Here is a 142,352-nt window from a genome sequence, read left to right on the forward strand (position 1 = left end):
ATGCTCTTGGCTACAACTGATGTAAGAATAGGCTAGATCTGTGTTTGTGCTAACTGGTGTGGGTTTTAGGGTTTGGGATGGCTAACGTCATAGAGATTTCGAGCAGTGAGGATTCCGGGTCTGACGTGTCGTTCAGCGCGGCGGATAGGATATTTATTGACTCGTTGCGTCCGTCTGCCCATGCAGGAACCTCACTGCCAGAACCGCTAGAGGTTGAGCCGCTACAGACCATACCTTGGGAAGTAGCCATGGGTCGTGCGTCACGTCCAGAGAGCTCTAAGGCGGGTGAGGCTGCCGCGGCCAAAGCTAGGCGCGACGAGCGTTTGGCGAGCAATAGCGCTGCCAGCGGCTCCGCTGGGGACGAGGAAACAGCGGGGGAGGACGCTGAGTCAGCGTGGTTCCTCCAGGATGGCACCCCTGTTGACGAGGCAGGAGGGCGGATGAATGTCGCCGCCGTTACTAAGATGAAGCGGACGTTCCGGCTGCCGGGCTCGGTGAAACTGCGCCCGCCGACGGTGGATGAGAAGGCGTCGATTCTCCCAGTGGGATTTGCGGCCGTTCACGAGGCGATACTCCGTTTCTGCTTGATGGGATAAAAGGAGGGTTTGATGGTCAGCTTATGAGTGATAATGTCAGGAGAGATACCTGGCATGTCCGCGTAAGACCATGCGAAGACGGTGGAGTTATCACGTAGGAATTGAATGAGTTCTGCCTCCACGTCTGGGTCTAGTTGGGCTCCTATGCGGACTGTCCGCTCAGGGTGTTCGTTTGAGATGCAGACAACCTTCAACGACTTGTCCGGATTGACCGGTTCCTTCTTTACATATTTCTCCTCTTCATCTCTAGGATCCTCAAAGATGTTTGGTGGCGGTGCCTCATTACCCACAGTTAGAATTTCGTGGCGGCGCGCTGACCGCGCTATAGTCGTTGAATAACATTCTCGTGCCAGCTGCTGGCTTCCCCTCACACAGCTCGTGCCGTTGGGCGTGGGGAACTTCATGAGAAGCATGTACCCGGCAATGATGAACTTGAGCTTGTTTAGCGCTGGTCGACCAATGATGGCGTTGTACGAACTGAAACAGTCGACAACAATGAACTCCGTATGTACCTCCGCCATGCATGGACTGGTGCCAATAACCAGTCGCATGTAATCAGACCCCAGCGGTTGTGTAACGTCGCCGGAGAAGCTGAGCAGAGGCTCGTGATCCTGGAGTAGTTTTTTGTTCCGCTTGAGATGGTCGTAGCAACCGCTGAAGATGACGTTGACAGCGGACCCGCTATCCACCAGGATTCTCCCCACCGAGAATTTGCCAAGAATGGCATCAACCAAGAATGGGTCGTCATAGGGTAAATGCACTCCGCGCTCCTCCTCCTCTGAGAAGGTAATAGGTTCCCAACCTGATCTTGGGAGTTTGGCGGACCTCTCGTAGCGGATGTTGCAGACCTCCTTCGGATGATTAGCGCGTGCATAGCGCTTTCTTGCCCTATGAGACATGCTGGTGATTGGAGCACCGCCATCGATGGTGTTGATGCGGCCCAAGGTCTCAACGTTGGCGATTACTGGCGGTGGTTGGCGCACCTTGAACTGCTCCAACTTGCCGTCACGATACAAGGTCTCAACGGCCGTTTTGAGAGCATTGCAGCCATTGGTATTGTGGCCGCTGTCCTCGTGGTATTTGCACCACCTGCCGGTGTTCCTGGGTTTACCCGTTTTTGGGTACCTTGGAAGGGGTGGCGGTGGGATCTGATCCTTGCACTGATTGTAGATGTCCTCATACGAGGCCGTGAGGACTGTGAATACTGCATACCGCTGCGAGGACTCTGCCTGTTTGTTGCGGTTATCCCCATGGGTGGGGCGGTTGCCCTTGTTGTAGTGTTGGTCCTTCTGCCGCTTGTTCTGGTGGTGACCCGGCTGCCACTCCCTTTTCTTGTCAGTTGGCGGTGCTGACTGGATCTTGTCAGCGGTTTCCTGATGAATGGGGGATGGCTGTGTTGACTTTGCTGGAGTTGCTGGTGGCGGTGGGGTCTCTCCATATGTGATGAATTCCGCCTGGGCGTGAATGACCGCCTCACTCATGACGTGGTCATACGTAGCATTGGGATGATTGTAGTTGAGGTGATAAAGGAATGGTCCCTTGAGAAGTCCTTTCCTGAAGGCCGCCGATGCCATTGTTTTGTCTAAGTCACGGCACTGAGACGCTGCCGCTCGCCACCTTGTGACAAAGGCCTTCAGTGATTCGTCCTCCCCCTGCTTGACGCTGAACAGCTGACTTGTGTTGTGATGCCCAACGGATAATAAGATGAACCGGGAGAGGAAAGCGTGTGACAGTGCATGGAATGAGCTGACAGACCCCGGCGGACACTCAAAGAACCAGTTCATTGCCTCGCCATCCAAAGTTTCGCTGAACAAGTGACACAAGGTGGCGTCGTCGAATCCCTTGTTGTTGGTGGCCTTCTTGAAAGTGTCCATGTGGACGAAGGGATCAGACATTCCGCCGTAGTGCGACATCTTTGGGGTTTTTGCATATGCCGGTCTGACAGCCTGCAGAATTTCAGCGGTGAAGGGCCCGGGTCTGGAAGCGAAGAGCGGATTCTGAGTTGGCGCTGGGGCGCCCGACTCCGCCCTGATCAACCTCTGCTCCAGCTGGTGCATCCTTTCCAAAATCTGGGCGGTTGCATCGTCGGCGGAATCAGCCTGAATGATCCGCTGGGCAGGTCTGCGCCTCGGCACAGGCGGACTGCCTTCAGTCCTCGCCCTGGCCTCCGAGCGGTTGGTGTGCGGGAGTGATTCCGCCTCCTGCTCTAACATTAGTTGGGGTATGGGCGGTGGCCCCATTCCCAACAACTCAGGTGGGTTCAGCGGTACTTGCATCTGTATGACCGGTCCTGGTACCAATGTGCCGGTGCCGGGTCGACTACGCCGGGTGCTACGTGACTGCTCGCTCTGTGCTGGGCGGGCGTTGGCCTCCAGCGTTCTCTTTAGTTCCTCAAAACGTGTCATGAGCGTAGCCACCTGTCTTTGGGCTTCAGCCTTTTCCTTGCGCTCCTCCTCACGTTCTCTGTTTGCCTTATGAAGATCCGCCAGTGCTAGCTCGTACATAGTGACGAGATCTTGGCCCGGCGGGCGGCTGCTGCTTGGATTTGTCTCACCGCCAGGGTTGGCCGGGGTTGTGAATAGTGCGTGGTTAACGCCTACCGCTGGGTCGGAGGGTTGGGGAAGGGTGGACTGGTCCGCCTGTTCCTCAACGTTTCCTCCGCTACCGTTAGTCATGGTGGATGTGGCGGGATGACCTTTTGTTCAAGGATTCCCACAGACGGCGCCAATGTTAATGTCCAAAAGTTCGGCGGTAGCTGAACCTTAGTTAACGCTGATCCGATGAGCGGATCGATACTTGTGGTGTTCTCAAAGCCTCCGTTACCTGTCAAGTAAAATACAAAGGGCGTCAGAGGGAGACCGCGTTGGGCAGTCTTCGACTCTCCGATGCCTAAGTTAGTCAATGTATTTATGTTGACAAAGTAACAGTAGGTAAGTATTGAATGCGTAATTAATGAGGAGAGAGGAGAGAACCTTTTATAGGTGAGGAAGAGGTTGGTCTTCTCTTTGTTTTCGATGTGGGACTGATATGCTTCAGTTCCCAGTTTCAGAAGCTTCTGATGCCATCTTGGCGTGGCGCGTGGCGGCGCGTCGCCGCCGATCTGGAGGTGGTCCGACTTTGGGCTGTAGCCCGCCTGGCGGTGTGCCTGCATGTCATTCCTTCGGTTGGAATGAGTACCTTTGGCGGTACAATGAGCGTGGCCCATTATAGCTAATTATGCTTGCAAATGTACACGTATTACACACTGCAAGTGGCCTAGTGGTTCTTGCCTAGTTGGGTGTGCTCCCCAACCTAGGTTCGAACCCCGAAGCTGTCAAAGTGGCTAGGCACGCTGCTGTAATGCACAGTTGGAGCATTTCACATGCGCCGAATAGGTTTATCTTGGGCCTAGGAAGCCTTTGGAACCCTTTGACAAAGTCAAAAAACAAAAATGTTCATTTTAGGGATAGTCAGGAAAGAGAAAACAAAATTCCTTAAATTCATAGTAATCTCTAAAATTTTAAAGAAGAATTATGGAGATTTCAAAGATTGCTGTAAAATAGGGTATCTATTGGAGTTGGAGAATAAAAATTATGGAAAACTTTGACTTTTGCTTCCCTATAATACAAAAATTATAGAACAACAGCTGGAGTTGCTCTAAGTAATGAAGAATGTCACTGTTTTCCACTCCATCAAATCTTATTACTCAACAGAAGATAAAAACGTAATTAATGGGTGCTTCTATTCATACCTCCATTATTAGCATTTGGATCTAGCTCGCAATATTTTTGAAATTTAGTTTACTCTTCCTTTACGACTATGCCAATAAACTCATCAGACGACATAGCTCAGACAACAGAATGGTTGTTTTCTGTTGTCTAAATACTTTTAACGACATAATGAAAAAAAAATTGTTGTCTGAGTATAGTGATATACCATGGTAAATCAGTTTTCTGAAAAAAAAAAGTTTTGTTTTAGACAGCAGATTTCTGTTGTGCATTAAATTGAGATTCATTTAGTTTTGGTAGTTTGAGTTTTTTTTTTTTTTTTTTTGAAATGAACTGTTTGATTTTTTGGCACAACGTAAAGACCGATGGAGGTGTGAGGATAGTGGCGGTTCTGCCCATGCATATGCAGTCTTAGAATGGAAGCAAGGATTGGATCCTATCTGCCCTTATTCAGTTGTGGACTTATTCTGGGCCTGGTTGGTCTTAGGCCTGGGGTTTCACTCTAGGTCCAAGATGGGCTATTTTTTCTTTTATAGTTTTTAGTCATTTTTATGTTTACTGGTTAGGTGAGTTAATAAGTTGCTACCATTGTTTGGTAGGACGAGGTGGACTTGGTCTCGATTAATGCACCTTGTGTGTCTTGTCTGTTCTAGGTAGGCGGCGAGTTTCTTGCATTGGAAAATAGTTGCAACCTCCTAGTGCCAATAACGTATCTGCTCTAGGTAGGCGGCGAGTTCATTGCTTGGTCAAATGGTCACAGCCTCCTAGTGCCAGGGTGAAACTAAGTATCATTGGATTTATTTTTTGGTGGCAACATAGTGGAAAAGCTGTGCTATTGGTAATGATGTTTCTTCGTAATAAAGTTAAATTTCTGTTATATCATCACAATTGTAAAGCGAATGAAGTAGCCAGTAAAACACTCTTCGCTAGTGAGTGCTTGCTAGAATACATTATTTTAGTTGAGACGCTTGTTATTCTCAGGAAGTTCTCTTGTCGCATATTGTAATCCAGAGTTTAGGCACCATGCCCCCTTATTCAAAAAAGAAAAGAAAAAAGAAAAAAAGAAAAAAGGAGATTCAAAGTTATTGATACTATCAATGGAAATTACGGTCGTTTTAAGTTCTTGGTCCGGGATATTCAAATCTTAGCTGTTATTTTATAGATTTTCTTTAACATATTTTTTAGAGAAGTAAGTTTTATGGCGGACACACTCTAGCTTTGCTAGTTCCCTTAGACATTCTTTGTAGTCTTTTTCTTGGGAGTGTATTCCATGCACTGTCAGTGCATGAGTACTTGCAATATGAATGGATGTAATTTTTTTGATATTAAAATATATAAAGGAGTGGATTAGATAAGTGGCTGTTATTTTTTTAGAGATTAAAATAACTGTCAGTGCACTTGTACTGTCGGTGCATACAATCCTCTCCATTTTTCTTCATTGGCAACATTTTAGCTGCAACAACAAACTAACTCTGGCGAAACTGAAAGTTTTAGTTCTTCGAGGAGGACAACTAAATTACCAATTAACTTGTTTACTCAAATATTTGTGGAAAGAGATTTGAAAATTTTGATTCATAATGTCAAGAGTGTGCTTATTAGAAGCTTACTTTGTGTTAAAGACTTGTCAACAGTGAACAATAATAAAACTAATAATATTACTTGGAGACCTCCTGATCCTTCTTTTGTCAAAGTTAATTTTGATTGTTCAGTCACTTCAGTGTTAAAAAATGAACATGGAATTCCTATTATGGCTTCAACTAAACATAGAGGAGAAGCATATTTTTTTATAACAGAAGCGAAAGCTTTACATGCAGGAGTTCAAGCTACTATATTACATGGACACGCTAAAGCTCGTGTTGAAGGAAATTCTAAACTTCTCATTGACTGCATAAATGGAAAGACTAGTATGAACTATGAAGAACCTTGATTGCAGACATTCGAGAGTTGACAAAGTCTTTCTATATTGAATACACCCAGACTTTTAAATTCCATAGATTTCTTAAAAAAATCCACTAATTCCATATACAATACACCCCTCTAAACTTCTCATTGACTGCATAAATGGAAAGACTAGTATGAAGAACCTTGATTGCAGACATTCGAGAGTTGTCCTTTTCAAACCATTAGTTTCAACCATGTCTAGAGAGAGGTCAATTTCCTCGTCGACGCTTTTGCTCATATTAGACATACAAATCATTTTGCCTCCTGGACTCAATAAGATTTCCTACTCAAGTTGCTAATGCTTTACATATCTAAATGTCTGCATTGGTTTGTAAAATGGGTGCTTCCCTTTAGTTGTTTGTTTCTTTTCTCATAAAAAAAAAAAAAAAAAATTAATAATAATAATATTTTAAAGACCAAAATATCTAGCCTTTCAAAAAAAAAAGAAAAAAAAAAAGAACAAAATATCTAGATATAATGACGTCATATCCAAGTGGGGCTTATTAGGGTTACAAACAGTAGGGAAGTCATACGGCGCCGTTCGACGTACTTTCCCTCGATCTGTTAGAACCTAGGCAGACAGACTGTTCGGGTTGTCTTCGAGCTTCAAAGCATTTCAAGAGCTGTTGGCGCGACTACTTCAACTAGGGTTCCTCTCAGCTCTCCCTCAAAATACTCCAAGGTACTAAAGCTCAGATCTTGAATGTCTTCGACTCAAGTAACTAGCTTGTGTCAATAAAGACCCAACTTTTTTTACTTTTCATATTGTAGTTTAGTTTGTTTGCTTCATGATTTAAACATTGTGATCCTCAATTTGACTACCTGGGTTCACTTTCTTATGTACTTTAAAGCTTCATAATTCTTTACCCAGATCACTGCTAAAGTAAAACTGACTGTCTTTTGTGTATATCTTAAGGGTTATAGAGCTCACTCTGTGCTTGTATTTACCTAACTGTGATGTTATCATGTCTGGTAGGGCGTAAAAAGATTGGAGCTTGAAGAAGATGAAGCCTATTTTCTGTGGCAACTTGGATTTTGATGCAAGGCAATCGGATGTCGAGCGGCTTTTCAATAAGTATGGGAAGGTCGATAGGGTGGATGTTAAGTCTGGTAACTAAGTTTTCTTTTATTAAAGATTCAATTTTTGCTATTACTACCCTGAATTGTTAGTGTTTATTTGACTGTTGTATGTTGGTTGTTTTGTTTAATTTGTTTTTCGTTTGAGTTTGTTGGATATGTATTGTGTTGAAAGATTTTCTGTATGTCAACTGTGCTGATATATCTGAAGTGCGAGATGACTGACATCCTGCTCGGGTATGTTATGTGTGAAGTAATGTGGATTGAAGTTTGAGCAGCTATTCTTATCATTCTGAGATGAGTGATAGGGGTTAAGCTTGATAAGTAGAATGGTTTTTTGAGGTGTAACAGCAAGTCCTACTGCAACAGAGTAATTTAATAGGGGACTTTTGTCCTCCGACAGATGTGACTATTTCAACAACCATGATATTCTGCTATGTGGCTGATATATAATTGGACTATATTTCTGAATGATGTTGAGTTAGAGTGGGTTTCCTGGATAAGTTCTAGGAAAGGAAATCTGTGGTGTACAACCAGTGAAAAATGATGCATTTAAGATATACCTCATTGACCCTTTTCGTATATCAACAAATGCATGGTCTGGTTATGTTCCATAACCTTTTTTCTCATGTTCTTATCAAAATATTGGCATGTGGAAATACTGATTCTCCTGTCAATTGAAAGTATGTGAGAGGTATGTGTTAAAGGAAAAGTATAGTGATCGTAATGTAGTGATACTCATCCATAGGGTATCTCCTTCGTATTAAGAAACTTGAGCTCTTTCTCTGGTCTCTGATATGCAGTAAACTTAAAAGAAAGGCATATTATCTAAGAAAAGATTTTAGCTGTTACTCTAAAGGGTCAATGTCTTCTTCCTTAAATTATTATTTGAATGGGTGTACACGGTATTTTCAGAGAAGCAGGTAACTTTTTATTGAAGTGTAAACCGCCCTACTCAACAATTTCTTTGGCGCAGGATTACTTGGAATGTCCATGCTCTTCTTGGATGGAACTGCTTGTCTGCATTTCTTTTCTAGCATGTGGCACGGTTCAGTTTATTTTTCGAGAAGAATTAATATGATCTGCCCTAGCCCTGCCATCATACTTTCCCTCAGACCATTGCTTTTTCTTTCCTCATGACTTTTCCTCCGTGTTCAATTACCGACATGTTCCATCATAGATTCCATGATGATATCGCAGCCAATGGCAGGTTTTGTGTTACTTCTTAACAGATGTTTTTGTATGTACAGAATTTGTTAGTTTTTGAGAAGTCAAGATTTTGTCATATTTTAGGATTTGCCCGTAGTAACTGTGCATAGGAAAATATGTTTGGTTAACTCAATTGCACTTGCTTTGGTTACATAGCATGTTGGTTTTAATAGGATTGCTTCTATCTATCGTTTAAATAGGATTTGCCTTTGTCTATATGGATGATGAGCGAGATGCTGAGTATGCAATTCGAAAGCTTGACAGGACAGAATTTGGTAGGAAGGGACGCCGTCTTCGTATTGAGTGGACCAAGGTAATGTAGTTGGTTTTCAACATAATCATTTATCAGTTTATGGTTTGTTCAATAGCGTAATTAACAAAAATTTTGCCAACACATTTTGCCAACACCCATATCAGGATCTAACACATACAAGTGTTATACTTTACTAGATTCTGAGTTTTCACCTCATCTGTATTTTATTGTGATTGTGTTGGTCAAAACATCACAAAGGATGCATATGTTTCTATCTGCTTCATGTTTCTATACCTTTCTCTCAAGTTGTGTAATGTTTGTACTGCATATGATCACATTGATAAACTTCGTGTCAGGGACTCTACTTGATTATTTTGTCTCAATTTTGCACTCACTTATCACTCTATATTCTGGTTGTAGCATGAACGCGGGATTAGGAGATCTGATGATTCAAAAAAACCACCAGCGAACACAAAGCCCTCAAAAACCCTGTTTGTTATCAATTTTGATCCTATCCATACCAGGACAAGGGATCTGGAGAAGCACTTTGATCTATATGGGAAAATAATGAACATAAGGATTAGAAGAAATTTTGCATTTATTCAATATGAATCACAGGAGGATGCTACCAAAGCATTGGATGCAACAAATTCAAGGTTCTATTTTCTTGACAAGTTCTATTATGTTATTTGCTTGATTTATAAATTCAGAGATCTTTGCCGTCAGCTTGTTTAAAATTTCGTTGTAACAGCTTAGGGTATTTGATTCTGTACCAAGTTTTTTCTTTCTTGTGAGCAAAGTTGAATGCGCTGTTCTGGGTTATGTCACCAAATTTTTATATTTTTCCATTATCAAAATGCCCAAAAAGCTCTCTCTCATTCTCCTGCAGTATGTTTTCACCCTTTTGGAATTAAATTTTAAAGAAGGAACAACTTCAGTATTAGATAAATTATCAATGCCTTATCTTTTCTTATTATTTTTTTCTTTCAAAAGCCACTTTGTTGGAAATCATCCCAATTATTTGCAGCATGTTCTCTATTAACCATAGTTTGTCTCTTTTCGGTGCACAGCAAGTTCATGGACCGCGTTATTTCAGTGGAGTATGCTGTTCGTGATGATGATGATAGAAGAAATGGCCACAGTCCTGATAGAAGGGGCCGTGATACGTCTCCTGAGAGGAGAAGAAGCAATGATCGTGGGCGATCTCCAAGTCCATACCGCAGAGATAGGGCTAGTCCGGATTATGGCCATGGTTCCCGTCAGAATTCTAGAGCTGAACCAAGAAGAAGTCCCGAGTATGATAGAGCTCCAAGAAGAAGTCCTGATTATGAGAGAGCCGCAAGCCCAGTCAATGATAGATACCACAGGTTTGACAAAGATCTGAACTCTTTTTAATTTGTGGAGGGGGTTAAGAGGTGGAAGAATGCCTTGAAGCATTAGTTGAAGATAAAATTATAATTCAACTTTGAGCTTCAATGCTAGATTCCACCAATGCAGTATATCTATTTAGGATTTACATGTGCTTCGTCCCCATTGTATTTTTATGTCAAAATAATTATATGTGCCTCCTTTTTGAGTAGATTTTTGTTGTTGATAATGCAGCCGTTCACCCCCAGCGCGGGAAAGATCTCGATCCTGAGAACCAGTAGTGGTTAGCTGAGCTGGTCTTCTCTCTCATTTGTACTTCTGTTGTGGGCAATGACTCAGTCGTAGTTGACATTCTTAAATTTGATTATTCCCTTATTGTTAAGTATTCAGATACATGGCGAGTTTGAACAGCAGTGTGCTTTGTGCTTTTTTCTTTGGGGTCTGAAACTTTATTGAAGTGGTAAATTCGAAGTTTATTAAGTAGCCAATGATATGGTTTATTGAGCCTCCGGTGTTGGTTTATACTTTATTCATTTGCTGTGAGTTTAACTTTTCAGAGGGCGTGGTGTGGATGAACCTAGTTTGGTGTGAAACTGTGAATATCGGAGGTCGTACCTCAGTTAAGAAAATAGTAGTCTGTTTTCTTTCTTGGAAGGCTCTCTTTTTTTAATACCCCTGTGAAATAAGTCTCTTTTTAAGGTTTTCTGAGATAGAATCGTCTCTTTTGGCTCTTTGCCTCTAGGGATTCTTGGGTTTTCCCTAAAATATCCGTATTAAAGTTCACCCTGCAATTAGAATTAGATAGGTTTTAAGTCTTTGAAGTTTGAACTTGTACCATTTTCTGTGTCATTATAGGAGCATGCTGGTTGTTAAGGTTTTCTGAGATAGAATCGTCTCTTTTGGCTCTTTGCCTCTAGGGATTCTTGGGTCTTCCCTAAAATATCCGTATTAAAGTTCACCCTGCAATTAGAATTAGATAGGTTTTAAGTCTTTGAAGTTTGAACTCGTACCATTTTCTGTGTCATTATAGGAGCATGCTAGTTGTTAATACTTCAGGTAGTTGTTAATTCTTCAGGTTACAATATCAACTACGAATTGGCAGGCATGTTTTGACATGTTTGAAGTTACCTAGACCCAGCTTGAATCCACCAACACTCATGGGTGTTGCATGTTTTGGTATTCTATGCCAATTAGAATTATTAGATTAAAAAAAAAAATGGGAGAAAATAAGGATCCGGTTAAAACTAGACAGATTTGAAGGTACCATCGGCATTAGCACCTTGCCACCTTGATTTATCAAAATCCCTTGGTGTTTTCAAGTTTTCTATCAAAGTGTGTGACACGGGAAAAAGGCCTTGTGTCAAGCAATCAGATCACTAAGTTGGTCCGATAAGTTAATGAAAAATGTCATGAAGGCTGATATCTAATTACCCTTTATTTTTCCGTTGAAGTACAGAAATATGCTTGCTACTATCGCATGTTCTTTTCTGACTGTACATTTAACATAGATGATGAATGTATTTACAATCATAAGAACTAGATTCAGAAGCTAGAAAAATGGTATCATGAACAATTTAATCGAGTGTGGATTAATCTAACCGGCTGATTCAAGACCTTCTCTACATAGATGTTGAGTATTAGATTAAAGCGAGATCAAAGGACTACAGATATGTCAGATATCTTTCACCAGGTCTATGGGATAATGGGATGGTGTAGTTAGGTTGTCATTATTGTAGCTCGTAGGATTCATTTGTAGGCTTGTTGTTGTAGCTCGTAGGATTTAAATGTAAACGAGAAAAGTAGTGTGTGTTGTGTGGGAAAAGGACGAGAGAGAGGAGGAAGAAGACAAAGACATAAGTTTAAACAAGGCAGATGTAACCGACAATCGACACAGGCAACAGCGTCACGTCCAGGCCACGCAGACGCCAGCGCCATAACCAAAGCCTCCTTTCATTGTTCCCCAAATTTCGGGTTCTGTCATTGTTTCATAGGCAGCCATTTGAAAGCTCCATAAGAACTCTTAGGTCACGTTTAGTTCGCGGAAAGTAAGCATCAGAAAAGGAAATTTGTTCAATTCTTACGTTTGGAATGCAGAAGAAAATGAAATCATTTCCTGAAGGAAAGGAAAATAAGGGGGAAATTGGTTCATTCCAAACCCCAAAGAAATCACTTTCCTCCCTTTTTCATTGCATTTATTACTTACAACATATTTTTTTATTACATTATTTACAAATTTTTTAACAATTTTCCTGATAAATTTCCTTACGTTACCAAACATTGGAATGGAAAGTTGTTGGGAAATTGGAAATGCATTCCCATGGGAAAGACAAAGGAAACCAAACGAGGCCTTACTTGCCACTTTCAACACAAGAAAACAGAATATGATAATCAACCAGTTTTGATTAATTTACTAAATGAAGTAGTCAATTGAGAACTTTGGCCTTGGATATAGATGTTGGCCATCTTGATCTAGGTGTGACACTATTTGCCAATGAGTACGTTCCGATCATGCTGGCTATTGGTGAATCATTGCCGGAGTTGTGGTGATTCATAAACCAATTAGACTCATTTATAACCAAATCGTTTCAAATATAACATATTGAGCCACAAGGTGGGCGCTATTTCATACACGACAAAAAAAAAATTATATATATATATAACATATTGCTTTAGCATCTTATAAACAATACTATATTATATCTGGACTTAAAAATGAATTTTGACTTCTAAGACTAGGGCTGTCACTCGGTCGGTTCGAATCGGTTATAAGTTTTATCACCTTCAACACCAAAGCTTTCGGTTTCAAAATAGAGCTACCAATTACCAACCAAAAATTTTCGGTAATTAATCATATCTATCAAATTCAATATTTCAGCTTTCGGTATAACTAATTTTACAACAAGTATTTCTTTGTAATATAAATTAGAATGAACAATACTAGATTATTTAATTTGATAAGTTGTCGAGAACGTTGTATTCATCTGCTTATCTGATTATAGCTCTCTTTATGTACACTTGACATCAAGTTTTAGTCATTTTCAATAAAACTAGTCATTAACGATCTTTTACCATGTTACTTAAAATACATATACTATTAATCTAGTATTAGTAATAATATTAATACTATTAAAAAAATAATTATATTTACATTTCTTAGTATGCATGTATGTGTTTTGAAAACTAGAGTATATATAGCTAATATTTAGATAATCAATAGATTCAGTATTTACCAAAAACAAACAAACTTTTTCAGTAATATTAGACTTTGGTTTTATCGGTTTTGATTACCAAAATGTCGGTTTACCAAACTTAAAATATCAGTTGGTATTCGATCGATTCGACAATTACCAAACCAGGCCCTATTAATTTTCTATTAATTTTATTCAATCTTTTTTATAAATTACCCTAACTACCCTCCCTTGTAAATCTGTTTCTTTTTCTTTTTTCTATTTTCTATTTGGCAATTCAATCATGAATCAAACATCATTATACAATAATTCAATTTTTTTTTTAATAACAACTGGTAAAAGTACGCACTTCATGCGCTAGGTTTAGCCAAAAGTTTGTCGCCGTCTTCTCTAGCTCTCGTCCGGCTGCACTGCGGCGTTGGCGCAGGCCTCTGGCCTCGCCGACGTGCGGCATGTGCGGTCGGACGGGATGTGGGGTCTGGGATTTGGTCTGATGATCGGAGTTTGGGGCGGCGAGGGTCCAAGTTATTTGGATTTCGGTTTATGGCGGTGACTGCATTGGGGGGAGGGGGTGCGAGGCAGAAGGCGGTGTCCGGCTGTGTGGCGTCGGTTGGGCTCTCGGATCTTGCAGCAGGGATGGGGGAGGACGACGGTCGGTTCGGGAAGGAAGACAGCGGGTGTCCGATTTCTGGTGCTTCTCGTCATCAGGGATCTGGGCACTCGAGTTTTGGGGGTGTGGTGGTGGAGGATGTCAGTTGCTGGTTCTCTGTCGGCGGCGTTTGTTCGACGGCGGTCGGGGTCCGAGAGCAGCTGCGGAGCGACGGTCTGGGAGCTAGGAAGGCAGCGGTGGTGCTTCCTGTGCAGCAACGTGTTTGGGCTGGATCCACTATCTGGGCCCTCGTTGACCTACTTCGGTTGTGGGGCCTGCCTTTGGCCGAGTGGTTTTTTTTTTGGGCAGAAGCAGTCGTGGGCTGGGAGTAAGAGTTGCAGCCTCTCTGGGCTTGTTCCGTGGTGGGCCTGGTCTGGGCCTGGGGTTCCACTCTGGGTCCAAGATGGGATGTTTTTTATTTTTATTTTTTAGGTTGTTTTGTTAGTTGGGTTTGGTTGGTTGATAGGTGGAGATCGTGGTGGACGGGGCGCCGCTGGTGGTGGTGCGATGGTGGATCGGGTTTGCCAGGGTGGCGGGTTTGGCTGTTACTATTGTTTTAGGGTTTGGTTTTATTTTTGTTGGTAATACGACACTACTAACGGTGTGGCAGAGACAATCTTTTCTGTCGCGGTCTCGGGGATCGTTCCTGTTCTGGAGTTGGGTCAGCAGCGGTGGCAAACAGTCTGGCTAGACCATCACCCTTGGCCTTCTAGTGGGTCCTTCCTATATGGGATCGGGTCGGAGGCGATGGCTTTTTGGAGCAGTGGAGGATGGATGGTGTCGACAATAGGGTGGTGATGGTGTTGGATTTCTTTAGTCCCAGGTTTGAACGTCCGGCAATCCTTTTGGTCGAGTTTAGGTCACAACGAGTGTTGGCTTGGTCGATCAAAAGCTGGTCAGGAGGACTCTGGTTGGTGAGTTAGTGACGACACAAGTGAGTTGTCTAGCTTTAGAGTTCTTACTGGCTGGACGAGAGGTGCGATGTCAAGGATTTACTGCTCCTGCGCTTTTTGTCTTTGTCATACAGTTGTAGTGCCAGTTTAGAGTTAGTATATAGAGTTCCCAGTGGGAAGTCTAGTGGCCATTTCTGCGTAAGAGATGTCGCCCAAAACTCGTTGTAAGCAGTTCATTATTAATGAAGTTCTTATTTGATAAAAAAAAAAATAATAATTCAATTTTTTTTAACCTATAAATGAAGGAAAAATAATACGTTTATTAAGTAGAAGGACCTGTATTATTAGACAAATAATATGCTTCCCATGTAATCACCTTCACCCAACTGAATCCAAAGTGTAAAGTTCGTTCTCATACTTTGCAAAGTACCAAACTCAATGCTTGTTTGTTTATGACTCTTAATCCAGGTGCATCAACCTCAAATCGGAAAAAAAAAATATGGAATCAGCGTTTTATCCACTTCAGCCACAAGCTTCCACATTGCAGCTGATAATGTACACAAAATTTGGAGATGCTCTACATAATATTGAATGCAATGAGTTGCAATCTTCGTGTCGGGAAAAAATTATGTTCTACTAGCATAAAATAGTAAAACAAATTATGTTTATAATCATAAGACCATCATTATTAGGCTGTTGTAAAGTTTTATAGTTGCTCAATGGATTCGAATATACCAAATAATTTTAGTTAGAATCTTACTAGGAATAATGGATTCAAAGGGGCTTGAATGATCACTGAACTCATATTTTTGTTTTCCATGACTCCATTGCAAATCAAATGTAAAATTTTCTCAAAAGATGGGTCTAAAGTTTCTTGTTCTATCATGATTAAACTTCAAAGCATCATAATAGAGAGATAGAATGACTATACTAGAGAAGGTTTTGATGAAAAAGAAAAGAGGGAATCGAAAAGAGTTTTAAAGTCCTCTGTGTTTGCGGTAAAATAAGGGTTTAGGATTTGAGAATGATTGACTTGCCAAATAGAAAAAAGAAAAAGAAACATAATTATAAGAAAGGGTAATTAGAGTAATTTTTAAAAGAAAATTGAATTAAAGTAATAGAAAAATAGAGAGAATGTGTGAATAGCACCACCTTACACAAAAAATACCATGCAGCTCCATTAACTTGTATCGGTTAATAAGAGGAGGAGATTAATGCAATGCTTTGTACTTATCAAAGAGTGCAGACTTGCTACGTAGTCATGTATACGACATTTCAAGTTACGAACCATGTGATGCAATTTTATAGCTGCGTCAAGTGTGGAGCAAATATTTGGTAAAAAGTGATTTTTTGCTTTGATTGAAAACATTTATGTTATATATATATATATAATTCACATGAAAATGAGAATGATCTTTTCTTTCTATTGATACAACTTTTTCGGCTAGTCTTTGAAAATGTTCTTTCTTTTTCTTTTGGAATTACAATTTACATAAATAAGAATACAATCATTTCGTTCGAAAATCACAAGCACAGTTCACAGCTGCTTTTGTACATACAGTGCAGCATATTAGGTCAGCAAAACAGGTAGAGCTGCTTGCTATCAGGGAAGTTCTAGATTTAGCTAAATTTGCGTAACTGCAAAATATCACTATAAAAAGTGACTGTCTAGATGCAATACAACAAATCCTTAGCAACGATCATGACCTAGATAAGAATGGAGCCTTGTTGGATGATATCGCAGTCTTCATGAGTGACATTTCAAGCGTGCAGATTCAACATGCACCGCCTACATGTAATTCAATAGCACATAGGTTAGCTGCTATTACTTTTGAAGCAAATCAGTGAACCTTCAAAATGTATTCATGATGTAATACAGTATGATTCCAATCATATTGTTTAGTTTTCAATGAATTTCAGGATCTCTTTATTAGAATAAAAATTAGTAAATGACTAAATTTGAAATGATTCATTCTCATTCTTTTCATTATTTGTTTTGGGCTGAAATCACTCTCTTTTTTGAGACTTTATAACATCACTCTCTTCTATATATTGATCCCACCACATCATGCACTCAAAAAACTAATCCACATTCATTACAACACCTATCAAAGGTCGAATTAGTAATTTCATCATTGTATCATTTTCCCAAGTAACTGTCACTCTCCAACGTGCGACAATCTTTGAAAAGTCACATCACACGTGTCACTAAATCCATGTCACCACCTCGGTAAGGTTAAAGAATTGGAATAATAATTGAAGCATATTCAAATTTTACCTACTCGGCAACGGTCGGATTCTCTGTCACACTCCCAATCACAGCCGTCGGATCCCCAAACCTGCTCGCCCTTTAACGCTTGCTGCCTTAACCAGAAGCACAATTTCTCTCTCCACAGCGCAAAGTACAAGATCCTTTCTTGATTTTTTGGTTTAAAAAACAATCTGAGAAACAGAGAGATAAGAGTCAGAGATTTTGTCATATTCATTCCCTTCCAATTTTAGAGAGAGAAGAAGAAGAAGAAGAAATTTGAATGTGATTTTTTTGAATTCATGTGTTTTTTACCACAGTGGGTCTACTAGTGTCAATAAAAAGCTCAAAGCTTTGAAGTCTTGGACTTCCAAACTGAGCTTCTTGTTCTTCTTCTATTTTTCACTCTCTGTTTTTTAGATTCTTCACTAGGAAACAGAATTGATTTCAGGTAGTTTCTGAAACTGAGGAACTGTTATTACTTGAAAGTGAGTGAGAGAGATATTAAGATCCCAGCTGATCTTTGATTGCTGATTTTGGCAGCTTGGTGAGCTGGGTTGAGATCACAAAGAGAGAGGAAAAGGGTGTTAGTTTTTTAGTGAAATTGAGGGGTTTGAAGGTCAATTTGATCGGGGTTGCTGACGCTTAAATACAAAGAAGATTGAAGCTCAAGCTATAGTGGGTCTTTTCTCTGAAGAAAAAGAGGTCACGTCTCTGTTTTCCGAGTCTTAAAGGTTGGTCATCAACTTGTTTTTTTAACCCCTTCGTTTCAGAATCTGAAAAAGTTTTGATCTTTTTTCCTTTTTTTATGTGTTACATATTAGCTTGAGATTTACCCAGTTTGCTCTAGTTCTGGGTTTTCATGGGTTTCCTTTTGTGCTTGGAGGAACAGGAGGACTGAGTTTGAGAGAGAAGAAGGCATTCTACTGTTGTGGCTGTCAATGGTGGAACCGTTTGAATTTTAAGCAGAGTCAAAAATCAATTGAAGGTACAATTTTGTATTATGCATAATTCTCTGTTTGAATTTTCGTGACTGTGTTGTGGGGTTTGGTCCATCTTACTGAATTTGAATACACTCTACTTGTACAACTTGGGATAGAGACTTGTATCGTCTCTTCAAAGTAAAGTCTTTTCCTTTCTCTAACCACCTAGCTTCATTTAAGAGAAAGTTACAGCAACAAAGACTAAGACTCCCACTTTCCCAATCTCTTTCCATTAAATTTTGATCCTGACATCTTGATCAAGATGAGGTTAGCCAAATACTGGAGTCGATTTTGATCCTAAGGTCACCAGGGCAGTATTTGAAAGAGTAAAGTTTATTGCTTTAAGTTTCATTAACCAATTCTCACTTGGTGCAAGGCCAATTTCGTTTAATATGATGTTGATTTTAGAGAAGAAACATGCACCGACGGCTTGTTAATTGGGCGGCACTGCTTACCCTTAAAAAGCAAACTTCTTTTACTTCTTAGCTTAGACTATTTGCTGTGGTACCGTGCGGATGTGGGATCAACAATTTTGTTTTATAAAGTTCAATCATTTCAAAAGTTTGTTTATTAAAATTTAACTTTGCTTTGGCATTTAATGATGATCACTTGCCAACAGTAATATGGACTCATGGAGTCATGGGGTGTCTTTTAGGTATTTTCCATATGGTTGGTCGGATATTGTTTTCAGGAAAACGAGCTTGCTGTGATCATGCAAGATTCTCGAAGCTCTTGATGTTGGCCTATTTGTTTTATTGCATCTGAACTTATTTAATTGCAGCTTTAAGTAATAATTTTATATGTTTGTGATTGCAACTGCTCCACTGCCTTTCAAATCTTATATGCATATATCTTTTCTTTGCATTTCCTCTTCTGCTTCATTCTTAGAAAGCTTGGTTTTCTTTGAATTTCAGTTGGTCTAGCTCTGGTGTCCAATTTGATTAATACCAGGATTAAAATCATGGTGGAAGAAAGTGGCAGCGAGGTTTTGTCCAATACCCAGTCAGCCGAAGAATGGTTATCACAAGCAAGGGAGCTTGTTCCATTGGCACTGAATAAGGCAAGAGAGGTTAAGGGGTTTCCAGGTAGATGGAAGATGATCATTTCAAAGTTGGAGCAGATCCCATCACGATTATCAGACTTGTCTAGCCATCCCTGCTTCTCCAAGAATGCTCTTTGTAAGGAGCAATTGCAGTCAGTATCTAAGACATTGAAAGAAGCTATTGAATTGGCAGAGTTTTGTGTGGGGGAGAAGTATGAAGGAAAGCTTCGTATGCAGAGTGATCTTGATTCATTGTCTGGTAAATTGGACTTGAATTTGCGAGATTGTGGCCTTTTGATCAAGACTGGGGTGCTTGGTGAGGCTACTTTGCCTTTGTCTATGGCTAGTTCTTCAACTGAACCTGAGGTTGCTCTACATGGTAATATAAGGGAATTGCTTGCTCGGCTTCAGATTGGGCACTTGGAAGCAAAGCACAAAGCTCTTGACAGTCTTGTTGAGCTCATGAAAGAGGATGAAAAGAATGTGTTGTCGGTTTTGGGGCGTAGCAATATTGCTGCTTTGGTCCAACTGCTCACCGCAACATCTCCTCGTATCCGGGAGAAGACTGTAACTGTTATTTGCTCGCTTGCAGAATCTGGAAGTTGTGAGAATTGGCTTGTTTCTGAAGGTGTCTTGCCACCTCTAATAAGGCTAGTTGAATCTGGGAGTGCTGTTGGGAAAGAAAAGGCTACAATTTCGCTTCAGAGATTGTCAATGTCAGCTGAAGCAGCTAGAGCAATCGTTGGGCACGGTGGGGTTAGACCGCTGATTGAGATTTGTCAGACTGGTGATTCAGTTTCTCAGGCTGCTTCTGCTAGCACTTTGAAGAACATATCAGCTGTCCCCGAGGTTCGACAAACTCTAGATGAGGAAGGAATTGTTAAGGTTATGATCAATCTTCTTGATTGTGGAATGTTATTGGGGTCCAGAGAATATGCAGCCGAGTGTTTGCAGAATCTCACTGCAAGCAATGACAATCTAAGACGGTCTGTAATATCAGAAGGTGGAATTCGGAGCCTACTGGCTTATCTAGCCGGTCCATTGCCACAAGAGTCTGCAGTCGCTGCATTGAGGAACCTGGTTGGCTCGGTTTCTATGGAAGTTTTGGTTTCTCTTGGTCTTCTCCCTTGCTTGGTTCACGTGCTTAAATCTGGTTCACTAGGTGCACAACAAGCAGCTGCATCGGCGATATGCCGAGTTTGCAGCGCAACTGAGATGAAGAAATTGATCGGTGAGGCGGGCTACATTCCTCTTCTTATCAAGATGCTCGAGGCTAAATCAAACAGTGCCAGAGAGGTTGCTGCACAGGCGATATCGAGTTTGATGAGCCTTCCACACAATTGTAGAGAAGTGAAAAGGGACAACAAAAGCGTACCAAATTTGGTCCAATTGCTTGATCCTAGTCCACAAAACACAGCCAAAAAGTATGCAGTTTGTGCCCTCGGCTTAATTTGTTCGAGTAAGAAGTGTAAGAAGCTGATGGTATCCTATGGAGCAATTGGGTACCTCAAGAAGCTTACTGAGATGGACATACCAGGAGCCAAGAAGCTACTTGAGAGGTTGGAAAGAGGAAAGTTGAGAAGTTTCTTCACAAGAAAATAGAGGAAAAAATGCTAAGTGTACTGTAAGCTTATTTTATGTGTATGTAGTAGTTGTTTCATTGTCTATATGAAGCAAAGCAGGTTACGGTATGAACTGGCATGCGAAAGCCTGGGAATCTATGTTGTCTGTGTTCTACTGTTTATTTATAAAACTTATAATTGTAAGTCCATTATCTACTTCCTTGTCTAATGGTGTGCATGGTTTATTCCATTTGTTTTTTCAAACTGTTGGATCACTAATCTTTAAAATATTGCTTGCTTTGAGATGTAAATTTAGACTTGTTTTCAACAGGGGCTACTAATTTGAAAATGTTTCATTTCTGGGATGCCATTGATAAGCAATGAAACTGATGAAACTGATTTACCTTGATTCCTCCTTCTGTATTGATTACACTTTACTGATATCTGTTTATCTTGATGATTGCTTGATCTTAGCATGTCATGATCTAAACTGAAAATCTCTAGAATCTAAACTGATCAGTAGTGCTTCAATTGTATTCGTTGTAATGACTGATCTTTAGGAACAAAACTGATCAGCAACCATGTATATATGATTGTCATACTTCAATGAGAAAGATAAGAAAACACTTTACTCAAATCTCCTTCATGGTATCAAGAGCCTTTGTCTAAACGACATCTCCTAAACTTTACTTACTCAAATTTTTTTCTTCTCTTTCTTCTGCTCTTCCTTCCCATGGCTACCCCCACCAACACCACCACCACCACAACCACCTCAAACTTCCTCACCATCAAACTGGACCGAACAAATTACTCCTTATGGTTAGCCCAGATTACCCCCCTCCTCAAAAGCCGAAATCTCATGGGTTTTGTTGACGGAACAAAGCCTTGTCCTCCTGCCTTTCTTCGGAATGCAGCTGGCGAATTGACTGAGAATGTGAATCCTGCCTATGAGGAATGGATAGCCACTGATCAAATGATCATTGGCTGGATCAATGGCTCCCTTACACCTTCTGTCTTGGCCACCGTTTCACGCTCCATTTCCTCACACACTACTTGGACGTCTCTTGCACGTCGATATGCCTCACAGAATCATAATCGCATTCTCCAACTTCGCAGCAACCTCCTCCGCACCACTAGGGGTAATCTTTCCATCTCTGATTACTTGGACAAGATTAATCAGGTTGCTGACTCCCTTGCTTTATCTGGGCACCCGGTTGATGACTCCGACTTGATTTCTATAATCATGAATAATGTTGGCCCACTCTATGAGAACACCATTAGCTCTGCTCAAGCCCGTGACACCCCCATCACTTATGATGCCCTTGAAGCATTACTTTTGGGAGCTGAAAGTCGTCTGCAAAATCAAGCTCTTGTTGGACTAGAGTCAAATCCCTCTGCCCTCTTCACCAACAACCGCCAAACTGCACCATTCCAAACTGGTGGCTATCGTGGTCGCAGCTCATTCTCTGGCTCTCAAAGAGGTCGTCCCACCTTTCATGGCCGTGGCTCCTCCTCTGGTCCTACCACTTATGGACGTGGTTCCAACTCCCGCTTTCCATCCCGTGGTGGTTCTATTCTTGGTCCACCTCCATCTTCTCGATCTACCTATGAGTCCCGTGGCCCATGCCAAATCTGCAACCGCAATGGTCATACAGCCATTGATTGCTTCCATCGCCTCAACATGGCTTATGAAGGTCGCACACCTAGCACCCGTCTCTCTGCCATGGCTGCCGCTACATCCTCTCCCCATGATTCCTCTACTTGGCTTCTAGACACCGGCTCCAATACCCACATCACCAATAATCCTCATAAATTAACAAATCCTCGCGAATACTGTGGCTCTGACACGGTTGGCGGCGTTGTATCTGGTCAAGGTTTGCATATTTCGAAAATTGGAAATACATCTCTTCCTTCTTCCCCCTATCCTATAACTCTTTATGATGTTCTTTATTGCCCACATGCCTCTGCAAATATCCTTTCAGCTCATAAATTGCTTTCAGATAACTCATGCTATATTCTAATATTTCCAAATTGCTTTTATGTCAAGGATCTGAGCTCAGGGAGGACGCTTTTGGAGGGTCAGAATAATAATGGATTCTATCCCGTCAGTCATGTTCCATCATCATCTAATAAATCGAGTCTTTTTCATTCCTTTGCTGCAAATAAAGTTTCTGCGGATGTGTGGCACTATCGCTTAGGACATCCATCAGCTCAAATCCTTCATCGTCTTGCCTCTAGGATATCCTTGTTAGACAATAATCATTCGTCACCATGTCATTCCTGTCCGTTGGGCAAATCCACTAAATTACCATTTAATTTTTCGAACTCTGTTACTTCATTTTCTTTCGAATTAATACATAGTGATGTATGGACCTCTCCCACTCTTTCTATTCAAGGTTTTAAATATTATGTTATTTTTGTCGATGACTTTACCAGATATGCATGGTTGTTTCCCATGAAACACAAATCTGAAGTCCTTACACTTTTTGTTGCCTTTTTCACCTATGTTGAAAATCAATTCACCGCCAAAATAAAAACTATTCAAACAGATGGTGGAGGTGAATACAACAGTCATGCCTTTAAACAATTCTTACTCCGAAAAGGCATTCATCATAGAATCTCTTGTCCGCATCACCCTGAGCAAAATGGTTTAGCTGAACGTAAACATCGTCATCTTGTCGAAACCGCTCTAACTCTTCTTGCTCATTCTTCGGTCCCAAAATCATATTGGGTCGAAGCAATCAACACAGCTTTATATTTAGTCAATCGATTACCAACTCGAGTCCTCAATTTCTTCTCCCCCTATGAAAAATTATTTTGCCGCTCTCCCAATTATTCCTTTCTTCGTACTTTTGGTTGTGCTTGCTTTCCTTACATTCGTCCATACACAAAAGATAAATTGGATTTTCGGTCAACAAAATGTGTCTTTCTTGGTTATTCTCTCAATCACAAAGGATATCGTTGTTTAGATCTCTCTAGTGGTCGAATTTATCTTTCACGTCATGTTGTCTTTGATGAGTCCAACTTTCCATTCAATGAATCCATTATTACTCCCCCTGCAGAGGCTACTCCAACTCCCCATCCCATTCCCTTGACTATCACTACTACCACTTCCAATCTCCCGATCCATTTACCAGCCCCATACCCAAGCCCATCTACTCCCCCTCCTCAAAACACGCCTACCATCTCTCCACCAGTTCCCCATCTTCCTCCTCCCGATCTCACACCCACACCCAACTCGTCCTCACCTCCCCTTATCACCTATCACTGCCGCCGCCCACCCCAGCCTCCTCCGCCACCATCTCCCAGACCGGTTCTAACCTATCACCGCCGCCAGCCAACCCAGCCAGTTCCACCACCGCCGGCCACCTCTTCACGGCAATCTGTGCCTCCTCAGCCCTCTGTTTCGCACCCGATCCTAGCTCCTCCATCTCATCCATCTGGACCTGTCACTCGTCGTCAACAAGGGATCGTCAAACCCAATCCCAAATATGCCATGGTTGTTTCTTCCATCACTCACCAAATTGAGCCAAGTTGTTACTCTCATGCAGCCAAGCAGCAGGAATGGCATTCCGCCATGAGTACAGAATTCAATGCTCTCATTCAAGCTGGTACATGGCAACTCGTTCCCTATTCCCCTTCAATGAATGTCCTTCCCAACAAATGGGTCTTCCGCATCAAAAGGAAACCAGATGGTTCAGTGGAACGATACAAAGCTCGCCTCGTTGCCAAAGGCTTTCGACAGCAAGAAGGAGTTGACTATGGTGAAACATTCAGTCCGGTAATTAAACACTCTTCTATCAGATTAATTTTAGCCATAGCAGTTTCTTTTGGATGGAGCATTAGACAGTTAGATGTTCAGAATGCATTTCTTCATGGATATTTGTCAGAGGATGTTTATATGCAGCAACCACAGGGCTTCATTGACCCTCAATTTCCTACCCATGTTTGTAAGCTCCGCCGTTCTCTCTATGGCCTCAAACAAGCACCTAGGGCCTGGTTCTCTTGTTTTTCTACTTATTTGGAGGACTTAGGATTCACGGCATCTCAAGTAGATACTTCACTATTTGTCTATCATTCAGGGAAAATCAAGCTTTATTTACTGATATATGTGGATGATATCCTCATCACTGGCACACATGCTGATCACATCACTACTCTTATCACCAATTTGAGTAAACTCTTCTCCATGAAAGATTTGGGTCCATTACACTATTTCTTGGGCATTGAGGCTGTGCGGTCCTCTCATGGCCTTGCATTAACTCAGACGAAGTACACTTTAGATCTTCTACACCGCACCAACATGACAGATGCTAAACCTGTTTCAACTCCAGCAGCTACTGGCAAACGTTTGAGTCTCACCGATGGCACTCCTCTTCATGATAGTTCCCAATATCGGAGTGTTGTTGGTGCCTTACAGTACCTAACACTCACTCGCCCTGATATATCTTTTGCAGTTAATCAGGTATGCCAATTTCTGCATTCTCCAACAAATGTGCATTGGGTGGCTGTCAAACGGATTCTTCGTTATCTCAAACACACACCTACCTATGGCTTGTTCTACACTCCAAGCAACTTCAAATTGACAGGTTATAGTGATTCTGATTATGCCGGGGATCCAGACACAAGAATCTCAACAGGTGGCACTTGCATCTACTTAGGTACAAACCTCATTTCATGGAGTTCTAAAAAGCAGAGTGGAGTATCTCGTTCTAGCACTGAAGCGGAGTATCGTCAATTGGCCTACACTGCTGCACATATTTCTTGGTTTCGGACTCTATTTCGAGACCTATGCATTCCTCTTCAGTCCCCCACCTTATGGTGTGACAACATTAGTGCCATCTCTCTTGCTTCCAATCCGGTTTTCCATACGAGAACAAGACATGTTGAAGTTGATTATCATTACATTAGGGAAAAGGTTGTTCGCAAGGAAATTCAAGTTGCCTATATTTGCTCCCAAGATCAACTCGCAGATCTCTTCACCAAGGGTCTGAGTTCATATCCCTTCCACTATCTTCTAACCAAGCTTCCTGTCCGTGCCCGGCCCATCAGCTTGCGGGGGGGTGATAAGCAATGAAACTGATGAAACTGATTTACCTTGATTCCTCCTTCTGTATCGATTACACTTTACTGATATCTGTTTATCTTGATGATTGCTTGATCTTAGCATGTCATGATCTAAACTGAAAATCTCTAGAATCTAAACTGATCAGTAGTGCTTCAATTGTATTCATTGTAATGACTGATCTTTAGGAACAAAACTGATCAGCAACCATGTATATATGATTGTCATACTTCAATGAGAAAGATAAGAAAACACTTTACTCAAATCTCCTTCAGCCATGACAGCATTAGTCATTTGTGCCTTTGCATAAGGATCCAGTGATGCACCAAGTTTGTTGGTGGAATGTTTCAACATTTTTTTATCACAAATACATCATCATTAGGAATTTGTTATTTTGTAAAAGACGAGATGTAATGTTACCAAATTGTCAATTTAGACCCTCGATATGATGAATTCTTCCATAAGTTGGGACTTTAGATCCAGTCCAACAACATGGTATGTTAAATACATCATTCGATGGACAGGGCATTCTCCTATATATAATAACAGAGCACTGAGAGCAGGTTTGTACGAGTTTCTTCTTTTATCAATCTAATTTCTCAAAATCGCTAGATAGTAGGCGGGCGATGGAGACAGATCTAGTGTCTAATTGCTTAGACGGGTGCGCAGGCGTATGTTTATTTTATTTTAATTTTAAAATAGAAAACTAATCGAGACGGCTAGTCACCTTCTAATGTCTAAACGGGGCTTAGACGGTCGCCTAGAGGGATTTATTTTATTTTAATTTTAAAATAGAAAACTAATCGAGACGGCTAGTCACCTTCTAATGTCTAAACGGGGCTTAGACGGTCGCCTAGAGGGATTTAGTGTTCTAAAATTGTCACACATTTGTACTTCAATGTTTAGACGCATAAGCGTCCTCTCACCTGCAAGCTGGAAGTTTTTCATTTCATATCAATCCAAGCTGTCACTCTGTTGATATATGTTGCACCGTTTCTGTTGAAATTTTTCTTGGTCATTCCATCTCTACCCGTCCTTGAAATTGATTCTAATTGACCCAACCACTCCACTTTAATTCAATTTCATTACAACTCCATCTTGGTCACTCACTGACTGGTTCATGTGCTAAAACTGCTTTGTAATTTCAACTGCTATGAATGGGCTTATATGAGAGTACTGCAAATTTTATAAATGCTCAAACTACCTTACAAGATTTCAGTACAAGTGATCTCCTAACTCTGAAGGCAGTTAACAAGTGAGAACTTGTGCATTTACTAATTAGTTGAGTTTCACACGATCATTAAAATTAGTAGTTCTCCATCTAAATCAAGCCATAAAATGCATTGTCATCACTTGTCTTTAAATTTGAATAAAATCTTTATTCAAGCACTTATTTTACAATACTGTTAAAGCGATAATGAAAAAGAAATCACTTCCTAGAGCATTTTTAACATAAGGATGCTTCGACATTTTTTTTAGTCATGTAAAACGTATTAATACATTTCCTCTGTCTACTCTTCTATCTATGTGCAGATGATTCTTAACCGTTCATGCACTATACTGTGAGTTTCACATGCGTCTAGAGTTAAAAATCACTCACTCATGCATGTGTGTTCAACTATCCTAAGCACCGGTCCGTTTGGTGTTAAGGTCAAATCTTATGTCACTTCTCGGCAAAGAAATCTGATTATAGTAACTAGGAATGGTTATTGCCAAAGAATCCTATTCGCTAAAACTTGAAAAGAGATAAACTCTACAATTTTGTCTCTAGTTTTCTTGTGGCTGCACTTCAAGATCACAATAACAAACAATGACATCATGGAAGATATCGTTTGTTACATACAGCAATTGGAGAATTACCACCATTATTGTGTGTTCTAACTCCAAACATGCAAGATGAAGCAGCTTTATCATGTCATTTGGGAAAATAGTTAATACAAGGGTTCTGAACTCATAATTTCGGGGGGACATGGAAATTCATGGATAGAATAGGTTCCAAACAAAAATTAAAATTTATGTTATTAGGAATTATTGATTCAAAATTTATTTAGGGAAAATTTCACAAACAGTACACCAAGTAAATGCCACTAATAATTCTTATACATAAAGTTCCAAACCAAACATTTCGGTACACGAAATCTGAAACTCGACCCACTATCAGTACACGACGTCAATTTTTGACACCAAAATGTCCATTATGCCCTCAGTTCTTTTTTTTTTTAATAATTGTTTTTTTCTGTTATTTTTTTTTCCTTCGTTTTTATCTCTTTCTTCTTCCTTCTTCCAGCTCCACGAAACCCACCTCTGTTTTCATGTGAGAAGAAGCCCGAGCTCACCCACCTCTGTTAACTTCTCAGCCACCAAAATAAGATAAGATAACACAGGTGTACACGCACTCTGAAAAAAGAACAAGATGTGAGAAAATTTTAAGATCAAAAGAAAGAACAACGAACCAATTCTCTTTTAAGATCAAAAGAAAGAGCAACGAACCAAGATGTGAGAAAATTAGAGAAACCTCCTAATTCGAATTAAAAGCAACACGCCCAGATAAAAAAGATCCAAACTTTGAACAAGATATGCAACAATTCAGAGTTGTACACAAGAATCACAATCAAATTCAAAAACCCAGCTACTAAATTTAGAGCAGAACCTGTTCTCGGGTGGAGGAATGGGTGTTCAATTGGAGGGCAAGGGCGGCGTTGGAAGCGAGGTTTCGTGGAGCCGGAAGAAGGAAGAAGAAAGAGATAAAAACGAAGGAAAAAAAAAATAACAGAAAAAAAAATATTAAAAAAAAAAAAGAACTGAGGGCATAATGGACATTTTGGTGTCAAAAATTGACGTCGTGTACTGATAGTGGGTCGAGTTTCAGATTTCGTGGATCGAAATATTTGGTTTGGAACTTTATGTATAAGAATTATTAGTGGCCTTTACTTGGTGTACTGTTTGCGAAATTTTCTATAAATAATGCTAGATGAATCACATGATGTGACAGTTAATGTCCAAACTCAACACTGATTTATATAGTTTGATTTTTGTAGCATTATACAAAGTTCAAGTGTTTAACTATCACATCAAATCATGTAGTCTAAATGTTACACCAAAACATAGGGCTAAACATAGAAACTCTATAAGTTTCGATGAGTTTTATATCAAAAAAAAAAAAAAAGAGTATAGTTTATAACTTTTTATGTTGAGAAGGAGAGTAGACCAGTGACTTGGAAGAACAACAAGGAATAATAGATCATGAATCAATTTTCCTATATGTCAATATAAAATTAGAGAGAGAAAAAAAAAATACAAGTCGATAAAAATAGAAACTAACAATACAAAGAAAGAAAATAAAAAATTGTTGTCTTTTCCGATCAAAGAAAATAAAAAATAAAAAATGGTTGGCTCTTTGGTTATAGGAATAATGAAGGTTTGTTTGTACTGCAGAAAAAGAAGGACCAAACACGCCATTATCAATTTATCGAAGAGAGAAGGATAAACCAAAGACAGAGCTGACGTTGTAAACAAACCAGAACAAAGCTAAAGCAGCCATCCTCTTGTCAGATTTTGCTATTTCGAGGCTCTTTCCTTGGCACTCTTTTCGGTACTCTTTTCCCCTCCCCTATCTTCCTTTCTCTCTCTATATTTCACAAATTTTATGTCTTTGATTGTTGACCTGTACTTTACAAACCCAGAAAGACCTTAACTTTGGGTAAGCGCAGAGTCTTTGATCCAATCTCAAGCTTAAAGATTGTGTCTTTCTTTCTGTGTTTGATGATTTGGGTGGTGGGTTTCGATTTGTTTGCTCAAACTTTGATTTGGGTTTCCGGGTATTTCTTAGTTTGGATTGTTTCTTTGGGATTCTCATGTTCTTGGTTATGAAAGGTTTTACCTTTGGTTTTACTATGGAAGTACTAGACAAAATTGAGAAATGGTTACATATTTGCTTGATTGCTGTTATATAGTTGATAGTTTAGTTAATTGTAGATTTAATTGCCGATTTATGCTCAAGTTTTATGTCTGGTTGCTCGGAAAGTAGAGGAAAATGATTACATGATTGCTGTCATAGTTGCTGTGTTGGTTAAAATTTTGAAATCTTTGGAAAAGGACAGTCATGCCAATTAGTTGTTCCATACTCAGCTGACTACACCCTTTTGTTCTCGGAGTATTTTCTCGTGATTTTTGAATTTCGGCTTCATAATTTCGTGTCTGTTTGCATATCTCAGCTCTGAAGTTGAGCTAAAAGGTGTGTGCAGAATATAGAACTTCTAATTTCAGATTGCAAACGAAAATAGTTCATACTGTCTTTGATCGTTATGGCCTATTGCTTTCTTTGTGATGGAAATTGTTTGCTGCTGTTTGATTAACGATTTGGACTACAAGATTTGAGCTTTACTTTGCACGGTCTGTGCTCTTTTGACTTTTGAGATAGTGAGGATGAAGACTACATTTCCTAGAGTAATGTTGATCAGATGAAATCAGGGATAATATGATTTTGAAGCATATTGAACATTATTTGGTTTATGGCTTAGTGAATAACTTGTTAGAATTGTAGATACTTGTTTTTGGAAGGTCACAATTACAACCTTATAAGAGAGGCTTAAAGAAACTTCCTTTTTGAATGATGGATTTGTATATCTTTTATATATCATATATGTATTTTCATGCCTTGAGAAGCTTCCCCAACATGCTTAGTACTAACAGTTTGTCTTAACTTCATTCAGCAGGTTCAGGATAAGAGATGAGTACATTGGATGCAACTAGAGCCGAACTTGCTCTTGCAGTTCTTTATCTGAACAAGGCTGAGGCCAGGGACAAGATATGCAGGGCGATACAATATGGTTCTAAATTCTTGAGTAATGGACAACCCGGGACAGCCCAAAATGTTGACAAAACGACTAGCTTGGCACGAAAAGTTTTCCGTCTTTTCAAGGTTAGAAACAGAATATAATATCATATATTTACTGTTGACATTAAACTATAGGCCAAAATACTATTTCCTGCTTTATATGATGCTCTTTTCACAATCTTCTGGAAGAACCAGAGTGAATAAGGATAAGGCTTAAATGAATCGCCTTCTTGAAGCTATTTCTAATCCTCCTTCACACTTTATAAGGAAGCAAGTGGACCTTTAGTACTCCAATCAGAATATCACATTGAAGTTGAATTTCAGTGATTTTCTTTCTTGAACATTTTATCAATTGTCTGCTTGGTTCCAGTTTGTGAATGATCTTCATGGTCTGATTAGTCCAACTGCTCCTGGAACTCCTCTTCCACTTGTTCTGCTTGGAAAGGTATGATTTACTTCTTACTGGAATGTGATTTTTTTTTGTCATATTTTAATGAATTTTAAGTTTCAACCTGATGTTTGTACAGTCCAAAAATGCATTGCTGTCAACTTTTCTGTTTCTTGACCAAATTGTCTGGCTTGGCAGAACAGGCATCTATAAGGTATATATTTACCATGTACTTCCGTTTTAATTCCATTGTTATGTATTGGATTCTGTGGAAGTAGTGTGGTAAAAGTTTGAAACTTATGTTTGTAATAGAACAAAGAACGTGTTGAGCTAATTGGCCGTATATCTCTTTACTGTTGGATGAGTTCCTCAGTTTGCACCACTTTAGTTGAGGTTTGTTCTTCCCTCTTTATGCCCCTTGTTTTTTTATGTGTATTATTTATTATTTAGAGATACACATAGCATGAACAATTTGTTCCTGTTACCTCCTAAATCAGGTTGGGGAGCTAGGAAGGCTTTCTGGACAAATTAAAAAGTTGGAGAAGGATCTGAAGACCGGCGACAAGTATCAAGTATGTTGAACCCATACCTTGTTCAATGTATTGACACGTGATAATTTCATTGGCTCAAATTACTACGATCTTTACAATTTTTTTTTTGTTTTTTTTTTTTTTTTGCATCTGTGGCTGCAGAATGAGGCGTACCGTGCTAAACTCAAAAAATCGAATGAAAGGTCACTAGCCCTGGTTAAAGCAGCCTTGGATACAGTGGTTGCAATTGGGTTGCTTCAGTTGGCACCTAAGAAAATCACTCCTCGTGTTACTGGAGCCTTGGGATTTACTACTTCTCTGATCTCTTGTTATCAGGTTTCTGTGCCACCGTTTTCTATGAACATCTATCTTTATGAATGCTTAGCAGATTTACATAAATTTTGCTTTTTTTGGGGCGATGTAAGCTCGGGTTGATCTACTACCTGCTACATAGTTTTTCTGCTGACATTCTCCCTTGTTTCCGTGATGCAGTTGCTTCCAGCTCCAGTGAAGGCTAAAACATCCTAAGAGCAGGTCAATGAGCTTCAGTGTCCTAATAATTGTTTATCTGTGATATGAATATTTTTTAGTGCAAAAGTTTGAACAATATGCAAACTAGGAGGGTGAACTTGCAACTTCACTTGTATTTTGTCCCCGTCCATGTAATGCTCTCTTCAATAGAAATAATGTTTTTCCGTTTTCATAGATGATAAAGCATTCATTTGTTGGGCAATGTTTCGCAAAAGAAACCATCTTATCCCAATTCACAAATACATTTCATACAATATTTGATGTGATCAAGTGGTTATTATTGAGTAGCAAGAGCAAGGTTAGCAATTTTGGTTTCAATGAAAATTTTGGTACAATCATTTCGATGGAAACTTCGGATCTCAATGATTATTGGTATGCAGCAACTAATGTTGATATATTTTAGCCCTATTATCAGTAGGTTTATATTTACAAAAATTTCCAAAGAAATTTCAGTAGTTCTGAAGAAATTTAAACCCTCAAGCAAGCGAAAAGTTTCATCTGGAAAGACTTGTTGTATCAACTAGCATACGTCTAGAACCAGCACCATAGAGAATAATGATCTCAAACTGAGTCGGTGGGAAACTTTTGTAGTGATACAATTTAGACATCAAAATAGTATATAGCACCCCAATGGAACTATGCATTTTCACATCAAAATACAGAACTTCCCCCCTTTTTAGCAAAGATCTGGCAGAACATACATTCAAATAATAATCCCAGGAGAACTATGCATCTCGACATCAAAATACAGAACTTCACACGTATATGCAAAGATCTGGCAGAACACACATTCAAAAGAGTGGACTACAAAAAATAATTTAAGAAGGGAATTGAGGATGACATTTTAGGTGTCGGACACCACCCAAAACCCAGAGCACCATCAAGCAGATTCTTAAATATTAGGATACATTATATAACAACTAATACTTGTATAATACCTTAGGTAGATAGCTACACCAACAGTTTATGACACTCACTCTCACTGTGAGTCTATAGCACTCGAGAAAAGTAGACACATATGGGGCTGCTATCCAATTGATTTATAGAAAAATGAAAAGCATATAAATAATTTAGACAGCAAACTCCTCGTCTGTCTCATAATCGGCATCAGCTCATTCATAATATTCCTCAAAATCTACATTTGCACGCAGCACATTCACAATGGGCAGCATTTCTCTACCGTGTCTCTCCAAATCACCAGTGGAGATAGCATTGGACTCATTCTCAGGTAAGCTTGGTTGGTTGAACTTAGTTTGTCTCTTCAACACAAACAGCCCAGATGGTACATTGGTTTCAACACTAAATGCAGGTCCTAGTGACTTCCCCTTGACTTGAACGTGAGACACGCTGAGGAAGCAAAAAACCACCCAAAAGTTGGTATATACATGTAAAAAGAAAAAGTTATTCAGTAGTAATAATGGTTAACTAAGATTGCAACTTTCACAAAAAAATAATAACTGACAATTGTTGCCATCCCAGAGTGCAGTCCAGATAAAATATCTAAAATTAACAGGAGGACAAAGGGGAGACTTTTTCCCCACAACATGCAAGGCATTCTGTATAATCAAAGCATGTGAAGAAAAAGTCTGGTCATTAAAAAGCATGGTTCAGTAATATGGGAGACTAAGTCTGTATAATCAAAGCATAATAAAAAGTCTGTATAATCAAAGCATCCTGCCATTTAATAATCAAACCATCCTCCATATTACTGAACCACCAAGTACAATCGTCAGCTTTGATTTGTTGGCTATGGATTATAAACACTGTTGTATTATTAAGACTGTATATTACTCTCAGTTATTCATGTTCTTCCTTTTAAGTAGATTCATAATTGTTGCAACACTTGAGAGAAATGAAGCTGCAGAACAAACCATATATAGAACAGGTCATCCATTTCTTGTCTCTGAACCCTCCCCACTAACTCAATCTGCAAGAATCCACCTATGCAAAGAACTGGTTCTGGAAGCTTGAATGTCTGCAAGCAGTTTTTCTGTTTGTAAGGGAAAAAAAGCCAACAATTAGTTAACTGAATTGGAAGATCAAAACAGGTACAGCAATATACCAATTTCTTCAAAAAAATTGTATGAAAGACTTAGCAAGCAAAAAGTCAATCGGGTAGTTGATCATAAACTTCTGATCCAACAATGTTTCTAGTTTAATGAAGTACAAAAGTGGACAAGAGCTCCCGGACTAATTGTGTAAAAGTCCTAATCGAAAGCTCACAAGCAGTGTTTCTAGCTTCCGAGCTGTGTAAAAGTCTTACCAGAATACAAGTCATAATCTAGCTCCCAAACAGAGATTCTAGTTTGAAAATTGCAGAAAAGTTTACAAGAACCATAATCTTCAAACTTGTCTATTTTTAAACCACCTTACCCCAAAAAGAGAGGTATTCAGTATACAAAGAAACAACATGGGCTCTCCCTTGGAGATGAGAAGATTTCACAACAAATAAATTCAAGATGCAAGTACAGAAAGTAGGAGACAAGTTTAAATCAGGTCACATACCTGAGCCATTGGGAACACTTGCGAAGTGTGAGTCCACTCAAACTTGTCGTCATGGCATGATTCCTCCATGGGGTCAATCTCTACAATAGGGAATTTGGCATGCCCCATACGAAATCGAACACCACGGGCAGAATATATGGGTGACCCATGCTGGAAGTAAGCTGCAAGTAGAAAAAGAGATATATACAGAGAAGATCAGACAAATTTATAACTTCAAAACAAATTGGCAAAGTCCACAATTTAAAAAACTCAAATACTTGCCTTTGAAAGGATGTATGTTGATTTCAGTAATTATAACAAAATCAGACTTCAACTTGTATGTCAGCATCTCAGGCACTGCAGGGTTCTTTTGGCCTTTACTTGACCAGTATGAAGCTCTCCGCGCAACACTAAACACTAGAGTATGTTCAATGCTTTCCTCTGGATAATTGTCAGTGCTGGAAGCACTGATTGCCTTTGAAATGCAATCCCCCTCAGGGAAAGATGTACAAGCATGAGCTAAGAAGGCATAGACTCTATGCTCCCTTTCCAACGTGTCCCATTCCTTTGAATTGCTAGATCCAACTTCTGCGTAATCTTTGGCATCAGAGTTGTTTGACTCGATCACATGACCAACTCTGGATAACTGAGGAAACATTCTCAAGCAAAGCTTCTTACACAGACCATTTTCTACCACTGCAGGACATTTAAATTACAAACTTGTAAATTTTGTCGAAGAAATAAGTTGTCAGCAGCACATCTTGACTAAGAAAATCAGATAAGAAATTCAGTGCAATTAAAAGGGTAGAATTTACAAAATAATTTCTGACTTTTCATATATAGCGTGATATTTAAATACATTGTGTTCCTATATATGGACATCGTCAGATACTTCCTCTAATATTTTTATCTTCTCTGTACACCAACACAGCCTCACAACCAGAACCCAGCACACCACTGTTTGTTAGATAGACACTTGAGCCATCTGATTTATCCTATAGCTTCTGCTGCCTTGATTTTCTTTGATCATGCCCCAAATCCAGATTTTTCTCATTACTAAAATCCAGAAAAATTCACTCAACCCAGAAGCCATAAATTCCAGAACTCTCTGTTGGGATGAAAGAGAAATATAGGAAACATAACAGAGGAAAAGAAGGACATTAAGGAAGTCCAGTTGCTTTGGTGGAAAAACTAAAAGGTTTATCTGCCTCAACTTCTTCCACTAATCTAGGAACTTATTAGGGGAGTGAAGATTGGTCTTGATAGGCAAGTGTTCTGGCCTATGGTTTAGAAGGATAAAAAAGTGGCAAGAGCTTTTGAAGCACGAAGCATGGTTTCTTGTATGCGGAAAAAAAAAAAAAAAACAGAGAAGAAAAGAGAACAGTAGGGAAAAAAAAAAAAACAAGAAGAAAGAAAGTTAAAAAATTGTAGATTAGATGGTCAAGTTTATGTAGACTGCCGCAGGATAATCAAAACAAGAGTCAATCACCACTAAAAAGTCAAGACATAGGCAACCATATTGCCGCTGCATGGTTTGTTGACTGTAGGAATCAAATTTCTATTTGGCACTTTTTTCAACCTGATGACGATCTTTAAAGTGATCCTTGTCAAGCTGGAGGTTCTAAGCTCCAGCTTTGGGGAGGAACATTGCAAGAAATTTATTGCAATTAAGAAGGTAGACTATCGAAATACCTCGTATGCCTATTTAAATCCTCCAAGATGGAAAGCATAAAATCAGATAAGTGAGATGCCTCCTCTCATAATTTGTCAAGTCTCATTCCACAATATGGGATACTTAGTTTCCATCATTCAAAACTGAGTAAGCTTTTTCAGATGCCCTCAATCTAATGAATGAATTCCACGGACAACCATAAGAAAACGTATAAATTAGACAGTATAAGCCTTGAAATCATATAAACAAGCACCCATCTACCAGCTACAGACAACTTAGCAGACGCACTACTATACATAATAAATAAAACCATCAACTTAAAATCTATGATAGACTTAATACATGAGCTACATACAATCTATATAACGCACACAACCATAGACGGAATTTAACATTGCAGAACTATAACATATATTAAGGTAATGAAACCACTATATGTTAAACTGTTTTAGCTTACCAATTTGACGCCAAGTGCATGAGACAGTACTAATTCGAACAAGATCCTTTGGATTGTCCAAACAAGTTAGGACCTTCACGGACATGTCAGGTTCAAGCCCGTTCAACCAATCCATACATGGAGCCGTATGAATGAACTCCAACATAAAATAAACAAAACCCGGATGCCTTTCTCAGCCTCTTAAGACCTGAATCCACATTGTAACAAACCAGTCAGCCCAGTTCACAACGATCATTGAAAAAAATTAAAAACTAAACCAATTTTACATAATGCAAAACCTTCCATCCCAAAACCACTAAAGCCTATTAAAGATTACCAATTTGATAAAAACAAAAATCAAATTGATCACATTCCCGACATGCATGGCATCAAACCCACATCAATTACTCTTCTCCAGGTCGATGATGAGCATCATGATTATCTAAATTAAAACCACAATTGAATTTCGAGATTATCTATAGCCTAACGAAACGTTTCGAATCGAAAGAATTATGCATCAAAATTGGAAATTTATGAATCCAAACAAAACAACACAAATACGAATCGTATCAAAAAATTGGAGAGAACCATCTAGAAGAGAAAAGGGGAAAACTTTAAACGCAGAGAAGATTGGGATTGGAAGAAAGCATCCAACTTTACCTTTTTGGGGGGAGAAGAAGAAAAGGGTAGGTGTGTGTGAAAGGGGCAAAACCCTAGAGAGAGAATAAAGAATGGAGAGAGAGAGAGAGAGATAGGGGGAGGGAGAGAAGGTTTGTTATAGTGATAAGCGTAACAGAGAAATGGCGGTTGGCGTGTATCATCAAGGTTAGTGCCCACTGGAGTATCTATCTGGGAGGTGCCTCATTTGGTAATTTCATATTTTTCTAATTTATGATCTATTTTTGCATGAAGATCTTTTGTTCATTTTTTTATTCAAAAGGTGAAAAAAATTTTGGGTGCTTATTACAGGTGAATTCCGCTGGCAATGCTTTGTCAGTTAATTGACATATTGTTTTTATTTTTGAAAGGATGCTTTGTCCTTATTTAGGCCACTGGAGATCGTGAAAACTGATTGTGATCAAACGAAAGTTATGTGCGTTGTCTCTAATCAATTTTTTACCAACAGAAAGAGCCCAAAAAGTCTTAAAGTAAAAGTCTTAGAATTCAATTCAAATCTACGAAGAATTCAAGTCCAGATTTTCTAGTCCGGTTTTCCAGATTTTCAAGTATACTTTCTAATTCATTTTTTTTTTTTTAACAAAATTCATTTTTTATGGAGAAGATTGAAGAACAAGAACTTGTATATGTCTTCACAATCAAGGAAAAAAAATAGGTGTCGGTGGGCTGTGACATGTTGATAAATTATAATTCTAACATTGTAAAGGTCATGTGTTCAATTCTCATTGACATAGGTAAGAGGTGGGTGGGTTAAGGGTATAAAAAAAAAAAAAAAGGTCATGAGTTTGATTCTCACTGACAAGGGTGGGGTGGGCTCAGTATTAAATAATAAAAAAAAAACTTCTGTCTTTTCCTTTGCCTTCTGATTCATCCATTGCTGTCGAGGGTACCTGGCTTGCGCGCTGCGTCGTTGCTCCTTTTGATGGTGATGGTGTGAATGGCGCTGGCCTCTATTGGACGTGGTTTGCTGGTTCGACGGTGGCTATGGCATCTGCCGGTGGACTAGCTGAAGATAAGACTGGCTTTCAGTCTTCGTTTAGGGGCGGCGACATCTCCTGCAGTGGTGGTGTAGTGATAGCGTTGAGTGCCTGTTGGATATGGCAAGCGATGCAGGCGCTGGGTCGCGTTGATAATCCTGCTGTGTCCGATGGCGTTGGCTACGATGGAGGCAGCATGATTTTCGCCAGTAGTCGGGAGGTAACCTTAGTGGAGGCTGCTAGGGTTTCTCCAATCTCGACTTCGGGCTCACAAGTGGTTTTGGGCCTTTTTTTTTTTTTTTTTTTTTATTTGGTCATTATTCCTCTTTTGTTTAAGGGGAATATGATTATGTTTTTCTTTTTTTGAGAGAAAAGATTGCAAAGTAAAGAGAGACACTTTTGGGCCCTGATCACTCAGGGTGTTATTTTTATTCCTCATGGCTCTACTTTTATTTGTTTGGGCTTCATCCTAGAAGGTGGGTGTACTAGGAGATTACTAGTTTGGTTTGCTCTTTTAGTTAGGGTTGGCTTTGTAGTAGTTTCTATAGAACAGTTCTTTCTGTCGCCCCCATGGAGGGGGGGAGGGGGATCGTTTTTATACTGCTTGCTGAGCTGCATAATGGATGACCTCTTCTACTAAAAAAAAAAAATGTTTGTTGTTATTTAACATGGTATCGAAAATGAGTCATTCTTTACAATCACATCTTGGGTCAATGGGTTATTTAAAGAATGATTGAACCTTCATAAAAATGTGTTGGCTTTAGCAAAAGAATAATGACTTGGCGCTCGAGAACATGTGTTAGCTCCTAAATATGACACAAGTTTAAGATATGAAATTGGCTTCTTATGTTGCATATGGTTGAGTCCCATGGTCATATTAAGATTGAAGAAAATAAAAAAGGACTCGGCTTCTCTGCTAGAATAATTATGCTATAATGTGCTTGGATTTTACTCACAGCCGTCAGATATAGATTTAAGGGCAAGATGATGCCACATCAAGAAGCATCAAGAAGTCACTTCATGTTCATCCCTTGCAGTTTTTTTTCCAGCAAATTATAGTTCTAGCAGAGAAGCCAAATCCAATAAAAAAAGGGTGGTGCTATTCACACACACATTTTCTCTATTCACACATCCCCTCTATTTTTCTATTACTTTCTATTACTTTAATATTTTTTTTTTTTTACAAATTACCCTAACTACCCTCTCTTGTAATTATGGTTCTTTTTCTTTTTTTCTTTATTTTTTCTATTTGGCAAGTCAATCATGAATTAAACATCATTATACAATAAACCAATTTTTGAAAGGGAAAGTGCAATCTGTCAAAAGTTCTGTAATTAGAAAGAAAAAAAAAACCAATTTTTCTCATGAATGTCATTGCTGATTAGAAAAAAAAATTTGATGGGCAGGACGAAGTGCAATCTGTCAAAAATTTTGTAATTAGTGTGGCAAAGTTTAGGGCTCAGATGAAAAATCACAATGTAACTGAGTTTGGGGATTTAGGTATGTCATCATGACTGCTATAGAAAACTGAAGAAATATATAAGCATATCACCTAAACTAAAGGAGATCCAAAACCTCTCACATCTGATTAAGCAACGTTGATTCAAGATACCGTTCCCAGTGACATAAAACATTTTGTAGAGTGATGATATGACTAAAGTCCAAATAAAATCAAAGCGTCAATAATTTCAAAATTATCAATCAACTCAAGTCAAAACTATGATTAGCAAGCAAGCCATACCAAAATCAAACTAAGATGAACAGAACGCACAAATTTAAAGCTCCTAGTCCACCAAATCGCTGAGAAATTGATCTTTTTAGCGGAGAGCGATGGATTGAAATACAACAAATAAATTCAGTTAGAATCTTACCAGGAATGATAGATTCAAAGGGGCTCGAATGATCACTAAATTCATAACTTTCTTTCATGTCTCAATTGCAAATCAGATGTAAATTATTTTCCAAAGATGGGTCTATAGTTGCTTCTTCTGTTATAATTAAACTTCAAAGCATCACGTTAGAGATATAGAATGACTATGCTAAAGAAGTTTTTGATAGAAAAGAAAAGAGAAAATCGTAAAGAGTTTTGAAGTTCTTTGTGTCTGCAGCAAAATAAGGGTTTAGGATTTGAGGATGATTGACTTGCCAAATAGAAAAAAAAAAAAAAATTGCAAGGGAGGGTAGTTAGGGTAATTTGTAAAAAAAAATTAAATTAAAGTAATAGATAAATAGAAGAGGCGTGTGCGAATAGCACCACTTTTTTTTTAGGATTTTTGTCCATTTACCCCATTTCTAGAGATTTTTTTCCCACTTGCCCCATTAATTTTTTTTAATTCCCGCTTACCCAAAACACTTTAAGGAAGTCTTTCCTAATAGGGGCCCCATTAAGTGTTTTTTTTTTTTTTTAAGACTATTTTACCCTCACCCTTTGTTACATAGAGAGAGAGAGAGAGACCATAGGAGACTTCGCCGGATTCCGGCCAACTTTCGCTAGATTCGGCCAACTTTCGCCGGATTCCGGTCACTGGCGCCGCCCACCGGATTTTTCTGAAAACCTCACCGGAGGTCCTGAAAGAGGTTGTCGGAGATCTCATAGGTCGCCGGAAAGGTTTATTGCCCCCAATAGACGTCTATTGCCCCTCAATAGACGTCTATTACCACCCAATAGAGGGGCATAGTCTATCGGCCCCCAATAAAGGGGCAATAAAGGTCTATTGTCCCCCAATAGAAGGGAAATAGAGGTCTAATTGCCCCACAATAGATGTCTATGACCCCCCAATAGAACTTTCGGTCATCGGAATGGGACCTAATATTCCTAAAATTAGACAAATAAAACTTTGATGAAAGAAAAAAAAAACGAGGAGATTACATCAATTCAAAACGTCTATTGCCCTCCAATAGACTTTTATCAGATGTCTATTGCCCCTAATAAAACCTTTTTTTTTTTTTTCCTTTTTCTTTCTTTTGGGCCTTCTGCCCTATTACAAAAAAAAAAAAAAAAAATTTGGGCACCCAGAAAATGCTCTGGGAACCCAACGCTCAACCTTTCTTTGCCAGTTTTCTCCGGTTGCAGACCCGTCGCCGGTTGCAGAACCTCATTTGCTGTTTTGGTCCTAATAGGTCGATCGAAACCGAATTGTCGAGACTGGCGAGATGCAGATCATGACGTTCGTTGGATCGTCAGAATCTGCAAGATATAGAGAGAGAGAGACGATGACGTTTAAATAGACCGGAAGTTCGGCCTCTCCGTCTACGATCTCAGAGACTTCGTCGAGGCTAGGCGGCGCTGTTTTGAGGCTCTAATCTGGAGTTCGACTCCAGTAGCTCCAATTGGAGCTTCAGGCTTGGAAGCCATCACCGGAGTTCGACGCTGCGCCGAGGAGAGAGAGAGAGAAACCGGATGTGGAAATCGAGGGGATGAGAGAGAGAGAGAGTCGTGCTGGAGAGTCTGAGTGGCTAAAATGTAGCTTGTTAATTATGTCAAGGGCAAAATTGTCATTTTGCTTGAAAAAGGATAAGTGAGAACAAAAATCTGTTGCTGGGGTAAAGTGGGATAATTTTTTCTTATTTTGGTGTTTTGGGTCAATGACCCTTTTTTTTATACCCAAACATAACTTATAAGTGAGTGGTTTATTTTTTGAAGAATATCATGTCGATATATAATAATACTCAGGCCAGAAAGGACCATTACATATCCTCCCTCTACCATCTCTGGGTAGATAAAGAGTTTGTGGAAAACCACAGCGATACATAGATTAGGTCCGATCATTTGACGGTACCCATGCTCACTTATTCAAGCAAGCCTATAGACTATGAAGTAACATAATAAATAAGCAAGCCTAAAGATAAAAACTTATAGCTACCCTAAAAACAAAGGAAATAGAGTTCCCTAAACAAAGGGAAAATTGAACAAAAGACAAACTAAAAGTAGCCAGCCCAAAATCGCAGCCCCACAGCCCCAAGAAAGATCCAACTCAGGCCCAACAAAGAAAGCTTGACCCAAGCCCAAAGTCTATCTTCATCACACTGGTCGTCGACCACTGAGCCCAACTCAGGCCCAACATAAGTGAGTGGTTTATTAACTTCACTAAAGCTTTAAAAAAGAAAAAGAAAAAAAAAAACAAATGGAGAGAGACTTGGGCTCAGTGGCGCTGGGGTAAGGGGGGTTTGTCAGCTACAGAGGACAGACAATCTTTTTCGATAGTCATGAGCGAAGAAGGCTCTTACTATAATAGAAAGAGAGACAATCATCAACCTTACACCAATGTTTTAATAAAACTCTTTGTTGGCTTGTCGCTAGTTCTTCAAGAAACAAATACAGGACTAAACATAAAAGATCATCTTATCCTAGGATTTACTTTTTTTTGTATTAGGGGTATTGTTTGTTTGTTATTATTTTTTTTTTTCCAAATAAGTCCATAAATGTGCAGCTGTGGTTATAACATTATTTATGAGGAAAAATACTCTCGATCGATGAATCAAAGATACTTGTTACTTTATAATCGGTAAGATTTTGTTGTCGATATGCTAACGAGTCATTTTTGCACGGGGTTTACCTATGAAAGATGGTGTAGTGTTTCTTATTTTTATTGAGACTTTCAAGATTATTTGGTCTTAGTAGCCTGTGAAAATAGAGACGTCAGCATAATGGGAAAGCTACTTTATTAGTTTTATGGCATTGCTTTAACTTTTCGATATGCCATCATTATTGTAAAGCAAATGAAGTAGTCAGTATGACACTCTTTACTAGCTACTTGGTGCATGTTCAAATACATTGGAATAGTGGAAACTCCTGTTATTATTTGGGAGGTCATCTTGAGGTGTATTGTAATATGAGGTTTAGGCATTATATTCCCCATTTGTATTTATCCGTTTCATCAATAAAGACTTAAGAGCGGCCGCACCAGCCCTTATTTAAAAAAAAAAAATGATTACTATGATTTTTTTATTTTAATTTATTTTTTTATATCAATAGAGACGTGAATTTCATTAATAGTAAATGAGAATTACATTACAAGATAAGATGACTCGCTCAAACATTGAGCTACCGAGCTATGACAATATTGAGTTTATAAAAGAAAACTCTAGAGAAAAGTCCTAGAGCAAACTAATATAATGCAACTCTAGAATGAAATCGGTGTAGGGCCAAACACTGAATATAGAATTAGTGATTCAGTTCGGCATACATCTAGTTTTCAATCTGCAGAATATCAGTGTCGCACTTTTGTTATATCAAAGGCACCATCTTGGGCTGGAGTTGTGGATGCTAACAGTGAGATCAAAACGCAAATAAAAAACAATCTGAGCAAGGCCTCCATCAGCCAAACCCCAAATCAGTAATATATCAAAATTCACAGCGACTTTTAAAAGTATTTGTTGGAAAAACTGAACAAATACCTTTCTCTTGGAAGCTCCGGAGCTGACCTCTGTCACACAACTTGGAATTTCGATCAGAGTGGATCGAAATCCCAAAGACTGTTTCTCTTCATTATTTTCATTCATCTTGTCCTTTATTTCCTCTGCCTCTGCTTTCCTTCGATTCTCGTCTCCCCTTTCTTCTTCTCTTATATTCGTACTATCAAAAAAATGCTTCTCCCTCTCTCTCCGATCAGTCTCATGATGTGAATTTCCCTCTCCTTCTTTCGGTGCATGTCTCTCGCAGAAGACCCAGAAGATCTCTATCTCCCAGTCTCTCTCTCACTCTATGAAAGTCGAATGGCAGCGTGGTAATAAAGAAACAATGAGGAGCAAATAAGTAAATCAATATGGCGGGTACTGTTCACGGGGAGATAGCGCTTTAGTATAGGTAATTGCTAAAAATAACATGTGATTCACACAGGTAGGCCGGAGCGCTATTCAAATTGGGCAAGCCACTGTAAACAATCTCTATTAACCCAATGAACACTTTAAGATGTTAAACATGCTCACGCTCGGAGCAAAATACTTTTCTTTCTTTGTAGATATTAGGATGGGGACAATAGCAAGAAACCAAATGCTAATGCCAAGATGATGATTGATGAGTACAGAGAATGCACATCAAAGTTAATTGGAAAGACTATATTACCGTGAAAAAACAAAGGGCTTCTTCATTCATTGGCTTACGAGTAGAGAGTACACAAAACCAAACTACATAACCAAGAAACAAGAAGAAAAGTGCTTTGTCAAATGAAATACATCGATTGATAGTGGACATAAGACTCACAACTCACAATACATCGAAGCAGTTTCTTCATCTGGTAAAATATAACTGCAAACAACACAACAACATTCCTAACAAAAGGTACAATATATATACATATTCCCTCCTAAAAGAGATTGCATGCCCCTAAAACCAACCTGTAATCTCCATCTCACTCACTGCAACTAGTACTTGCCAACTCTACCTCCTAACAAAACGAGCTAATGCTCTTTCCCTACACTACTAGGGCGTATCAACACAGAGTCTACACAGACACCGCCTTTGGTGTGAGTACAATCGATCTGGGTCATCGAATATTTGACCTTGATCAAAGCATGAGGATCGTCAACAATAAAGTCTCCCACATGGTAATTGACCCAGTTTCCAGGGTTGTCCAAGTAATATTCTGATACAGCCTGGTGACCATTAGAAGTTGTAAGCTCAAACTTCACTGGTTTTATGTTCCAGCCATGAACATGCTCCGAATTGCATACTCGGCGACCAAGTCTCTTGGAGGATCTGCCAAGGTGGAGCCTAAAGAAGAGGCTATATTTGCCTAATGGAAATTGAAAGTCAAACTCTCCATTAACTTCAAACCACCAGGTTTGTTGGAGATAAGCCACTGTCTGAAACCTACACAATTTAATAACACAACACATCAAGTTCTTGAATCTCCTATCATTTCAGATTTTATGGAACAAGAAAATAGTATGACCACAATAGAAACATTACATATCAAAAAGGGGCAAGGCTCGCAAACTGGGACAAAGATACACAATTGCAGCTCTTGCTGGTTTCCTGGCTCATATCAAACTCTTAACATAAGGCCTAAAACAATAATGAACATATCCACTATGTACATACTCACCTTGATTCATCAATCGCTATGAAATTCCAATATCTTCGATCATCTATCCCTGTAATCGATAACGCCTTTGAAGAAATCGACAGATGAATACCACCCTTGGTCTTATCTAGCCAAATTTGCTACACAAAACAAGAAAAATTCCATAACAAATTAAACTAAACTCATGTAAATGCATAAAAATCCCATCTTCTCATAGGTAAACAAATAAGCAGTATAGCTTAGAGAGTAAAGAAGTACCTTTGTTCCATCATCAAACGAAATAGACTTGCAAAGCGTGGTATAGATATCCCTCATCCCTGAATTCTTCACCATAGACTTTTCATCGAACACCTTGTCCACAATAAACCGGTAATTCGTGGGCAACTTCGATTCCCAGATGAAATCGGCCCACGAAGCACCGCGAAAAGCCCGGTTCAACCGGGCCAATTTGCAAATCTCAGGAGGGTCCATGTACATCAAAACCAATGCCACACAGCTCTCTGGTATATCCCCAAGCCTCGGCTGCGCATAGCCCTCCGTGTCCGAAACACCCCCCGATAAATTAGCACCCATCACCCAAGTCCCAGAACCCAAATCCGAAATTATACAAAAAACACACAGAACCCCAGAATCTGTTTCCTGTCTAAACCTTGAGCTTGAATCTGAACTTGTAGATCTTCTGAGATAGGTTTAGGGACAGGAATCCCAACCGAGAACTCAGATTCAAATACATGGGCTTTTCAAGAATCCAGAAATCTGAAATATTACAATCAAATCAACACGTTGATCACTGAATCTAATTGTAATCTGGATCCTTGTAATCTAGGTGGAATCTGAAAGCTCGAATTTTGAGGGAAAGATAAAAATAGGAAAGGCGCTAACTTTGAGGATAAAGATGAGGATTCTGATATGGATTTTCTGAGGCCGAAAAAAGGAGGAGGGAGCAGAGCCTCTTAAACAGCGCAACCTCGTACGAAGAGAGAGAGAGAGGGAGATGGTGGTGTTGTGGGAGTGGCGTGTGATGCACGCGCTTTGGTTTAGCGTTGACGGGGTCCGTTGTGTTTCGGACACGCTGGCGCCGGCGCGTAAGTGAGAATTGGGTTTTTTGTTTTTTTTGGGCAATAGTGAGAATTGGGTTTATGGGACAATATGGCAGTTGATATTTTGGGTTTCTTCAAATAAAATTCTTCTAGTAAATCATGGTTTGGGAAGATTGTTGATGATGGTTATGGATTGGATAAGAATGAATGGATAACGCTCCTTGTTCTTTGTGAAAGAAAAAAAGTAGTGCTCATTGTACGAACTACAAATAGAAACTGCGAATGTCGCTAACTTGAACAAGCAAAACAACAACTTGAGAGGGAGATTATGATTCCATGAACGAGCATAAGCACATAAAAAAATGATAAATATTGGTCAGCTTGTCGGCAACAAAGTTAATTTTCCTGCAAATATGAGTTGAATCTCCCATTTGTAAGTGAGAGGTCGTGAGTTTGACTCACAATAGACTAGTTGGTGTATTTGATAAAAAAAAAAAAGGAAATAAACAATGTAGATTGTAAAATGAGGAGTGTGGATTTCACTCCGCAATATTTAACCAATAGAAGCCTTATTTTGTTGGAATATTGAGTGAAGATGATACTATAAAAGACTTGATGCATGGCACCATCTGATCAAATGAGGTTATTGCTTCTTTTTCTTTTGCATTACTTTTAGTATGTTTCAAAGTATGTGATGTTTTGATTTTTTCAATCGTTAAATATTAGTTTAATTTTATTTTTTTAAATATGAAAAAGTATGATAGAGCTTTCAAATTTCCGAAACTTCTACTATATATTAGAGTATGTGATGTTTAGGTTTCTCGATCGTCAAATTTTCTTGTTCAAATTTGAAAATGTGTGATCTGAGTTTTCTTGTTCATATTAGAGTAAAATTCTTCTTGTAAATCATGTTTTGGAAAGATTGTTGATGATGGTTATGGATAAGAATGAATGGATAATGCTCCTTATTAGTAGTGCTCATTGTACGAACTACAAATAGAAACCGCGAATGTCACTAACTTGAAGTCTATATACAGAAAAGCAAAACAACATCTTAAGGGAAATTATGATTCCATGAACGAGCATAAACACATGAAAAAATGACAAGTATTTGTCAACTTATCAGCAATAAAGTTAGTCTTTTGACAAATGTGACTTTAATAAATGCAATTAAAGAACCAACGTTCTTAAATTGATGAAATATCCTTATTTTGTTGGAATACTGAGTGAAGATGACAATGTAAAAGGCTTGATGACGCCATCTGATCAAATGAGGATACGCATGAGTGACAAATATTGCCTTTTTTTTTCTTCTTATTTTGTTCCAATACTTTTAGTATGTTTCAAATATGTGATGTTTTGAGTTTTTCAATCATTAAATATTAGTTTTATTTTATTATTTTTTTAAATATGAAAAAGTATGATAGAGCTTTCAAATTTGCGAAACTTCTACTATATATTAGAGTATGTGATGTTTAGGTTTCTCAATCGTCGAATTTTCTTGTTCAAATTTAAAAATGCGAGATCGAGTTTTCTACATCCCCCTCCTAGGCCCCCTCTTCCATTCAAACAATTGAACTACGTTGTCCAAAAAAATTTCATCTAAACCCGTAAGAAGAACCGAAGTTGATAAATAACCATATCACTTGGTCATATAACGAGACTCTTCAACATGGGGAAGATTTAGATTTATTAATCTTACTTTTTTCTTAATATTTATTTAGAAAAAAGATGGAGATAATTTTTTTGGAAAAAGGTGTGTCCTCTGGTCTAGTTGAAAAGAGGTGCTAAAGTACTCCAAGAGTCGGTGATGAACATGTCTCCGACAAGTCATCACATGCAAGAAACTTATTATTTACCACAATACTGTATAACAAAATTTGAAAAGGAAAAAAAAAAAAAAGGCGTGTCACCTTTTAGTTTTGATCTATTGGATCGGAGATAGGTTCTCTCTTATAAATTAATTTTTTTTTTTTTTTTATATACAATTGAGGATGAATTTGAAGTCTAATGAATTTTGCAAATGTAGTTCATTGCTTTAGATTCTCCAACGTAGATTGATAACTAGATGGCAACATATGTATAAACTAATTAAAAGAGACCAACAGGTCTTAGTCTGCAATTGTCATGTTCTACATCAATGGATTCAATATTGTTTCAACTAATCCAAAAGCATCAAAACAAAAACTTCAACCAACTACTAATTAAAAGGCCTATCCACAAGAAAATTACACCAATCATCCTCATCAAAAACGAAGATCAATTAAACTAATTATTCAGTCATATTTTAAAACAACAAGTGCTACAATGTAATTATTAAAAAGCTCACCTGTTTTATTGTTTTTTTAGATCCTAACCAAAGGCAAAGGGTCCATCTCCTTTCACAGTTTCACCTGTCAACTGCTTGCTCCTCAACTGCAAAAAGTGTTGAGTTTTCTAATCCAAATTAACTTCCTAATCAACAACTGTCCATGACATAATACCTAATTAATTCATAGGAACCACTACTTTTGTAGATCAAACTAATAAAAAGCAACACTAAAGGTTCCTTTTAATAGAGGACCAAAATGTCTGGTTGTTTCTTTAACAAAATGTGAATCATACAACTATGTATTCTAGTCTAGGGTATAATCCAAGCATTAGCATTCATCGACAAAGCTAATCATGAATGATATAAAATTGGATAGGCATATGTGGAGTTGAGTCAGCAAAGCTTCATGTAAATCCGGTGGTGGCTCTTCTTGTCATGGACACCACAGAGGGAGGGAGGGAGGGAGGGAGGGAGGGAGAGAGAGAGAGAGAGAGAGAGAGGAGAAGAAGATGATCTTATCCATTAACAATAGTAGAGAGCTTTGTTTACATGTGTCAAAGTACAGATTAGTATGTTTACGTACATGTGATTTTGAGTTATTGAACTTTTAAATTTGTGTGTGTGTTGGGTTGTAATCTCAAGCCTAGCCTAAGGAAACAAGGAAATGTATATTTGTTTGAAGAATTGAAGTCATTCTTTTTTCAATTGAGAGGATGATAGGTCTTTTTATTTATATTCAACTGAAAATCAACTGCTAAATCATCTTCGAACTTAGAATATCTTTCTATACTTTAGAGAAAAATTGCTAAAGAGGTTAAAACTAATGAATCTATATCATAATTGGAAATGTTTATTATATACGATGACTGGAAAAATGCCTAGCCTATAAGGAAACAAGGAAATATATATTTGTTTGAAGAATTGAAGTCATTTTTTTTTTAAAGGGATTGGTGCGGCTGCCCTCAAGTCTTGATTAATGAAATTGCAAAATATAAAAAGGGGGGGGGGGGACATAAAGCCTGAACCTCAAATTACAATAAGCATAAAGAGAGTATCTTGAAATAATACCGGGGTTCTCTTCAAAATCTATGTATTCTAATAAGCACCAATTAGCAAAGAGTGTACGAAAAGCTACTCCATTTGCTTTGACATAGCGGTGACATACCGGAAAGATAACTCTATAATGAAGAAGCATCATTAGAAATAGCACAGTTTTCCCACTATGTTGCCGCACAGAAATAAATCCGGCGACACTCAATTTCATCCTGCCACTAGGGGGTTGCGTTTATTTGATCAAGCAAATAGTCCGCCGCCTCGCTAGGCCAGACAAGGCACACTGAGTGTGCATACCGGGACAAAGCCCACTTCGCCCTACCAAAAAGTGGTAGGGAATTATTACTGGCATAGCGCCAATTATAATTAAATATAGATAAAAATAAAAACAAATAGAAAGGATAAACGGGTCAAGGGTCAAAGCCCATACCCAAAGTCCATCATGCCCAAATCAATGAAGCCGAGTGCAGAAATCAGAGCGTAACCATCCGGCCAGCGCCGCCCATGGCGTCCCACCACCGCGACCTTCCGTGAACCATCTAGCCTCGCCGCCCCTCCTCAGATCGGAGACATACCACCCAAACCAAATCGGGTCTAATTGATCCGACCTGAACCCAGTGGTTCTCAAAGATGCAATCATCCGGCCACCTCCAAAAGGCGATCTCCGAACACGCGACAACACCTTGAAGCATCCACCAGGATGACAGCGCTCCTCCCTAAGGCAAGGCAACTCTGGCCCCGCCTTCCAGTCATGAACTCGTCGCAGTCCTTCGTCGTCAAGTCCTCCAAGAGCTAGGGACAGCAACACCCTCATCCTACACCCTACACTCCGACTGGGCCTATTACTATCGGACACAAGGTCCCTTCTTGCCTGTCCGACGACGCCGCTGCCAGGGCGTGTCGTCTCGCAGCGGCGTCGTCGGACCAGGCATACAATCTTGCCGGACAACTAGATGCGGCTCTTGATTTTTTAGAGAAGTGTTTTAGGGTTTTTTATGTAATGTTGCTACTGAAGTCATTCTTTTTTCAATTGAGAGGGTGATAAGTTTTTATATTTTTTATTTTGTTTATATTCAACTGAAAATCAACTGCTAAATCATTTTCGAATTTAGAACATATTTCTCTACTTTAAAGAAAAATTACTAAAGAGGTTAAGTCCAATGAATCTATATCATAATTGGAAATAAACAATGTTCATTCTATACGATAACTGGAAAAATGGTTTGATATGATCTCAGCCAATTGAAAACATTAAATAACAAGGAAATCTAGTACATTCTACTTATTTCATGAGAACTGAAGCTAACTTCTTTGTGTTGTATAGGAAAGCTTTGGAATATTTAAAGCCCTCACCAACTTAGGGCTAGATTTATGTGATAATGGATTCATATATACACAAACACACACACACACCTGACCCTATTTTAAACAAATGTCGAGGTGCTGCAAAGTCATTTGATGGCAATAGATGGCCAATGCTTCATTGATCGAAGAAGTGTTGGGTATGCCTCCTTAACAAGATAAGCGATTAGCATATAATTTTGTAATAGTGTTAAATGCTTGTAAAATGTATTTACTGGATAGCAATAGCAATGAATTGAAGGGGTGCAATGTAATTAATATTAATGGCAAATTAATATATTTTGATTGGCATAGTAGCCACTAACAATATTGATTGGCCTAAGTTGTTTGTGAAACAGGCTTAAGGCTTACTGAAAAGTAAAGGCATGACATTAGTAAATGTCAATTTTGATAATGACAAAGGAAAATCAGCTGATCACTTATCAAATATGTACATGAAAATGTGCAGCGAGCAATTTATGTACATGTGATTAGCTAACGTAGCTAGGTGGTCCAATTGAGCTGAGGTGTAGGTATGCATATTTCTAAAACACTAGAATTCAGAAGGTATTGCCGCATGACCAAGTATTAGTCAAAAAGTGTGCTAATGCTTAGTATTAATGGATGACGGAAGCATATATACCATGGAGTTTATACATGCTTTTGAGATAAGAGACTTCGTCTATATATGGGTGTAGCATCTGTATGCGTTTACAGTTTTACTGGCAATGTATGTATGTGTGTGTGTGTATATATATATACAGATCCTATCGAGAGCGGAGCTCCGCTTTGAAATTAACGTGTGAAGTTCGAGTTTTGGATCACTTTTCGGTCGCATATCCACATCTCGACCGTTCAGTTTTTAGGTACTAGTGTATAGATCATCTCTGCAAATTTTCAGCCAAAATGATGATCGTTAAGGAATTGATAACTGCCTTAAAGCTAGTACGGTTCAGGTTGACATATATATATATATATAGATCATCTCTGAAAAATTTCAGCTAAATTGATAGTCGTTAAGGCATTGATATATATATATATATATATATATATATATATATATATATATATATATACGGAGAGGATCGAGAGCGGACGTCCGCACTTTCGCTAAAGTGCGGACGGCAACGCAGCAGCACGGCTCGGGGCGCGACGGAGCGGCGGAGCATGCCGGACGGAGGCCAGGGGTCTGACGGACCTGTCTGCAGTCGGGTGGAGTCGCCGGCGACGAGGTTGCAGCGATGCATGTCCGGTTGCAGTTGCAGGTCAGGTCACTGCCCAGAAACCTGCAACCCCGACCTGCTCCGACTTCAATCGCTGCCCAGACACGTCTAGGAAGCCTCCGGCCTCCGTCCGGCAAGCTCCGCGCCGCCGTCGCTGCCTGGAACAGCCTGCTGCGTCGCCGTCCGCACTTTAGCGAAAGTGCGGACGTCCGCTGTAGATCGGGCCTATATATATATATATACAGATCCTATCCAAAGCGGAGCTCCGCTTTGAAATTAACTTGTGAAGTTCGAGTTTTGGGTCACTTTTCGATCGCATATCCACATCTCAACCGTTCAGTTTTTAGGTACTAGTGTATCGATAATCTCTGCAAATTTTCAGCCAAATTGATGATCGTTAAGGTATCTAACTCGCTTAAACCAATGGACGGACTGAATATGTCAACCTGAACCGTACTAGCTTTAAGGCAGTTATCAATGCCTTAACGATCATCAATTTGGCTGAAAATTTGCAGAGACGATCTATACACTAGTACCTAAAAACTGAACGGTCGAGATGTGGATGTGCGACCGAAAAGTGACCCAAAACTCGAACTTCACACGTTAATTTTCAAAGCGGAGCTCCGCTCTGGATGGGATATATATATATATATATATATATATATATATATATATATACAGATTTTATCCATAGCGAGGCCTCGCTTTGAAATTTCAGAGCGAGGTTAGGGTTTAGGGTCACTTTTTGGTCTCATATCCACATCTCGACTGTTAAGTTTTTAGGTACTAATGTATAGATCATGGGTTAAATACTGCTTACTCCCTATACTTATAGAGTTTTATCGTTTCAGTCCCTGACCTTCGAATTTCACCTAAAAAGTCATTGAACTCCCAATTTTCTCCCAATAGGTCCCTGCCGTCAAGCATCCATCAAAAACTCCGTTATCTTCCCCTAAAAAGTCTATTATACCCTCAATTACTTTGAAAAAATATATATTTCTCTTCCTCTCTTTTTTTATTGTTTATTTTTTTTTATTTTTACCTCTTCTTCTTCCGGCTCTCTCGCCTCCTTCTTTTCATCTCCTCATCAAGATGGTTCCAATCCACATACCTTCAAGAGGTGAAATGAAAAAAAGAAATAAAAGAGAGAGAAAAAATAAATAAATAAAAAAGTAAGTGAGGGCATAATAGACATTTTCAGCAACTTTAACAGAAAATTTTGACGGCAGGGACCAATTGGGAGGAAATTGAGAATTCAGGGACTTTTTAGGTGAAATTCGAAGGTCAGGGACTGAAACGATGAAACCCTATAATTATAGGGAGTAAACAGTATTTAATCCATAGATCATCTATGCAAAATTTCAGCCAAATTGATAATCTTTAAGATATCTAACTCACTTAAACCAGTGGACGAACTGAATTTGTCCAACCTAAACCGTACTAGCTTTAAGGCAGTTATCAATGCCTTAATGACCATCAATTTGGTTGAAATTTTGCAGAGATGATCTATACATTAGTAGCTAAAAACTGAACGGTCGAGATGTGGAAATGCGATCGAAAAGTGACGTTAAATTAGGAGTTGGCCTTAGGTGAAATGTCCAATATACCCCTCTGTTATTTCTTTTTCTCTTTTTTTTTTTATTTTTTCTTTTTAATTTCTTTTTCTCCTTTTTTTTTTCTTTTTTCTTTTTAATTTCTTTTTTTTCTTTTTAATATCTTTTTTGCTTTTTCTTCTTTTTTTCTTGTTCCTTTTTAATTTTTTTTTCCTTTTTAATTTCTTTTTTGCTTTTTCTTCTTTTTTTCTTGTTCATTTTTAATTTCTTTTTTTCCTTTTTTTTTTTTCTTTTCATTTTGCCTACTTTCTCCTTCATCAACCCACCAATCCCATTCCAATCAAACTCCACAGCCCATTTGTTTCTCTCCCCAAATTGAAACCAAACCCAGCAAAGACCTAGCTTGGCGGTGCAGAGATGGACATCGAGCAAAAGCAAGAGGCTAGGAGCTGATCGATCACTTCTTCACCTTCTCTGAAGCCATCTCCCTCTGTTGGGATCCGCCCTCGCCTCGATCATCGCCGACGCCATCTCCCAAACACAAGCATATCCCAATCAGCTCGAAAATTCGCCACTAAACCACTCCCCTCTTGTTTTCACAGCCTACTTCTCTCTCTCCCACTCAAATCTCACTTTCTCTCTCCACATCAAGCCTCAATTTGGAAACTTTTCACTGAAAACTACCATTTTTTCAGACCCTGAGGTTTTTGGGTCTTGCTCAAAATGGTGATTTGGATTTTGCGTTTGGTTGAAATGATGGTTTTTGATGGCCAAGTTGACCAAAACCAGAAGTGAAGAAGAAGAATAGTGATGGAAAAGGAAAATGGCCGTCGGCGTGGCCGCGTGGAGAATAATAATTGAGGTTTCGGGTCGATCTGGATTGGTTCGCCGACGTGGCGCTACCGATGCAACAGGATACGATGGTCATTAAAAAGGAAAAAGAAAAAAGAAAAAAGAAAAGAAAAAGGAAAAAAGAAATTAAAAAGGAAAAAAGAAATTAAAAAAGAAAAAGAAAAAAAAAAAAAAGGCCGCCGGCATGGAGAACAAGAATTGGGGTTTCGGGTCGATCTGGATTGGTTCGCCGACGTGGCGCTACCGATGCAGCAGGATACGATGGTCATTAAAAAGGAAAAAGGAAAAAGAAAAAAGAAAAAAGAAAAAAAAGAAATTAAAAAGGAAAAATAAAAAATAAAAAAGTAAAAAAGAAATTAAAAAGGAAAAAGAAAAAAGAAAAAAAGAAAAAAAAGAAATTAAAAAGGAAAAAGAAAAAAAAAGGAGAAAAAGAAATTAAAAAGGAAAAAGAAATAACAGAGGGGTATATTAGACATTTCACCTAAGGCCAACTCCTAATTTGACGCGGGAGGGACCAATCAGACGGAAATTTTAACGTTAGGGACTTTTCAGATTAATTGAGAATGTCAGGGACTGAAACGAAAAAATAGTCATAGTACAGGGACTAAAACAGAATTTAATCCTATATATATATATATATATATATATATATATATATGTTATCATGCACTTTCAAAATGAAGTGAGGTCAGCTAAGTTGAAAGAGTAATTTGTGCTGACACGTTTGTTTACATATACCCTAGATAACCACAGAAGACAAAGTAGACCTTAATAATGGTAGATCATGTAAAGAACTCATAGACATGTGCTGTGCCGTATGTTTATCAAGCTTATTGATAAGAGGCAAGAGTTTAGCAGCCTTAGGGTATCATGCTATTTGATAAGTGGCACCAAAGTAAGAGTTCTGCTATTTGTAAGTATTGGAGCATATTGCTCGGTTGCTTACTCAGAATGTCCAAACATATAAACAGCCCCGGGAGTAAGACAAGGTAATTTAACTCAAGCATGGTATGGTATATATATGACATATACAATAACATGGCATCAGTGTGCATGACATCTGGGACGCAGAAGCTCAAGTAGGACCTAGTTAATAACTTGATATATATGCATACTTGGTTTGGACAGCCAGTTTCAATAGATGAGTATGTGTCGAAGAGCAAGTAGAGATGGCACATGCGACCAATGACAAGGTACCAGAACGCACTAAAGTATGAATCTACGTGGTTTTGTGCAGTAGCCACATATGCGGTCATTCATATGATAATCAATACCACAGATGAGTGAGAAGCATGAAAGAACTTATCTGGGCTTGGTGATTCCTTGATACCATGGTCTAGTTTGGGAGCATAAGCTTCAGAGAATTGAATGGGTGTTAATGCTCGTGATTCAGCAGTAGTCAAATTCCGTTTAACGTTGGTCCTTGTTCGGACCGCTAACTGAGATGAATATAGTGCTAGCGTCACCTGTTAAGTAAGAGACACAGGCCGTCAGAGGGGGAGACCGCGGTTGGCGGCCTTCTCAGCTCCGATGCCTAAGTCAGTTTATGTATATGTATTGACAGAGTAACGTTAGATAAGATAATTAATGTGTATTTAATGAGGAGAGAGATGGACCTTTTATAGATGGGGAGGAGACTGATCTCTTCCTTGCTTTCGATGTGGGACTGATGTGCATTAGGTCTCAGCTTGTGATGCCTTAGCGAGGTGGTTTTGGCACGGCGCGTGGGGGCTCGTTAGCGGTGATCTAGGTCTGAGCCTAAGCTCAGGTGATAGCCCGCCAGGTGGTGTTCCCGGAGGCATCACTCATGGCGGTGCTAGCGCCTCTGGCGGCATCATGGGCATGGCTCATGATAGCTAATTATGCTTAGGCAAATGACTATGTAAGTACAATGGGTGTTTGCGGGAGAGCAAATATGGTGCCCAGAGAAGATAGATTGAACATGGGTGCCCCAAGTAGATGATGATTTTGGCTTGGTGTACGATGGTGGTGGCCGACGTTCAGCAAAGGGAGAGAGATTGTCGAAGGCTTGATCTGAAATTGATTGGAAAATTGAAGACGATTATCAGATAACGCCCAAACTGCTCATTCAATTCGATCATGACCTGCAACCAATGGGTGAACGCTGAAGATGGAGGGTGTGCAGAGAAGATTTTGGTGTGCGGTGCGTTAAGACTGTGTGCAATGTCAAGATTGTGTTGTTGCGTCAGGACTGTCATGGTGCTTGATGCTGGCGGTTGGCGGAGCTTGCGCTGGTGCCGAGCAGCGCCCGTTGCTGGTGCTGGCGGCACTTGCTGTTGGCGCTAGCGGCGGTTGGCGGTGATCGTTGATGTTTGACGCTGGCGGTGGTGGTGTGGCTGTGTGGTCAGTGAGGTGACCTAGAGCGAGCGAGGATGCTGGTGTTAGCGTTCAGCACTTGATGCTCTCTAGCCTCGCTAGCGCTGGCTGCTAGCCTCTACGTTGGCCTCCGCTACGCCGACTGGCAGTGACGGGGTGAAGCCGGTCTCTCTATTTATTATTATTATTATTATTATTATTTTTTTTTTTTTTAATTTTTTTTTTTTTTTATAAAAGCAAGTTGAATCTACTGGCGTTGTTGACGCCTGGAGGTGAAGGTCTGTCGTCCGCTAGGATTGATGTAGCGATATCGAGGATTGGGGCTAATGAGCTGCTGCCTGGCGCTAGTGATCGCTGGCGCTTGCTGATAAAGTTGGGCCTTGCCTGGCGGAGCCAACTGGGGAAGGCTGGGTGTCCAGAGAGAGCTTGGCGGAGTAACGAGCCAAGGAGAAAACTTGTAGCGAGGGCTCTTTGGCGGAGCAGCAGCTTGACGCTGGCGGTGCATCATGGTGACAACTTTGCAACCTCGTCAACCAAAAGTCACGAGGTAACGAGAAGATTGGGTGCCAGAGCCTATTTTTGGGTGTCCAGAGTAAATTGGCACCTTAAATTATTATTTATTTATTTATTTATTTATTTTTGTGGTTGCTGCTACCGCTTGGCATTAACCGAGCCAACTTCTCATAAAGATATTTGAACTTTGAGCTGGCGGAGCAAGTTTCTCGTGTAGAGAAGCCATTTTTCTTAGGGATAAAATCTGTTTAGTCCCTATAGTTTGCCTCTCTCATCGTTTCAGTCCCTGACATTCTAATTTAATCTAAAAAATCTCTGACCTCACAATTTCCCTCCAATAGGTCCCTTCCGCGTCAAATTAGGAGTTGGCATTGGGTGAAATGTCCAATATACCCCTCTGTTATTTCTTTTTCCTTTTTAATTTCTTTTTTTCCTTTTAATTTCTTTTTTCTTTTTCCTTTTTAATTTCTTTTTTGCTTTTTCTTCTTTTTTTTCTTGTTCCTTTTTAATTTTTTTTCCTTTTTTTTTCTTTTCGTTCTGCCTACTTTCTTCTTCCTCAACCCACCAATCTCATTCCGATCAAACTCCATAACCCATCTGTTTCTCTCCCCAAATTGAAACCAAACCCAGCAAAGACCTAGCTTGGCGGTGTATAGATGGACATCGAGCAAAAGCAAGAGGTTAGGAGCTGATCGATCACTTCTTCACCTTCTCTGAAGCCATCTCCCTCCGTTGTCTCTTAGCGGATCCGCCCTCGTCTCCATTGTCGCCGACGCCATCTCTCAAACATAAGTAGATCCCAATCAGCTCGGAAATTTGCCGCTCAACCACTCCCCTCTTGTTTTCACAGCCTACTTCTCTCTCTCCCACTCAAATCCCACTTTCTCTCTCCACATCAGGCCTCAATTTGGAAACTTTTCACTGAAAACTACCATTTTTTCAGACTCTGAGGTTTTTGGGTCTTACTCAAAATTGTGATTTGGATTTTGGGTCTTGCTCAAAATTGTGATTTGGATTTTGGGTCTGGTTGAAATGGTGGTTTTTGATGGCCAAGTTGACCAAAACCAGAAGTGAAGAAGAAGAGAAGAAGAATAGTGATGGAAAAGAAAAATGGCCGCCGGCGTGGAGAACAATAATTGGGGTTTTGGGTCGATCAGGATTGGTTCGCCGACGTGGCGTTACTGATGCAGCAGGATATGATGGTCATTAAAAAGGAAAAAGAAAAAAGGAAAAAAAGAAATTAAAAAGGAAAAAAGAAAAAAAAAAAAAGGAAAAAAGAAATTAAAAGGAAAAAAAGGAAAAAAGATATTAAAAAGGAAAAAGAAAAAAGAAAAAAGAAAAAAAAAGAAATTAAAAAGGAAAAAGAAAAAAGAAAAAACAATTAAATAGGAAAAAAAGGAAAAAAGAAATTAAAAAGGAAAAAAAGAAAAAAAAATAACAGAGGGGTATATTGGACATTTTAACTAAGGCCAACTCCTAATTTGACGCAGAAGGGACTTATTAGGGGGAAATTGTGAGATCAGGGAGTTTTTAGATTAAATTAGAATGTCAGGGACTGAAACGATGAGAGAGGCAAAGTATATGGACTAAACAGTATTTAGCCATTTTTCTTATTACCGCCAAGGATGAGGCAATGTTGATCAAACTTGGGCATAAGTTGCAGCCAAGAAAATTGAGTTGATGCTTGCACTGGGAAGTGAGCAACAGATTTAGATAACTCAAAGAAGAAGAGAAAAAATTTCTTTGAGCTCCATTAAGCTGACTTAACGCATGGTAAGTGACGAAGCCATTATATTGGCTTCTCACATACAGTGCCAATGTTACCATTAGGATCCGCAGGGGTCTAGTTAACGTTAGAGAAAGAGAGATAGAGAGTAAGTGAGACACAAGAGGTTGGTCTCCCGCCTTAGCAGGAGACTACGTCCACTTCAAGTTGACATTTTTTCCATTGGGTAATACCCGCGGGTAATATACCCACCCAGCAACCAAAATGGGTAATACCCATGATACCCATACCCAGTCTTTTTTTTCGCGGGTATTTCCATACCCACCCATCGGGTAAATGGGTACCCAACTACCCATCTGTTTGCTTTAATTTTTTTTTTTTTTTGCTGAGAAAAGCATCTCTAAGAATAGAAAAAACAAAAACAAAAAAACCATAAGAGTAGATCTAGGATTGTGGGAATACTGAAATCAATTCCTTCAATTATTCATCATATGTGATTGATCAGATGGCTCTCGCTACATCACCACTCCTGCACTCCTCTCAAATCCTCGTCTCCGATTCTAGAGGGTACACCTTGCCGGTGGCCACCGAGTTCGTGAAGAAGATGCGCGCGTAGGACTCAACCACCACCGCCACCACTCCCACCGCACCGAGAGCCACCGGCGCATTCTCTGTGACGTTGATGGTGTCGAAGCCGTAGACGACGAAGATCGGGAGCTCAATTTGAAACCAAAGGAGGAAGAAAGAGAGTTTTCCATCAACAACAAAGATCTAGAGCTCTATTCGAAATTAAAGGAGGAATGATTGAAGATCTGGGATTTTGAGAAGATGAAGATGAATCTGGGAGAAGATGAAGATCTGGGATTTAGAGAGACGTGAAAAATTTTCTTTCTTTTTCTTTTTTTTCCTTTTTCATCTTTTTTTTTAATCATAAACTTAATTTTGATTGACAATTGTAAAAAAAAAAAATGTGTAAGAATATAGCTTAATAAGTTTTGATAAAAAACAAAAAAAAAACAGTTTAATAAGTTATATGGGTATGGGTACCCGCGGGTATACCCATACCTGAGCGGGTATCCAACACCCATTACCCATTTACCCGTGGGTAATTTACCGCTACAAATACCCAAATCTTTTTACCCAAATAGAACAGGTACCCGTGGATACCCATACCCGTGGATTTTTATGTCATCCCTACGTCCACTTCAATATTGCATTATATGTGTTTGGGCCTTGCGGCCCAACATAATTATAAGAGATGTAATGGGATGGTCTCTAAGTGGGAGGAGGGGTCCCTTTTATAGGTAAGGGAGCCCCTCTTCTTTACATCTTCTTCAATGTGGGACAAGAAGTCCCATTTCTAGTCCTCAAGTCCTCAAAGTATGTTGTGAAGGCAAGTTGGCAAGGCCGGGAAGGTTGCTTCTAGGTGAGGTCTTGGCAGCCTTCGACTACCACAAGGTAGGTTAGATGTCGGGCCACAGGATGTATGTCGCTGTTGGGCTCCACCATGGCTTGTGGGTCCTCTAAGAGGGTGTTGCTTATGCTTGGTGACAGAGAAAACAAGCTTGCTAGTAGAGGTATCTACATTGGCAGTTCTAGGAGCAAAAGAAAATTCCAGATTGTGTACATACTTGCTGCACTGATGTATATCCAACAATAAGTTGGCATTTTCATTGAGGTCAAAATCTTCTTCCCCAATCTCTTGTATTGCAACCTGGCAATTATTCTCAAGGCATGCTTCTTGGAGGCTACGCTGCCGTAGAAAATCAATGCCCTCACGAATTGCTAGTAGCTCCACTTGCTTTGGAGATGAAACATGATGTACACACTTTGAAAAACCAGCTACAAAAGAACCATCTTTTCTTCTGATCACTCCACCAATGCCTCCAATATCTTTAGAAGGCAAGAAAGCTCCATCAACATTGATTTTGAGCTGTTGTCTTGATGGTGGAGTCCAATGTTTACCCAGTTTGGCTGCTTTGTCTTGTGGCTGTAACTGCTGCATTTGTAGGAATTGGTCATACCAAGTGAAAGTGGTAACAACAATCTCTTGTGCACTCTTGAGCGTATCATTCCACAGTTTACCATTTCTGTTTTCCATAGAGCCTATAGTAGCATAAGTAGCTTCTCCTAATTTTCTTTGTTTAGATGGTGGCCCTGATGCAAAACCCAATCTTTGAAACTGCACGGCAAACAACTAGCAACTGGAATGTTTGCTGCGCTAATAGCTTCTTGTGCCATAGGACAGTGACACAACACATGGCTATTTGTTTCCCAAGCTTCACTACATAGCAAACAGTTTTAAGGGCCTAGTATATCCCTTGTGACTCAAGCTTTCTTGAGTAGGCAATATGTTGTTTGCAGCCCTCCAGAGACATATTTTCACTTTGCCAGGAACCTTTGTGTTCCAAATTTTCTTCCATAGAACCTCGAATGGATTTCTAGATGAGGTAGAAGTTAAGAACTCTCCCATAACCTGCTGTCGAGCAATCCAATATGCAGACTTGACAGTGTACTTTTCCATTCTTCTCTGGCCTCCATCTATATCGATCTTCCCCTGCAGTTCTACTCAAAGGAATACTGAGAATTTTTGTAGCTACCTCGGGTTGAATCAAATACCCGAGAATTATCATCATCACCTTGCTTGGAAGCTCTAGATTGTATCCTCTATGCGTCATCTTCTGAAGTTCTAAAACTCTTCAACATATCTCCCAAGTTGATAAGAATGTATATAATTTTTGACGATTAGGTAAGCAATTACGTACTACCGGCTGGCTTAGATTGCGAAGTTCCAGCAGCTCCGTTAGCTCCATTGTTACTGGGAATATAACTCCCAAGTTTATTTATGTTAGGCCTAGTTTGGATTATTATATATAAGATAAGCAGCAAAAAGTATATGGTAAAATTGAGTAAGTTTCTTTAAAAAATTTAACAATTTGATGACAGATTATATAAGATGACCAGAGTTAACTTTATAAGCTGAAAAATAGGGCTGGCCTTTTGAGCCGTTTGGACCGAACCGTACCGATTTGAGGCCGAGTCAAACTGATTTGGACCGAAATATTCAGCTTATCAATATTTTAGCTCGGGTGAGCAGTATCGAGAATAGATTTACGCTCGGCTATGGTATCAGAATTCTCATACCGACCCATGTATATATATTTTTTTTAACGAAAATAGGTCAGCCCTTTCATTAAATTTAGCAAGCAGTACAAGAACGAAACACCCCTATGGGGTCGACAAAAAGCAATTGTCCCCTTAAAACCATAAGAAACCCTATTCTAGACAAATAGTGCCCCATATAGTCCTAGTACACCCACCTTTTAGGAATTTCACGCACCATTATTCTAACAAAAACCAGAAACGACCTCGAAGCAGGCATAAAATGTAATAACTAAGGCACTGGTTTTTGAGACCCGAAATAACAAAATTAAACTAAATCACGCATAGAAGGTGAATCCTCACCTTCTATCACGCCCTCTGCAACCGGAGACTCAAACTCACTCTCCCTAGACCAGGCTAGTCCCAAAGCCCAACTAAAGGCCCAACAACCTGAAACCTGAGCATTCAGCTGCTCCAGCCCGCAAGCGCCACCGACGATTGTATTGTCGATATCGGGCCAGTCATCATCGTCGTCCCAGCTTTGTACAGCACCGTCATCCACAATCCAGCAACAGTTCGCAAGTTTCGGGCCACCATCATCGACAACTCGCGCGGCCGCCAAAGAATACCGACACCATATGAAGATCAAAGCTTCCCAACCAGGACTCCTTCGATCCTCCTCCCCCACCAGGTGGCCGCATGGCTCATCTCGTCCCCCAGAGGCAGCGTCAAAATCCGGCCGAAACCCACGCTGTATCACCGCATCTGCAGTAGACCTTCGATCCCGGCTTCCAACACACAGCTCAGCCCAGCCAACCACCATCTGACGATCTCCGACGATTGCACCATCAGAGCCAACCCAAGTATATGAATATACATATACATACCGAACCAATATGCAAAATGAAATAAATTTAGTAAGAGGCGAAAGTGGAACCTCCCACCTCTTTCATAACAGCCCTGCACCTTATTGTTAAGGTACAGCCCTGCACCTTATTGTTAAGGTAACCAAATTGGGCCGTAGTCAGAAAGATCATCTTTGAAAAATTTGGAATGCAATACTTGGGTTTGTAGTTGCTTCTACACTTGTAATGGTCAGCTTTAAAGTTGTTTTCTGCTCTTGCTGATCGATCATCAGATTTTATTCACATTCATTGTTTTTCATTCTAGCTACAAAATGATCAACATCAGGGGAATATAATTTTCTGACATTGATCCAGTTAATATATTGATATTCATTCCCCTCAAAAGAAAAAAAAATTAAATGCGCTCCCTATTGGTTATAATTCATACAATTTGGAACAATTTAGGTCAGTGCTTCTTTGATGCTAAATCATGTTGTGTTTCATTTTCATATTGATCATTGTCATTTCAAGAATGAATCGTTATAGGGACAACGAAACGTACATCTCCATGTCCACTTAGACCTGTTTTCTTGTTTAAAAGTAAACTTGGGCATGGACTTGTCACCGTAGTTATAACTAGAGTGACATTATTTGCAGCTGATGGACATCTTCAGGGTTTAGAAATAAGGGGTAAAGCTATGGTATGTTAACATTTCTCATACATCAACTATTTTTACCACTTTAAGGACTTATGTTACCACTTTGAGGACTAATATTACTATTTTAGGGACTCATACGGTAAACTAAGAAAATTTACCACTTTAAGGACTCATGTTACCACTTTGAGGACTAATATTACTATTTTGAGGACTCATGTGGTAACTAAGAAAATTTATCACTTTAAGGACTCATGTTACCACTTTGAGGACTAATATTACTATTTTAAGAACTCATTTGACAACTTTTAAGGCAATTGTATACATGTCATACGTTAACACATTGTAAAATTTTTCAGAAAAAAGTGGCCGGTTCCCCACTTCCCCTTTAGTCTCGAACAATATTCTTTGGTTTTCTTTTTTTCAATCTTTAATGAAGTAAAAAACATTCAATTGAATATGAATCTTACAACTGCAATAATTTCTAGGCTTGCAAATCGCTAATACATATAAAAACATGGTACGCCGAGATATTCTTCAAAATTTGCTGAGAAGTATGCAAACTGACGCTGTTTTTAACAAATACTCACTTGTTCAATAAAAATTCTTTATCCCCTGGAAAGCTCTTGAAATTACCCTATAATAAAAGAAAAAAGATAAAACATTGAAACACACACTCATAAATATCCAACGAGGAGGGGGAGATCTATTATTAGGGAGAATAAAAACACAAGAACTTAAGGAACCCGGATCGACGTGTACGTACGTACGCCTCCTTTTGGAAGCACGTACTATTTGGATCGAGAATAGGAACAAGTGTCGAAATAGATTTGGAGTCGGAAGTATTGGACTTAATATTAGGACAAGTACTGGGAGTTGATCCAACATTGGAACTAAGAGTTAAACTGACAGGAGCTCCGGCACCATGTTGAAGTGCAAAGGCTTGATTAGGTCTCTGCATTATAGGAGGTTCAGCAGTATGAGAAGGTTCAGCAGCTCCCTCATCTCCTGAAATGCTATTCTGATCTAGCATCAATCTAGAATGATCTCCACCAACAGCTGCGTAAGTTGGTGAAGGTGAGGTACAATATAGCACTTCAGCAACTAAGCTTTCCCTCGGAAGTAGTTGAGTAGGTCGGACCTCAATTGATGCAGGATTTAAGAATGGATGCTGCATTATCATGATAACAAGAAATTAATAATAAAGAACATGAAAGTAATAAAGATTTTTTTTTGGTCTGAAGAATACTACTATGCGAACCACGTACGTACATGTTTCATTAGGCTTAACTACGTTCATATGATATAACACATTAACATAACGCAACTAAAGTGAAAATCTGTTCACCTGAAGCAAGACAAATGTGGGTAGCCTCGAATCTTGTTGTTCCCTGTCACCCATGAGACAAAAAAATATAATTAGGTAAAGATCAATGCCATATAAGATGGTAGATATATCTACGAGATTTTAATCGACTTCAAACTAAATTGGTCGATTAATTTAAAGATAACATCGTCTTTAGCATACCATTGAAGACACTCTTGCAAAAAGTTTTTCGCATGAAAAGAAAACTTCTTAGGCAAAATATAATTCGACCAGCTCTCTCTTCGCCATGGATCCTTTCCGGTGGTCAGCTCAATCATAATGCACCCAACACACCATATATCAGCAAATCTGAAGAATGATAAACTTGATCAAACTACATTAGATGTAAAAACGTGATCGATCATTATTCGATCACCACTATCTGGTATCGGATACGTGCTCCTTAACAAGATTCCAGCAGTTCAATTACAACTCTGTTCCACTGTCAAAATAACATGCGTGCCTGAAATAAGGCTAAAATACACGATTGTGCTTACGGGTCCAGATGAGGCGGGGGAAGAAAGATTTCAACAGAATGTCTGTATCCAGATGAAGACTGAGCGCCCAAAAGGTTTGACTACAACATTAATGCACCCCTCAATTAGCTACATCATATATGTATAGTGTGTGTGTGTGTGTGTGTGTGTGTGTGTGTGTGTGTGTATAGTAGAGACATAGTACAGCTAAAGATAGAAATGATCAATTACATGTGCTGATAGACCAAAATCAGCAAGCTTAATGTCTCCAAAAGCATCAACCAGGATATTTCTTCCCTGTAGAAAGTTAATAAATATCATATTAATATATTCCACTTACAGTTAAGGAAATTAAAGTGTTGGGGGAAAAAGGTAAAAGATCTCGTTGATCATACCACTAGGTTTAGGGTGTAAGGAAAGAACCTTAATATTCCCGTGCACGATTTTACGTTCATGTAAATATTGTAGTCCCTGCAACAACTGAATGGTGAATCTTCTTGTTTTCTGCAAAAGAGGAAAAAAAAAGTTTTAAATGACTAGGAATATTGTAGTCTAACGTATACACGTATATTTCGATCGCATGAACTTACTGTCTCGTTGAACAGTCTTAGTTCCTTCGAGCAGTCTGATTTGCCCCAGAATTCCATCAGGATACACAAAGATCCCGCCACTCTCCTCGTTCCCAAATATTGCTACAAAACCCAAACATCAGAGTAAGTGACAGATTTCAAGAGTTGAAATAGATGCAAGAAGTTCTTATTTACTAGATTACCAAAAGGAATGTTTGGCCGGTTGGCCCACTAGTGGGTTGAGGCAGTGTAAAATAAAACTTATTGAGAAAGGTGATAATATTTGGAAGTCTACTCTGCTTAGGAGTGCCGGGAAGGAAGTTCTCGTTAAGGCGATTGGTCAAGCTATACCTATATAAGCAATGAACTGCTATCTGTTGCCTTAAAGACATGCATTCGTTCACTATCGATCACTAGTGTTGACAGCATAAAAAAAATATTCTCCTTACTCATGACCCAATTACCGAAAAATTCTAAGATATCTATTTGTATGTGATACACACATTTACAGATATGTTAACAAATTTGTTGTCATTGTGGTAAGGAGAGTCATTTTTTGGGTAATTTTAATTTTATTCGAAGTAATTATTCAACCTACGATATTTTTACAAGTTTGTGAACAAATTATTGTCAATGTGATAACTAGGTTCAATTATATGTGAATAGTGTAAAAGGAATGTAGTAACTTAATTTGTTGTCGATGTCGTAAATTTGGTACAATTAAAATATAATTTTGGTTCAATTAGATGTAAAATTAGTGTATGAAAAATATCTCAGTACCATAGACAACTCGGCAGCAAATCCTCTACCCCTTATTTTCCTGTCTCCATCCGTGTGACCCATTCGTTTTATGACACCTGTTCATTTTGATTCATAGAACTTAACTCCGTCAAGTCTTATGTTTTAATTTCAATTAATTATTCAATATCATTTTTATCCTTCTTCCACTTTTGGTCCGTAGAGTTTCTCTCGTTACCGATTCCGAGCAAAGTCGACCGACAGGACATCGAAGACACATGCAGTCCTGTGCTAATCATATGAAGTCAAACCACATATTGGGGTAGTAAGTTTTACGTGTCACCATGAAACCCACCTTAATATCTGCACCCTAGCCAATCTTCTTATTCTCTCACGGCATACTTCTATGACATCTCTATTTATACATCTAAATTTTGAAGGCCACTATGAAAATCTTTATATAATTGATTAACCAAATGTAGTTATTTTCCTAACCCAGACTTAAACTCACAATTTTCTTGACCACCTCAAACTATTTATCCTGATTTAGATCAAATTTTCAATTGAACTCTCGGAGCCACTTCACCATTTGACAACTTCTCATTCCACTAAGGTAACCATCTAATAGGAGGTTTTGTGGTTTGATTGCTGTTCTAGACAGGTGGTGGTTTTGTGGTTTGAATGCTGGTCTGATCTGGGTAGATTTTGGGCACTTGATCGCTGGAATAGTTTTGTCGGTGGTGGCGTTAAAGAATGCAATTGTGGCGGGGATGGTGATTGTTTAAGAGATATATATTTCTAAATGGAAAGAACTTGGCTGACCAGCCCTGGTCAGCCCATCCTGACCACAACCACTAATAACTTGACACCTGTTTTTTTTTTTTTCCCCTCTTTCCCTTTCTCTTCTCCTTCTTCAGTTCTTCCTCTTCTCCACTCCCATGGCTGCCCATCGACTCTGCTCTACTTCGATCTCATCTCCGCCGTCGCTCTCTCAGTTCGGTGTCCCTTTCTCTTCTCCTTCTTCAGTTCTTCCTCCTCTGTTCTCCTTCCTCTTCTCCACTCCCATGGCTGCCCATCGACTCTGCTTCGATCTCATCTCCACCGTCGCTCTCTCAGTTCGGCGTCTTGGTAGCTCAATGAAGTCCATGGTCGCCACCGCAGCCCAGAAGCCACTAGAGCCGCTCCTCTGCTTCGATCTCATCTCCGCCATCGCCGAAGAGCCCAAGGTCCCGCTCCTCTGTTATTGTGGAGATGGTGAACTGCAGGAGTCGAAGAAGGAGAACGGGGGGAAGAACTGAAGAAGGAGAAGAGAAGGGGAAAGAGGGGGGGGGGGGGGGGGGGGAAGACAGATGTCAAGTTATTAGTGGCTGTGGTCAGGATGGGCTGACCAGGGCTGGTCAGCCAAGTTCTTTCCTTTCTAAATTTACAGCACTCATTTCATGCACAGTAAGCAACGTCCGCCTCTAGAAAATGGTTCACATGGGCAATGAAGTCGCTTCCCCAAGTTTTCATTCTAAATTTGAAAAGATTAACCTAGCTATGTGTAAACACCAACCTCATAATTGGCATCTCATCGACTCATCTGCAAAATCCCAGTAAGCACAAGAATTTTGTCTCTCTCAGGCAAGTCCTTCTTCTCTTATGTGTTTCTTCTATATATATCTGTGTGTATATTTGAGCTTCTAATATATTTCTAAATTTACTCTTTAAACACTTTGGTTTTACTTTGGTTTTTAATTTCTAGGAGCAGCCGTTAACGGTGTTAAGCATACGTTTGTTAAAGTAATAGGTGTTATAAAACGAATGGGTCACAGGGATGGGACAGGAAAATAAGGGACAGAGGATTTGCTGCCAGACAACTCCCCCTAAAAGAAAACTGAATTTCATATCAAAAAACGAGATCCATTAGTTTACATCCTAGTAATTAAATAGCTTAAACACAGATGAAAATGATGGTGATTGGTGAACTGGCCACCACGTTATCAGATCCTACTTACAACAATATTTGGATGAGACAGCAATTGTAGATTCCTCACTTCATCTTCCAGCTTCTTAATCTGAGCATAGTCATAGCATTGAAAAATTTATAACCATCAATTATTAATACCAACAAAACAAACAAAATAGACATGTCTAGTAAGGAGAATTCTTGGGTACCTTGGTGTTTGTCATACTCTCATTTTGTTAAATATTTTGGACCATTGGATTAGTAATATATCCAATGGTTCAAAATATTTAACAAATTGGTAACTTGTTTAGCCCTTAGCCTTTCTAATTTTTTTGGTAACACAAACTACTAATTGAATTGAAAACAATAAAGATAGTGAAAACAATAAAGCCAATTAATGTTTGATTATCAATTGACAATTGACAATTATGATTTTTCCTTTTTCAAAAAAAATTAAAAGAACCTTCTATCTTAGGTTCACTGAATTACTTTTAGTTAAATAGTCTATATTACTAATTAATTTTATTATTAGTGAATTAATGCTTGTTATTAATGGACAATTACACAATTGAAAATTACGTTTTTTCCTTATTAAAAACAAAAACCTTCTAACCTAAGTTCGCAAAATTAGTATTAGTTAAGTAATCTTTATTACCAATTAATTATATCATTAGTAGTTTTCTTAACCAAATATAATTTTTTTTACATGCATTTTACCACAACGACAACAATTAGTGTAAAAATAAATAATATTTGTTTTAAATGTAGTCAAATGAGAACCTACTTTAGGACTTATTTACTCAAATTAGAATCTACTTTACTCTACTGAAAACCTATTACAATTACCACTTTTAGGACTTAATTACTCAAATGAGAACCTACTTTTCTCTAACGAATACCTTATTTACTTTAATGCGGATTTTTTTTTTTTAATTACCACATGTGTCCTCAAAGTGGTTACATGAGTCCTCAAAGTGGTAAATATTATATAAAATAGAACATGTATGAATCTTTATGTTTTTATCATTAGTGAAATTATTACTACAATGACTACACATTTTATCACAACCCACAACACTTGATGTAAAAGCGGTAACTTAATTTTGTTCTATTTGTAGTAATTACTCCACCTAAACTAATGTACTAATTTATAGACAATTTAACAAGTATGACAACAAATTTGTTGTCAGAGTGGTAAATCTTTATGTTTTTATCATAATGGAATGATTACTACAATGATTACACATTTTACCACAATCACAACAATTGATGTAAAAGCGGTAACTTTTGTTCTATTTATAGTAATTACTCAACCTAAACTAATGTACTAATTTATGGACAATTTAACAAGTATGTGCAACAACAAATTTGTTGTCAAAGTGATAAATCTTTATATTTTTATCATTAATGTAATAATTACTCAATGACTACATATTTTACCATAACTCGCAACTATTGGTGTAAAAGCGGTAACTTTTGTTCTGATTGTAGTAATTACTTCAAAAACTACACCATTTACAAGATTACCAACCATTTTACAATTCCGACAACATTTGTGTTGTGAACATGGTAAAATTAAAATTAGACCAAAAGATATGTAACAACTTAGTATTGTAAGGAGCTTCTCCACTTGATAATCAAGGTTCTAAATTTGATAAAAGTTGTCCAAATATGATATTTACATCTTTGACCACTCAATTACAATAACCACAACAATTGTTGTCATAAGTCGTAATTGTAGTTCAACTATGTGTAATTTATTATTTTGACAATACTTGTTACATGATTTTTAACAATGTTACATATATATCAAGAAAAAGTGTGTTGTTAATATGGTAAATTTTATTTTTAAAAATGACACATGTCGATATTTAATTGGGTAACCTGTTGACCAGTTCAGTAGATTTTCACTATAGTAATTTACTAAAAGTAAAAAAAATAAGGGTATGGCAAACACCAAGGTACCCAAGACGACCCCTGTCTAGTAAATCCCAATCTATTATTGGTGGTCAGGGGGGAGGAAGCGTTTTGACATGATCCCCACCACGGATTAGTCTCTGGACCTTAAAAACCTTTGATGAACCGTGTGATCTTAATTAAAAAAAAAAAAAAAAAGTCATTGGCCGGCCAAATTAATTTTCACAGAGTTTCAGCTGGTCAGATGAAATTGCTTTAGTGTGTGCCGTGAGAATAATCACTAAATGCCTAAAGATGAGTACGGTTATTTATTATTTTTATTTTTTGTGGGGTTTGGGGCGCAAAAAATGATGAGCTAGTTTGAAGGTACAAACTCCCGGTATCATTTGGTAATTAAAAGCAAAACAAACTTTTGAATACTGGAACTCTTGAATGGAAATGGAAAAGAGATTTACGTACATAACTCCAATTTCTTTGGAAATGATAAGTCTTTGGCGCAAAACAATGACTTTCAAATAAAATTTCTGACGCTGTCATGCTGAAGACAAACTCAGAAAATAGAAGAGGCTTTTGCTTTTGATGATGGAGACGAAGAAGAAAAAGAGTAATAAAGATTTTATAGAAACTAGCTAGAAAAGTAGAAAGGAATTAAGCACCATTTCTTTGTACCAAAAAAAAAAAAAAAAAAACTTTGCCCAAAGAAAAAGAAAGGAAGCAAAATTTCCGAACCACTGGCTTTTGAGGAAAGGATCGTGGCTAATCTAGAAATATTCTTGCAAATGAATATCATATAGTTTTATTAGAAAAATAATAAGAACCGGAAGGAGTGCAAGAAATAGCTAGCTGCATACATGGATATCAATATGACTAGTAGTCTACAATGTTAACTGCATGTATAATATTTTATATTTAAGAAACATAATTAAGCATTCAGTTCAAACCTGGTTCTCATTTGAACCATCTTCTGGAATTTGAATCTGTGAAAGAACCAAGAAACAAATCGATCAGAATTAGATAATCCTTGTCAAAGTCAAAACCGAGGTTGAAGCCATTGAGAGGAACTCGTACGTTGAAAATTCAATTAAGGGAAACCCAAACAGAACTGATCAAACAAATAACAAAGTTGACTTGAGTATTCAATTTGGCCATGACCTTCAAAGATCTCAACAAGAAAATGAAAATGAAAATCAAACCAAACTCCGGATGTACTGAGATATGATCACCTTAACAAGGAAGTAACTCCTCGCCAAATCCACACAAAATAACAATCCATATGAACTCAACAAGAACAAAGACGTACATAATGAAAATATACTATACAAACAATACCATCCAAAATCCCCTATATTATACCAATAGCCGAGTAACAATAAAACAAAAGAACAAAAAACCAAGATGAAATGTTTCACCAAAGAAACAAAAAATGCAAACCAAATTAATGAAGAACAAAATAAAGATACTTCAACTCCATATCAATTAAACACCCAAGAACAGCACAAAAGCAATACAAAAGTACTCCACCTTTTTAACAGCAATAATTCTTCCAGAATCATGTATTGCCTTGTACACACGGCCACCGACACTTTCTATAATACGGAAGTCCAAGCCGAAGTCGATCTGAGGTGGTGGGAGTTCTAAGAGTTTTGGAAGGAAAGATCTGAACATCTCGATAATTACTCTGCGTTTCTGATGGAGTACGTACTATACTGGTCTTTGGTGTTGCTATATGTATATATAATTATATATACAGAAACACAAATAGACATGTATGTTATCTATAGATACATATGTATACACACACATCGGAGACTCCCTGATCAAGCATTAGTCATACGCGGGCGTTGATTTGGCTGAGCTGTGATCTTATAATTATCCATCATTGAATATCATGCTTTTCATTTCACTCGTGGGGGTTTCAATTACAAGTTTAATTTAAATTCAAAAACCACTAATTTAAAAAGTTTTTTTGGATAAATTGGAAGCATACTAATAGTATGTCCCGGTTCATAGATCAAGAATAGTACAGAAGACTACTCCAATAATACATTTCTGCTCAGAGTAGTCTATGCCACATAAAAATACCTCGCATTGCAGGCAATCTATTCTACCTAACCTTAAAACGCCGAGCACTCAATTGTGGTACGCTAAAGCTACGCAATTGTGGTACGCTAAAGCTAAGCACTTCTGTACAAGACTTATAGAGACATTCTTATTACTAGCATAGACATAGATGCAAATAAAACAACTAGACATCTATAGGCTCTCGCCCTGTAAAAGGGCCAGACCTCTTAACAAACCAAACTAGCCTAGAGATTGAGACAAAGCCCAAAAGACTCTGTCCCAGGCCCAGGCCCAAGGGTACCAACAACAACACCATAGCAGACTTTAATTTGCCTCTACCAATCATCGCTACTGCAGCCGCCGCCACAGATTCCGGCGGACGTCCCCTCCAACGCAGCATCAGCGCCACCTCCTCTTAGCAACCGAGCACAGATCAGCAGCAACCCGATCGGTGCTGGAACTGGGAGAGAAGAACAACAAAACCCAAACGGCCAAAATCGAGGGACCGATTAGGATCTCTGATCTCAAACCCAACCGCCGCCACAACAACAGAGATCTCCTATTAAGCAAATCCTCGCTCACCGCCGCTACACAGACCGCACCTAGTTCAATCGCCGCTGCAAATCCGCCGGCTGCTCCTCCACAACACCTGCTCCAAACCTCAAAAAAGAAACCCGCTCCAAGCCACAAAACCTACTTCCCCTGCCTCACCTTTGAAACTCACTCGACGACGATAGATCGCGCCTCTGCTAGACCGACGATGAGGAGCAAGCCGTCGCTCTCTATACTCAAAACACTAGGTTTTGCTCCACATTTGAAGGAATTTAAAAAAAAAAAAAAAGGAATTTAAAAAGGATGGTTCTAGTTGGACCTCCAAATTTGATATTTGGACTTCTAACTTTTTTTAATTATTAATAGATTTTGTCAAGTCATATGAAAAGACAAATAAAGACAAAGAGAAAAAAGAAAGAAAAAAAATAAATAAATCTTCTTGCCTCCCCCAAATATAACATTCAATTAAATTGTTTTTTTTTTTTCTGGAATTTCCTTATATTGCCTATATAGTTTTATGATTTACCTAAAACAATTAAGTAAAGATAATAATTTCCATAGACGGCCTGTCATTTAATACAAGAATAAATTAAAAATAATATGATTTGAAATTTTCTTAAACTAAATTAATTAAATATTATGATATAATTATTACTCGATATTCCAACCAAAACCCATCGATAAAAAACAATGGCTAAGCATGTAGCAAATAGTGACAAGCTCGCAGGAGACAAAAGAAAACGCTCTGCTAGGGTTTTTTCCCTAGCCGAGTTTTAGCAGCACCATCGTTGGAGGTGAGCAGCGGTGTTGACACCGAGTTTGGTCGTACGCGGTGGTGAGTCTTACGGCCTCGAGCCCAAGGCGAGGTCGGTGGTTTTTGTGGGGAAACAGACGGGATCTGGACAAGAGTTGCGATTTGTTTCAAGGTGGGACTCCAATCGCAGCACAGAAGCGGATCGGAGGTGGTGTCTTTCTACAGGATTGGACGAGGCTCGCTTCGCCTGATCTCGGCTGGGGGCAGATTTCTGGTTGACTGCGGTGGGAGTTGAAGTAAGGGGTGCGAAGGCTTGGGTTGCCAGCAATCTCTGCTCGAATTTTCTGCCGGATCTAATGGTGCAGTGGACCGGGCGACCTCCGGAAAGGTGGAACGCGGCAGCAGCAGCTTGGCCAATACGGGCTAGGGCTGTTGTCCCTTTTGCTGCTCGGGTTTGGGCTTGGGCTTGTGGGCCTGGGCCTAAACTTGGGCTGATAGGCTCTTCTCCATCTGCTCAGATGTGGGCTTGGTTTCTTGAGCCTGGTTTTGAGCTCACGCTTGGACTGGTTGAGTTTGTTGCAATTGCTTCGGTTATGAAGAGCAAGACCAACCTGTTGCCGAGGTTGTTCCCGAAGAGACCGAGGAGGGTGTTGGCTCCAACCCTAAGGGGAAGGAGCTAGCATTTTTCTAGGTCTCTGCTATTAGACATATGGTTACAAGCCTTCTAAAGTTGGAGTAATCTCTATGAGCTTTTTTCTAAGATGTTTCTAGTTGTATTTGTACCACAATTGCGTACTGGCAGATTAGACTAGATGAATGATTTTTCCTTAGAATAGCGAGGTTGTTCTTGCTTGCTTAGGCTTGCTATCCAGCGAGCGTCCCTTTAGACTTTAATGAGTTTAGTATTGGCTTAGATAGGTTCTCCGGATTTTACCGGACTCTTATGTAAGTGCATGTTAGACTCTGGCCTGTTTTTATGGCTTTGATATCTAATAACATCAAATCCTTTCACAAAAAAAAAAACCAAAACCCTTGAAATCATTCTTCTAGCAAATTCAAAGGGATTCCAGCAACATATCAAGATCAATAACCAACCCTCTGATTAATTTTGGTGGAGGAGATACCTATTTATAAGAGAGTAATATCATGTGATTTTGATTTATTCTTCTTCTCGTGGTTGAAGATCTATCTAGTTGTATCTCATGTTCAAGGGTGTTTTGGTAAAAATAAGGAGGTCTACTTAGCTTTTCAAGTATTCGAAAAAGTAAATTAGAGGTATACTAAATATGGAAAGTTCAAATAGCAAATTTGGAGATCAAATTAGAACCGCCCATTAAAAAATAACACTTTTATCTGATTATGTAGAGATCTGTAACATGGGCAAAGAAAATTATATAAAAGATTGTTGAAGTCTTTATTTATATAATAAAAAATAAAAAAAACTGACGGAGGCCGGTGGCCTTGAATATATGTTTTCCTAAAATATATATTCATTTTGATATGAGGCCATGATAACAAGTCCAAAAAAAAAAGACGACAAATTGTTGCTAATCGTATGATTTCTAGAGGGAATAGCAGTTTGCACGCTAATCATTATATATATATATATATATATATATATATATATATATTATCTCCAACTAATTTCATCATACGTGATACGTAGTTTTAACGTCGGCTTCCGTAGCAGTCTAATTAAAAAGAATGTTCGATGACCTAGATGTTATTGATTGTCTTTTATATTTTGCATGAGACATCAACTGGTTGAAATGGCTTGATAAGCAGCTTCTCGGTTGACTAGATAATATTACAAAATGACTTCGCGAAATTAGAGAGAAAACAAATTGCCGATAGCTCCATTCTCAGTTGAAAAAAGAAAGCGTAAACACTGGGCTTTCTAGATAAGAGGAAAAGGATGCGAAATGATAAGAAAAAAGACAGATGAGTGATTTGAACTCGAAACATCTTCGGATATGAGGAGGAGAAATACGACTAAACAACTCTAGTCTTCTGATTGATTAGTAAATTAAGGAATGCAAAACCTAATTTGCATCTTGAGTTGTCCCCTTATTATCCCATCTCTACGTACTATAGTAAAGTCAAGCCCCCTCTTTTAAGACAAGATCAAACGAGACCGGCAATTTGCCAATTTCTTTCCAAATGAAATCCTTCCATTTGAATATATCAATTATATGATCATAAAAGTCTCTCCATCTGATAAAATGGTGCAAATAAAATATTTGAATAGAAAAACTAGCAACAAGAACTAATGACTGTTTAACGCGAAGGAGAGATATATAATTTCTAATAATTTTAGATAAATCGTCTAAAATTTATTTTATATGACAGCTCATGTGACATGACACATTATTGAATTAAAATTTTGGTCACATTTGTTATAGTATTTATGTCACGCTAGCTATTACATACGTACATAACGTACGTGTATCGTCAGAATCTTTTCATGAATAGAAGAATGATTACGTTGTATGTGATTTTAGTTGCCTAAAATGACTTAAAAGTCTCTGGGTCCACAAAACTTTGTAGAAGAAAAAGATAAGGGAATTAATTAAGTGCTATTAGAAGACTCAGTACTTCCATTATTCTGAACAACACTATTATTAAACTCATTCATTGGGTGAGAATTCAAATTATTCTGTTTTTGATGTGCTTTGGTTGACCAAAATAATTTTGGCTTGGTGCAGAGTTCAGACACTCGCAAAATCACTGTTTACTTTTTTTTTTTTGGGTGCGGACTCGTACAATTTTTCATACAAATAAAGAATATGAAAACAAAATGATCATGTAATACAAGTTTTTGTTTGGAATGAAAGACGACTTCCATTTTATCAAAAACAATGTTACACATATATCTCACTCAAATGGCACGACCATGTCCACTAACTGCACTTATTCAACAGTTGATAGCACACACAAACACTAAAGCTGGCTTCTTTGCAAGTACTTTGTAATTTTGTATTGGAGGGCTTGGGAATATTTACATCCCTGACCAACTCAGGGATTTAGATTTAAGCGACAGTGAAAACATACCTGAGCCTATTAAGTTTAAAACAAAATGGGCAGAATCATATTAGAGGTGGTGCTACAAAGTCATTTGATGGCTTCGGAGGTAGTTTTGTATGGTTTAGAGATTTGGGTTATGGAGATATTTCGATGGGTTCTGTGCTGCTATTCTTGTATGGGATTGTTTTGGTTGGACTGCAAGTTTTCGCCGGCCGATCTGGTGACGTCTCTGTGTCACCCTTGGGTTTGGCTGGTGGCGGCGACGTCATTGCGTCATCTCTCTCCTGGTCGATCTGCACTGTGGTTAAAGCTTGTTGGGCTGTTTGGGCTTGTTTGTTTTCGTTTGTTTGTTCTTTCTCTTTTGGCCCGGTTTGGGTCTTTCGCTTGTAATGTTGTCTCTTGTTGAATAAAAATCCTTCCATCACCAAAAAAAAAAAAAAAAAAAAAAGTCATTTGATGGCATCTTCATTTGTGCTTCAAAGCTTGATTCTGGGTCTATCTCTGACTTGCATTAGTGCTATGGAGCATCCTAGACCATTCTTCATTGCATCAAGAAGGATAATGAAAACCGAAATATACGAATATTCAAATCATGATGAAAAGAGAAACAAAGAAAAGTAAAATAGAAGCAATTACTGATCTTGTTTTTTATTCTCAATTTTTCTGCATCTGTCAATTTTCTTATCACTGTAAATTTGAGGAGTCTGGCAGCATTTTAAACAAAATTCGTAAAAACAAAAGCGAAAAGAGAAATAAAATGAGGTAAAAATACATTCTTTCTGTGATAGAATATGATATTGGAATCTCATTACTTATTCAGTGTTTTTTAAAAGGTATAAAGCCTCATGTATACAAGAAATTTTGTAGGCAACAGTGCTACAGCTAAGCAAGGCAAGCATGTTGCGTTTGGGAGGTGATAGGATCAGGAGCTGATGTGGTTATCTTTGAAACAACCCAGACAAACTCAAGATGCTTTGGAAAACATATTGTGTTTCGTTACATGTTGCGAGGGACTAGATCTGGATTTGGAACCAGATATGGATGTCGCATTGGGACCCGACCAGGTACTCAAACGGGAGTTGTTACTCATGCGTGAACTGTTAGTCAGCAGTGAACTAGAACTCAAATGTGTACCGGAACTCAAATGGGAGCTGGAGTTCAGGCTCACAGATGAACTGTTATTCACACCGGAATTGGAACTCAAATGTGAACGAGAACTGGAGTGGACTGGAGGTCGGGTAGCTTGACTAGCAGCAGGACGTGAAGCAACTGAGTGAACAACGCGTTGTGTGGATGGGGTAACAATGCGCTGCTTGGGAGCAGCAGGGGTAACCATGTGTTGCTTGGGAGGGAGCAGCGGGGTAACAATGCGTTGCTTGGGAGCAGCGGGGATAACAACGAGTTGCTTGGGAGCAGCGGGGATAACAAGCCGTTGCTTGGGAGCAGCAGGGATAACAAGCCGTTGCTTGGGAGCAGCGGGAATAACAAGCCGGTGCTTGGGAGCAGCAGGGATAACAAGCCGTTGCTTGGGAGCAGCAGGGATAACAAGCCGTTGCTTGGGAGCAGCTGGGGTAACAATGCGTTGCTTGGGAGCAGCTGGGGTAACTACGTGTTGCTGGTGGATGACGGTGGCAGCAACAGCTCCAACAACTGTACCAGCTCCAGATGGGTGCCTGAAGTTTTTCCTGGTTATGAATGGATCCTGCATTTGATTGGGGAGAAGGAATATAAGAATTTAGGAAATAAACAGTCCACAGCTGGGATATAACCAGCAGACAAGAAGACACAATTTACAGTGGAAGTGGGCAAATTAGAAGAAAAATCCTAATTACATAAGGAAAAAAATTAGCCAAATTTGAATTACCTCAAGCAACTGGGATGCAGATGCCCTCAAATTTGGTTCCCTGCCATGGGGACCAAAAGAATCATAAGTTCAAGATACATATAAATAGAGCCATCTCTGTTTTGATCTACATGTTGAATTTCAATATTACTCCTACCCCTATGCATAAGTAAATAAAAAAGAACGTACTAATAAAAATCTTAGTACTGGAACTATACTAAATTGAGTTTAGAACAGACAACAGCATTAGCTTACCTTTGCAGACATCGTCTCAAAAATTGTTTCCCATAAGAAGAAAGATTGTCGGGGATTGGAGGAACAGAATCTGATTTCTCCATATGTTTGAGAAAAGAGGCCTGAAGAATGATTCATCAGTGGAAACATATGGGAGAAAACATTTTCTTTAATTTCTTTAAAAAATAAGCAGAATTATTACCCCAGCGTGGTAATTTCCCCTCCAAGGATCTCCAGTGGCCATCTCAATAACAGTGCACCCCACAGTCCATATATCAGGCTTATCAGTAAATCTAAAGAATTATTCTCAAATGTCAGTGTATTATAGTTATCCAGGAAATAATGGACAGTAAATAGATAATGCTGCAGAATTGTAATGATCACCGTGAAACTCTCTACCAAGGACCGCCACTAGTTTGCCTAGGTTACTAGAAGTACTGCTAGGGATCCCAATACCAAATTTCATATATCAAATAATGTAATAGTGATTCCTTTCTTCAATCTCATGAACCTTATTTATCCCCAACAAATAAGCTACTAACATATATACTGTCATTCACTTTGTAAACATAACTGGTACACAAAATGTTGGACCCTATATTTTTACTGGGCTGTATGATTTCAAAGGATACTCATTCCTGAATTACAAGTCTTTTCCATCATGATCAAAAAGACCCATAACATCACATTTTTTAGAAAGAAGAAATTAACATTTAATTGCAATAAGAAGCTAGAAATCATTCATCAAAAACATCACATAAACTCTTTATTCATGTCGCACATCCTTTAATCTAAATGTACATACTTTAGCAGAGAGGCAGTGACCTAGTGAAGTAGGACAATGAAAAGATTGGTATGACTATGGGTAGCTTATGGTCATGCTGAGCTTTAGGTGGTAGAGGTCTGAGTAACTGGAGAATTTAGGAAAAGAAAGTTTTAAGTTGCTGTAATTTGAAGGAAAACAGAGACAGAAAATATAGGGAGGAGAAGACTCAACAATACTCAATTTCAGTCATTCCATTTGTGATTTGCCTTGCGAATGGCGTTATTTATAGGCTTAAAATGCATTTTCCATACAGAAAGTACCAAAAGAACTGTTAAAAAACAAGAGACCCTTTCAGAACTTAGAGACTGTATTATCCTAAGACTCAAATAGACTATTAATAGCAGTAGACCCCAGACTACTCTTATAGAAATTTAAAATTAACTCAATTATCGACTCTTGATTGGTTTTCTTTGCGTAACTTTATAGGACGAGTCTTACAATATCATGGAACTTCTAGACGAAAAAAAGCTTTAGCTTTAGAGTTGGGTTAATCTGCAAGCGGGTAACAAAGCTGTAGGTCTTGCATTACCTAGCCCTCACAGATATGTTAGACAACTAAAATTTTCTCCAATCCTGAAGTTTAGACCACGGCTGTATTAGAAAATCTACACTTCTATTTCTATCCAGTATATGTGGCCTTTGCTTCTCTCAAATAAAAGTCTTTTGTACCTTCTCTGCCTTATATAAAGAAACTCTTAATACTATCACAAGATAATAGAGAACTAAAATGATATATCATCATCATCAAATAGCATGCCTGCAATTATGCAGATCCTTCTGGAGAAGGACTTCAGGAGCCATCCAGAGTTGTGCACCCTAAAATAACCAGCTCTCAGTTAGATATATGCATACTGGAAGTAACACCACATAATAAACACATTATATAAACGAAAAATTAAAGGAAATGAAATTTATGTGCCAGCTCAACCACCTGTTTAGATAGACCAAAAATCCAAAATCTGCAAGTTTAATGCATCCATCAGCATCAATAAGGATATTCGCTCCCTGAAAGTTCATATCATTATGGATATTATCCACTCACAAGTACAGTATTAGGAAAAAAGGAAAAAGACCTTATTATACTAGCATATCACAAGCAGGTAAGGCAAAGTACCTTAATGTCACCATGCGTGATTTCTTTTTGGTGTAAATATTGTAGTCCCAACAACAGCTGCTGCGGGTACGTTCTTATTTTCTGCTCAAAAGTATTTACAAAATTTAGCATTTAAACACCTGCAGATGCAAATTAGGTTTGCATGAACTTACATCCTCATCGAAAGGTCCCTTCATCAAATGTGCTGAAATAGATCCACCAGGAACATATTCCAACAGAATATATGAGGTTTCTTCCTTTGTCTCTGCACCCAAATATTTCTGAGAAACCACAAACGTCAGAGAAGTGAAAGAGGTCAAGAACTGAAATAAATACAAGAGGCTCTACTCACGAGTTCACGACAATGTTCTTATGAGACGACTTTTGTAGAAGCTTCACTTCATCAAGCTCCCTGATGTGAGCCTACTCATAACAATGAAATCACTGATCAGTATCAAAATTAACTAACAAACAGGACATTAGTTGTCATAAGTTCCAAATATTAGGAAAACTTGAATTTTCAGATGTAGAAAGAAGTATACACGGAACAAATAATATGCTATTTGGATCGTTTGGAAAATGAAGAAGTGAGAAGGCTGGCCTTTGATTTTGTAGCGTGTACTTATGTTGCCTATCTGGTTTTTATGTGGAAGTTAAGAAAGATTGTGAGATAGTAATGATGCATATGCAATAGTTCAACTCATGTGTGTCTGATGATCTCCAAAACAAACTCGAATAATGTAATCCACACTTCTTCTGTGGAGTCAACTTTGAGTTCCAACATCACAATCATCATATAGATGGCATAAAGCAGTCTAGAATTTATCAGTATAGTAAACATAAGCATTCAATTTAAGATAGACCAAAATTATGTTTAAAACCAAAACCCGGATTGAACAATGTAAGACACAAAATTGAAGTATTGAACTAAAGGAAATCAAACCGAGAAATAACTAATAACTAAAAAAGAAAAGGAGGAAAGAAACTTAGGACACCAATTCCACCAAAATTCACTAAGGTCACAAGCAAAAGAACTTGAAGCTAAACTTGGTAAGAACACATTTGAGAATCAGAAAGAGACTAACTCCTAACCACAATCCAAATAAAATCAACAAGAACAGAGCCAAAAGAAATATACTCCATAGCCAAAACCCAGCAAAGTAATCCAAAATTATGACTAGAACACAGAATGAAGACCCAAAACGGCAAAAAAGAAATACCTCTTTGACAGCAATAGGCGATCCGGACTGATCCTTGCCCAAGAAGACACGCCCAGAGGAGCCGGAACCGATCAAGGTCAAGTCGTGCTCGTCCCATCGAATCGGAGACTGGGATCCTGTAACTTTGTGGAGAATAGAAGTGACTGCTTTCATTAGGATTACTGAGTTTTGCTGATGAAGTAGTGGTCTTTGGAGTTGGGATATAGACTTGACACTCCCTCATCAACCATCTTCCATGACATTTCGCCATGCGTCGTGTAGTCCGCCATTGAATATCATATTTCTTGCTCATGGCGGACTTGGGTCTTCAACTACAAGTTCAAAATGGTCAGCAGCCAATGATAAAAAAATAAAATTTGATTGACTGCCGCTGGCCGCCATCTTTTGGCTTCCGCAGTAACACATTCTCTGGCCAGCCAAGCAACGTGATGCATGTAAATTTATATTGTTGTCTGGTTAAAATTTTAATTTTTTGTCACACGTTACGGTAATCCTTCAACCCATAAAAGTGAGATTTCCTTACATGTCAAAACCATCCTTTAAAATAGGTCCAAAATGCTTATTATTAGTCCATTACCGAACAAGAGGTTTGTGTAAACCAGGGTGGGACGAGTTGGGTTTGGTTAAGTGAAAATAGAAAATCGCAGGAAACAGAAGTTAATCATACGGAGAAGTATATATATAGCAGACATGAAGGGGTAAGTGAAATCACCAATAAAGTTGGACCGGAGTGGAAATATTCCCAATCTTGAATCGACTGCCTTAACGATTTGAGAACACCAAGTCATATTTCAGCAACTCGATCGTACGTATGAATACAAATCTTCCTCGAGTTAATCTATCTCGAACCGTTTCCTTGAGGGTTGTTGAATGAAACCTTGAAATGCAACTATAGGTGGAGAAGAGGGGTACTTGCAGAAAAACTATCTGATGCCTAAATCAGTGAGAGTATTAGAAGAGTGAAGTAAATTAGAAACTGATGCTTGAGTTGCCATGTAGGAAGTGAAATTTACATTCCCTATTTTACAACTCATACTTCATGTTTCTTTTTCTAGTATCTTAAGTTTTGTCTTTTTATAGTATGGATTGTAAAAATATAATGTTACGATACTAAAAAAAAAAAAAATTAGATTGTAAAATGAGAAGTGTAAATTTCACTTTCCGTGCCATATTTACTCGAAATGATGGTAATTAGTCCTTGCGATACAAGTCTCGGGCCATGACCTGCGGTGCCTGTATCGCAGGTTTGAGCTGATAGCTTGAGGCCACGTGTAGTTGAGTCCAAATCTGTTACGAATAAGGACTTTAGTTTACTTGACTTTGTTTCAGAGATGTGATGGTTTGAGGCTACATCTTTCCAAGCCCGTGATTATATGGGCTTTCTGTATTCGGTACATTCCTAATTTCATATATGTCCTAGTTAAATAATCATAGACCTACAAATCTACAATTGAAAATGTAAGGGAAAAATAAAGGTTTACATATCTGACCGAACTATTGAAGATTTGACTGAACCAAACTGATCGAGTCTGGTTCAGTTTGGTGTTATTTCCTCAAATAATTTTCCTCAGTTGGTGGCATTAGTAGGGATCAAAACAAGTCTAAAATTAGCAAAGTTGAAACTAATGTATGTGCATATGTGACAGCAATCAGGTACCGTCATGGTAGACCTCATCATATATGGTAGTTAGCCTAAAAGGTATTAATAAACTAATTAGCTAACATGTCGCTATAATTGTATGTTTTCAATAATGAATAGCAGTTTCCACGCTTCTCAAGACTCAAGAGGATAAGATTAATCATATATATGATCTCAAACTTAAACCACAGTTTTAACTCGTCTTAGTCCATAATTAGCAACTATACATTATTCATTGTTGTCTATATTTTGCGTTGCTGGCTGAAATGGCTTCATCAGCAACTAGCCAGCAACGGTGACTAAACAATATTAAAAAGGAGACTTTGATATAAAAGTGAGCTATTCTCGACCATAAAAGGAAGGTAATCAAGTATATGCGAAAAATCAACATAGCGGGAAAAATTATGCAAATTTGGAACCTCTCCAAATAAAAGGGGGAAATACGTACTACTAAAAAAATGCTAACTATTACCAAGTTAGGGGGATCCAAAGCCTTTTCTTCAGACTATTTTCATTTATAAGAACAAGTCAATACCCTTTGGGTTAGTCCAAATGGTGAAAGAGGAGTTGGATATTTAGACTAAATGAGAGGTTCGTTTTCCTTTCAATGTGACAAAATAAAAAAATAAAAAAATAAAAAAATAAAAAAATAAAAAAAAAATTATGAAAAAAAAAAAGGACAAGTGAATGATGCTAAATTATCTTATTTATTTATTTATTTTTGTCCACTCACGCTAACGTGTTTTTCAACTACTTCTCCTGGGTCCTTCGGTTTTAAATGCCCAGCTTGCAGGCTAGATTAGTTGAGGTCAGGCGTACATGGAGTTGAGATATAGTCGACAGTACAGCTTCCGCATATTCATTTGATTTATGTTTTCCTTGTTTACCTTAGATTAGAATTGCTCTAATAACCTATGGGATTAATGGAATTGACTTGAGACTTGTATTTGTGAAATTAGAGATGATATGATTTTGGGAGCAGGGTGATTGGTTTGCTAGAAGTGTAATTGTGTGGTATGCAGGTTTTGGGTAGTCCATCTTTAAGAGTGATTCCGCCGAATTTTAAGTAGAGTTATTCCTAAAGTGGGCCCCGCAGAGCACCTCTGATTTCAGAGTGAAATACAGGACAGGTCCTATTACTTACACTGCTGGAGCGAAGAATTTTCTTAAAATAAAATAATTCACTAAATCTCAAACAAATTCTCAAGACCCATGTTACCTAACCTTTTCAATGGTTACAAAAATGCATTATTGCGGTATTGCGGTATTGCCTGTGCGCACATCTGTAAAGGAAACAAACATGGACATGAAAAACATGGGTACTGTGTCGATAAGACGGGTACTATATGTTCCAACTGTGAGGGACAAAAGAAACCTGCATGATTGCGGGGGCTGGCCTAGGAAGTTCCACAACAATGAACTGGTATTAATTCTTCTATTTATAGGTAACCATGCTATTTATTATATGCAAAATGATGTTTACCACGTTTCCTTCAAATATAACCTTCAAAACATATCACTTACTAAGCATTAATATTCTGTTCTTACTAACCCTTCTCTTTTTCTTTCTATTCATCGTGATCGTACTCGTACAATTATTGACAAAAATATATTGAAGGAACAGCATGGAAGATAATGATTGAAATATATGATAGATTGATAGATATTATGTGGTTGCCAATTAATGGAGGCTATGGAGACCTTTCCTGTTTTTATTTTTTTTAAATCTGGGTGAGGTGTGATAACCTGGATTTTTTTTTATTACTTTCTCGAAATTAATAAGGGACCTGTTTGTACAATTTCTTGTTCTTGTGTTTTGATTTGGTATTATTTGAGAAATAGAATTATTTCGGACGAATAAATGCTTGAAAATGCTTTGTTTTCAAGAGCATAGAGGTTGACTTTTTATTCATTATGATTTTGGTGACTTTCTTTACAAAAGTCATAGAGCACGGCGATACGAGTTCGTAGACATGCGACATGCGAAAATCAGAGATCATATGAAGAAGTTATGGTTAGCGGAAAAACTTCTATTTTTGGAAATTTCCTATAAATACTAATTTCTGGAAATATTTTCATAATTTCTGTCTTCGGAAACTTTCCAAAAATATCAAACTCTAATTCGATATATATTGGAATCTCAGCTGTTCAGTTCTTAAGACTATATGAGTAGATCACTTTTGCAAATTTTCAGCCAAATTAATGACCGTTAAGGTATCGAACTAGATTAAACTAATGGAATAACCAAATCTGTCCAACTTGAACCGTTCATGCTTATAATTGGAAATCGCAGTTATGAATGCCTTTATGATTATCAATTTGACTGAAAATTTGCAGGAATGATATACTTATATAAACGTAAAATTTGAAAGGTCGAGATGCTAATATGTGATCTAAAAGTTGATCTAATTAGCAATCCTTTAAAATAGCCAAAAAAAAGATCCCTTACTAGATGGGCCACACACACACATCCCTTACTAGGGTCATCCACTAGGGGATCCTTTTTTTGGCTATTTTAAGATTTTCCTTCTGGGACCTACTTTTTGATCGTATTTCGGCATCTCGACTAGATTAAATCAATGAACGAACCGAATCTGTCCAACTTGAACCGTTCGTGTTCATAACTGTAAATCGCAGTTATAAATGTCTTAATGATTATCAATTTGACTAAAAGTTTGCATAAATGATCTACTCATATATTTTTAAAAACTGAACGATTAAGATGTGAATATGTGATCGCAAAGTGGGTCTAATGAGTGATATATATATATATATATATATATATATATATACATACATACATACATACATTTCTCATATATAGTCCGACCTAGGCAAGATTATGGTATGTTAACATATCTTATACATATCTAAAATGATAATATTTACAACTTTGAGAACTCGTATTACCACTTCGATGACTCACGTAGTAACTTGGAAAAAAGTTCTCATTAAGATATTATTTTAGAGTAAAATAGATTCTCATTTATCTATACTATTATTAAGAGAAAAGAGTTTGTTAGTTAAAATAAATTTTTTTGACAGAAATGACCTTAAAAGATTAAATTTTTTTGAGAATTAATTAAATCACAAAGACAATTATGACATTTACAAATATACTTTTATTATAAAAAAATAAAAACCCACAACTCACTTTTTACTCCCACTATCTTCTCTTTGTAATGATAGTTTTCTTTTTTATTTCTGAAAAAATAAAATAAAAAATACTTGCACATGTAGATGTAGAGCATGTGTGGAGAATGACTAGTATAATATATGTCATATATTAAGATATGTAAAATTTTCCAGCCACACAAATAGTATAAAATCAACAAAGCTTTCTGACGTGCGTGACGTCATTCTTATTTAGTATACGTCAATTAGCTTTTGTTCACCTCCGTCACGTAGGTGACGCACTCAACAATCCATCACGTCTTAATTGTTTAATAAGCATGATTAAATCCACTAATGTCAACATCATCCACCCCTTTCTTTTTCGCCTTTATTTCTTATACAACAGTATCATCTCGTCTTTTACCCTTTGTTGTACACTTTCTGTTGAAAGATCCTTTCTTGTACACTTATAAAACGAGGATGAGTGAGTTCTCGTGAATCTCATACTGGAAATTCATCAGTTGCTCTCTATTCTCCACAATGTAAGCTAGGCATATGTTATTGATATAATTACTCTCTCACTCTCACTCTCACTCTCACTCTCATGGAGTCAACGTTTTTTTGTGATAATTTAATTACTAAAGAACATGCAAGTTTAATCTCCTTGTGCGTGACAGTTAAAGTACTCGATCTAGAGGCAGTGGATATTAACTGTATCACTAAAATCTTCTGACATGTCCGACAGGGCCAATGATGCAGAATCGATTCGGGGGGAGTGGATAGCTACTGTATCATCAGACATGTCCGACCAGGCCAATGATGCTGTATCGATTCAGCTAAGCAGGTTAGTTTGAAAGAACTTTAATCTTCGAATTCTAATCTTGGATTTCATGCACGGCTGCAGGCCACCAATGGTGTTTAGGCCAACTGATATATAATCTCTCTTTGCAATTTAGGTAATACAATTTTAGCAATCACTACATTGACGATATCGCCTAATAAAATAATTAACAGATCTAAAAAGTATTATTTCAAATTCGTCGAAATGTAAAACTGCATAGGCTTTTCTTTATCCCAGTTTGGCTTGGTCTGCTACTCTGCCTCATATTCAAATTCTGATAAATCCTTTTTCATCTTGTGTTTCGTAACACAAGAAATGTGCATTGGCGCCATAATAAGTAGAGAGTACATGCTCCCTTTAGAAGCTTTTGGCTGGACTTGGACAAGGAAGAGTAATATTCTCCTTGGTTCATGTCATTGTGAATATGGCTATTAATTTGGTGATGAACTGATGATTGTCAAATCCTGCTAATTAACTCAAAGTTAAGTTTCTAGCTTATACAAATGGGAAAGTTAACACACATGATGAATCTTTGTTGTGTCTTGTTCAGAAAGAAAGATGGAAAAACTCTTGAAGCACGACATAAGGCAACGCGCTGGTGGGCAACAGTCTTCTTTATGATTTGTGGATTTGCGGTCTTCATTGATCCTTTGTTCTGTTATATCTATGTCATAGACAGGGACAACATGCGCATCTCCTCCGATCCGAAAGCGATGTGGGCATATTTTGGTCTGCGAACAACCATTGATGTCTTTTATTTTATCGATATTATCGTTTTCTTATGTGGAGGTGAGGGTAAGAAATTTGGGGCATGCTGCTGGAAGCAGGAAAATGATCAAAAGTCGACAGTAATCGAAAAATGTTACTTGTTGCGTCGCATTTTGGTCGCCCTTCCCATTCCAGAGGTAAGAGACACCTTTTCGAGTGTTCTCCAATTTTGTTGATGAGTCCACATACATAAAATTAATCGATATTCTCCCTGACTTAATCACTCACATCTCTTCTATATTCAATATGGAGTTTTACCAAAATTTTCAGGCTTTTGCTCTCCATATTTATTTCCATTGTTTTAGATGTTCAATTGTTGCACCATAATCAGATTTTGACTTTTGGCTGAACTGATTGCATAATGTGTACAGGTACTCGTGGTCTGTGCACCATTTATAAACAACTCTGATCCATTTTATGCTATCTTCGTTATTGTCCCTTTCCAATATACGCTCCGGATATTTCTCATCTATGGAGGGGAAAGATGGTCTCTTATCAACGAGACTACACAAGCCATGCTTAAACCGTTGTTGGTTTTGCTTCCATTCATCCTTGCTTCTCATGTAAATCTTAATCTCGTAACTCATATTTAGGAAAAGAAAATTTAATCTTATCTTAAATAATCTCTAACAGCCACGCAATGTTTACTTTCAGTCAGTTTAGTGTTAAAGTTATCAATGTTGTTAGTTATATGATTTATTTGTAAAAGTTTAGATTTTGAATACATCATCAACATAATGAGCATGCTTTTAAAAGATACATGAATAAAAAGAATTGAAAAAAGCACTCAATTTTCTGGACTAAAATTTTCACAATCTTTTTTGGTTAAATTAAGCTCCTAATTTGATCAGAATTCTAAATTACAATCCCTATTGGTTCTTAGCTATTTGGAGCGTTGTGGTACCGTCTTGCTGTGCAAAGACAAATAGATTGTTGGAAGCCACATTGTGAAGTTATTCGAGGAAATAATTGTACAAGAATTAAAGACTTCCAGATTCCAAAAGCGATCAACATCACGCATTTGCAAGCATTGTGCCCTACAAACAGTGAAGATAAAAAAGTTTTTGACTTTGGTATATATCTCTATGCTCTTCAACCTAATTCCACATGTTCATCCAATCTTCTACAAAGGATCTCGCAATCTTTTTGGTGGGCTCTACGGAATCTCAGGTTTGCACGTATAGTTAGAGACCAATTTATATATAAGGCTATAACAATAACGTTGTAAACTTGTAATGATCAATGATGTTAGTATAAATCCATCTTTTTTGTGCGTATGTTGTGTCTATCTAGCCACATTGCAATCTAACAACAAGAACTAATTTTTTTTTTTTTTTGGGTGTAGTTCTTTTGGTGAAAATCTCCAGACCAGCATGCATACGTTGGAAATCTACTTTTCAATTGTGATATCTATAAGTGGCATAGCGCTATTTGTAGTATGTATTAGTGCAACAATAAAGGTTGGTGAGGGATCGATTAGCCTTTGTATGAAATGCATTTATGTCGTCAATTTTCAAGCATGTCCATACAAATTTTTCTTTCAATCTTCAGTATATATTTTCTTTTGAGCACCGGAAGTAAATATACCTCAAGGCAAACAACTAATGAACAGAATCGATTATTGAAGACTTCTTCCCTTAGTTGATACCAGCAGGAAGCCTAGACCCTGTTTGTGGGAGATTAAAAAAAAAAAAAAAAAAGGAAAAATAGTATGTAGTTTTTGTGAAGAACATGTTTAATTTTTTTTTCTTTTCTTTTGCGAATTGAGATTTTTGTCTTTCTTGAATAATTCAGTTTTATATATAGGTTTTTGATACAAGCATTTTATGCGACATTTATTTTGTTAGTCCCTATATTAGTCTATGTTAGTTTGCTTTATTTTTCTCTTTATTTATTTACTTTTGTGTTTATTAGGGTTGAGGAAAGATGAGTAAAAAAGTAAAAGCTTGATGTCCTGCCTAAGCAGCAGACTTTGATGGAGAAATCCCAATTAGATGATGACATGGCGCATTCTGAATAAGTGATGTGGAGAAGATTAAATTATAGGATCAAGAAGTTGATTTCTCTTCTACTTCAAGGAATCTCAAACTAAAAAGGAATTAAAGAGGACTCAAGGAGCAATTTAAAAAGGCTCTCTCTCCTCTCTCCCTTGACTTTTTCCCTTTCTTTGTTTTGTTTTAATTTTCATTCCATGAATAACTTACTCTTTAGTAGTTACGAGCTGATTGAAGTCATAAATCATGATTGTAAACTTGTTATGACTTTAATTAGTTTTGTTTATCTATTGGATGAGAACCTAATTTCTGTTTTTACATATTCTATTTATGTTTACTTTGGTGCGTAGCTTAGTATGCATATCTAGGGCTTAATTGCTAAGAATAATTATTGCATGCGCCTTGTTACGAGGGTTTAGTTGAAAGTTCTAGAGTAGTAAATTGTCTATACTACCAGAAAACTTGTCTTTCATGACACGTAAATTACGGTGCACGTGATACCAGAAAACTTATCTTTTACGACGCGTAAATTACGGCGTGCATATCATGTGCACCATAAAAGATCAACTATTATTTACTGCGTGCAGTTTTCTGCGCCGTAAAAGAATTCTCTTTTTGATATTTTACAGCGTGTTTTCCATGTGCGTCGTATATGTCACATTATATTTACGACATCCTTTTTCGTGAGCCATAAAAGACTTGACTTTCTGATCATTTAGAGTGTGTTTTCTCAGTACATCGTAAATGACTAAATGTGCTAAAATTGGACCCACTCAAATTTTTAGCCAAAATTAATCTCCCTCTTTCATAGAAACCAACGCCAAAATATCTCTATACGTGCCCGTCTCTTGCTAGAGTCCAGATCAAAACTCATTCTTCTCTTCTTCTTCTTTTTTCAATCTCAGCCATTAAAAAAAACCCCAAACCCTCACCCCCTACCTCGATTGTATACTATGCAAAACCCAAAGCGGTATCTTTTTCAGATTTGAATATATGCTTCTATCTCTTCTCTTCAGAGCCGAACTCGCAACCGAGAAAAACGACTTCTCCTCTGCTCAGATCTTTAGTCTTCGTCACCCTTGGCTTTCTCAATTGACGGTCCCACTCTTAGCTCGACCATGCTTTTGTCAGCCTTATTCACTGCGAAGTTGGCTCCAAGTTCGGCGAGGCTCATTGTGCTTATTTTTTATTCCCATTTTTTTTTTTGATCGAAAGGTAGCATCAATTAACAAGGCTCAAAGCCAAACAACAGTACAAGGGACACAACCCAATACAGGCGAAGTTTGCAAAGCATGTGTTTGGCTCCAGTTTTTCTTGAGCTGGTCAACAGTCTCTTTTCTTGCGTGGGCGTGCCAGCACCGTTCGGGTGCGGTCGTTGGGGGTGTCCCTTGACCTGACTTCTTTTGAGCGACTGTAGACGAGGAGAGCACCAACCTCGTCGTGGGGGTCTTCTTTGCCTCGTGGTGAGGACTTTATCTTGTGTCACCAAGTCGATACTCAACGTTGTAGGTCGAGCAGAGCGAAATCACCGGGAAGTAGAGGGAACTTGCCAAAGCGTGACTTTAGCTTAGCTGGTTTGCGAGGGCGTTACCCTTGCTTGGCTGGTTCCGTAACCGTTGTGGTCGCGGTACTACAATCGGCTCCCGAGGAGACTAGGACCGAAGCACTTTGACAGAGGGTTTGGTGGCACTGATAGTCGGCTCCTGAGGAGACTAGGACTTAGAGTGTGATCACCTATAAGAGAAAGAGAAGGAAAGGAGTTGCTCTTAGAGAGGTTTGCTCTAGAGAGAACTTAGATCATCTTAGAGATGTTTTGATGTATGAATGAGTCTTTTGTGGTGTTTTTGGTCGTGGTACTACAATCGGCTCCCAAGGAGACTAGGACCGACGTACGTTGACAGAGGGTTTGGTGGCACTAATAGTCGGCTCCAAAGGAGACTAGGACTTAGAGTGTGATCACCGATAAGAGAAGGAGAAAGAGAGGAGTTGCTCTTAGAGAGGTTTGCTCTAGAGAGAACTTAGATCATCTTAGAGATGTTTTGATGTATGAATGAGTTAATTGTTCTATGTTGTAGCCTCTATTTATAGGTTTCCAAGCAACACTATTTGGCATTTAAACAAATCATAATGGAGCACTTAATGGGATCATGATGGAGCACTTATGAGTTTATGGAGCACTTATGAGTTTATGGAATTGTTAGGTTCAAGCACTTAAACACTAATGGAATGTTAGGTTTAAGCACTTACTGCACCAATTTTGCTGCAGCTATATCTCCACCAAGCATTCAGATTTTGACCATGACTTCTTCATACGAAATATTCCACTATGAGTGTAGATCATCCTGTTAAAATTTCAGGGCTTTTGGTATAATGGTTGGGCCAGAAACGCTGCTGGACCTCTTACAGGTCCAGCTTTCCAGTTTTGCTCTTGCAGAAAATTGGACTGTTTGTTTGAAGGTTTTCCACTCCGAACGGGCTTTGGCACTCTTCATAAGAAATGATCCTTGGGCTGTCTAGAATGGATCTGCAGAGTTTCAGCTCATTTAGAGTTCATTTGGTCAGTCTGCCACCCCTCCTTCCTTGTTTAGCTCGGTTTCTCCTAACCGAAGTAGGAAAATGTGCTATAGTTGACTTTTCATGCTTCCATAGTAGGCTTTATTTAGCCTCTAAATATATATATATTTCGAACTTGTCGACAATATATAGCTTGAGCCACTGACTTTGGCTCAATTTCTCCAAGTCGTGCCTTGTCAGGCCAAAATGCTCATTTTGGGTCCAAATAGCATGATTCACATAGTCAACAGCCAGAACAAGCAAGACTAGAGAAATCAAAATACAAGAAAGAAACAGCTGAAAACATAAAGCCCGAAGCAGCCCAAAAAACATAAAGCTTCTTCTTCATCTCCAACTTGCAGCCGCCATAGCAGATTCGACACCGAAGCTCCTACGGAAATCATGAGCAAGGGTTGGTAACCAAGGATGGTCTGCAGAGGTGAGGATACGGACAGAGCCGCCATACATTCTCCAGTTGACCGATTACGAGAAGATCTCGCATAAAAGGATAACAACAACCAAACCAAAATAGATCTTAGCAAAGAAACCTGAGATCTGAAGAGGTGGTTGCAGAGGAGTACAAACTCTTCCATGGCAGGTCAAGGTAGACAAGAAGAAGGAGATTTGTTCACGGTTTGAACATCTTGAGGAGCAAAGGCAGAACAAAAACTGAGAATGACCATGAGAACAAATATGAGAGTATATCTTAGAGATTCAGATCTAAGATCTAAAAACAGATTTGAACAGTCAGGACAAAAATCAGATGCAAAAGTAGAGGAAAACAAGGAAATTAAAGCGCCTATTTGTCTTCCCTTCTCGGAGTTCGATTTTACTTCGAACCTTTGCTGTTTGTGTCTTCAATCTTCCATTTCTTGTTGGTTTCTTGTTTTATAATTGCTAGAGATGGAAGATATATTATGTGAATTTATTGTTTTATGGAGTAGTTGAATCAATTTTAGTTTATTATTAGATGAATCAGAAACTGGAATGTAATTATATATAGAGGGCTTAAATCTGGTCATGGAATTTGCAATTTATGTGAGAAATTTTGCAATCTATATGATGTACAATAATTATATGACTGAAATTTGTTTACTTAAAAAAAAAAAATTAGTAACATGAAATAATATACAAATTGTATATTTTTGAATATCTTTTTTCCTTTTTAAAACATCATTTTACTGCTTGCATGATATGTATGTCGTAAATGTGCATCTCTTTTATGGCGTACATTAAAGTCATTTACGATGCATAGTGTGATTCATTTACGACATGCAAGATGTGTGCCATTAATGTACCCTTGTTTCATGGTGTGCATATGAGTCATTTACAGTGTGCAATGTGACTCATTTAGGGCGCACAATTGGCACTCTGTAAATGATAATTGTCTTTTATGACATGCCTATTTATGACACACATTTGTACACTATAAATTATCATTTACGGCACACATAGTGGGCTGTAAAAGACCATTTTTCTGGTAGCGATGATAAACTTATTTTCATGTCATGAAAACATATATACATGGGAGTCGAAAGAATGGTCAAATAAGCTTATGTTGAAAGAGAAGAAGCAATTGATGAAACCATATATCGATTTGTGGTTATCTAAGTACTACCTCTCTAAGGATAAGGAAACAGATGTGATCAAAGAGAAAAAGGAAAATTTGAAGGCAGTGATCATGGAGAACATACACAAGCTCAAAGAAAGCAGTGATCTTGATGAGCAAAATATCCTTGGTATTCTTCCCATAAAAGATAAACAAAGCATCATGTCTTTTCTCTTCTCAGCTTCATTGAAGAGGGCAAGAACTTCCTTTTCCTCTATATGAATCAGCTCAAAGTGCGTATGAGTACTTATAATACATGCTTATGTATTATTATTAGGTAATATATATAAATGATTAATATGTGCAGGAGCCAATGTTTCAAACCATAAATGAAAAGGTGCTAAAAGCAATTTGTCAACATCTTGTGCCACTGACCTACACTGAAGATAGCTATATTGTCCAAGAGGGAAAACCACTTGGGAAGATGCTCCTATTCATTCAAGGCACTGCAGTAATCTGCTCCCATGGTGAAACCAGCAGTGGTTCCTCAAGCAACAAGTGGCTTGGAAAAGGGGATTTTTATGGCGATGAACTCCTAAATTAGGCATTCAAATCTCCCTCGTTCTATGATTTACCTATCTCAAGTACGAATATCACTGCCCAAGAAAAAGTTGAAGCATTTGCTACTAGAGCCAAAGACTTTAAGAGTATTTGTTTTAAGGGAAAAAAAAATGCAAACAATACCTGACCTTTGGCCAATTAGTAACTTTCGTACGTTAGCTTCGAAAATATCACTTTGGAATCTGAAGGTAGGACCCCGACCCCACATTAGTTTTTCTGTCTGGTTACCCAGAGGATGGAATTGTAAGAATCACCGAAGAAGCACTCTATTGTCACCTGTCAACCATGAATAGAGGTCAGAGGTGAAGACCGGGCTTGCTGGCCTTCGACTCTCCGGTGCCTAAGTCAGATACATGTAAGAATGTAGACTAGGTAGGAGTAAGTGGAGAGTGATAGATGAGAGGAGAGAGATGTATTTATAGTGTAGGTCAGGATTTGTCACCCTTCCTTTTCCTATGTAGGACTAGATGTGGGCTATCAGAGTGGAGAATGCAGCATTATCATGTGTTGGGCTTTGGGCTTGGTACCATGCGAGGGGGGCTCGACATCCTAAATTTAGATGCTTGACCTTGTCTTTGAGGTTGGCGAGTCTTGGTATTTGATATTTACACCTGGAAGCTAGGTGGTGTGAACAAGTCCCCCCAAGTCCCCGATCAAGAGTTCTCTTGGGTGGGGAGTTTGTTTCTTGTGTAAATATCAAAGTAAGACGAGTTGTTCTTGGAGAATTGCACCTCATCCGATAATAAATCCTTATCCCAACCTCTTGCAGGCTGCCTAACTATTGCAAATCGTGCTTGTAGAATTCCAAATGCCCTTTCAACATCCTTGCGGTACGCCTCCTGTTTTGTGAAAAAATACTTCTCCTGTTCATTCTCAAGTTGTCTGATAGATTGCACCCACGTCGCCCACTTAGGGTAAATACCATCAGTAAGATAGTACCCAAACTCATAAGGAGTCACGTTGACATAATAGTTAAGATGTGGTGACTGACCTGTTATGACAGCATCAAGCAAAGGGGAGCATCCAAGAACAGTGAGGTCATTTTGAGCTCTTGGGATTCCAAAGAAAGCATGCCAAATCCAGGTATCGGGACCTGCCACAGCTTCGAGAACAATTGTTGGTTTTTTTGATTTGCCACTAAAGCTATCCTGCCATTCCACTGGACAATTCTTCCATTGCCAATGTATGCAGTCAAGCGAACCTATCATTCCAGGAAACCCTTGTCGCTCGGCTCTTTATAGGAGCATATCTAGATCCTCTATTGTAGGAGTCTGAATGTAGCGTTCTTGATAAATGGTGACAATGGTATGACAAAATCAACTAAGATTCTCAATGGAGGTTGATTCCGGGATACGAAATGATTCATCTAAGGAATCAGCCAAGCATGCAGTGGCTAGCATCCGGAGTGCGCACGTCAATTTCTGGTGAGGTGAGAAGCCTGGACACCCAGCACAATCTTGTGACTGTCTAAAGTATGGATCCGCCGTCTGGACATGCTCTAACATGCAGAGGAACACTTCACACCTCATCCCATAACGTCGTCTGAAAGTTTCGGCAGGGTACACAGGGTCAACTACGAAGTAATCATTTAACAATTTTTCATTAGCTACCTCACGTGATCAATGACGGGTAGCGCAGCCGGGAACAAAACCACTCCATTTAGGTTGTTGTTGAAGTGGGTTAGTAGCCAACCAGCTAGCTGCTTCTGCCATAATTTGTGTTGTATTTCTTGGCCTCTGTGCATCATATTCTTCATTATCTTCCTTGTCTTCACGTTGCCTCTCATTCCACTGAGAAAACCAGTTCGAATTCATTGCAAAATGTAATGAAAAGTTATAAACTGAACGAATAATTAGAGAGGAGATAGAGGAGATAGTGAGATATGCATCTGAAACCACCATTTTTATTGAGGTTTGAAGCTGAAGATAGAACCGCCACGTATGCATAAAATCTAATCAGAAATCTAGAGAGTTGATCACAACACAACACGTGGCATTCAAAAATCCTATCGATAAATTTGATAAGACTCTGTAATAATTCATCTTGCCACGTTGACACTATATCTAATCGCGAATCTACATATTTGCTTCAGAAGTGGCATGTGGCACTTAAAAAACTTGTCTGAAAATGTTATCAACAACACCACATAAATACCTCATTGAAATATACACCTTAAAAATTAATTTTTTCCTCAAAAATTAACTTTAGTCTAAATTAAAATATTATTAAATTAAAATAAAATCATAAAAACTGAAAAACATAATGTAAAATCATAAAATACTTGAAAGGGCTAAAATTTAGCCTGCCTTACTGGAGATGGTTCACTTGTTCATGAATAAAGAATAATATTTCTGGGGGCTAAATTAAAGCCATGGCCCCAATATAGCTCCCTCTTACTGGAACGCGATTCGAACCTTGGTGGGAAGGACACAAACTCTCCTCACTTCCGCTGGAGCAACACGGCATTTCTGGTTTACTGAAGCAAACAATATTTATATATACTATCTATATCATATTTACAGAAACTTCGGAGGCCCCCGGGAGCCCGTGGCCTGAAGCGGCTGCCCTCAGGGCCGGCCCTGTACAAGTCCCCCCCCCCCCCCCCCCCCCGTATCGAGAACATTTATCATGGCGGGAGCGAGGACTGATCTCGCTAATGAGATGTCATGTGGATATAAGAAATATAGGTGCTAAACATGTAGCGGCATGTGGGTATAAGATTAAATTGTGTAAATAAGTGTATTAAGTATAGCTCAATGGGCAATTTTGTGTGCGCGACATTGTTTGGGCCATTAGGTCTGCTAGAACATGCAGTTGGACTGTGTTTGAGCAAGTTGGGTGTGAGTGAGCTGATAACCGTTGAGTATGTGGGTGTGGCCCAAGCGGGTGAAGCGATGCTCGATACCCAACTGAGTCATAATCCGAGCAAGTTTATGATAAGCATAGACATTTAAGCATGGCATAGTGATGTAACGATTCTCACATGTATATATGTAGCAATGAATCAAGATAAAAGCATGGCATGTGTGTTTAACATGTAATCGCAGTGGAGATACGAGTAACATTGTGCATTTCATAGTCATGCTTGATAATCATGGTGACATTTACAGTATGGTATCCACTCTAAGACATGGTGACTATGCTACTAAAATATCACGTTTTGTAGGCATGCTGAGATTGTTGTAATCAATGAAGCATGTGAAGTATGAGATAAATTTAAATTGGGGAAGCATAAGATAAAACTTATCTTATGTCGACTGGAGGAGGCGAGAATCAGAAGCGGTGTAAATATCCAAATCATGTAGGAGTTGTTCAAGCATGACGCTCCATGTGATCAACAAATGATCATTAATAGCTTGCTTGAGCTTGTGCATATAAGAAGATGCCCGATTGGGTGAGTGTACCTCCTCAAAAATAGGTAAGGAATTAGGAACTTGTTCTTGTATGCAGTTGGAATTTCATGTATAGAAGCATAGTATAGTTATGACTTCATGACATTAATTGACAATTGCATGCTTAAATCTCGCAAGCCACAGGCGAAAGCAAATTATACATGCATCTAAAGACGGATCCATTGTTGTACTGCTCACCCATGATTGTCGCTTTTGGCCTTGCTACTTTGCTGAATTACCCCTGCATTCTCTTTGGTTTTTTTACCTAGCTGATTGCCCCGACAGGTGTACATCTTCACTGGCGTCTAGATGATTTCCACGTGGCTTTGTTTCCTTGCTCCATGAAGAGAGAGAACAATCCAGAGAGAAATCAAGAACGATCGAGACTTCGAGAGAGTCCAAGTGTGTTTCTTTGCTTTGCCCGAAAAGAGTGAGAGAGAGAGAGAGAGAGAAAAGGGTTGGATTTTGATCACCAGAGAGAGAGAGCGAGCGAGAGCAAAATCTGAGTTTTCTTTCTTCTCATTCGGATCCAAAGGATATTTATCAAGCATCAAAGAGTATTCTTTATTATGTCAGTTTTCCAATTGCAATTAATTACTAATATCTTTCTACTCTATCAATATATGATTTATTTTTAATTACTTTTCTTTTGTTGTTCTCACTATTTTGATTGTTTTTTTTTTTTTTAAATGTGATCGTTTTCATTTATATGATCATGTACATCTTCACTCTAACCTTACCCACCTTAAAAAATGTTTCTAAATCCATCATTGATCAAGAATTCGGTCATTTTCAATGTATAAAAAAAATGGCATGAAAAAACATGATATGTTAACAGAAAAACACATTATGTGCCTTCGTCAAAGTAACTGACGAAGAGGGAATTAAGGAATTACGATTATAGCTCAATCAACATTTACTATCATTATTGTAATTGATATTTCCATCGTAATTCTCTCTATATATAAAGGGACTATGAAATGAAATGAGTAGACCAATTCCCATTTTACTTTTACACGTTATCAGCATGCTCAGAGCCAATAGCCAATAGCCAAGAAAAAAGAGAAAAAACCCTAGCCCGAACAAAGAAAAAAGAGGAAACAAAACCCTAATTTCGTAGCCTTCACTGCCGCACATATCGAAGCCCTCAATCCCAGGAGTCCAGAACCTGCGGCGGAACCACCGGAACCGGCCGGAAAACTACCGAATCGGCCACAGGAACTCCCGAATTGGCCTGGTTAGCCTCACTTCAGCCCTGCTCGCCTGCACCGGCGTTAGCCTCGCCTCCTTCTGCGCAGGTTACCTTGCCTCGTCAGCTGCCCCCTCACGCCTCGCAGCCCCCTCGCGCAACCTGCCAGCAGCCCCACAGCATAGGTTAGCCTCGCTCGCCTGCGCCCCCGCGCACACCCGCAACGCAGATTAGCCTCGCCCAGCGCAGCCCCTGCCTACGCGGTTAGCCTAGCTTCCAGAGACTTTTTCCGGCAACCAGCGATTTTTCCGGCCATCGGTGACTTTTCCAACGACTTTTTCTCGACTTTTTCTGGCGATATTTTCCGGCCACCTCCGGCAACCAAATTCCGGCCAACATCGCTATGCACACTTGCATCAACACGCGCGTGCACTAGGATCGTTTTGTTTTCTCGAAACTAAGTATGTTCTCTTTTATTTATTTAATTTCATACTCCAGTATATTTAATTATTTATAATTAGAATTTTTGAGCATGTTTGGTTAGATAATATTGATCATTCTAAGTATGCCTTGTTATTTTATATATGTTTTATTATTCATAGAAATTTGAGTATGCGATATTATTGTTGATTATTATGTGTAGCATATATTTTATTATATATTTGTGAAATTTGAGCATGTACTGTAATTTATATTAGGATTAAATACTCGTTACTCCTCATACGTTTGCATGAAAAACAGTTTAGTTCAAATTTTTTAAATTAAACAGTTTAGTCCTTATTCTTTCTAATTCTCACACAACATGTCCTAAAATGACTATTATACCCAACACTTCTCTCTCTCTCTCTCTCTCTCTCTCTCTCTATATATATATATATATATATATATATATATATATATATATATATATACACACATATATATATATGTGTATGTGTATATGTGTGTGTGTATATATATATATATATAGGGTTAATTACAGTTTACCCCCCTGAGGTTTGGGGGTGTCATCATTTCACCCCCTCTACTTTCAATTTTGACTTTTTACCCCCTAAACTTTCCAATTTTAATCAGCCGTGTCCAATTTCTCCTATTCCGTCCAAATTGGACGTTAAGTCTGACCCTTGAGGGCTAAAATGGTCATTTCAACATAAAAAAATAAAAAAAAATTATTATTATTTTTTTCTTCTGTTTTTTAGTTTTTTTTTTTTTCTGTTTTTTTTTAAAAGAGTTTTTTTTTTTTTTTTGGTCTTCAACCTATACACCACAAGTTATAATAGGTTTATAAAAACAAAAAAAATACTCTAGGTGGGTGAAAGCCGCTCGCTGGTCTACGATATTTGTGATATATCTCCGATAAAGTGAAGAATTTTAGGATATATCCCCAATAAAGTGAAAAAATATTTGTAAAAAATAATTTTACACTTTATATGTAAATAAATATCTGTATATCCCCAATAAAGTGAAGAAATATCTGTGTAAAATCATTTTTGGTCTACATATTTGTGATATATCTGCAATAAATTGAAGACTTTTAGGATATATCCCCAATAAAGTGAAGAAATATCTGTGTAAAATCATTTTTTACAGATATTTATTTACAGATAAAGTGTAAAATTATTTTTTACAGATATTTTTTCACTTTATTAGGGATATATCCTAAATTCTTCACTTTATCGGAGATATATCACAAATATTGTAGACCAGCGAGCGGCTTTCAACCACCTCGAGTATTTTTTTTGTTTTTATAAACCTATTATAACTTGTGGTGTATAGGTTGAAGACCAAAAAAAAAAAAAAACGAAAAAAAAAATACTCTTTAAAAAAAAAAACGAAGAAACAGAAAAAAAAAAAAAAAAAAACTAAAAAACAGAAAGAAAAAAAAGTAATTATTTTTTTTATTTTATTTTTATTTTTTTATTATTTTTTTATGTTGAAATGACCATTTTAGCCCTCAAGGGTCAGACTTAACGTCCAATTTGGACGGAATAGGAGAAATTGGACACGGCTGATTGAAATTGGAAAGTTTAGGGGGTGAAATGATGACACCCCCAAACCTCAGGGGGGTAAACTGTAATTAACCCATATATATATATATATATATATATATATATATATATATAGAGAGAGAGAGAGGCAGAAAAAATAAAAAAATAAAAAGTGAGGGGTATAATAGTCATTTTAGGACCTGTTGTGTGAGAATTAGAAAGAATAAAGACTAAACTGTTTAATTTTAAAATTTTGGACTAAACTGTTTTTCATGCAAAAGTATGAGGAGTAACGAGTATTTAGTCCTTTATATTACTATCTTCTATAATTGTTTTTTTTTAAATGTGGAATTCTAAAGCATGTTTTAGCAAGTTTTACTATTGCTTACTGCCCTATATAATTGTGATTTTTATATGCTATGTTTAATTCATTATTAAACGTGCTATGGTTATTCCCTATTTAGAATGCTACATATAAATTGTGTTTTGCCATGATAATGAAAATTCATGCGCATTATACATACAAACTTACTGTGATAAAGCATGTTCACATAGCATCGAAAAAAAATGTGACCGTTACGAATCTTGGTCTTGAAATCTAATTCATATTCTTGGAAAATAATTCACGTGGATGTCTTTATGACTGTGTAATTTATATATCTTCTCTCTTGTTTATGTAGATGGCTAATCCAACTCGACATGAATTTGACATTTTGGACTCAGAAGGACTTGAGTACCATCGTTGGGTTTCTGATGTGGAAACCGCCTTTGTGGCGAAAGACTACACTGCCACCATCGTAACTCCCACCGACCCCAAAGACAATGGACCGTCTAACAAGGTGCAAGCAAGTGCCTTAATGTTTCTAAGGCGACATATTAATTGATCCTAGCCTACGCTAGGACTACCTTTAGTTAAAGACACCTAAAGAACTGTGGGATGCCCTTAAGGGACGTTTCATGACACTTTGTTCCCAGAACTGACCATTTAGTGGAATGAAATCTGCTTGCTTGACTACAAAAGGGTTAATGACTTCAACAAGGGCATGTTGCGACTAAAGGCACGTCTCAATTTCTGAGGAAGGGAACTCACAGAAGATGATATGATCCAGAAGACTCTTTCCACTTTTCCTACTTCAGCACTTATACTAGTGAACCAGTATAGGCTGGAGTATGACAACAAAAGAATCACAACCTTCAATAAGCTGATCAACCTACTGCAAGTGGTTGAGAGGCATAATGAGATTCTTTTGAACAACAATGCCAGGCCCGTTGGGACAAAGAAAGTTCCCGAGGCTAATTATGGCAAAGTAAAATGTGGAAAGAACCCCAAAGCAAAGGGGGTTGGACGTGCTGATCCCTACCCACATGGCAACAATGCACTGAGTGGAAAGGGACATGGGGGTCGTGGTATGGGCCATGGAGGCCCTCCTAATGTATAGCGCAGAGATGGTGGTGGTGGCCCTAGTGGTCATGGAAACAAGGTGCAAAAGACTTGCTAACGCTGGAGAGTTTACATTAAAAGCATTTGATGATTATTGCATGTCTATTGGGATCGATGTAGAGCATCATGTACCCCATGTGCATACACAAAATGGTCTCGCAGAAGCCACCATCAAAAGACTACAGATGGTGGCTAGAGCACTGGTTATGGGCACCAACCTTCCTATATCTGCCTGGGGTTATGTAATATTGCACGCAGCTTTACTTATTTGTTTCAGACCCACTGCTAGCCAACCATTTTCTACGTACCAGTTGGTAACTGGATATGAGCCTGACATTTCACACTTACGCATATTTGGTTGCGCAGTATATGTGCCTATTGCGCCCCCACAGCACGCAAAAATGGGTCCTCAGAGACGATTAGGTATTTATGTTGGATACGAATCTCCAGTAATTATCCTTTATTTGGAACCCTTGACAGGCGATCTCTTTACCGCTAGATTTGTGGATTGTCACTTTGATGAGATAGTCTTCCGGTCATTAGGGGAGATAGGAAAAAGGATTTTCCAAGGGAACAACATGAATTGTCATGGTTTGTCCTCACTCTGTCTCATTTTGATCCCCACACTTCACAATATGAAAGTGAAGTGAAAAGAATAATCGATCTTCATAACGTAGCAGATTTGATGCCTGATGCATTCACTAATATCGCAAAAGTGACGAGATCACATATACCAGCTGCAAATGTGTCTGCAAGGTTAGAAGTCCCCAACAAGTGAAGTGAAAAGAATAATCGATCTTCAGAACGTAGCAGATTCGATGCCAGATGCATTCATTGATATCGTAAAAGTGACGAGATCACATATACCAGCTGCAAATGTGCCTGCAAGGTTAGAAGTCCCCAACAAGGGGCAGGGCGCCGCAGATAGAGGCGCTGCAACCACACTTAGTGGAGGTGTGGTTGAGGCCGTGGCTCCCCAAAGGAAGAGGGGGAGGTCACTTGGTTCGACTGACACTCACCTAAGGAAGAAGAGGGCGAGTAAGGCACAAACCGATCCATTATTCATCAATGTAGAGAATCCCTCTCATGAGATTGTCTCTGATTATAGTTATGTCCATGAATCAATGCTGGAGGATGCTCCGATGTTTGAAATGATTCCAGAGAACAAAGAAATCTCAACAGATTATGAGAATATGTATGAGTTGATGGAAAGATCTTCCATACACATTGATGATGTATTTGCATACACTGTTGCTCAAGAAATCATAGAGCACGATAATATCGAACCACGCTCTGTTGCAGAATGTCAACAAAGAGCAGATTGGCCTAAATGGAAAGTAGCAATCCAGGCAGAACTAGATTCTTTGGCAAAGAGACAGGTATTTGGACCGGTAGTGCTAACCCCACCAAGTGTAAAGCCTGTAGGACATAAATGGGTTTTTTTCATAAGCGTAATGAGAAGAATGAAGTCCTGAGGTACAAGGCTCGCGTTGTAGCGCAAGGTTTCTCACAACGCCCTGGAATTGACTACGAGGAGACATACTCTTCCGTAATGGACGTTATAACGTTCCGCGACTTAGTTAGCTTGGTAGTTTCCGAATGACTGGAAATGCAGCTCATGGATGTGGTTACTGCATATCTCTATGGGGATCTTGATTCAGAGATATATATGAAAGTGTCTGACGGTCTTACATTACCCAAATCAAGTGACTCTAAATCACGGAGTGCGTTTGCAATTAGGTTGAAACGCTCACTTTACGGATTGAAACAATCCGGGCGGATGTGGTATACCCGTCTAAGTGACTACTTGATTGGGATGGGATATAATAACGATGAATTATGCCCTTGAGTATTCATAAAAAAAAAAAAACAAGTTCCGGATTTGCAATTGTAGCTGTATATGTCGATGATATGAACATAATAGGTATTGTTGATGAAATAAGAGAAATCGCGAGCTACTTGAAATCCGAATTTGAGATGAAGGATCTTGGAAAAACTCGATTCTATCTAGGCCTTGAACTAGAACACCGAGTTTGTGGAATAATAATCCACCAGTCTGCATATGTCCAAAAGATGCTCAGGCGATTTAACATGGACAAAGCGCATCCTGCTAGCACTCCCATGATCAGTTGAAGTTTGGATGCAAAGAAAGATCCATTTCATCTAAAGGAAGATGACGAAGAGGTGTTAGGAGCTGAAATTCCCTATCTAAGTGCAATAGGCGCATTATTGTACTTAGCCCAATGCACTAGACTAGACATTGCATTCTCAGTGAACTTGTTAGCTAGATTTAGCTCAGCACCAACGCAGCGTCACTGGAATGGTATCAAGAACATTTTTCAATGCCTAAAAGGAACCATTGACCTGGGACTGTTCTTTCCCTACAGAGAGACAAGAGGGGCCGCAGATGGAACAGCAATCTCCAAAGGAAATGTTGATAGCGAAAGCGCCACTCACTACACCGAAAACCCAAATAATATTTTGGTTGGTTTTGCTGATGTTGGGTACCTCTCTGAAGAGCCTGCTTACATTTATGAAGATAATACAGCTTGCATCGAACAGATGAAGCTAGGTTATATCAAGGGTGTTAATACAAAACACATATCGCCAAAGTTTTTCTACAATCAACAACAACAGGCTCTCCTCAAGATTCAAGTGAATCAAGTAAGGTCTGAGGAGAATGTGGCAGATTTGTTTACCAAATCATTGCCTAAAGCCACATTTGAGAGACATGTGAAAAACATAGGAATGCGAAGACTTTCCAAGCTCCCTTGACTAATGTAAAGATCAGGGGGAGGTGTAGACATCAGGGGGAGTCTAACACACACATGTCATCATCAAATGTAATAGGTGCATTGTGCCGTTGTGCTCTTTTCCTTCGACCAATGTGTATTTTTTGTCCCACAGGGTTTTTAGTGAAGCAGTAATTCATGCACCATCTTGTCTTTGACTTGGCACAAGGGGGAGTGTTAATGGAAAAACACATTATGTGTCTTCGTCAAAGTAACTGACGAAGAGGGAATTAAAGAATTACGATTATAGCTCAATCAGCATTTACTATCATTATTGTAATTGATATTTCCATTGTAATTCTCTCCCTATATAAAGGGACTATGAAAACATAAGGGGACTGAAGAGACTTTAAACGGACCGTGAAACCAAGAGAGAATAGAGAAAAACCCTAAGAGAGGAAATCTACTCGTCCGGCTGCGCCGTCATGCCTGGGCTGGCCTATGGCCTCGCCGGCGTGCGCCGAGTGTGGCCGGACGGGATGTTGGTGTAGGTAGTTGGATTTTGGGGTCGAGAGGTTTTCTTTTGCCTAGTTTCCAGTTGACGGAGGTGGCTGCACTGGTTTTGGTTTCGGGGCTGTTGGTGATCGGTGGTGTAGGTGGGGTGCGCACCGGATCTGGATCGTGGGTTTGTGGATGGATCCACTCGGATCTCGCTGCAAATCTGGTGGAGATTGGTGCTTGGTTTCGGATCAAGCAGCAGAGGGCAGCGGTGGAAGTTTCAGTGCTGGTTTCGCTCTCCAGGTTACGGCCTCGAGGATTGGGGCGGTGTTGGTGGGGGACGTGATCTACTGGTGCTTTGCAGGCGGCATCTGTTCTACCGCGGTCGGGATCCGTAGGCGGCGGCGGAACGACAGGCAGAGGGCACCATCAGTGGAAGCGGGATTGATTATGTAGCAATCAGTCTGGGCCGGGTTCAAGGCTGGGAACCTCATGGCCAGAATCCGAAGGTGGGCCTGTCATGGGCCTAGTGGTTCTTGGGCCTGGGGTTTTACTCTAGGTCCATTAGAGTTTGACTTTTATGTTAATTGCTTTAGTTATTGTTATTTTTACTTGTTTGTTGTTGAGTTAATAAGTTGCTACCATTATTTGGTAGAACGAGGTGGATTTGGTCCCGGTATATGCACCTTGTGTGCCTTGTCTGCTCTAGTTAGGTGGCGAGTTCCTTGCACTGGCAAATGGTCGCAACCTTCTAGTGGCAGTAACGTGTCTGCTCTAGGTAGGCAGCGAGTTCCTTACTTGGTCAAATGGTCGCTGCCTCCTAGTGGCAGGGTGAAACTCAGTGTCACTGGATGTATTATCCAGTGGCAACATGATGGGAAAGCTGTGCGTATGTAAATTATGTTATCCTGTAATCGAGTTGCAGATCGAGTTATTTTTCCGTTGTGTCACCGCTGTGTCAAAGCAAATAGAGTCGCCAGTAGAGCGCTCTTTGCTAGTTGGTGCTTAGTTGAATACAGTTGTTTAGTAGAGACTCATGATAATATTTCAGGATGTTCTCTAGATGCGTATTGTAATCAGGGGTTTTGGCCCAATGTCCCCCCTTGTATTCGACAGTTTCATTAATCAAAGCTTGAGGGCAGCCGCACCGCCCTTTATTAAAAAAAAAAAAAAAAACTATGAAATTAAATTCTCATTTTACTTTTACATCATACTACTTTTAGCCAACAAGACCTATACTACTTCCCAAGAGATAAGATCAGCATTGAGTAGTGCTGACGAAAATAATAAAAGAACCATGCACGATTCGGGTAAGCATGATTGTGATGTATAACTAGAACTTTGGACGTACAATATGATTACGGTAAGCATGATTGTGATGTATAACTAGAACTTTAGACGTACAATTAATGATTGACAAGTAAGTAATTGAAATTTATCGTAAATAATTAGTCCTACGGTCCTGCCTAATAGTCGATGCCAGCCGGACCACTAGTATAGAAACAACAAAGCTAATTGACGTCATTCTTGTTTAGTAGACATCAATTAACTTTTGTTCACCTCCGTCACGTAGGTGACACACTCATCACCCATCACGCAGATTAAATCCATTAATGAGGACATTATTTTTTCTTTTTCGCTTTTATTTCTTAAATATTTACGCATTTTCAATTGCTAAATGATTATGAATATGGTTGATTTTTATAGACACAATTTTTGCATAGAAATAAAAAAAATTAACGGTTAAAATCATTGAATTTGGTTGTATACAAGTGAAAATATATATATATAATATATATATGCGCATATTTAGACCCACTTTTTGATCACATATCCATATCTCTACCGTTCAGTATTAAGGTCTATATGAGTAGATCACCTCTGCGAATTTTCAACCAAATTGATAATTAAGGCATTCAAAACTGTGATTTACAATTATAAACATGGACGATTCTACTTGGATAGATTCGGTTTGTCAATTGATTTAAACTAGTTCGATATCTTAACGATCATCAATTTGGCTGAAAATTTGCAGATTTGATATATGCATTAGGAGAAAAAAAATAAACGGTCGAGATGCCAAAAAGCGATCGAAAAGCTAGTAGATCCCATAAGAGATTCCTTAAAATGGCAAAAAAAAGAATACAGTCCTTCTCAGGTATCGAACCCTAAACCCTAAGAAGGACTGTATATAAATGGCCAAAAAAAGAATACCTTGGTGGAAGGGCCCTCTATATATAAATCCTCATATTCTTAATTTGAGGAGGTCATCTTTATTCGCTAGAATTGGCCTCAGATATATATATATATATATATATACAATCCTTCTTGGCTAAGGATGTCCTTACCTTAGCTTAGGAACGGATTTCAAGTTTTTGACCACTTTTCGATCACATATTCACATCTTAACCGTTCAGTTTTTAGGTCCTAACGTATAGATCATCTCTGCAAAATTTCAGCCAAATTGATGATCGTTAAGGCATTCAAAACTGCAATTCACAATAATGAACACGAACGGTTCCGGTTTGACAGATTCGGTTCGTTCATTGGTTTAATCGAGTTCGATACCTTACCTGAGAAGAATTGTATGTGTGTGTGTGTGTGTGTATTCTCAGGTATACATTCCTTAAAATGGTATCGAACCCTAAACCTTATATATATATATATATATATATATATATATATATATATATATATATATATATATATATATATATAGAGGATCAAGAGAGGACATCCTTACTTTAAGTATTTGAGGATTTTCACTATTTTACACTAGTATATGACCTAATTCAATGATTTCAACCGTTGATCCTTTAGATTTCTATCAAGAATTGTGTCTACAAAAAATCAACCAAATCCATGATCATTTGGTCACTCAAAAGTTTGTAAACAAATGTTATCCGTTAGATAAAATTAAAACGATCATTGTGCTAATCAAATGGTTAAACGTTTTTCGATTTAGCTAATTTTTTGTAGGATTCATATGTTTATAGGTAACTAGAGAATGAATGGTGTGATTATTAGAATGGATGCTAAAAATAAAAATTAACATCCTCACTTTAAGAGTTTAAGGATGTCCTCTCTTGATCCTCCATATATATATATATAGCCCTTCTACTAAGGGATCCCTTTTTTTGGTCTATTCTAGGGGTAGGGCATTAGACCAAGTTTTCGATCACATTTCGGCATCTCAACCGTTCAGTTTTTAGGCCCTACTACGTAGATCATTTTTGCAAATTTTGAGCCGAATCGGTAATCGTTAAGGTATCAAACTAGATTAAATCAATGAACGAACGAAATCTGTCAAACTTGAACTGTTCATACTTATAATCTTAAATCGTCATTTTGAATGCCTTAACGATAATCAATTTGGCTGAAAATTTGCAGAAGTAATCTACACATTAAGAACTAAAAACTGAATGGTTTAGATGCAAAAATATAATCGAAAAGTTGATCTAATGCCTTATCCCTAGAAAAGACCAAAAAAAGGATCCCTCACTAGAAGGATATATATATATATATTTTATCAAGAGCGGAGCTCCGCTTTGAAATTAATGTGTGAAGTTCGAGTTTTCGGTCACTTTTCGGTCGCATATCCACATCTCGACCGTTCAGTTTTTAGGTACTACTGTATAGATCATCTCTGCAAATTTTCAGCCAAATTGATGATCGTTAAGGTATCTAACTCGCTTAAACCAATGGACGGACTGAATCAGCCAACCTAAACCGTACTAGCTTTAAAGCAATTATCAATGCCTTAACGATCATCAATTCGGCTGAAAATTTGCAGAGATGATCTATACACTAGTACCTAAAAACTGAACGGTCGAGATGTGGATATGCGACCGAAAAGTGACCCAAAACTCGAACTTCACACGTAAATTTCAAAGCTCGGCTCGGCTCTGGATAGGGTTTAGGGTAGGATAGGATAGGATCTGTATATATATATATAAATTAACCCTAAACTCCAACCTCACACGTTAATTTCAGAGTGAGGCCTCACTCTGGATAGGATATATATATATATATATATATATATATCCTATCCAGAGCTCGCTATGAAATTTCAGAGCGAGGTTAGGGTTTAGGATCACTTTTCGGTCGCATATCCACATCTTGACCGTTCAGTTTTTAGGTACTAATGTATAGATCACCTCTACAAAATTTCAGCCAAATTGATGGTCGTTAAGGCATTGATAACTGCCATAAAGCTAGTACGGTTCAGGTTTGACAGATTCAGTTCGTCCATTGGTTTAAGCAAGTTAGATACCTTATCATCAATTTGGCTGAAATTTTACAGAGATGATCTATACATTAGTACGTAAAAACTGAATGGTAAAGATATGGATATGCGACCGAAAAGTGACCCTAAACTCTAACCTCACTCTGAATAGGATATATATATATATATAACTCTAAACCCTAAACCTTAAACCCACTGCAGGCCATAAGGTAGCTAAGCCCTTGTATAGTCCTTCTACTAAGGGATTCTCTTTTACATTTTGTTAAGAGATTCTTTGTAGGGCCCACTTTTCGATCAGATATCGGCATTTTGACGGTTCAAATTCTTAGAACTCCATGAATAGATTATTTCTATAAATTTTCAGATAAATTGATGATCGTTAAGGTATCGAATTAGATTAATTCAATGCACGAACCAAATTTATTCAACCTAAACCATTGATATTTATAATTGTAAATCACACCTAGAGTAAATTTGAGCCCTAAAATTCTCTAAAACCCACATTACTTAACCGTTTCGATAATTACAAAAATGCATTTTGTGAGTGTACACATAGATTCTATTCAGACCTCTCAATTTGCTATTTGGACCTCTTCTAATTTTTGTAAATTCTTTTTTCCTATTTTACCCCTTCTATAAATTAAAAAAAAAATTAATAAAAACTGCATCTTTTAATCATGTGTTCTCCTCAGGACCTCAACAGAGTCAAATTCTCTTTCTTTCATTTGTTCAACCCACCTAAGGTTCTCTATTCTTTTAATATAAGGTCATGGAGATTGATCAACAAGTTTTATTTTTCATTCTTTTTCCACCCAAGCTCTATATAAACAATAATGGCTTCCATAATCATTGACTACTTGTTCTTGATTTTGAGATTGAATTGGGACTTATCAGCTAAGTATGTGGTTGGGTTAAGGTTCAAATTGAAGGCTTGCCAAATCCATATTTATAATTTTATATAAGTTGAAACGATAATCGGAGAAAAACATGATATTGAATTGGGTTTAGTGAGCTCTGTACTTCCTGTGTCTGAGAAAGCGAGAGGTACCAAAATTGGATTGCTTTGCACAAAGAATTGATCTTTATTTTGGTTTTTTGATGCATCAATAATGTTTAATGAGGCAAACATTGAACCATTTTGGAGGGAGGTGCAGTTTTGATGATGATGTGATGATCTTTTCTAAATTGGAATGAAATAGAGAATTTGTTACGCGCAAGAAGAAAATATGGAATATGAAAGCATTATTTGATGAATTCTTTGCTAATTTTGCTGCTCAAAAGGGAGGTTTGGCTTCCCGGATCCATATGCCCAAAGACCAATTCTTGTTGTTTTTTAAGGTCTTATTGCGAGGAATATCAAATAGCTGGGTTTGTGATGAATAGGAAATTTTTTATCTTCTTCTTATTTTTTTAGTGGGTAAAATAGGAAATAAAATTTTACAAAAATTATAAGAGGTCTAAATAGCAAATGAGGAGGTCTAACTAGAAAGATGGGCCGATGCGCACCAAGTCGATAAGACCGGGACTACGTTCAAATGAGAGGGAAAAAAAAAAAAAAAAAACCTGCATGCTTGTCTAGGAAGTTCCATAAGAGGGAACTGTAATTAATTCTTCTAGATATAGGGAACCATACTATTTAGTATACGCAAATTAATGTCTACCACATATTCCTTCAAATGGGAGGAAATCACCTGCCTCAGCGTTTTCTGTCCCTATCCTGTCACTTACATCATAGCTTGACACGTGCACTCTTACATCACAGAAGGCTAACGCTGTTTTTTGTTGAGAATTGAAGGCTAACGCTGTCAAGAGCTTCAAGCCGCACTGGAAGGCGATAAACAACTTGTCATTCCACCCATCCGGGAAGTTGGCTATGACTGGGAAAAGACGAGTGCTTGGCTATGATTGATTTGGTGAGGGGGAGGAGGAGCTTTTATTGCAAGTTAAGGAAGGAGGCTAGCTTGGTGGAAGAGAAGACTGATCCAAGGCCTTTTGGATTCTGAGAAAAAGGTCTTGCTGGGGAAGGGAATATTTTGATCAAAAATGAATTTTATGAAGAGATTATTAATCTAGATTTTTTTTTTTTTTTTTTTTTCATTTAACGGAGCCGACTCTGATTATGTGAGATGACACGTGTCAAAGAAGTTTTGGTGGGACAGAATGGGACAGGCATATTCGGTTAGTGATCTTACTAGTACCACTGCAAGTCTCCGTCCTTCCACAATCACCTTCATAAATGTTCACTTGATGAGCATTAAAATTCTGTTCTTACTAACCCTTCTCTTGTCCTTTTTGTGTATAGTGATCTTTACTAGTACCATTAAATCCATTAATAACAAAAATATCTTGAATATGGAAGATAATGATTGAATTAATTGATAAATATTACGTGGTTGCCATTTAATGGAGGCTATGGAGACCTTTATACTTGGACAGTTGGACTCCGTATGTGTGTATATAATTATATCTCAGTGGAAGAATGAGCCTCACAGTACCAGTGATCAAGTTAAGCTGAGTCAGCTAACCTTTATTTTGCAATCATTCAACCAGTTTCTGCCTCCCTTCTTTTCTTCGATCTTCTATAAAATTTTTGCTCCTCTCTATCTGCACCATGCTGTAAGTTTCATCTGATGTGGTAAAACTAACTATCTCTCGTAAATGAATTATTGATCTATCCAGTGTTGACTGCAGGTTTAGTAAGGCTTAGTTCATGAATACGTACACATGGACTAGACTGGAGTTTGAGATATAATTCTCTGACTTTCTGTTTGATCACTATATATGTATATTTGCATCATTGCATGGAGTCGATATTATTTTGGGCGAATCAAGTAATAAGTTTAATCTCTTTGGGTGTTCTTGACAGTTAACACGGATACATGTATCATTAAAATCCGGACAATATGAATGAGTGGTCAACCAAAGATGCAGTGGCAATTGAGCTACGGTTAGTTCTTTTAACCCTTAAAGGCCTTTAATCTTCGAGATGAAATCAGCTGTCCAAATTCTGTTCCCTCAACATGAATGGTCTACAGAGATTAAAAAATGGAATAAAAAATTAAGAAAATATTTTTTTAATATCTGTGGACCAATCATGTTGAGGGAACAGAATTATGATAGAATAATGGAGACAACTGATTTCATCTCTTTAATCTTCCATCGTTTCAAAACAAGGGGATGTCTTGTATTTGGGTAAGGTGATTGATTAATGAATTTATGCATGGCTGCAGGCCACCATATAAACGGTAATTGATTGTAGTCCGATGTAATTATTCAAATTTATCTACCATCGTTTTGGTATTGTAACATAAATGTAGGCATTTATTAGTTATTTCACTTATGATGATGATCATAGACACGTTGACTAAAACATAAAATGCTAAGAGATCGGCTATCGCTTTCATTGAGCTCTCATATATGAGGTAATATTCTAGCAGATTTCTACTAGGGTTTTGGAAACGGCTCCATTCTCAGGGTCGTCTCGTCCTATACCTAATCCATCCTTATGGATCTCTGGGTAGGCTTTGGCCTGCTGCAGGCCCCTTTGGTGAATTTAGAATTCGGGAAGCGGTCAAGCGGCTGCTTTTTAATCGGGCATGACATGATGGATTTTCTACAGAAGATTGCTGCTTCTGCAGATTCCAGTGATTGTGGATCTGGAATCATAGCAGGTGCGGCCGAAGTGGCAACGCCAAGATGTCGGACTTGTGTTTTGGGTGCGGGTCATGTCCAGACCTGAACCTAGAATCTGGGTGGGCTGTGGCTCCAATTGGGCTTCGGGCTTGGTTCTAGGCTTTGGGATGTTAGTCCTACAGCTCAAAGGGTATGTGTGTTAATGTCTGAGATTTCGCTGAAGCGAATTCTTGTTAACGCTGGTCCAAGTTCGGACTGCAACTGATGGAGTTGTAGCGCTAACGCCACTTGTCAAATGAAATACAAAGGGCGTCGGAGGGAGACTGCAGTTGGCGGTCTTCTCTACTCTGATGCCCAAGTCAGTTAATGTATTTATGTTGACAGAAAAATATTAGGTAAAATAATGGATGCATAATCAATGAGGAGAGAGGAGTGGACCTTTTTATAGGTGAGGGAGAGACTGATCTTTCCCTTGTTTTCGATGTGGGACTGATGTGCTTCAGTCCCCAGCTACTGATGCTTCAGCGAAGTGAACTTGGCGCGGCGCGTCAGCAGTAGACTCGGGGTGAGCCGAAGTCTTGGTGATAGCCTGCTTGGCGTGTCTCCGTAAGTCACACCCTTGCCAGCGGTCAGCGCAGCTGGCGGCAGCACGAGCGTGGCTCATTGTAGCTAATTATGCTCGGGCAAACACTTATGTAAGTACAATGTGCTTATGGGGAAGCTCCCTTTATGTAGGGAGGTCCTAGAAGCTTTATGAATAAAGTGGGATTTGAACTTGGCCTGGTTCGGTTTATTTCTTGGTAGCGTCAAGGTTATTTGATTTTACTTGGTTTATATCCCTATCGAAGGTGTCTTTACTTAAGGTTCTAGACCTTCTAGGTCTCTAGGCAGTTGCTCAATTCAGACGAGCCCAAAATGGGTGGGTTACTGTGTATTGTATGCCTTTCTCTACTTATTTAATGGATTGACACCTCCTTTTGATAAACAAAAAAAATCATAAAACTAAAAACATAGATGGAAATGCAACTAACCCATACATAAACAAGAAGTATACTATATTGACAAAGGTCACGACTAAGATCTAATTATACACACAAGCATGCGGGCGCGCGCGCGCGCACACTTGGCCCTTCTAGTGAGAGATCCAATTTTTTTGCCATTTTAAAGGATTGATTATTTGACTAACTTTTCGATCACTTATCAATATCTCCACCATTCAGTTGTTAGGTATATATGAGTAGATCAATTATGTAAATTTTCAGCTAAATTAATAATCATTAATAAACATGATCGTTTCAGGTTTGTCGAGTTTGGTACGTTCATTAATTTAATCTAGTTCGATACCTTAACTGTCACCAATTTGGCTAAAAATTTACATAAGTGATCTATACATTAGGACCTAAAAACTGAAAGGTGGAGATGTCGAAATGCGATTGAAAAGTACATCCCACAAGGAATCCTTTAAAATAACAAAAAAAAAAAAGATCTCTTAATAGAACAGCCCACTATATATATAATAGCTAAATTTTGTCCATATATATATATATATATATATATATATATATATATATATATATATATTGCTTGAAATTTCCATTTGTCACAAGTACCCATTGATATTAGATGCACAACCTAATTATTTATGTTATGTTTTAGACTTTAGTACAATTTTAATTGATTCTATAATCTTTTTCTCAAAATATTAATTTAATATATGATACCTATTTCTTCAAAAATTTAATTGATTCTATAACTTTTATTCCCAACATTAATTTAATATAAAAATTTGGTTCTATATGAGCATATAATTTATGCAATTTTTCACCAAATTGAAAATCATTAAGACATACATAATTGTAAGTGAACTGATCAACAGAAGTGATTCATTCATTTATTTAATCTAATTCGGTACGACCTCAACCATCACTAATTTGGCTTAACAAAGGGATCCCTCGCAGATATATTTGTATTTTCAAAATTGTTCCATATCTTGAATTAGGTCTAGTAAAAAGACCTGTTATCTATAACAAACACAAAGTATCTAACTGTTCCTATCCTATTTCATTTTAAAAATTAATAATAATATATCTGCGAGCTTAGCAGCAGTTGGATCTCAAGATATCAACTCAGGAGGGAGCTAGTTTCTGCAAAACTCAAATCTGAAACCATTGATTCTACTTTTTAATTAGTAAGATGATACTGTTTTGTTGTATTCTTTCAGTATTTTCGAAGAAGATCGAGGAAAAAGTACAACAGTGAGGGAAAAGCTCACAGCAGAAACTCATCAGGCCAAGAATTGGTGGAATACAATCTTTATTATATTATGTGCATGTGCTGTCTTCAATGATCCTATCTTCTGTTATATCACGGCCATTGACAACGAAAATAAGTGCTTCACGATGAACAAGAATTTGGCGAAGAATTATGTTTATACTCGAACAGCCACAGATGTTTTTTACCTGCTGGACTTTTTTATTTCTAAGTGTGGATGTTGTTGCTGTAGAGGTAGGAGATCATCCAAGTCATGCGTTGCTAAGATGTTATCCATTATGTCTCGCATCTTCGTCTCTCTCCCCATTGCACAGGTACAGACTCAAGACCATCCTTTATTCTGTGACTTTTGGCTTTTTTCGTTGGCAAATTGTAAAATCCTAGTGACATATTTGACATCACAGATCAGTATGTTCAATTATTTCACACTATAGATTGTAATGTTGGCGTTATTTCATTTGTCCAGATATATGCAGCAGGGGGGATGAATGCAGATCTACACCCTTTTATTAGAGAGTATCTTCTTTTCACTTGGCTTCAATATGCATTACGGATTTACTACATCCATGATTGGTTAAAGCGGCGTCCTATCATAGACATAACCCGAGTAAAAAGATGGATCAGACCTATATTGGGTTTTTTTCCCTTCATCCTTGCTTCTCATGTAAGTTTAACTTTTATAAATAGTCTTGCTCACTTAATGGACAGTTTTAAGGGACTATGAGAAATAAATGCATCTTAACTACATGTATTAAATTTAAAAATTGAAAGTATAAGAACTTAAAACTATGTATTTGTTTTAAGCCGTTTGATTCACTTGTCTCTCAAAATCCCTTAAAAACTGTCCCTTAGGTAAACATGCATTTTCTTATATCTATATTAATTAAGCAAATTCTCCTAAGGTTGGTTATATGTATATATATATATAGATCGAGGTTGTTGCTGTCTATTTTCCTGGTTATGAACAAGAAAAGTAGAAGTATCAATTATAATCACTTAAATTGCATCTTGTTGGCGTTTTAATTTCAGAAATATTATTATGGAGTATAGGGTTTAATTAAATATCGTCAAAACATTCATCTCCTTCTTCATTCTTCCAATGACGGCAGCTGCTTAACTCACTCTATCTTTTTCTTCCAATGACGGCAGCTGCTTAACTCACTCTATCTTTCCCTTAAGGTGAGGGGCTACACGAAGAGGAATAGACGATACAATATGAATAGGTGGAGGGTAAGCTATCTCAGTTGGGAGAGAAACCGTGATATGAATATATCTTTGACGTGAAAATGGAAAATTTGGAACTAAACTTTTTTTTTTTTTTAAATTAGGAGGTTTAAATAAAATCGTGCCTATTGGTTATACAAATAGGGGGGTCCAAACGATTGAATCAAGACACAGTTCTATAAATTTGAAAAAAATCAGTTTATTAGACAATTATGGGAGGGGTCCGGAGCCCCTTTGGCCTGACTATGGTTTTGCCCCTGCCCACAATTAAGAACTTTTGTGGAAAAAAAAAAAATTAAAATCTATTCAACCACAACTATATATAGCAATTCTTTATCTCTCTCAAATCAAGTTTGAGTTTCCTTCTGGCAGAGAATGAGAGAGACTTGACTTAGTCTCTTGTACATCTCAATTAAGTCTCCAACTAATGCATTAAAAAAATAGATAAAGAAAGAGACTAGGATAGTTGAGAATTGCTTTAATCTTCAATGGAGTGTTTGTTGTATGATGTGGCGAGATTGTTCACCAGATTTTTTTTTTACTGGGTGTTTTGAATTTATGGCTTCTCAATATGACTGCAAATTTCTTAAAGTATAATCTCTCTTATAAATTCTTCTAAGGTTGTTCAACCGTACATACGACTACCATATTCAAGACTTTCACTTTTTTTTTTTTTTTTTGAATCAAGCCCACTGGGCGAAATAGTATATTCATCACAAGCCAGAATAGGCCATTACATACCCTGCCGTTGTCATTTAAGGACATAGACAGACAAGGAGGCAGTGATAGTACTCACAATGGTACGTAGAAATAGACCCACTCATTTTACATTTCAGATCGTAGAGAGAGCGAAGATTCTCCTTTGGTACTACGCCGGAGGTGCTAGAGATCTAGATTCTTAATACAAGAACATTATTGAATTTAGATAAAACTAAAAACATAGGGTTGGGACAAGAGCCTAAACCCTAGCCCAAATAGTAATGGACTAGGGCAGAACCTCAGCCCAACAGTTCGTGGCCCAATAGAGTAGTCCACCAAAGAGACTTGCTTCAGGCCCGTCATGATGGTTCGGGCCAAGTCCACCTTCCCTCACACCCCGTCGTACCATCATCGTCCGGCCACGCTCCGTTCGACCCACATCGCCTGAACCGCGTCTTCCCGAGTCGGCCCTCCACCGCCGCGACCAAGCCACCCTCGCTGACCTACATCAGCACAGAACAAACCCTTTCAGCAATCTAAGCCGTCCTGAGTCCACGCCGCCGCCACGATCTGCACCAAACCAGAACAGCCTTCCCGGAGCCAGGCGTCGCCACCGCACTCCATGGCACCGTCGATCCAACAAAGCCCAACCTCAGGGATCGACAAACCCGACCGTGATGCCACGATCCACCCTTCACCACCATCCAAGCCGAACGCAGTGACGAAACCCGAGCAAAGCCCTTCGACAACCCTATGGACAGTAGGCCTCCAGTCAGACAGCAAACCCTATAACGATGGTGAGGCCGGAGGCCATCTCCAACGTCCGGGCGCCGCCGGACGAGAACAAGATTGCAACCAGAGGCGGCCTTAGGGTTTCTCGGACAAATATTTTTGTTTTCTCTCCAAATCTACTCACTCAAGACTTTCACTTTGAGAAGAAAAGAGGTCTGGATATTGATGGTGGTTTTTTTTCTTTCTTTCTTTAATTACTCTTAATTTTATATTTTTAGGTTAGAAGAAAAAAAAACAGTTTTTCTAACTTTTGAGAGTAGAATTGAAACTTTAAGGGTTACAATAAAATGTAGGGTGAATTAATCATTTGGTAGGATGGCAATAGCCGCACCCTAATATTTTTGTTGTTGGAACATATTAATCAATCAAGAGTAACATCTGGGTTTTTGAATATTTAACATTTTAATTTTTGTTTGCTTAATTAATACTAGAACTGTGTTACACACCAGATGGGGTTTGGTATAAGAGTGGAGCAATTAGATTTAGAGGCAGTTATTGATTTTTTATCTCATTCTTATTAATTGTTTTATTGTATTTTGACAATTTTATTCTTAACGGTTAAAATGCTATTAGTAATTATCTATTATTTGAGGGCTATTAAGAGCATCTCCAGTAACATTACTTAAAATCTTCTTAATTTGTTCAAAAGTATTCCTCAAAATTATTTTGGCTAACTATTTGTGAAATTTTTCTTCCAATAATAATATATATATATTTTTTAATCAATCCTATATCGGGTTTCAATTTCATTCATCACGAGCCAGAATGACCATTATATACTCTTCCTCTGTCTTCTATAGACGAATCAAGAGGTTGTGGTAGTACCCACAGTAGTACATATAAATATGACTACTCATTAGATATCAAATTCATAGATATAGCTTAAATCCTCTTTTGGTACTACTCTAGAGGATTCACTAGATACACACAGAGTGCATAAAAAGAGTGTCTTGCTTCCTAAAAAAAAACTAGAAAATTATGGAAAATAGACAAAACTATTAAAATACTATAGGCCTAGGGCTAACACCCAGGCCCAAATCACAAAGCCCAATTGAGAGCAGCAACAAGCCCAGCACCTCCCTTCTCCTAGTAAAACCAGTGCCGCCGCTGCACCACCTACTAGCAGTCGCCGATCCATCTACCATTGACCATTGTCAACCACAGGATGCCGCGACGCCTCGGCATCTCCAGCAGAGAAATCCAGCGCACAAGCCTCCGCCATACCTTGCTATACTGGCATTGATCATCGACGATAAAGAGAGAGCACCCTTTATACCCTCAACTCCACCACTCAGACTCGGTTAGATATCATGTCCGGCCGCACCTGCATCACATTGATGAGGCACAAGATCCACATCTACTCAACAAGACTCGAGATCTGCATAGCATTGACGTGGCTCAAGGTCTGCATCGCATTGATAAAACTCAAGGCCCACGCCAACACGGAGGGCCGCCGGACAAGCAATAGGATCTAGGGAAGAAAGCTTTGATCATGGGTGGCTTAGGGTTTCTCACAGAGAGAATGCGTATCCATCTACTTGAGGAAGTTGAAGAAGAAGCTTCACTGAAATAATTCCGACAGTAATACTTAAAATTTAGCTATACTTAGATATATGTTTATTTTTAATCGGTTAATCAAAAAGAAATTATTAAATATCTTTAGTTATTATTGCTTTTCCAACATAAAAGAAAATAATTGATGTGATGCTGGCTATTGTAGTTACCTATATTCTCTCTTTTAGGTATAGGACTAGATGATGAAAACATGAATTTAGGGATTCCCTAAAATATAAGTGATATAGAGGAATTGTTGGAGTTGATATTTAAGAGAAATCCTTATATTTTTGGGGAAAATAACAGTTAGGAAATCTGTTAATGATGCTCATTATGTTATGACAGACAACACATGACAGCCAACACATGTTCTCCTTATTTTTTAGATTAGTATATTCATTGAAACTCTCAATCATTTTTAAAGAAATCAAATCTGTAAGAATACATGATGCACACAAGATCATATCACAAATCACATAACACACACAACCTGCACAAGAACAAAACAATTATGCAGCACACCAGAAGCTTTCCTAGTCCCGGTAGGAGTAATCACCTGGATTGACACTTTCAATCCCTGCAGCCACAGCTTGTCCAAGAGCATTCATCGAGGTAGACATCTTCTGAGATCACGAATGAGCAGCTGCACAATGGAAGAAAGTCTTCTATGTTTCAACACCAGATGCTTCAGAATGGGGCTGAGAATGTATGCAAAATGCAGTGTTGAACATAGGGACTTTCTCCTCCTTATATATTGGCCAAAACTTATCCTCGGACTCATCCCATAAGGAGTCCTTGTTTTACTTCATGTTTATCAGTTTAGGAGACTTAAACTTATCACAAACACTTCATGTTAATCAGGTTATTAACAATGAGAGTCCTACTCCTATCAAGAGATATACATCTCGATAGGTGACTGGAATTAGAGTTATAATCACATATTTCTTGTTATTTATTTAGCTAGATCAATTGTTCTATTTACTTAATGCTTTTAGATAATGTTAAGTCCACTTAATTCCAACATTCTCCCACTTGGACTAACATTGTCTATTTGCAGAACAATTCAGCTAATAACTTGAATCAAACAACAACTGAAGTGTGCACTTGAAACATGTAAAAACTCATATCTCATTCAGCTCGGTCAAGTACATAAACTAATGCAGAATTCAGAACCAACTAAGTTTGGAACAAACACATTGGTTAAAAATCACTAACATCAGCTACTGTATTCACATGAGCTCTAAGTGATAACAAGAGAGCTATATGGCAAGTATATCTACCTGTAATGCCATTCTGCTCACAGTCCATCATAATGATTTTGATAAAACAAAATCTTGACAACAACCTCTAAACACCAGTGAACTTGTAGTTGTCCTTCTGTAACTGTAAGTCTATGCAAGCATAGCAGTTCACTTGATAACACACATATATTCAAAATGAAATAACTAAAATAAATGCCTCACACAAGTTAACTATCAATGAAATAATTTCTTTCTGGAATACCTCAATTTTATTGATAAATTGCAGATGAAAAATACAAGTATCTGAAAATTCAAAAAACCTGTGATGGAATTACTACACAGAAATAAAAATTCAAAAAATGACTCAACACTCCCACTGAACTCAAGCTCTCAAATCAGGTAATACTCCCATGTTCTCAGTATGTCTCTTAAAATTCACAACTGATAAAGCCTTGGTAAATGGATCTGCAAGTTGAGATTCTGTGTCAATATTCAAAACAGTGACTTCACCATGCTTCACTCTCTCTCTCACACTATAGTACTTCAAATCAATATGCTTGGAGTTGTTGGATCTCTTACTGTTCTTGCCAAAAAATACTGCAGCTTCATTATCACAGTAAATCTTAAGTGCATCTGACACAATCGAACTTAAAACATTGGTCTGCATTAAAAAGTTTTTAATCCATAACCCTTCACACATTCCTTCATAAATGGCTATGAATTCAGCCTGCATAGTGGAGGTAGAGACTAATGACTGTTTCATGGTTTTCCATGCCACAGCCCCTCCTGCAAGCATGAACACATAACCAGATGTTGATTTCTTTGAATCTGGATAATTTCCTGCAAAGTCTGAGTCAGTATAGCCAACTAGTTCCAACTGTTTGACTTGCCTATATACCAACATGTGAGATTTGGTCCTCTGCAAGTATCTAAGTACCTTTTTTCCTGCAGTCCAATGTTCTTGAGTAGGGTTTGATTGAAATCTAGATAAAATTCCAACTGCAAAAGCTAAATCAGGTCGAGTACAGACCTGTGCATACATGAGGCTGCCTATTAGTCTAGCATAAGGCTTGCTATCCATATCAGACATCTTCCCCCCATTTTTGGAATTTTTATTCTTTGACAGTTTGTCTCCTTTTGTCATAGGAGCTTCACCTGATGCACAAGTTTCCATCCCAAATCTCTTTAAAACTTTTAAAATGTAGTTTTGTTGAGATAAGCCTAATAAACCATGTGCCCTGTCTCTCTTGATTTCAATACCTAGAACATAAGAGGCTTCTCCTAAATCTTTCATGTCAAAATTATTTGACAGAAAGATTTTGGTGTCTTTAAGTAACTTAATGTTACTGCTAGCCAAAAGAATATCATCCACATACAGTATAAGGAAAATAAAATTATTTCCAACTGTTTTCATGTACACACATTCATCAACTATATTTTCTGTAAAACCAAATGATGAAATCACAGAGTCAAATTTCTTATACCATTGCCTAGAAGCTTGTTTAAGTCCATAAATGGATTTCTTTAGTCTGCATACATGGTTTTCTTTTCCAGATTTCACAAAACCCTCAGGCTGCTTCATATAAATGACTTCATCTAATTCCCCATTTAAAAATGCTGTTTTAACATCCATTTGGTGTAATTCCATATTATAATGTGCCACTAAAGCCATTATAATTCTGAATGAATCTTTTGTGGATACAGGAGAAAAAGTTTCAGTATAGTCTATGCCTTCCTTTTGTGTGAAACCCTTGGCTACTAATCTAGCTTTATGCCTCTCTATGTTACCATTAACATCCCTTTTTGTCTTGAACACCCATTTGCATCCTATGGCTTTCTGGTTTGGATCAGGTTTAACTAGCTCCCATACTTTGTTTTGACTCATGGATGAAATCTCAGCTTCCATGGCTTTTTGCCATTCTTCAACTTCACTGCTTTCTAATGCATGTTTAAAACTCAATGGATCATTGTCTTCTGCAAGGATATCAATTTCTTGCAAGTAAACTGCATAATCACTATCCTCCCCATAAACTGGTCTTCTTTCTCTCTGGGATCTCCTAAGCTGAGGGTTGACATTCTCTAATTGCACATTTTGAGCTACATCAGGTGCTTCACTACCTAGGGCTACTGGTTCTACTGAATCTCGATCATTAACTTCATTTTCTGAATTAGCAGTTTGCATTTCATTTTCAGATATTAAAGGTAAAAATTTTTCTAAAGTCTCATTTTCTGCAATTTCTTCAAATTCTAAAGACAAGTCTTCAAAACTTGTATTACAGACTACTTCATCCAAGAATTTTGCTTGATTTGTTTCAAAAGTCCTGGTTGTATGATGAGCTGAGTAAAATTTATAACCTTTCGATTTTTCACAATATCCTATGAAGTGGCAACTCACTGTTTTGGGATCTAACTTCTGTGTCAAAACATTAGGTGTTTTAGCCTCAGCTTTGCATCCCCAAACATGACAGTGATGCAAGCTTGGCTGTTTTCCACACCAAAGCTCATAAGGTGTCTTTTCTACAGATTTACTAGGTGATCTATTGCAAATGTAATTTGCAGTCTTAAGAGCTTCACCCCATAAATATTTTGGCAGACCTGAAGTACACATCATACTTCTCACCATGTTTAACAAGGTTCTATTTTTTCTTTCTGCTGTTCCATTTTGTTGAGGGTTGTAGGGAGTTGTATACTGAGCCTTAATGCCATTTTCTTGTAAATAAAGTGCAAAAGGTCCCTTTTGCTGGCCTGCTTCAGTATGTCTACCATAGAACTCTCCTCCTCTATCAGATCTCACTACCTTAATTTTCTTTTCAAGTTGCAATTCAACTTCAGTTTTGTATATTTTGAATGCATCAAGAGCTTGTGATTTTTCTGATAACAAGTAAATATAGCAGTATCTAGAGAAGTCGTCTATAAACGTGATGAAATAAAAATTTCCACAGAGTGTCTTATATTTGAATGGACCACATATATCTGTATGAATGAGTTCTAAGAGATTTTGACTTCTTAAAGCCTTTTTCTTTCTGCAGTTTGTCAATTTTCCCTTAAAACATTCAATGCAATCACTCAAGTCTGTATAATCCAATGCAGGCAAAATCTTATTTTTCTCAAGTGTTTTAAGTCTTTCTTTAGATATATGGCCTAGTCTCCTATGCCATAACTTTGCAGATTTATTATTGAATAGAGTTCTTTTAATACCTGTAATGTTGTTATCTGCATTCATGTTTTCATTGTTCTCAATCAAAAGAATTTCCTGCTTAATAACAGAACAATCCAATCTCAAATAATTATTTGAAAACATTCCACAACCAATGTATTCAGAACCCTGAAATAATTTTATTCCACTAAAATCAATAATGAGTTTGCATCCAATACTAACTAAAAGACCTACTGAAATAAGATTCCTTTTTAAGGAAGGAATATAATAAACATTGTCCAGAAAAATAAATTTGCCTAATCCTAAATCGATCTTCAGGGTTCCAATAGCCTTAACTGCTACCCTTGTTCCATTTCCCACACAGACCTGCTGCTCACTTTTCCTTGGTGCCCTCCTCTTTGTTATACCCTGCAGTGAGGTGGTAATATGAATAGGTGAGCCTGAATCTAACCAATAAGTGTGTGAATCTACATTTATAAAATTAACTTCTAGAGAAAAGACTGAATTAGGAAATGACTCACCCTTCTTGATCATCCAAGCTTTAAAGCCACTGCAGTCCCTCTTCATGTGCCCTATCTTTTTACAGAAGTAGCACTTATACTTAAAAACTTTTCCAGTTCTAGCTTCTGCAGGTTTCCCAGCTACTTTAGTGATGGTGGTCTTCTTAGGCTTAAGTTTATTCTGCTTTTTCCACTTTGGTTTCTCAACCAGATTAACTGTAGTGGTTGGTACTCCCTTTCTCTTAATTCTTTCCTCCTCATCCACACAGATCGAGATTAGCTTGTTCAGGTTCCATTTGGTCTCTAAGGCATTATATGAAGTTCTCAGGTTGCTGTAGGTGTTTGGCAGAGAATGAAGTGCCACATGCACCACCTGTTCATCTTTAACTCCCATGTCTAAGTCTCTGAGCCTAGAGTTAATGTCAATTAGCTGCATAATGTGCTCCCTCACACTGCCCTTACCAGAGAAACTCAGTTCATTAAACTTCCTAGACAACCTAGCTGCTTCAGCCTTGTCACTCTCTCTATATTTGTCTGCAATTTCTTCCAGAAAATCCATGGCTAACTCGGGCTCCACTATAGACCCTTTCACTGTGTCTGACATAGTGCACCTAATCACATTTTTGGCTTTCCTGTTGCTGCTATACCACTCCTTATAATGCCTCCTATCCTCATTTGTACTTTCAGAATCTAGTTCAGAAGGCTGATCCTCTATGAGGCAAAGATCCATGTTTTGATGCATGGACAGATAAAATTCCACCTGATTTCTCCACTTCTTATAGTTCCACCCATTAAGCATCTCAACCTGACCTAAGGTCACAACAAGAGGTCCTAGACAAAAGAAAAATAAAAACGTGTAAGTTACTGCAGTATTTCATTTTCTGTGTGTTAAGACTGTATTTTAAATTTTATGTGTTTCATGCATAAGTTCAAAAGTAGGCAAACATCACAGAAACACAATCACAAACAATAACCCCATAAACTGCAGTAATATCAAGTAATGCCTTTGTGGCATAAAACTTAACATTCTTAAGGTTCTAAATCATCATGCTATATCCTACATATACCAGTTATTAGTTGAAACAGTCATACCTTTAGATAAGAAAAGTTTCAAAAAATCAATATAGGTATTTATGTTTATACATGATGCTGTACCATAATCAAGATTACACAGTGAACATCTTCTTTGGAAGAACAAAATATAAGTGTAATTTTAAAAATAGCAACACAAGTGTTAATTTGTTTAATCTTTAAGAATTTCTCTGAAAAGATGGATTGCTTTGTGCAACATGATCAAACTGTAACCAGAAATTCATAAATCAAAAGTTAATAATGTGTTTTGCCTAATTTTTCACAGTTTATTAACTATATTCTGCATATACGAGAACATAACAAGATTCCAAAAATTACATATTGGGAGATTTGTACTGAATTCTTGTTAGTTTCAAAATCATATTCAACTGAAGACAAGATTATCAAGGATATCAAGCATAGACATATTTGTGCATCAGAAACATCACATCCATACATTTATCAACAATCGCAGATTTAATCCACATTCCACACATGATATTTATATGCAATATGACAACCCTTTCCATATGCTAAACAGTAATCCATATGACAACCCTTTCCATAATGCAGAAATTGAAACGCAAGTTCTGATTTCTCAGAAAACATACCTTGGCCTCTGCTACAGCGCTGCAACAATCGTTTAGCGGAAGCAAAATTGAAAAACAAGATACAAGCAGCAATTTTAACCCTTTTTTCTGAAGATCCAAAAAATTCTAAACGGGGTCTTGAATCCCCAAAACTGAGAATTCAATCTCAGTGAGCCCTATCTCAATCCGATCCCTAAAGCAAAAGTGACCGTTATATTCTAACGGTAATATTCTTTAACTAATATATTAATTATGGACTCGGGTTTGGGCCTATTTACTTAATGAATTGGATTAGTACTAAAACCGGGTTAACTACACTTAAGGCCTGCTTTATCATACATAGAAAATATATTTTATTTTCCAGAAAATAATTTTCACAGTATGTTTTTTCTAAAACAAACAAAAACGCATGATATGTGTTTTATGAAATTCCTAAGCTCTGATACCATTTGTAAGAATACATGATGCACACAAGATCATATCACAAATCACATAACACACACAACCTGCACAAGAACAAAACAATTATGCAGCACACCAGAAGCTTTCCTAGTCCCGGTAGGAGTAATCACCTGGATTGACACTTTCAATCCCTGCAGCCACAGCTTGTCCAAGAGCATTCATCGAGGTAGACATCTTCTGAGATCACGAATGAGCAGCTGCACAATGGAAGAAAGTCTTCTATGTTTCAACACCAGATGCTTCAGAATGGGGCTGAGAATGTATGCAAAATGCAGTGTTGAACATAGGGACTTTCTCCTCCTTATATATTGGCCAAAACTTATCCTCGGACTCATCCCATAAGGAGTCCTTGTTTTACTTCATGTTTATCAGTTTAGGAGACTTAAACTTATCACAAACACTTCATGTTAATCAGGTTATTAACAATGAGAGTCCTACTCCTATCAAGAGATATACATCTCGATAGGTGACTGGAATTAGAGTTATAATCACATATTTCTTGTTATTTATTTAGCTAGATCAATTGTTCTATTTACTTAATGCTTTTAGATAATGTTAAGTCCACTTAATTCCAACAAAATCATTATCTTTGTTTTCATTTTCCTCTTTAATTATTTTCCAAGAAAATTGATTTATAATGTTCGTGTGGGTCTTTTAGCTTTTTGGAGCCTTCTGGTACCTTTTTGCAACTCGGAGACAGCTTCGCTGTTGGTTATCGACGACCCATAAAATCATCGCTGATAGTCGAACTACTCTAGGTCCAGGATATATGACATATATGTGTGCAATGAATCCCAATGAAACCTATTATAATGATACTAAAATCTGGCTTTGGGATGAATTATGCCCTTTGAAAGAAGCTGATCCAAAGGCGTTCGACGCTGGCATATATTTTTACGCTCTGCAATCTAATGTGGTTAGTCCATCGCATCCTCTCTTACAAAGAGTATTCCAGTCTTTTTGGTGGGCTCTACGAAATATGAGGTTTGCATCTATACCACCCTACACATGTTTCTTTTATTTTTTGGAGAAAGATATTGAGTTTTCGTTTTCGTTTTTCAGTTCTTTTGGCTCAAATCTATGTAGCAGTATGGATACGTTGGAAATCTTCTTTTCTGTTATGATATCTGCAACTGGCATGGCACTGTTTTTAGTATATCTCAATGCAATGGTGCAGGTTTGTGTTCGATATCCTTTATATGTGTGTGTGTATCAAATTTAATCAAATTATGATAATCATGATAAACTTTTTATTTTTCATGTCATGGAAACATATATACACAGGAGTCGAAAGAAAGGTCAAATAAGCGTATGTTGAAAGAGAAGAAGCAATTGATGAAACCAGATGTCGATCTGTGGTTATCTAAATACTACCCCTCTAAGGATAACGAAAAAATGGAGACCGGGGAGAGAAATGAAAATTTAAAGGCAGCGATCATGGAAAACATACACAAACTCAGAGAAAACAGTGATCTTGATGTGCAAAATATCCTTGGTATTCTTCCCATAAAAGACAAACAAAGCATCATGTCTTTTCTCTTCTCAGCTTCATTGAAGAAGGCAAGAACTTCCTCTTCCTCTACATATATAAGCTCAAAGTGCGTATGAGTACTTATAATACATGCTTATGTATTATTATTAGGTAATATATATGATTAATATGTGCAGGAGCCAATGTTTCAAACCATACATAAAAAGGTGCTAAAAGCAATTTGTCAACATCTTGTGCCACTGACCTACACTGAAGATAGCTATATTGTCCAAGAAGGGAAACCACTTGGGAAGATGCTCCTATTCATTCAAGGCACTGCAGTAACCTACTCCCATGGTGAAACCAGCAGTGATTCCTCAAGCAACAAGTGGCTTGAAAAAGGAGATTTTTATGGCGATGAACTCCTAAATTGGGCATTCAAATCTCCCTTGTTTTCTGATTTACCTATCTCGACTACGAATGTCGTCGCCCAAGAAAAGGTTGAAGCATTTGCTATTAGAGCCAAAGACTTGAAGAGTATTTGCTTTAAATTCTGGTGGCTTTTTAGTAGAGAAGTAAATGCCTCTCAATTGGAGCAGTGGAAGCATTTGGCAGCATCTTCCATACAAACAACCTGGCGCCATCGTCAAGTAAGGATCCGTTTGGCAGCGTCTTATGTACAACCAAACAGTTGCCTCCATCATCGTGCAAAGCCTGTAGGCTCAACTCACTGGAACAAAATTGTCGTAGATTAGTGCAAACATTAGCTTTTTGGGTTGAAGTACAATAAATATTTTATTTCGAGTCGAGTTTAACTATTTGTATAATTTTTTTTGTTTTTTGTTTCATAACTATTTGTATAATAAATTATAGATATTCTCATATAGCCTATTTCAATTCATTATTGGGACGTCCATAAGGGCTGATCGTTTTATCGCGAAAGGCCGAAAAACCGGCTTGACGCATCTCAGATTTAACCGGACGGTCTGGTCGCGTCACCTTAGAGAACAAATAGAGAGATGGGTTGCCGTAAGGGTGCTGGGTCGGTGTTCAGGTCACATACTGATACCCACAACCACAAGGGTCCAGTCCGCTTTCGCTCCCTCGACTTCGGCGAGCGCAACAAGGCGTCGTGGATGAACTCGGTCGCGGAGCCCCGCTTTCTCGCGTCAACTTCCGTCATCCTTTCCGGTACAAAAAGCAGAACGAGCTCTTCGTCGCTGCCGAGGGGATTTACACCGATCAGTTCATTTATTGCGGTAAAAAGGTCAATCTTCTCATCGGCAACGTCTTGCCGATTAGATCTATTCCCGAGGGAGCCGTCGTCTGCAACGTAGAGCACCACGTCGGCAACCGTGGAACTCTTCCTAGGGTTGGAGAATTGTGGGTTTGGAGGTACGAATCGTAGGGCAGGTGAGTTGGTTTGTTATCCAAGTGACATTGATCGAGTTTTAGGTGGTGGCAGTGAGACTTTGAACAGCTCCGGTGAGGTTGATTGGGTTGTAGGTGGTAGCACCGACTCTCTCCAAGTCCAGAACACCAAATATGAAAAAAATTTGAAGAACATCTGGGCCCGAAAGCTCAAAATTTTGGGCTTGAATTGTTCCTGTCCTTGTTCAGACAAACTCTGTTTTGGGCCCAACCCGTTGCTTTTTGTCCGGTCCTGGACCTAAGAAAAAGTATGTTGGGTCCGACCCATGCCCAACTCATTCTTACCCTGTTGGTTGAGTTTTGTTAGGTAATGTGCAAAACTATTGACACACTCGAAGGAGCACGATAGAAAGAACTAATATATTCCCAAACAACTTCATATGTTACTGTAACAAATATTCAGCTCATGACTCATAAAGTTTACGATAGCTCCACGCTTTTACTAAAGGAAAAGCAAAAAGAAATTTGGACAAGTACACGGACGAAAAAATTCATCCCATATTCACATGAGCAATTGATGGCCATCAAGTTTTTACCAAGCCGCTACCTCTAGTAGGCTTGCTTAAGCTCTGCCACTAGTGAACACCAAAAGTCCCCATGAAGATTAGCCGCAAATAAAGCCGAAGAATCCCAAGTGACAACCACTAACCGTTAACCCCAACATACCCCCTTATAAACCACTGTCAGTTGGCTCTATCCAAGTATTCGACAATGAAGGCTAAAGAGAGAAGCAGGAGGCAATCAAGAGCAATTCTAGAGGTGACATCAAATGTGAATATCGAGTTTTCTCAATTATTTAAGTAAAAATCGCACATTCTATACAGGGCTCTTTCCACTAAGGGATTTCTTTTTGCGTCATTTTATGTGATTCCTTGTGAGACTCACTTTTTTATCACATTTCGATATCTCCAACCTTGTTTTTAGGTCCGAATGTGTAGATCACTTACGCAATTTTTCAGCCAAATTGATGATCATGAAGGCAATCATAATCGTGATTTACGTTTATAAACATGAACGGTTCAGATTTGATAAATTAGGCTCGTTCATTGATTTTAACTAGTTTGGTACCTTTTTTTTAACCATTTTAAAGGATCACTCGTGTGACTCACATTGAAAGTTTAAATTAAACTTTTTTTATATACGAGCTAAGCTGAAACGAGCTAAAAATGGGGCAAGCTAATATATACTCGAGTTATGTTAAGTTGATTTATAACACTATTGAGGACAAAAGTAAAATAAGAAAATGGTCCATATAATCCATGTATGAATCAAAATCGAGTTTCCCGGACGATATAAAGAGTTTGAAAGCAAATCACTTTGTTAATTAAATCACTAGGCAAAAAGCTGTTCAAAATCCACGGCCGACAAGTTGTTGAATTCTCCAATAATTCTGTTAAAGTACAGAACCATGAAAATCATGATTACAAAATTGAGAAACTATGAACATTATTTAGGTGACGCCTTCAGCAGCAATCTTGGCCTCGATCATCAATTCACCACAGAAGTATATAGCTAGTGGTCGTGCGTGGATGGAAGGGTATATAGTCATCAATTACTCCTTATTATGTATTAAGGTCGTCCTACAAAATTGAGTGCCAAAGTTGCGATGAAATGATTTAGACTTGTTAATCCCAAACTAATAAAACCACGTACAATTTGGGACGTCTCGTCTTGTATCGTAGATGCTAATTAGTTACCTTGGGCTTGATTAATCCTTAGTAAATTAGGTTAACTAATTAATTATTTTTTTTAACAATAGATTAATAAATTAATTAGCAGTATAATGTTAGGTGAACCACTTTTTTGGGTACCACCTGTATCTCCCTTTATATGGCAACTGATATGGTACAACAACGTCATTTATTGAAATTCTGTGATAGGTTGAACTTTTGGACACATCAGCTGCCACCTAAGATGGGGTGCAAATGGTACCATAAAAGTAGTTCACCTTGATAAGTACTAAGAGCAACTCCAACAGCTTCCCCATATTTTGATTTTTCTCTACTTTAGGGAAAAATGAACCTCTTTTTCTCCAACAGATTCCCTATAACTATTCATATTTTAGAGAAAGTGAGGAAAGAGAAAATCAAATTCCATATATTTACAGCAATCTCTAAAATTTTAAGGAAGAATATAGAGATTTTAGAGATTGCTATAAAATAGGGAATCTCTTGAAGTTAGAGAAGAAAAAGATGCTAAAACTTTGACTTTTGCTTCCCTATTATACAGAAATTATAGGGAAGCTGTTGGAGTTGCTCTAAGTAGAAAATTAATAACGTTTGCTGAGATGTTGTACCTCAAAAGTCAAAACACACACATACACGCATTATCAGAGGTGAGCGAAGTGTGGATCCGAGGTTATATATTAATGAAATAAGAATTGGCGATGACATGTTGATATTCTTGCTTCTTTCATTTTATTTTTTTAAAATAGGAAATAGGAAATTGCATGTTTTTTTTTATCTTTTTTTTTTTTTTGTAAGTAAATGAGAAATTTTAAATGCAGCTTGTGGAGGTGCTGGTCAATTTTTTTTTTTTTGTTATATCAAGGGGCCCTGATTTAAGTCATCTAACATAGTCATAACCAATTCTCAACCCCCCAACACTGGATGGAGGTGCTGCTTGAAGGTCCTTAATTGTCAGATCAAGCGTGTAAGATATTTAATATAAGTAATAGATTTCATTAGAACATGTGGAAACAAGAATTGAGTGTGGTTAGAAATTGAGCCCATTCTACTCATAATAATGGTAATTGCATTAGGTTTAAGTTTTACGTTCTCTATTGTTTTTTTTTTTTCTGGCAGATTGAATAAATTTTTTATTGTAGGTTATGTAAATTTATTAGAATTAGGCTACTTTTTCTGCCAGAAAAAAAAAAAAAAATTATGAGGGGCTACTTGTTCTCCATTATTCTTGGTACATACATTGGGTTCACCCGTGTTAGGACCCACAGCCCATTTTCATGGTCAGTGTTGTTCTATAGGCCGTGTATATCTAGTCTTACCATGAGCGGAAGCCCACATTTAGTTTGAAATTATAAGTCATTTAAAAAAAAAAAAAAACTCGGAATGCTCATGTCTCGGAAATTAAAATTAAAATGTTGATAGAGCTTAGAGGCATTAAAACCGGTACAGTATATACCCCATAAATCAAAGTCGTAGTTTTACCTCGAGTAAAAGGAGCTTAAAATACTCATGAATGGTGACAAACTGGGTACTTTGTTTCTCAGGTTGACATTATCACTAATCATGATTGAATATACGAGATCGACATGAATCATGATTGACAAAACTAAAAAACGACGTAGAATCGTATGTGACGCCTTCAGCATTCAGCAACCTAGGCCTGACCACAGAAGTTAGCGCACTGTGCGCTTAGTCGTGGATGCAAAGTTATGTAATCATTAATTTAATTAGTTCCTCAGTTTCAGGGTCGTCTTATTACATATAAGTGCCAAGTCGCAACGAACAGAACATTAAAAATGCTATGTATATAGTTATCAATCAATCGTCAGTTCCTCAGTATTATGGTTGAGGAAACTAATCCTCACTTTTAGAGAGAGAGAGAGAGACTATAGTTGTTAAATTTGTATTTGCACAGACTTTACTACCTTGAAGTAGGTGTAGTACTAAGACATGCATTTTCCTATATAAAGTATTGAACTATTGATAGAGGTCGTTCCAAATTATTTGATTTCAAAGAATAACAACAATATATTTGCATTACATAGCTTAGCTGCAGTTGGATCTCGAGATACTAACTCAGCAGGCTGTTTCTGCAAAAGAGAAATCTGAAACCATTGATTTTAGTTTTAATTTAGTACGATGATCGTGTCTGTGTGTGTGTTCTGTTTTGTTGTGTTCTTTCAGTATTCTCGATCCGAAATTAGCCAAGGAAGAAGATGGAGAACATAGAAGAAGAAGGACATCGGTGAGTGAAAAGCTCAATGCATGTCATCACTAGGCAAAGCATTGGTAGAATACATTCTTGCTCATATCGTGTGCATTTTCCGTCTTCAACGATCCTATCTTCTGTTACCTGAATGCCATTGACGATGAAAATAAGTGCATCACTGCGGACAACTCTTCTATATTTATTCTCGAACAGTCACAGATGTATTTTACGTAATCGACTTTCTTATTTCTAAATATGGATGTTGTTGTTGTTGTTGTTGTGGTCGAAGGAAGAGATCATGTCGGTCATGCTTCGTCCCTAACCTATTATCCACCCTATCTCGCATCTACGTCTTTCTTCCCATTGCACAGGTACGTATACAAGCACAACCTTTTTTTACCGTCAATTTTTTTATCTCTTTACAAGAATCAATAAATTGCTGGTAATTAAATAGTAAATTCCAGTGACATATTTCAGATCAGGACAGATCGGTTTGTTATCCTACTATTTAATATTTGTTACACCATTTTATTATATTGGCAATGTATATGTGACGTCCAGATCCTCGTGAGCCGCATGAAAGACAACCAAGATCCTAATTCTAGTAATTTTCTTTTTCTCACTTCCCTCCAATATACTATACGGATTTATTACATCTACGGATCGTTAGAGCGGCGTCCTATCATAGACATAACCCGAGCTGAAAGATGGCTTAGACCTATATTGGGTTCTGTGCCCTTTATCCTTGCTTCACATGTAAGTTCTCATAGTCCTTATTACAGGCACCCATTATATTTAAGTTCTTATTTTGTTCTATGTAATATGATTACTAATTTTCTTGGGGATCTTGTAACTATTTGGAGCCTTCTGGTACCTTCTTGCTACTCAAAGACAGATCCACTGTTGGGTTTCAACGCGTAATCGAATCAATCCTATTGTCAGTCCCAACAAAACTATCATTTATGTATCGAGCTCCTAGGGGATATGTGGCGTGTGTCGCTCAACATAACCTCACATATTCTAATATCCTATTGAGTATAATATCTCGCATTGGGATGACTTATGACCGGTGAAAGACGCTGATCCAAAGATCTTTGACTTTGGTATATATTTGTACGCTCTTCAATCTGATGTGGCCAGTTCATCGAATCACCTCTTACAAAGGGTGTTCCAGTCTTTCTGGTGGGCTTTACGAAATCAAAGGTTAGCATAAACACGACTGCACACATCAATTTTTTTTCAATTTTTTTTTTCAAGCAAGATATAGATTGGCTCTTTGTCTTTTGGTTTTCTTTTTTCAGTTCTTTTGGTTCAAACCTAACTAGCAGTATGGATATGTTAGAAATTTTCCTCTCTATTTTGATATCTACAAGTGGCATGGCGCTGTTTTTAGTATACCTCAATGCAATAGTGCAGGTTTGTGTTGTGTGTGTATAAAGTTTAGTGAACCGATGAATAATCATAATAAACTTATTTTCATGTTATGGAAACACATATACACAGGAGTCCCAGAAGAGATCAAATAAGCTTTTGCTGAAAGAGAAGAAACAATTAATGAAACCAGATATCGATTTGTGGTTATCAAAAAACAAACTCTCTAAGGATATGGAAACAGTTGTGACCAAAAAGAAAAAGAAAAATTTGAAGACACTGATCATGGAAAACATTCACAAACTCGAAGAAAATATTGCTCTTGATGTGCAAAATATCCTCTCTGTTCTTCCGATAAAAGATAAACAAACCATCATGTGCGTTCTTTTCTTAGCTTCACTGAAAAAGGTGAGCACTTCCTCTTCCTCTATAAGTGCATGAGTACTTATAATATGTATTATTATTTTCTGGGTTATTATTACTTAATATATGGAAAATTCTTGGGTGCATACATGCATGTCATACACACATTTACATATGTGACAACAAATTTGTTGTCATTGTGGTAACGTGAGTTCATTTTTGTGTAATATTAGTTCTATACATCCTCATTACAAGTTTATGAACAAATTTGTTTTCAATGTTGTAACTTGGTTCAATTATATGTAAATAACATAAAATAAATTTGATAAATATGTGTCCATGTAGTAAATTAAATTGTAATATTGGTTCGGTTAGATGTAAAATGAGTGTATAGTAGACATCATAATATCATATACAACTCCCTTAATATATATGATTAATATTTGCAGGTGCCGGTATTTCAAACCATCGATGAAAAGGTGTTGAAAGCAATTTGTCAGCATCTGCTGCCAGTGACATACATTGAAGATAGCTATATTGTTCAAGAAGGGAAGCCACTTGGGAAGATGCTCTTATTCACTCAAGGCAGCGTAATCACCTACTCCCATGGTGGAACTAGCAGTGGCTCTTCAAGCAACAAGTGGCTTAAAAAGGGAGATTTTTATGGCGATGAAACTCCTAAATTAGGCATTCAAATCTCCTTCATATCGTGATTTACCCATCTCGACTAGGAATGTCATCACCCAAGAAAAAGTTGAAGCATTTGCTATTAGAGCCAGCGACTTGAAGAGTATTTGCTTTAAATTCCGGTGGTTTTTTAGCAGAGAGGTAAATGCTTCTCAGTTGGAGCATTGAGAGCATCTGGCAGTTTATTCCATACAGTCAACTTGGCGCAATTGTCAAGCAAGGATCCGTTTGGCAGCTTCTTACGCACAACCCACTAGCTGGCTTCGTCGTCGTGCAAAGACTACAAGTCTAACTATTGGATCATAATTCATATACATATTTGTGCCCTAAAACATGGAAATTATTTGTTTTAAAGTCCAATTTAATGTTGACTAATTTCCCTTAATCTTGTACTTTTGCTTAACCTTTGTTTATATATATAATATATATATATTATGTTTTCCTTATCATACTAGGAAATGATGGAGAAGTATGGAAATGTACTAAAAAGTCAACCTTAGCACATTTTCTTACTCCGGCTAGGAGAAAGCGTGCTAAACAAAAATGGAGGGGTGGCAACCTGATCAAACTAACTCCAAATGAATTGAAACTTTCCAGATCCATTCTAGACATCCTAAGGATCATTACTTATGAATAGTGAAATAGCTAGTTCGGAGTGGAAGGTCTTCAAAAGATTGGTCCAAGTTTCTGACTAAAAGACGAAAAAGGCAAAATCTGACCTGTACGGATTCCGGCAGCATTTACGGCCAAACCAAGGTGAACTAAGCTCTGAAATTTTATTAGGATGATCTACACTTATCAAGAAACATTTGTTATGAAGAAGTCGAAGGCCAATTCTGAAGTCTCGGTGAAGATTCAATTGAATGAAGCTTTGGAAGCAGTGATCGAATAAGGGTAACTTGGCCGAGAATCCATTTTGGATAGATTTGTTGTGCATTTTTGGAAGGGTTATGTTGCTGCAATTCTCAAAGAGAGTTTTAGAAGAATCCTACAAGATTATGACAAGATTAATCCATCATATTATCATTTGAATAATAAGCATGGTGCATAGGGTTCTCTCCATCCTTGTCGTTGACTTTGGTGACCCAAACCACCCCAACACTCTTCAAATCCATGATTCCCATGCACAATAAAGAGAGCAGCTGCTCCTCTCTTTCACTAAGTCATCTTTTCTACTCTACACTCTCATAACTCATCATTACTTCCATCTTTTTACTCCTTCTCTTCCCTACCCATTTCCCTTATTTTTAGGATATATTACCACTCTCATACTCCACCTCCATGCTTCTTACAATACTTGAGCTGCTCCCTTTAGCTTCCATTCATCATTTTGCTCCTCTCTCTCTTCTCTATATAAGCATCTCTTCTCACAAGGAAAGAGGTATCACCCATACCACTCCATTACATCTTTTTCTCCCTATATTCTCTACACAATCCACTATCATCTCTTCCACAAAACCTCCATCATCACTATCATCTCCTCCACAAAACCTCCATCACCACCACCATATATTCATAACCTCCACTATCACCACCACCAAATTCATCATCTTTTCCATCTACCCATTCTATTTCATATATATAAAGCTTTACAATTCCACCATTTCACCACTTGATTATTCTATATCTCATATTTCATCATCAATCTTTGAAGAAGAAGGAGAGGAGTCTAGCATCACTTGAGGAATCATCATCACCATGACAAAACTTCCATGAGTTCATCTACACCATCCTCAATTTAATCATCACTAGTCAATTCTCTATCCCTACTTTTTAGTTTAATGTTCATAAACATGTTGGAGCTTATGTATTTGATTATGAGTGAGTAGTTAGTTCGTTAGGGCTAGGGTTGAAAGCCGTAGCCAATCTTGTATGACTTTGATGTAAATATTATGTTTGATGCACTTTTCTTTAGCACCTTAACATGCTAGTTCAAGAGTTGAATGTTTATGCTTAAACTTAATCAATTTGGGTATGAATATTTGTCATGACATGAGAAATAATTAAGGCTTGATTAACCTTGGTTGTTTGAAGCATGATAGCATATCATATGTGCATGTTAAGGTTGTGAACTACAATCACTTAGAGATAAGCTTGGTTGGTTTACATAATTTCTTCATCTCCAAGCTTTATGCACTTAGGTAAATGCATTAGATACCTAACCGGATTGAAATACATGACTTAAGTAGTTAAGTACCACACCCGAGAGGGTTGCTTGATATCATCAAAGGAGAATGCCCTTTGTCATACCAGAGAGGGATGCAAGAAGAGAAATTGGCTAATTAAAATAACATCATTCATTATAGAAGCATCATTGTTTGCAAGAAAGGCTAGAAGTGAAAACTTTAAGTCCTAACTCTCATCCATTTTATTACATCTAATTTAGATTAAGCTAGTTTACATTTCAAGTATTCATTTAGCTATTTCCGAATCAAATCATCTCCAAAACCAAAATCAAAACACTACCCTATCTTGCATATAATCACCATGAACTTTGGTTCACCTATGAGCCCTTGTTTGTAATTTGTACATTTGCATATTCATCTAGCATCCTTTAGGTTTCCCTTAGCTAGAGTGGATTTTCCAATCCCTTGGGTACGATATCCCTTACTCATAATCCCTACACTATAACTTGGCCCTTATACTTGAGGGTGGCTATTTGGCTAACACCAACTCATTGGAACAGATTTGTAGTAAATTAGTGCAAAGATTACCTTCCACGCTTGAAATACAATAAATGTTTTCTTATGGATAAGTTAGTTCTGTTGCTTAATAAATCTATGTAAGTTTAACTATTTGTACAATGAATTCGAGATATTATCATACACCCATTCTATTTTAATTCTTTATTGGATGTCCATACAACTCATCTTACTGCATTGGTTGAGTTTTGTTTGTTAGATGACAAAATTATTAACTAACTTGTAAGTGTTTAAGAGAAAAGAGAATTTGGGAGAATACTTGGATGCTTTCATTCATAATATAGACGATTACAAGTACAATATTTTAGAGTACAAGGAAACCTAATCAAATATTGATAAGGAGATTTAGAATATACTACCCTATTACAACTTGGATAAGTAATCATGTTTGGATCAAACACACATAATTTGGGTTTCTTTCAACAAAAAATGACAGGACAAAAAGTGATACTTCATAACTCTATATAGCAATATGACAGATGACTAATTACATAAAAATTGAGCTCATGACTCATTAAATTTACGACGCTCACTAAAATAGAAACAGAAAATATTAGGACAATTACGCGGAGAAAAAACCCCATCACATATTCACGTAGAAATTCCAGGGCATCACAACCTCAAGGTTATGTACGTCTGAATTGGGTTTATGAACCCAACCCTAGTAAGAGCTAGTTTGGGATTGCTGTGACTTTAAAAAAAAAAAACTGATGCTGCTATGTTGTGAGAATAATCAGGTGTGAATTAAAACAGTTTCGTGTTTGGTAAATAATATTTTTAAAAGTGTTGTCAGTACATAAAACAACTACAGAGTGTGTTTTGATCCACAGTATCTAGCTTCTAAAAGCAACTTCTAGGCTGCTTCTAAAATCTGCTGCCAGTGACCTATAATTTTCAATTAAAGCTGCTTTTTATTTATTTACTAAACACAATAAAATCTAAAATTTTGAACAAAAACTGATTTTTTTTTAAAAGCGAAGCAATCCCAAACGGGACCTAAATGTACCCCACAAATCGTCCTGGACCACCTTGGAGTTAACATATGCAAGGAACAATAAATCAAGAACAAAGGCCAAGAAGGCCCAACTCTAGTGTACAACTCGAAACAAAAGGTCCAAAGACTTTTTATGGAGGTGTTAGGGTTTAATAAGACCCATGTAAAATAAGAACTAAACCCTAGGTCCACAAGACCCCGTCAAGACGCTTGCTCTAGTAGGCGCTTAAGCTCTGCTTAATTTTTTTCATATATAATTTTCAAATAACATTTAGTTAATAAATATTGATGGCTCTGTCGAGCATGATTGAAAGAGCAAAAATTAACATGGTGTTTAATGTAAAGTTTAAGGTGCTACACTGAAAATCTGAAATTATACGTGCATGGGTTAGGGAACTTATAGATGTGCATGAGTTAGAGAACTTACGAATTACAATAAACTCATGAACCACGACAAAAAATTACGCAGGAATCGCAAGAAAATACAACACTACGCAATATAGATTTGTTGTTTTGTAAGGGCTTCAGCAACTATCTTTTATGCACCCATTGGATAATTGTGACAACCTTCCATGCAAAGTCAAATTTGGACGGGATGTATGTAAGACCCATAATGGGTCAAAATAAAATTTTAATTTGAAAAAGAATAAAAAAGAATATATCAGTATCCATGGAGACCCAACGCTAGATGGGTGCGAGAATTGGCTCGATTTCGTCCACCTAGGGCTCAGTTCAAGGCTGCTATCCACTGAATCTGGGAGTCAAAACCATAAGGTGGTGGGTTCCTAAACGACTTGATTGTAATGGCAAGGCTGAAAGATCAGTCATGGCAAAGGAGGATTAGAATCTGTCCTGAGGGCTGTGCGACGAGCGAGGTAGTGGCCTTGAGGCAGGATATCGGCGACGTGAGTGCTCATCTCCGGTCTGTGGTCTCCAAGGCAAGAGCGACTGCAGCGGGCGGTCAGAACACAGCGGGTCGTGGCTTGGTGGTCGGTGGTGACGAGCTACCCTCTCATGCAAGGGTGTCCACATCAATTCGGTGGCCCAAAGCAAGATGGAGGCCCAACTTGGTTTGGTACCCTAGCTTGTCTTGGACAGATCTGGTCTCGGGCTCTAGTGGGCTAACTAAGGCTGCAGATATTGGAAGTTGGAATTGGGCCCTTTCTAG

General features: G+C 38.1%; 11 protein-coding genes across 22 annotated transcripts; 5 read left to right on the forward strand and 6 right to left on the reverse strand.

Moving 5' to 3' along the window:
• The first annotated feature begins 6,767 nt into the window (after window positions 1-6,767).
• On the forward strand, window positions 6,768-10,655 carry LOC133717610 (serine/arginine-rich splicing factor RS41-like). 2 transcript variants are annotated; one of them, XM_062144322.1, is made up of 6 exons: window positions 6,768-6,926; window positions 7,221-7,354; window positions 8,731-8,843; window positions 9,204-9,439; window positions 9,854-10,150; window positions 10,386-10,655. In XM_062144322.1, exons 2-6 carry the CDS (start codon window positions 7,249-7,251, stop codon window positions 10,420-10,422), a joined length of 789 nt encoding a protein of 262 aa, XP_062000306.1. In that variant the 5' UTR covers window positions 6,768-6,926; window positions 7,221-7,248; the 3' UTR covers window positions 10,423-10,655. The 2 variants fall into 2 exon arrangements, with proteins under 2 accessions (XP_062000306.1, XP_062000307.1); XM_062144323.1 differs by lacking the exon at window positions 6,768-6,926 and adding an exon at window positions 8,298-8,531 and having other exon boundaries at window positions 7,219-7,354.
• A 6,623-nt stretch (window positions 10,656-17,278) lies between these two features.
• LOC133714880 (protein CELLULOSE SYNTHASE INTERACTIVE 1) lies at window positions 17,279-20,932 on the forward strand. 4 transcript variants are annotated; one of them, XM_062141148.1, is made up of 4 exons: window positions 17,279-17,580; window positions 17,673-17,863; window positions 18,022-18,117; window positions 19,027-20,932. In XM_062141148.1, the coding sequence occupies exon 4, from the start codon at window positions 19,074-19,076 to the stop codon at window positions 20,754-20,756; it is 1,683 nt and encodes a 560-aa protein (XP_061997132.1). In that variant the 5' UTR covers window positions 17,279-17,580; window positions 17,673-17,863; window positions 18,022-18,117; window positions 19,027-19,073; the 3' UTR covers window positions 20,757-20,932. The 4 variants fall into 4 exon arrangements, with proteins under 4 accessions (XP_061997132.1, XP_061997131.1, XP_061997133.1 ...); XM_062141147.1 differs by having other exon boundaries at window positions 17,279-17,863; XM_062141149.1 differs by lacking the exons at window positions 17,279-17,580; window positions 17,673-17,863; window positions 18,022-18,117 and adding an exon at window positions 18,279-18,438.
• Window positions 20,933-29,210: 8,278 nt separating this feature from the next.
• Window positions 29,211-32,241, forward strand: LOC133718035 (peroxisomal membrane protein 11D-like). Of its 4 annotated transcripts, XM_062144829.1 has the most exons (9): window positions 29,211-29,373; window positions 29,465-29,481; window positions 30,494-30,702; window positions 30,989-31,063; window positions 31,146-31,220; window positions 31,319-31,399; window positions 31,504-31,578; window positions 31,699-31,872; window positions 32,029-32,241. In XM_062144829.1, the coding sequence occupies exons 3-9, from the start codon at window positions 30,511-30,513 to the stop codon at window positions 32,062-32,064; spliced, it is 708 nt and encodes a 235-aa protein (XP_062000813.1). In that variant the 5' UTR covers window positions 29,211-29,373; window positions 29,465-29,481; window positions 30,494-30,510; the 3' UTR covers window positions 32,065-32,241. The 4 variants fall into 4 exon arrangements, with proteins under 4 accessions (XP_062000813.1, XP_062000814.1, XP_062000811.1 ...); XM_062144830.1 differs by having other exon boundaries at window positions 29,211-29,481; window positions 30,497-30,702; XM_062144827.1 differs by lacking the exon at window positions 29,465-29,481.
• Window positions 32,242-32,867: 626 nt separating this feature from the next.
• On the reverse strand, window positions 32,868-37,479 carry LOC133715989 (F-box protein At4g00755). The gene is made up of 6 exons (XM_062142712.1): window positions 37,320-37,479; window positions 36,681-36,867; window positions 34,834-35,247; window positions 34,573-34,733; window positions 33,939-34,057; window positions 32,868-33,414 (listed from the first exon to the last, which is right to left on the reverse strand). Exons 2-6 carry the CDS (start codon window positions 36,823-36,825, stop codon window positions 33,180-33,182), a joined length of 1,074 nt encoding a protein of 357 aa, XP_061998696.1. The 5' UTR covers window positions 36,826-36,867; window positions 37,320-37,479; the 3' UTR covers window positions 32,868-33,179.
• Window positions 37,480-44,374: 6,895 nt separating this feature from the next.
• Window positions 44,375-46,294, reverse strand: LOC133715675 (F-box protein PP2-A13). 2 transcript variants are annotated; one of them, XM_062142279.1, is made up of 4 exons: window positions 45,598-46,294; window positions 45,361-45,479; window positions 45,225-45,290; window positions 44,375-45,125 (listed from the first exon to the last, which is right to left on the reverse strand). In XM_062142279.1, the coding sequence occupies exons 1-4, from the start codon at window positions 45,910-45,912 to the stop codon at window positions 44,714-44,716; spliced, it is 912 nt and encodes a 303-aa protein (XP_061998263.1). In that variant the 5' UTR covers window positions 45,913-46,294; the 3' UTR covers window positions 44,375-44,713. The 2 variants fall into 2 exon arrangements, with proteins under 2 accessions (XP_061998263.1, XP_061998264.1); XM_062142280.1 differs by lacking the exon at window positions 45,225-45,290 and having other exon boundaries at window positions 45,598-46,289.
• Window positions 46,295-60,663: 14,369 nt separating this feature from the next.
• LOC133716640 (uncharacterized) lies at window positions 60,664-61,389 on the reverse strand. The gene has a single exon (XM_062143323.1). The coding sequence runs from the start codon at window positions 61,387-61,389 to the stop codon at window positions 60,664-60,666; it is 726 nt and encodes a 241-aa protein (XP_061999307.1).
• A 3,182-nt stretch (window positions 61,390-64,571) lies between these two features.
• Window positions 64,572-72,750, reverse strand: LOC133718480 (mitogen-activated protein kinase kinase kinase NPK1-like). The gene is made up of 10 exons (XM_062145330.1): window positions 72,427-72,750; window positions 71,847-71,882; window positions 69,038-69,097; window positions 66,324-66,425; window positions 66,157-66,237; window positions 65,965-66,030; window positions 65,755-65,834; window positions 65,420-65,566; window positions 65,240-65,282; window positions 64,572-65,062 (listed from the first exon to the last, which is right to left on the reverse strand). The coding sequence occupies exons 1-10, from the start codon at window positions 72,568-72,570 to the stop codon at window positions 64,604-64,606; spliced, it is 1,218 nt and encodes a 405-aa protein (XP_062001314.1). The 5' UTR covers window positions 72,571-72,750; the 3' UTR covers window positions 64,572-64,603.
• A 5,302-nt stretch (window positions 72,751-78,052) lies between these two features.
• On the reverse strand, window positions 78,053-82,919 carry LOC133718514 (uncharacterized). 2 transcript variants are annotated; one of them, XR_009850342.1, is made up of 10 exons: window positions 82,513-82,919; window positions 81,653-81,715; window positions 81,466-81,573; window positions 81,314-81,394; window positions 81,131-81,204; window positions 80,957-81,015; window positions 79,576-79,666; window positions 79,395-79,495; window positions 79,161-79,200; window positions 78,900-78,998 (listed from the first exon to the last, which is right to left on the reverse strand). XR_009850342.1 is itself a non-coding variant. In XM_062145370.1 (7 exons), the coding sequence occupies exons 3-7, from the start codon at window positions 80,998-81,000 to the stop codon at window positions 78,261-78,263; spliced, it is 1,014 nt and encodes a 337-aa protein (XP_062001354.1). In that variant the 5' UTR covers window positions 81,001-81,015; window positions 81,131-81,204; window positions 81,314-81,379; the 3' UTR covers window positions 78,053-78,260. The 2 variants fall into 2 exon arrangements, 1 of the variants encoding a protein (XP_062001354.1); XM_062145370.1 differs by lacking the exons at window positions 81,466-81,573; window positions 81,653-81,715; window positions 82,513-82,919 and having other exon boundaries at window positions 78,053-78,998; window positions 81,314-81,379.
• Window positions 82,920-87,749: 4,830 nt separating this feature from the next.
• Window positions 87,750-90,973, forward strand: LOC133718508 (probable cyclic nucleotide-gated ion channel 10). 2 transcript variants are annotated; one of them, XM_062145359.1, is made up of 7 exons: window positions 87,750-87,807; window positions 88,011-88,109; window positions 88,657-89,011; window positions 89,246-89,437; window positions 89,758-90,044; window positions 90,220-90,334; window positions 90,789-90,958. In XM_062145359.1, coding segments are annotated over exons 1-7 (1,056 nt in total). In that variant the 5' UTR covers window positions 87,750-87,805; the 3' UTR covers window positions 90,795-90,958. The 2 variants fall into 2 exon arrangements, with proteins under 2 accessions (XP_062001343.1, XP_062001344.1); XM_062145360.1 differs by lacking the exon at window positions 89,246-89,437 and having other exon boundaries at window positions 90,789-90,973.
• Window positions 90,974-96,244: 5,271 nt separating this feature from the next.
• On the reverse strand, window positions 96,245-96,799 carry LOC133716641 (uncharacterized). Its single transcript, XM_062143324.1, has one exon. The coding sequence runs from the start codon at window positions 96,797-96,799 to the stop codon at window positions 96,245-96,247; it is 555 nt and encodes a 184-aa protein (XP_061999308.1).
• A 16,733-nt stretch (window positions 96,800-113,532) lies between these two features.
• On the forward strand, window positions 113,533-130,646 carry LOC133713753 (cyclic nucleotide-gated ion channel 1-like). 2 transcript variants are annotated; one of them, XM_062139783.1, is made up of 8 exons: window positions 113,533-113,693; window positions 113,944-114,024; window positions 116,932-117,295; window positions 117,448-117,645; window positions 128,930-129,255; window positions 129,334-129,448; window positions 129,556-129,831; window positions 129,940-130,646. In XM_062139783.1, the coding sequence occupies exons 2-8, from the start codon at window positions 113,981-113,983 to the stop codon at window positions 130,495-130,497; spliced, it is 1,881 nt and encodes a 626-aa protein (XP_061995767.1). In that variant the 5' UTR covers window positions 113,533-113,693; window positions 113,944-113,980; the 3' UTR covers window positions 130,498-130,646. The 2 variants fall into 2 exon arrangements, with proteins under 2 accessions (XP_061995767.1, XP_061995768.1); XM_062139784.1 differs by having other exon boundaries at window positions 129,556-129,869; window positions 129,940-130,130.
• Window positions 130,647-142,352: the final 11,706 nt, after the last annotated feature.

The sequence above is a fragment of the Rosa rugosa genome, chromosome 6 (genome assembly GCF_958449725.1).
Source record: "Rosa rugosa chromosome 6, drRosRugo1.1, whole genome shotgun sequence".
Classification (NCBI taxonomy): domain Eukaryota; kingdom Viridiplantae; phylum Streptophyta; class Magnoliopsida; order Rosales; family Rosaceae; genus Rosa; species Rosa rugosa.

Excerpts from the sequence above, each read along its gene's own strand:
- LOC133717610 (XM_062144322.1), top strand. The coding sequence starts at position 7,249 with ATGAAGCCTATTTTCTGTGGCAACTTGGATTTTGATGCAAGGCAATCG. Across the intron at positions 9,440-9,853 it reads TTGGATGCAACAAATTCAAG|CAAGTTCATGGACCGCGTTA; the intron begins GTTCTATTTTCT and ends TTCGGTGCACAG. Across the intron at positions 10,151-10,385 it reads GTCAATGATAGATACCACAG|CCGTTCACCCCCAGCGCGGG; the intron begins GTTTGACAAAGA and ends TTGATAATGCAG.
- LOC133718035 (XM_062144830.1), top strand. The coding sequence starts at position 30,511 with ATGAGTACATTGGATGCAACTAGAGCCGAACTTGCTCTTGCAGTTCTT. Across the intron at positions 31,221-31,318 it reads GCAGAACAGGCATCTATAAG|AACAAAGAACGTGTTGAGCT; the intron begins GTATATATTTAC and ends TGTTTGTAATAG. Across the intron at positions 31,873-32,028 it reads CTCTGATCTCTTGTTATCAG|TTGCTTCCAGCTCCAGTGAA; the intron begins GTTTCTGTGCCA and ends TCCGTGATGCAG.
- LOC133715989 (XM_062142712.1), bottom strand. The coding sequence starts at position 36,825 with ATGTTGGAGTTCATTCATACGGCTCCATGTATGGATTGGTTGAACGGG. Across the intron at positions 34,058-34,572 it reads AAGTGTTCCCAATGGCTCAG|AAAAACTGCTTGCAGACATT; the intron begins GTATGTGACCTG and ends CCTTACAAACAG. Across the intron at positions 33,415-33,938 it reads GATGACCTGTTCTATATATG|CGTGTCTCACGTTCAAGTCA; the intron begins GTTTGTTCTGCA and ends TTGCTTCCTCAG.
- LOC133715675 (XM_062142279.1), bottom strand. The coding sequence starts at position 45,912 with ATGGGTGCTAATTTATCGGGGGGTGTTTCGGACACGGAGGGCTATGCG. Across the intron at positions 45,480-45,597 it reads CGTTTGATGATGGAACAAAG|CAAATTTGGCTAGATAAGAC; the intron begins GTACTTCTTTAC and ends TGTTTTGTGTAG. Across the intron at positions 45,291-45,360 it reads ATAGCGATTGATGAATCAAG|GAAACCAGCAAGAGCTGCAA; the intron begins GTGAGTATGTAC and ends GATATGAGCCAG.
- LOC133716640 (XM_062143323.1), bottom strand. The coding sequence starts at position 61,389 with ATGGAAAACAGAAATGGTAAACTGTGGAATGATACGCTCAAGAGTGCA.
- LOC133718480 (XM_062145330.1), bottom strand. The coding sequence starts at position 72,570 with ATGTTCAGATCTTTCCTTCCAAAACTCTTAGAACTCCCACCACCTCAG. Across the intron at positions 66,238-66,323 it reads TAAGACTGTTCAACGAGACA|AAAACAAGAAGATTCACCAT; the intron begins GTAAGTTCATGC and ends CCTCTTTTGCAG. Across the intron at positions 65,835-65,964 it reads ATTTTGGTCTATCAGCACAT|TCAAACCTTTTGGGCGCTCA; the intron begins GTAATTGATCAT and ends TTAATGTTGTAG.
- LOC133718514 (XM_062145370.1), bottom strand. The coding sequence starts at position 81,000 with ATGGCTCCTGAAGTCCTTCTCCAGAAGGATCTGCATAATTGCAG. Across the intron at positions 79,667-80,956 it reads AAGGATCTGCATAATTGCAG|ATTTACTGATAAGCCTGATA; the intron begins GCATGCTATTTG and ends ATAATTCTTTAG. Across the intron at positions 79,201-79,394 it reads TTGAGACGATGTCTGCAAAG|GGAACCAAATTTGAGGGCAT; the intron begins GTAAGCTAATGC and ends TCCCCATGGCAG.
- LOC133718508 (XM_062145359.1), top strand. Across the intron at positions 89,438-89,757 it reads CATTCATCCTTGCTTCTCAT|CTATTTGGAGCGTTGTGGTA; the intron begins GTAAATCTTAAT and ends ATTGGTTCTTAG. Across the intron at positions 90,045-90,219 it reads TGGGCTCTACGGAATCTCAG|TTCTTTTGGTGAAAATCTCC; the intron begins GTTTGCACGTAT and ends TTTTGGGTGTAG.
- LOC133716641 (XM_062143324.1), bottom strand. The coding sequence starts at position 96,799 with ATGATAGGTTCGCTTGACTGCATACATTGGCAATGGAAGAATTGTCCA.
- LOC133713753 (XM_062139783.1), top strand. The coding sequence starts at position 113,981 with ATGAATGAGTGGTCAACCAAAGATGCAGTGGCAATTGAGCTACG. Across the intron at positions 117,646-128,929 it reads CCTTCATCCTTGCTTCTCAT|CTTTTTGGAGCCTTCTGGTA; the intron begins GTAAGTTTAACT and ends TGGGTCTTTTAG. Across the intron at positions 129,832-129,939 it reads TCTCAGCTTCATTGAAGAAG|GAGCCAATGTTTCAAACCAT; the intron begins GCAAGAACTTCC and ends TAATATGTGCAG.